Genomic DNA, 144,179 nt, shown 5'->3' on the forward strand with positions numbered 1-144,179 from the left:
ATCATTTAATCAATATGTTTTACAAAAGCGAATCGCATGTTATGCAGTGTTAACCATTCAGGAATATACATATGCACGCCATTGATGTACTTATTATTCAGAAGATGGGAGTGAATTTGAACGTAATCTGTACACTTTAGAGATATTGATTCATATAAACCACAACAGGACAATTTAGGCGCTTCGTTATGTAATAAATTGATGTGAGGAATTGTTGTCAAATAAGGTTGATATAATTGTTAACTGAAGTCAGATGTTTTTGGTGAATAGAATGGAGACTGATGAACAACATAGGGAAGGTAAATATTTAAATCGCTTTGGGGTTTACGAATGGGTCCGAAAACAAGATACACAATCCTTTTTGCCTTTGGTTATCATACGTGGTCCTTAGCGCTGATAATGACTTAGCTTACAAAGAAATATCTTATCTAACAAACACAATGAGCTTAGTGTATTGAAGGTCATCAAAGCATAGGTCTAATTTATTTTGGGCCGGGCATAGGACCGTCAAATGTGACGCATATTGTGGCCATAGATTGGAATTTGTGTCCTTTGCAACTTTAAATTCAACAATAGCTTTATTTCTCGTATTTTTTATTCTCGGTACGATAATTTTAAAAAATCAGTTTGTAAGCATAATTTGTAAAACCTATGTGTTTTTGCATACGACAACGTGAAAAAACATCCGTGTCTGGTTTGTTTTTTAAGAAAAGGTATCATTCAAATGTCAAGGTTCATCGATATTAACACTATTGAAGACAATAAAACCGTTTTAGTCCACTTTGTCAAAACAAAAGAACATGTAGACATATTTTTTTATGTGGCAGTGCAACATGGAATACATTCCATCAACGAAATTAATTTTTGTAGACTTTTAAAAAAAACATTTGAAGCAGGCAATTTATAGCTTTGATCTGTAACCGAATCAGGGTATTTATCATGAGAATCAAGATATGACAAGAGTAAGTGGAATCAGTGTACAGATATTCGATCAAGTGTCGATGACTCTACCTAGGATATAACATAACACAAAACATCGCGTTATGGACAGGGTTGAATATTTCACTGTTCATTATTTGATGGAAATATTTGACATTGTCGCACAATTAACACCATGAGTCATAAGAGGTTAGGTGGCTTTCACGACACTGATGCACTGATGCTCACCTTGTCTGCTTTGAGTCACATCAATATGTACAGAACTGCCGTCAAATAGCTGGAATATTGCTGAGTCTTGCGTTTAAACAACAAATAAACTTGCAGAAACATATTGTTTCGAAACTGCATGAAACTTGAATATATAATGTAAAACACATCGGGCGGCGTACTATTAAATTAGATCATCTTAGTGATGGATTAACACTGTGTAAGTGGATTGGTATATATGATAACGTTTATATAAGTAAAACTATGCTTGTCGCGAGGGGACTTACGGGATCGGGTGGTCAGGCTCGCTGACTTGGTTGATGCATGTCATCGATCCCAATTGCGTGGTGCGGTAGATTTCCGTGAAGATACGGGGTAGAATAAGTCTTCAGCAACCCATGCTTGCCGTAAAAGGCGACTTTGCTTGTCGTAAGAGGCGACTAACGGGATCGAGTGGTCAGGCTCGCAGTCTTGGTTGATGCATGTCATCGATCCCAATTGCGTGGATGGATGCGCATGTTGTCAATCACTGGATTGTTTGGTCCACGCTCGATTAATTACAGACCGCCGTCATATGGCTGGAATATTGCGGAGTGTGGCGTTAAACAACAAACAAACAAACTTATCTTTAACATCGTCGTTGAAATGTATGGTACGATGTCGCATGTTTCGTTGTAATGACATTTCACATGTTTCAGATGAGTATTTGGAGATGACTTCAGTATCGATGTGGAATGAACATCTTAACTTGGACGGTTGGGCTCTATTCCATCTTCCAGTTCGGTAAGGTTTGAACAGAACCTACAAAACATCATCGCATTTGCCATCCTTATTTCGAAAGTGTAAATATACCAACTAACCTAGATAACCAACTTAATATCAAGTATGTTGGATTTGGGTCGCTTAAATGCAGTACTTTACATTGCACGCCGATGTGATCTTCTAAAAATTGAGTTCTAAAACGTAAACGAATTAGTTGGTATCTGTATTGCTGTGTTTACCTTGAGTCTTTATTTCACAAAGGATCACCCGACTCTTATATTGTTGCTGTAATCTGCTGACATCCGTTTCTCCTTCACAGTACCTGTGACCAGTGAAGTTGGAGGTGGACACTGTGGTAGTAACAGGTGGGGACCTGCATGTGACAGGAACTGTTCATCTAACTGTCGTCCTTTACACGACATAGTCCACTGCCTGGTCAATACAGGAGAGTGTCTGGAAGGTTGTAACGTAGGATATCATGGTAGCCACTGTCGCAGAGAGTGCAACTCCAACTGTATCAACAATACCTGCAACCAAGTAGATGGCGAGTGTTCCATTGGGTGCAAGAATGGAACATCGTGTAAAGTGACATCACCACCAACAAACAAGTCTGATACAGATATCACGCAAACTCACTGCGGTAAGAGTTGCAAGGAGATTTTCAAGTAGATATAACTTCGAACCTTCCCAGCATCATAATACAGTTGCGTGTATTTATCAATGTCGACCGAGGTTATCCTGTAGATAAATGGTTCCGTTTGTTCTGAGTTTCAGGTTTCACTAGCTGCCTCGGTTACAGTGTTTCCTTAACCATCATAGTGACTGTGATTTTATGTGCACTGTCAGGATTGTTTGTATATGCCATATGGTAAGTAAACGCATTCAAACCTGGATATATGCAATTATTTTAAACTTTGCAAACGTTAGCGAAAACTGTTTGTCACTGGCATACATGTGTCAGTATATGTACAGGGTGCTAACGGTCCACTTAAAACAATATGATCAAGTCTTGGTGCAATGTTATCGGGTCTGTGCTAGTTAATGGTCTAACAATTCTTTATAGTAAGCAGTGTTTTATTGTTTATAATTCGTCACGAAAAACATTTAGCTGGAATGCCATATGTTATATGAATATCAATTAAATAATATTCACAGGCGCAGACGCAGGCACAAAATACGGAAAAATAAAAGGGCTTACAGGGTTCTTGTAAAGGAATCGGTATGTAGCATCACAACTGAGTGTTTTATCCTGTACATGGATCTTTCACTTAATAGATTTTGCCAGATATTGACGGCGGTACGACCCTTAATAGCCATATGGCTTATCCGTTTTTATTTGATTGACTGATATTAATTCACTTGATGAAAGATATATACAGAAAGGTTAGTTACAAATAATGAATTGTGTTGCACAATTCTACATTCAAGCTCGCGACTTGAGCCAGAGTTCGTAAAACTAAATATTTGAACAGACGTCAGTCACAAAGGAAACTTTTTTAAGTTCCAGAAATCTAAATGTTTCTCGACATTTACTCAAGACGCTGAACTTCTATTTTTAGTTCTTACAGGTTGAGATGAACAGACTGGATACTGGAAACAGCTATTGATGCTTTCTGCACAAATATTGATGTGAGTGTCATTATTTATAATTGAAATCATGGTTCATTAAAAAAAATACACACATTATAAACATCTAATTTCATATACGCGTTATCATACCTTAACCTCTCCGAATACACAAATATGCAAGTTTCATGGTTTGTTTTGGATGTAGATACACCATCGTCATTGTCTAGTTTTACTAACGTCTGTCCAGATGGGTGAAATCCCCTGACATTGACGGCCATGTTAGTATGTTTATGTTCGGAGCACTCAGGTGTGGTGAGATGAAATGGGGTTTACATCGCCTTTAAGATTATAGCACTTATTTTGCGACGTGAGTGTGTGCGAGCGTGCTTGCGTGCGTGCGTGCATACATGCGTGCGTACGTACGTGAATGTGTGTGTATTCTGCTTGAAATTGATCCGGAGAAATGTCGTTTACAATATATGTATATAGCGACGTGCATGGACTGTGTTAGTGGCTGCTTGTACTAGTCTGGACTAATGCTGGTTTCATAGTGCAAGACCACTTAGATACCATGCCGCAGTTTAACATGGATACCCTACTCAGTATACTTACTCCAAATCGACCAATCCTTGTTTTATCCCCTCTATGCCGATCATGGTAACAACAAGTACCCCCCGACCCTTGGTGTTTGCAGAGTCGGGACAAAGTAATGTCCCAACCTGTTACGTTGCTCTGGAAATAAGCAAGAGCTGTTCTGCGCCCATAAGAGAGAGCTTCCCACATCGTGATACTTCCTCCACCGAATCTGTCGACTTCATGAACGCAACATCCGACTTCACACTTATTCCGACGCCAAAGTACACGCGTATCCGCCCATTTCATCTTTGAAGAAGTAAACGTGATTATCACTAAAGCAATTATGTTACGCCAACGTTCTTGAAGCTAAAAATAAAAAAAAATAACTGATAATGTGACCGAGATCACAGCAGCCGCTTTGTTGTAAATCACAGTTAACGTCGGTCTCCCATGCTCGGATTCCGGCAGCTCGTAAACCATGAATATGTTTTGGACTGTAGGTTGCAGTGAGCGACCTGCCAAGGTGGCCAGGGTTCCGTTCCACAAAACTACCGCAGTCAGTACTCCATACGCTTTTAAATAGTCTTCAATAAGAGTCAAAATTCAACTGAATTTCATAGTGATTCATAAAAACATGCTTATATATAGTTAGCCTTTGGCTGAGATTTCTCATGATTTTTAAAGCGACTTTGCTAACACGTGACATATCCCATGAGCTGCATGTGAAAACTGCGTTTATGGTTCCCATAAAATAAATAATGAATATGTCAAAGTTCCTCTCCTTAACTCAGTTATCAACAGTTGTGACACTTTATCAGTTCAAAAAGGTCATGCAGACTATATTTTCATATTGCAGTGCGACATGGAAAAGTATCCATCCATGAAGTTAAATTTTGATTTCTTTTTTAAAATATATATATATTCTTTGCTATTATTTGTATCTGATGATAGTGTTTATTTTCAGCATTTCTGCAAGTATGGATGGATGTCGATTATTTCGTTTCGTCGTTTTATGTAAGTATCGGTAACAATATGTGCATAGTAATTAATTGTGGGTTCATATGTGACACGACGAAAGGGCCCCGTCTACCCATCTACAGGGTATGGTTTAAACATATTTATGTCACAAAATGTGTGAAGTTTGATTGGTAAACAAGTAAAGACTTATATTAATAACGCTCTGGAACTGCAGATACATGGTCAAGTATTCGTTACTGTCCATGAATATGTACAGCCCTGTCCAGCACTGTACCTGTACCTCAGAAACGGAGATGTTGAAAACATGTCTAGGAAACTTAAAATCAGGGTTGTGTATGGTGAAAATCATTACAATGTGATGAAGTCACTCGTTGATCTTCAGTAAACAAACATGATAAGAACCTTGGCGGAGACCGATATTAAACAATAAAGGAAATAGTCTTGAAGCTATTTATCACATTGTCATTTTTAGTTTTGGAAACGTGATATGTTTACAAAGTCAAAAATCAAAATACATGTGAGCTACAAATTGGTCTTTGTTCCTTTTACGCATCTAAACACAGACTAATCGGAAATAGAAAATAATTGTTCATGTAGAGTATGTTAAAAGTTCTTTGAATCATGCATTACAACAAATACTTTGACTTTATTTATGAAGATATGCCTTGTTCATTGTACATATATAAATAGATAATACTACACTCATTCTCGTTAGATACCATTTTTACGACACGAGTGGACTTTCTATGGTATCTGACCGAGCGAAAGCGAGGTCAGATACCATAGAAAGTTCACGAGTTTCGTAAAAATGGTATCTAACGAGAATGAGTGTGGTATTTTATTTATTACCCACGTTAAATATATATTTAAGTGTAAATACATAACAACTTTCGTTCGTTGACAGACCAAACTGAAACCGGTTGCAAAATCTGGTTGCGGTTGAATATTGATATATGACCAAATATGGGCATTGTTGACATGTTTATGCATACGCATTAACAACATGCGCCTGCTGTTCTGTTTGCAAACAAACCAGCACCGACGCTCAAGATCCTTTTGGAAGAAAGTCTTCAACTTATGGTAATTCAAGCGCCATGTTGTTAGTACGCAGGACACCAATAAGAAAATTTGAAATGTCACATTAGCGCCGCGCTTTGAATGTCGGACCAACAGTCACACGCATCACACTGTCGGGGTCCCGTCTGTGCAATCAAAATGGTTCGGTTTCCTTGATCTATCAGCTGAATTTATATCATGTCCGTACCATTTTGGAGGAGGGAAATCAGACTGTTCGCCAAAGACATTCATGTTAACTGTACCACTCTATACTGAAGACGTGAAAATCAACAAACTCAAATCTGCTTGCATGTCTGTGACAACTTCGAACGATCGAAGGGCAAGGTCGCCACCGGAATAAGAAAAGACTACCGCGATCCACTCACAGCGTTTTACGCTAGAGATAGGGAATGTTACTGTTCACATTTGGGATGTTTGGGGCCACAAAATCAGAAGTCAAGCACACTTCCACGGAGTTTTCGAATGATTTGTATCGGAACTGTGAACTTTAAGTGATCTGGTCGTGCTGTCGTGTTCGGAAATTCATGAACAACACCTCCCGAAACAGAGGGATAAAATACGCTTCAAAGGGGACACCGATGGCACAACCGGATCATCCCAAGTAAGTTAAGATATCTGTCCAGATAGTTTAAACAGACTTCATTTCACCACGCTTATCCGTGTACGTTAAATCAAATTGAAAGTTGCGAAAATGGTCGGGTGCGTTACGCTCAAGGGACGCGCTCGATCGGCAGTCGTACATTGTAAATCGATTTATAGATCTAGCTCGATTATATGTCTGTAGGAGCTCAATGCATAACGTATATAGAATGCAAACCGAATTTGATGCGTGTGACTATCTTGTTTGGTTTAATAAAGTGTTTGTAAATATCTCTCGTTCTCATGAATTTCTTCAGTTCTGCCTTGTAATCACAAAATGAATGACGTCTCGCGATTTTTTATGAATGAAAAAAGTAGTCCCGGTGTGACAGAGGTCACGGTTATCCAATCAAAAAGAATAAAACAAGGTCAACCTTGTACGACACACGTGTGACGTACGGATTTAGTATCTTACCACCTGTATCTTCACCACGTGGGTAATAATAAAAAATATATCACATATGCACGGTTACAAAAAAATACTTTAAAAGTAGCTTGAGATCCGCAAAACAATTAACAAAATTCTTAAATATAAATACTCAGCTAAAATCCATACCACATTCCACAATGCGAATTAGTTTAAATTTGATGTATTGTTATGTTTTGTTACATGCACATATCTTATTGCTTATCTTTGTTTAAAGAAGTATATACCTGTGAAATCATGCATCAGAGCTTAACTGTTTATGAACGTACGTTCTGTGGTGACGTGTACTGATATAATCTACATGTATCGTTGACGTGTATGTTTCAGTTGTTAAATTGTTTCACGATAACGTTTTTGCTTTCAGGGTCAGTGGTTGTTGGTACACAGCATCGACAATGCCCTGTCGGTTTCTATGGTAGCAGTTGCCTGCATAAGTGTCCAATGACTTGCAATAACCAGCAATGTAACATTGACGAAGTTGGTCGGACTTTTTGTATTGACGGATGTGTGGATGGATACAGAGGCACCTCATGCAAAATCCCCTGCCCGGGGAATTGTCAGCTGTGTGAACGTTTCAACGACAGTTGCACTAGCTGTAAAGATACATTTCATGGTACAAACTGTACTCTCTCATGTGAAGAGTTGTGCCAGGGATTCCGATGTCACACAGACCAGACATGCTCTAAAACCACGTGTCTTGACGGGCGGTATGGACAGAACTGCAGTAGCAAGTGCTACCCCCGGTACCTGACATGTGCCCGATCTACTGGAGGCTGTACTGCCTGTAGAGATAGTTACTATGGACAGAACTGTGAGCATGATTGTCCTCCGTGCGGCTTTACAGACGGTAGTATGGATCAGACATGTAAAGATGGATGCAAGACAACTCCATGTACAGACACCACACACGGCGACTCTGAAAATAGTAAGTAACTCAACACTTATACTGCCAAACATAATGTAAGGACGCATCAAGGATGTCAGTGTATCCCCCTCGAACATCATACGAGAATACACAATGCCTACGCGAGGTATTTTTAAAGCATTGAACAATACTATTGTTTGTGTTGTTCTCATAAAATAACACCTTGACAGACGTTTTACTGCCGTTATCTACTTCTGATTCAGGTATTTTGGTACCACTCTTACATGGATTTATATGCAAACACATCTTCATTTTAGCACTTTGGGATAGTATATATTGGTCATTGTTTTTAAAGTAGGCAAGGCATAAATTAAAAGAGACCAGGTTAAAGCCACGCTTCACATATGAAAACAAAACGTTGACTTACAATCGACGACTATAAGTCAGATTATATGAGTTCAGCAAATAAGACATACTGGTATTCAATATTGAATATGAACTGAGCCAGAAATACATAAATCATTTGTGTATCTCAGATCAAATGTATCAGTTCTTAGGTAGGTGCGATGAGCAAAGGGTTATCAATCATTATGTATCTAAATCACGTTCCAAATCATGTATCTACATTCCCACTACGCCCCATTAACCACCCTAGTAACCGTTGCTATTCCGAGATATAGGCTTAGCCCGATATCATGCACAAACATGGTCCTGGTTAATATCATCTGCATATTTGGACTTCACTGACATATTATTAATTCATAAAAGTAACAAAGATGCAAAGGGGTTATAGAAAACAGTTCATAAAATGCGTTTGTCCGTATCTCAGCAATATATACAAATGATATATGCACAAACAACAAACAGACACAAATTAGTCTTGCCTTAAACTATTATATACTGAACCAAAACAATTGTAAAGTAAAAAAAATCGCTAATATGATATTGATGTATATATACTGAGTCAAATTAAAAACTTCACATTTTTAAAAGTAATCCCATATATGATATACAACGGACAAATGTATCAGAGAAGGCAATTTTTAATCAATAATGTCCAAAGAAGGACTTCAATTAACGGTGGTAACCATGATTTGTTCCAAGCACCTACAGTATTCGGTAATTACATCAACAGTTTAAATCATAAGTCCCAAGCACGAGAATCTGATGGGACATAAGTTCAGTAGCGTGTATGGCCACCATGTGTGTTGACAACTGCCACACAACGCCTCCGCATGGACCTTGTGATGCTTGTGATCACATGATTGGGAAGACGACGCCATTGTTACTGCAAAATGGTGCCAAGATCTTGCAAATTCTGTGGTTGGTTCTGGACAGTGCGCACACTTCTGCCAAGAGCATACCAGACGTGTTCGATGGGATTGAGGTCGGGAGACCTTGACGGCCAGTCCATGACGTTGACTCCCTCATTCTGAAGGAAATTCCTTGTCAAAATTGCTCTGTGGGGTCTGGCATTGTCGTGTTGGAAGATCTAACCGGGTCCATGTGCTGCCATAAAAGGCAGACGTTCTGGTGCCAGTACCTGGTCGCGGTAAGCAGCAGCGTTGAGGTTGCCACGGATGACAAGAAGCCTGGAACGTGCATTTCAACAGAAAGCACCCGACACCATGACACTTCCGCCTCGAAATTTGTCAACTTCCTGTACACAACGCTGGGCGTAACGTTCATGACGGCACTTCCACACCCTCGCCCTACCATCAGCAAATCGAAGATTAAATCACTGAAGACGACTTGATTTCTTTACTTCTGAGTCCTTCGTAAGTGTCGCTGTGCCCACAATTGACGTTGACGTCTGTGTAATTAAGTCAGAATCGGCCCGCAGTTTGGCCGTCGTGCTTGAAGGTGAACAGTTCTCAGACGGTTTCGAACAGTTTGCGCACTCAGTCTACCCCTAAACAGTTCATTTCTGGTTGATGTAGCCGTCAAAAATCGGTTACTGAGGTGACGTAAGACAATCTGATGATCCTCTGCATGTGACGTCACACATGGCCGAGGGCGATCAGCGGTGGTACCCGTTTGCTGTAGACGCGTCTGTAAATCATAAACAGTCCGTCGACTACAACCCATCGTTCTTGCGACTTCAGCTAAGGACGTTCCCGTCTGCAACATGTCGATGGCACGTTCACGTTTCACATTTGAAAGGCGTGGCATTATCATGACAAATGGCCGTAAAGACTTTTGTTTTCTTGTGTTTTTCATTTTTGTTAATGACTGCTAACAAGTATGGCTGAAAACACGTGCGGTATTATGGCCACGTGACCAGTTGCACGTGAAAAACCACTTTTGCCACTATAGTGCTGTGCACATGATTTTGGTCGATTCGCCTGCACAAAAACGGGTGTTATCTGAAGACAATACGTGGCCATTACTGTTAAAATACACAATAAGGACCCACAATGATAACTGGTCAAAATGATAACATTTTAGGATTGTGAAGTTTTTAATTTGGTTCAGTATATTACATCTGATCGAACACCACTTAACAATGCAAAATCATCCCCTGACGTGACGTGTCACTTTCACACACTTGGGAAATCATTTGTCAAGACGGGGGTGGATACACCAAAATGTCAGTGACGTGTGACGGCACCATCAGCCTGGATCAGAGTTATGTTCCCCTTTATAGCCTCCACAGGATATCGCATGCATGCTTTATCGGACAAAGGTCCGGAGATCTTGCTGGCATGTTCAAAACAGAAACTTGGTTTCTCTGTAGATCCCGAGTCATTCGTGCTGTATGGGCCGGGCATTGTCTTTTTGGTTCGGTTTGTTGTTTAACGCCGCACTCAGCAATATTCCAGCTATATGACAGCAGCCTGTAAATAATCGAGTCTTGACCAGACAATCCAGCGATTGATATCATGAGCCTCGATCTACTCGGGGGGCACGGGTGGCCCAGTCGTCTAAGGCGCCGCGATTCGCTGTGCAGAGTTGCGTCCCTTGGGCACGCCAGAAACCTATGATTGTGGGTTCGAATCCCGGTTCGCCCCAATTATGTTTCTAGGTTTGTCAGCTCCATACCTGTGCTCGTTGGTTTCACCGAAGTGGTAAACGTCTTAGACCTGCATCACTTCGGGCTTTCCTCCCACATTAAGCTGGCATGCCGTGATATAATTGGAATACTGTTAAAAGCGGCGTTAAACCCAACTCACTCACTCACTCACTCACTCAATTGGGATCGATGACATGCATCAACCAAGTCAGCGAGCCTGACCACCCGATCCCGTTAGTCACAAGCATGTCTTATTGGGACAAAATCCACGATGTTGCTGAATGAATAGCAAGACCACATGTCCGACAATGTTGTCACAATAACGCTGAGTGTTGAGATTTCCATAAACTATCACCAGATCAGTTTTCCATAACCATAAATTTCCGCCCATACCATAACGCTTCCACTGCCGTATCTATCTCGCTGGATGACGTTTTCGGCGTCATACCTTTCACCAATTCTTCGATCGTCAAACTGCACAGAAAATCGTGATTCATGTATTAATAACGTCTAGTTCCCTTTTGCACAACGCTATCGTTGAGTTCGCTCCCATGCGAGTTTTTCAGCCATATGAAGTTGCGTTAACGGCTCAACTAGCGTGTGATTCAATAGAACAGAACTTTGTTTACACCCAGGCAACAGTTTGTGACGAATAACAAATAATCTGGATGAATTGTTCCGACAGAACTTTGAGAATGTTCAGGAAGCTTGTACTCAGTTATGAAGCTATATATCAACGTTCTGGGTGTCTATAATCTCACTTAAAGAGAGGGCCGATAACATATGTCAATTGGGTTTGCTCTTTTAAAAGGAAATGAGAAGAAAGAATAATAAATAGAATCAGATTATTTATATGTTCTATTCTGCAGTGTTTTGAACAGTCCCCAAATGCAACCTTTACTAAATACAGGGGTAGAAGACACTGTCATTCCAACAGTCACATTTGTATTGATCATGCTACTTCTAGGTTAAATATTCAAACTGCCTTAAACAAGTATATGTTAACCCCCAGCCCACAAGATAGTTCTAAATGTAAAGCACTCGTTGATGCCTTCTCTGACAATCCGTCAATAACTATCAACAAAGCCTTGCAAAAATACATCAAATCTACCAACAAACCAATGGTTTCATGTTGGATGTAAAGATGTAATAAGGAGGAAAAATATCACGAGTTCAATAAAGAAAAAAATATATATCATTTGCAAATAAGGCTCATTTTACCAAAAAAAAAGAATACAAAGAGTTACTCAGAAGAAAACAACGTGAATATAAACAAAACCAGCTAGAGCAATTGGGAACCTTGGCAGGACAGGACAGGAACCAAAGGAATTCTAGCCACTATTAAATAAACTTAGAATGTCATCCCAGAAAAAGTCTGTTTATCCTCATCATGAGGAGTTAACAATCCACTAAAACACAGATATCGTCTCCGAATAACCTACACATTTCATCAAGACATAGAGATATGCATATCTGTGACAGTCGTAATATACCAATAACAGCTTATGGCGTTCTCACTTCAATAAAACAAAACAACGAAAGAATAACATGAATTTTTAAAATCAATATCTTGTACAGTGATAATGATGTCTTAAGTTGTTGTCACTTCCCACAGAGCTGGGCAACCTGTCTGTGACGCGTTCAACCGGTTTGGCATGATAAGCTCACCTTTTAGCGAACACCTGAAATCATAACCCGCTGCTTTGGTAAACTATTTTGCAAGGTTATTAATGAAAAATCGAATTTTAAGACCACTGTCAGTCTGGCTAAGGAACGTCAGATAATGAGCTTGTTCTTAAAACATTAATAGATTCTGCAAAACGTAAAAAGAAAAATAACTGAAAATTTGCTTAGTAGACTTTCAATTCAGTTGACAGATCACTAATCACTAATCCTAACAAATCTGATATCAGATAAAATCTCAGGAAGTGTATTGAAAATAATATCATCACTACATAATGATATCTCTTATAAAGTGAAAACTAAGAGGTCACTTCAAAATCTTTTAAAACCAACATTGGGGAAAGACAAGGATGCACTTTGTCTCCCATATTATTTAATATATTCCTCAATGATCCTCCACATTGTATCAAATCTGGTAGTAATAATATGACACTTAATGGTGGTTTGCCGATGACTTAGTTCTATTTGCCGATTCCGCCAAACAATTACAAATTATACTTGATGGCCTGAGTGTATTTTGTGCAACAAATAACCCAAAGACGAATGGTGACAAAATAATGTTTAATTGGAAATCAAGTAAAATAGAAGAAACGAACACTTACATCGTGGGTGATACAAAAATACTCGTTACGGATAAATGTACTTACTCAGGAATAACATTTGAAGCAAATTAGTGCTAAACCTCTCCTGAAAAAAGGTCAAAGGTCTTCCACAAACTTCACCCTACCATTTTTTAACCAAAATATACCTATAACGTTTTGCAAAATTAGTCAAAGGATTAATCGAGCCAGTAATCTTATGTATTAGTGAAATCTTGGGTAAAGAATCGATCCTCCAGAACAACTCCGATTCGTTCATCCCCGAGAAACTGCAGCTCAGATTTTGTAAATCTATGCTAGGTGTCAGCAAAACAACTGGGCAAGCCGAGCAGAACTAGAATTCTTTCCTCTTATTTACACAGTGGTAATAAAAATACTGAATTTCTATATCCATGTTGGTTCTTCAAAAAACGGTATACTTCAGAACGTTTTTGTTGAAGGTACATCTTTGGTGAATAAACTATTGGGATGCGTATACCAACTCAATCTATTCTAAAACAAACATTAAATTGAGATTTCCTACAATAAAGTCTGAACTCAACTCTATCTTCAACGATTCTCTTCATGATGCTAAGGCCACTAAAGACACAGGACAAAACTTACAGGATAGTTACACTAAAATTATAACCTTATCCCAGTTACTAGAAAATAAGTAAATATCGATCGCACTTTCCTGAATTAAGTTTGTTTGTTTGTTTGTTTGTTGTATACCGCCGCACTCAGCAATATTCCAGCTACATGGCGGCGGTCTGTAAAATAATCGAGTCTGGACCAGACAATCCAGTGATTGACATCATGACCATCGATCTACGCAATTAGGATCGATGACACGCATCAACCAAGTCAGCGAGCCTGACCACCCGATCCCGTTAGTCGCCTTTTACGACAAGCATAGTCGCCTTTTATGGCAAGTATGAGTTGCTGAAGACCTATTCTACCCCGGACTCTTCACGGGTTCCTGAATTAAGATTAAGTGACCATTTATTAACTGTAGAACTTGGTACAGATACAAAGCCACCAATTCAAAAACACCAGAGGCTATGCTCAACATGTCCAACTGTTGATAATGAAATCCACTACATACTTCACGCTCACGAAAGAAATATGCTCTTTAGAAAGTTATCATAACAAAATATAAATCTCCACAATAATGCAAACAAATTATTTCTCAAGATCCTCTCAAATAAGCAATAAATAGCCATTGATCATTATCAACCTATGACATTTAATGTATAATATTAAATATGAGCGCTATCTCAAGATATCAAAGAATGGTTTCGCCTATCTGTTGATAGTTAAGGTTAGTTATCTGTGAAATTACTTTGTGAATCAGGATACTTTGCATCATCCATCCTCATTGTCTGCATGTGATGGTGTGTTTGAGCCATGGGGGCTGTTTGGGGCCAGCAATCCGGAAAATCTTGTTTATTTATTGCAACCTGATAGATTCTGTGGATGGTTCCATACTGAGAAGATTTTCCGGAGGGTGGGAGATATCATACTAATTACTGGATAACACTTTTACTGCCTCTTTGAGGTCCTACTAGATGGGCACTTTTCTTGCATTTGGCCTGAGACTATCTGGGCAATAATCTTGTAAATATCCTAATTTACGAATGTGAATACAAATTGATCGGTACACAATATCATTGTCAATAATCTATTGTCATATATTATTCCATCATTCTATAACTATTTTTCCAGCTGAACTGCTGCTCGTGTTTATTCCTGTGGTTCTACTGCAACTGATCACTGTAATTACCTTGATACTGCTTTGGAGGAGGCTCTCACATAGGTTCATGTAAGTTGAATAGTTTAGTGAACTCTCTCTACCTAAGTTCGAGACATGAATTTAAGTGTAAAGAGATTATAACATATAAACACGGTGAGTACATGACATTCACCCATGAGAGTCGATCATCCTCAGAGCGTCATTAACATTGTTTGCTAGTGCTTCAGCGCGATTATCTGTGATTCGATAATGACAAGTATCTGCAACAATATCTCAAACATGAAAACTCGGTGTATTTTGTATTTTGATTATAAACGTCTACAGACCTATTTGTCATCTTCCATGGAGAAGTCCTTCACCAAGATAACCTTTACAGAAGTAGCATAAGATATTGCTCTACATTATTTTATCATTGTTAGTAATGAGCGAGTACATATTTGACGCGGCAGTGACATATTTCAGCCACATAGCGAGCAGAACGAACACACATGTATTCTTACATATCTCATTACAACTTCTTTCAAAACGTCAGGAGATTTAGCGTGACGTTTCCATGTATGTCTAAAACAGGAAGAAAACGGAGGAAGACAAAGAGGTTAAAAAGCCATTGCTAAAGGAAGATGCCGACAGGTGAGTCTAAGATATGACAAATACAAAAAGGAATTTCGATAACGAGACCTCTTCAGTTTTGCAACAGAGATTTACATCTCTTCCTTCAAAAGTTCAGGACAATTTGTCAAATTTGAAAGTAAATATACCACCCGAAGTTTACAGAGAAAAGAATATGTGAAATGCTGGATTTCATTATATACTATCATAGAGCGGTGAGTGAAATTTGGGGATATGACATTTAGGCAAAACATATGCATCCCCATAGGCACCAATTGCCCTCTCCGTTCTGGTCTGTTTCTTATGTATACGAGTCAGAATGTTTAAACAGATTGGCAAAATCAAAACAAGAGAATTTTGCCAAGGAGTGTAACTTACGTTTCAGGTTTGTCGATGGTGTGATGTCGTTTAATAATAGTCAAACAGCCAATTTCCTTCCACTGATTTACCCATCTGAAGTAGAGATAAAGGAGACTAGTGAAACCGCCTCATCTGTTACATGTTTTGTTGTTTGATGTTGATTAAGGCTACACTATTCCAGCCCTAAGTGAGGCTTTAAACATTCTTTATGGTTGACATGTGGAGGACAATTCCAAATGCGATGCATCAGTGACAAAACTTATGTCTTACAATTCCCAATTGTGACGTGTATCATATTCCCGTGTCCCCTGTAGGATGAACAGTTGACTTGTCCTTGCATGCGTTTGTGATGGTTATCACAGATGCTGCAGAACATCCGTTTCACTGGATCCATCACTTTTTGATAGTACTTCATAAGCCCCTGCTAATGACATAGTCGGAATTGTACAATGGACACTGTTTGGAAAACGATTCATGTGTAACTTGTGTCTAACCTCCTATCGATAGTGATGTCGTTCAATTAACGGTTAGTGTGGAATAATGGTTAAAAATATGGTTTTCGTCGTAACATACGCATAATGAACATCTGAAAATGTTATTGTCATATGATAAAATGCATGTCAGTGAGTTGTTGGACTTGACGCAGCTTTGAGTTGGAAAAGGTTTATAGTTGTGTCAGGTTAGAGTTTGTTATAATCCCATAGTGACGATATGGCTGCAATATTGCCGACGTGATGTAACATTTTGACTCACTCGCTCACTCATTGAATAACCTAGCGAGTTATATTTTTAAGTCAGTTGGGTCTTTCGCAGGAAGAAAATATTGAACTTTGAACAAATCTAGATACATGTAGATGTCAGAAAACAGTTGAATTGATCTATTGATTATATTTATTATTTCAATCGGGTTCTTAGACGATATCAATAGTCTATTTCGGCAGATATTTATGATGACTTTGGCAATTTTTGCTGGTGATCTGAGATGGCTTCTCCAACATACGAATCACCGCAGTCACAATTAATCTAGAATGCCAATCAAACAGTTATGAAAAGAATACTTTGATATTTTGTTTTTCAAATCATATATATGTCTGCATGAATTTCAATATTAACATGTACATCAGATACACTTACCGGTACATTTGGAAATCTGTTTCACAATCTCTTATTCTGGAAGTTGCCTAATTTAATTTTTATAATCCACAGTATTTGTGTATTTAAACTCAGTATATTTAATGTATGAATTGTTTGAGTGTTAGTGGCTTCAATATCAGTAGCAAAGAAAGAACATACAAATGTGTGTCAGAAGGCAAGTTAAATAAATTATTTTGTCACTCTGAACTGGAGTGTAACAAAATATATCTACTGACCTAGATTGCTAACTTAATTAATGCATTGACTACGCTTCTATTGACATTCTGAAATCAACAAATAATTAATTATTGTCCTGCTACGACTAAACAGTAACAACCAACTTATATTTAGCTTTAATCTATTGTACACTCTGTACAGGAATTGATCTTTGCTTATTAGTGTGCTTATTATGTTGTCTGATTCCATTGTCATAATTAGAACGTTTTCTATATCTCCTTTCCATCTGTTTTTTTTCATATAATTTAGGATAATTTAATTAGAAGTCTCATTTTTGTTTTTTTATCGCGCATCTTAGAATTTGCTCACGTGAGGCACTGTCTTCATCAGCTGATGAACTTCAACAAATACAACTTCAATCCTTATTTGTACAAACTAATTAGAGTTATCGCCCCTTCTGAATATTTATTTGAAACATACACGAGTTATTTTACTATTTTAATTAACATGTAATATGTTAGAATGAAAATCAGAGCAAAAAAGTGCCTCATGTCCCCAAAACCCATTTCAAAACGATGGTGCCTACACTACACCACTACAACTCGTGAAGTAAACATGATGATCTCGAGTTCGCCAAGCCTTTGTTTGACTATACGCAAGACTGGAGTGTTATGCAGTTGACTTTGGATACATATATTGTATAATTGAATATGTGTATGCAATCTCTCTCGGAAATACCTATCTCGAAGTAGACCATTTAATTCATTTCCGGGTTGCTTTCGCTCGGTCATATACCATAGAAAGTCCACTCGTTTCGTAAAAATGGTATCTAACGAGAATGAGTGTGGTATTTTATTTATTACCTACGTTAAATTTATATTCAAGTGTAAATAAATAACAGCTTTCGTTCGTTGACAGACCAAACTGAAACCGGTTGCAAAATCTGGTTGCGCATGAATATTGATACATGCCCAAATATGGGCATATTGTTGACATTTCTATGCATACACATTAACAACATGCGCCTGCAGTTGTGTTTGCAAACAAAACAACACCGACGCTCAACATCCTTTTGAAAGACATTCTTCAACTACGGTAATTCAAGGGCCATGTTGCTTGTACGAAGGACACCTTTGAATAGTCACATTAGCGCCGCGATATTAATATCGGATTAACAGTCGGTCACTCGCACTGCCGGTGCCTGTCTGTGCAATCAAAATGGTTCGGTTTCCTTGATCTATCAGCTGAATTTATATCATGTTCGTACCATTTTGGAAGAGGGAAATCAGAGTGTTCGCCTAAGACATTCATGTTAACTGTACTGAAGACGTGAAAATCAACAAACTCAAGTCTGCTTGCATGTTAGTGACAGCTTCGAACGATCGAAGGGCAAGGTCACCACCGGAATAAGAAAAGACAACCGTGATCTAGGCCTACTCACAGCGTTTTAGTTAGAGATAGGGAATGTTATTGTTCACATTTGGGATGTTTGGGGCCACAAAATCAGAAGTCAGTCACACTTCCACGGAGTTTTCGAATGGTTAGTATCAGAACTGTTCACTTTTAGTGATCTGGTCGTGCAGTTGTGTACGTTCATTCATGAACAACACCTCCCGTAACAGCGCCACAAAATACCCTTCGAAGGGGACACTGGTGGCACAACCGGACCATCCCAAGTAAGTCTAAATATCTGTCCAGATAGTTTAAACAGACTTCATTTCACCACGCTTATCCTTTTACGTTAAATCAAATTGAAAGTTGCGAAAGTTGTCGGGTGCGTCACGCTCATGGGGAGCCTCGCTCTATTGATCGGTAGTCGTACATTGTAAATGGATATAGCTCGATTATATAATGTTGGAGAAGCTCCATGCATAACTTATATATAATGCAAACCTAATTTGATGCGTGTGACTATTGTGTTTGGTTTAATAAAGTGTTTGTAAATATCTCTCGTTCTCATTTATTTCTTCAGTTCTGCCTTGTAGTTTCAAAATGAATGACGTCTCGCGATTTTTTATGAATGTAAAAAGTAGTCCCGGTGTGACAGAGGTCACGGTTATCCAATCAAAACGGATAAAACAAGGTCAACCTTGTACGACACACGTGTGACGTACGGATTTAGTATCTTACCACCTGTATCTTCACCACGTGGGTAATAAAATGTATAATTGAATATGTGTATGCTATCTCTCTCGGAAATACCTATCTCGAAGTTGACCATTCAATTCACTTCCGGGTTGCTGACGGGAAAATGCGAATTCCAGTGTATTAGAAGTATAGTTTCGTTAGACATCAGCATTACGTATGAAATACCGTCTGTATTAGACACAGAGTGTCATTTTATTCGTTTCATTGTCATTCAGTGAAACACGGGGACTCCAAGCCTCGTTTCAATCTACGATGGAAGAGGGGAAAAGTCAGTAGGACTGTTACAAAACCTGTCAAGACATTATCGAATTTCGGTCCTCTTTTTCAACATGAGTTTTCCACTTCGTAAACAAAACTCAAAGCGTCTCGTCTGAAAATCAGTCCAGATTTTGGTAACACAAAACCTTATATGGTAATATGTAGTAAGTGGTGCTAAATAGTTTTCAGGTGTATATGTTGTTGTTCCGTGCATGAATCGTTGTATTTGTATCTGTCCAAACACACTAAATCATGTCAGATGTCATTGGCATATTTGTACAGGTTAATAAGAGAGATCAACGTAAATTTGGAATTTGGTCTTTGGGAAAAGCAGTTGATTAATTATTGTCACTTACTTGTGCAGGTTTGGTGATACTGTGTCCGAACCTTTGACTGAGCAGTTGTTTTACAAATTCCATGTATGGTCAATGTAACAACAGCGTAGTAGAAATCTTAATGTGTAAATGTTTCTATTTGTTTCCCCTTGTTCCTTCAGGTGAACAATTGACTTGTCTTTGCATGTGTTTGTGACGGGCATCACCGATGTGGCGGAATATTACCTTTTCGTGAACACCTGTATGTGATAGTGATTCATAATGTGTACCACGTGGCATGATATTTCTTTCCAGTAAACCAATTATGGATACGACAGCCTCCGGCGATGATGGACACAAATGATCACAGAAGTACAAAGAGGTAACGAGAGACTGCAATTTGACAAGGTGTAATATGGCAATCAACAGAACATGTCGGTGGTGTATTGTAAGGGTGTAAACAACCAAGGACGACTGAGGTGTGCAGTAACAAAAATGAAACTTTGGAGATGAAGCTATCTACGGTGCAGCATGGTCCAAATCAATCTCCCAATTGCAATGTGAATGTTGTCCACTCCTTCTGCAGTGCCTGGCCCACAACTTAACGGCAAACGATTTTTAGCTATAGGCGCGAGAATGTCGTCTCAGTGGACAATATGATATGTGATGATATAGTGATCCCGCCCAATATCATTACAGACCTAATTGTAAGTGTTGCCTTACACTGACGTTCGCTGACTAGGACGCCTCCAGGCACGTCCACACCTATTCAGAAAGTCCACAGTAAAAGAGATGTTGAAACAGAAGTAGCCAGTTTTACTGTCTTGGTTAAATGCTACCAAGTTAGTGAAATGTCCAGCAGCAGACAAATAGACTTGTACATATGTAAAGGACAAACCCCTTTTCATATGCATATATTCAGAAACATATATATCATAAGCATGTGTTTTGGAAAGTCCCCGCCAGACATGAAGACATCCCGTCCTTCAAATAATTTTTTTTAGGTTTAGGCCTTCCTCTTGCGTGTCAGTCAGGTTTTCAGTGTTTAATTTCTATTTCGTAATCATTATGACTGACTGTCAGATTGTTGAAGGAGCTAACCGACCATAGAGGATAGTTTGTAACTCGCATTCTGGTTGGTCCGTTAGCCTTGGTAGCGTAGTAAATCAATTAGCTAATGAATATGAAGGGCAGGGAATTTAAGATCGCAGGAACCACGTGAATGGACACAGTGTACGATTACTGAAATGCAAACCCTGGACATAGAGGATACTAATGGTAAAGCCGCACTTAGACATTTACCGAACTAAAGAAATAAAAAAAACAAATAAAGTATAGCATTAACAACAATATAATCAGTTACGAAGTACATATTCTACTTACAAACCAATATTCTCAGATGGATCCCAGGATAATGACGCTGTTGGCCGCGCCACCATCGTTGGATCCAGACCGTTGTAAACTAGATTAACAGATACCTCTGACCCACCACTTCTTATCCAAAACATGTATAAATATATACTAAAACGCAAAAGAAACGTCACTCGAGGTAACATTGCATGAGAAGTTATAATTTAAATATCTGGGTATTTTTTGTCAAAGTTCTTACGATTTAACATTACCTTGTGCGGAAAAAAATAAATTTGATGATAAAAAAACAAAGCAGATGACAATAAAACCGAGTTCCGTGCAAACTGAAATGCACATGCGTTCCCCCGTTTTTTGTCCACCCAGATCGGATAACATTCATTCGTTATTGAATTGCTACCACATGCCAAGATTGACACGAAACCAGCGACACCAAGCCCTTGGACGATTGCAAGCTGGACAAACCGCCCGGCAAGAAGCCAATGCATTTCAAATCCACGTAAGGACCATATACATGTTGCAGCATCGGTACCAGACCACCAACACTGCAGATGACCGACCACGTGGTGGAAGACCTAGGGTCACCACCCGATGTCAGGATCGTCAGATTGAGCGGCAGCATCTTCAAGATCGCTTTAATACTGCTGCAGAAACTGCTCGACAGACCATGGGGACACACCAGCCAAACATTAGTGCGGACACCGTGCTTCGACGATTGACAAGCAGACACCTCCACTGTCACAGGCCACACCGAGGACTCATTCTGACACCACGTCATCCCCGTGACAGTCTTTAGTGGGCAACACAGCACGAGCATTCGCGCAAACAGCAGCGGAGAAGAGTCCTCTTCTCAGACGAGAGCCGTTACTGTATCTCAACAGCAGATGGCAAAGAGAGAGTCTGGCGACGCCATGGAGAACGTTATTCGGATGCTTGTGTTGTTGAGAGAGACTCATGGGGTGGGGTGGAATAGGTCTTGCACAGATGGTCTGCCCTGTGGTCTTCCAGGACATCGGTCCAGGCGGAGGCGATGGTGTCACAGCGGCTTGGCACATTGATCAAGTCTTGAGACCACAGGCCAGACCTCATTTGGCACGTCGCCGCAACACCGAGTTTCAGCATGATAACGCCCGTGCCCACACTGCGAGAGCAACAAGAGACTTCCTTCAGCAGAATGGTTTCATCTTTAGTCTCAAAGCATGTTTACAGCTTTGGACAAATAAGGTTTCTCATATATCTATCCATGGTGACGTTTCCTTTGCGGTTCAGTATATTACGCGCAATAAAACTAACTATCGGCTACAACTATTTGGGTTGCCTGGCCAAATTTGAAGTTGTTATGAACTTATCATGCGGCGATGTGGTATTGGCCATTCACGATACACACGTGAGTATTGAAAGGAGGGGATCCTCCGTTCTATGTCCCTCGCGATGAAAGAATCATCGTCAAGCATTTCCTGCCTGATTGTGTTGATTTTCCATCACAAGGGATAAGTACGTATGTCAATGTTTCATCGATAAAAGCATCTTTCTTAATATACGTTCTCATTTAGTTATTGTTTTTTTAAAAGGGCAAATGGCATTAATTGATCATTTAGAATTGATGTACTTTTGGTAACTTTTCACAATCTAAGTAACTCGTGAAGATCTGGTTCAGAATAGGTCTTCAGCAACCCATACTTGTCGTACGAGGCGACAAACGGGATCGGGTGGTCACCCTCGGTGACTTTATTATTGCAGGTTATCGTATCCCAATTATGCGAATCGATGCTCATGATATCAATCACAGTATTGTCTGGTCCTGACTTGATTATTTACAGACCTCCGTCATATAGCTGAAGTATTTCTGAGTGCTGCGTTAAACAACAAACAAACACACAAACAAACACAATATAAGTTGTGTCTAATTTGTTACTGAGATTGTTTGTGGTTGTAACCAAAATAGGGATTGAAGTAGCGTATTAATTTCCCCTTGTGAGGGTATGTAAGACCACATCATTCAAACTCAGGTTATTCCAACTACTATTTAATCGTAAAATAATTGTTTGTTGAAATGATGGACATGATTTGATGACACTCGCCAACAACTATAGAGACGATGAAAATTGGTTGCTTGGTTGGTTTGTTGTTTAACGCCGCACTCAGCAATATTCCAGCTATATGACGGCGGTCTGTAAAATAATCGAGTCTGGACCAGACAACAAAGTGATTGATATCATGAGCATCGATCCACGCAATTGGGATCGATGACATGCATCAACCAAGTCAGCGAGCCTGACAACCCGATCCCATTAGTCGCCTCTTACACTTACGACAAGCATAGTCGCCTTACGGTTGCTGAAGACCTATTACACCCCGGAATCGGTCATGTATGGTCTTGTATTGCGCACCCATGTATAATGGGCCCCCTCCCCCCTCCCCGCCCCCTCTAGCGGATTCAGTATTTGGGAGAATAAAAATTCGAATGTCAAGCGCAGAAAATAATTATACCGTAGATCTACCCCTTCAGCGAATTCCGGTAAACGAACAGGTGATGAGAAACTTGGTCAGTACAAATTCGAAATTTGAAATAAAAAATCACCAGACATGTTTATTTACCGTTTAAATTGTATTTTTTGTTCTTTTAGGCAGTACTAGGTAGTACTTATACCTCTCATTTATGCACAGGGTGGTTAAAATGTCACCCTATATACATGGCACAATAATCTAAGAATCATGGTTTACTATTCATGCCATTGTCGTCACAAGAGGTTCTTAGAAACCACGGAAATATCTAAAAATGTCACCCAGAGTTACAGGTAATCACTATCTGGCCAACAATGCACCTTTGCTTAATTCCTATACTTATTATAGGCTTATATTATTTTCTTATTAAACTATACGGGAATCCAGGTAGACGATATTAAATGTTCTGTAATCCTCTTGGGAATTTTTGTTATAAATAACTCGAGTTTTAAATTGGTCGACGGTAACACTTTTCAATCTTTCGTTCTTTCAGCCTGTGATGGACTTGATGTTATTGAAGAAGACGTGTCATAATTCCGGATTCTGAAATCGAGTAAATAACTGCAACTGGATACATATTCCACCCATCCATCCATCACTGACTAGTGTTGCATGCCTGGCATCAACTTGTTCATGTTCAAAACTTACATACTTGCTTACTGAGCCGCTGTAACGTTACGTCAACAGGTCTGGCTCATTTCGGATGACATTCTCGCACTCGCCGATGTTCTGAGATTGTTAGCCTGCATTTGATAAAGTAATTGAATAATATGCAACAGCACGTTAATTATGTACTGCATATTGTGTTTGTATCAGTGTAAGTGATACAGGGATACATTTTTTTGGGGTGACAGCCGCTAGAAATTTCCAACGTTAGGCATTGGATCAACAGACGTTTGCAGTAAATTAGATTATGGGTGAGAAAGAGAATAATTACTAACTCGAAAGTCGGAAATACGGTTTCTTTCATTTCCCTCACTGGGGACAACGTTGCTCCTTAGTTACTGTCACTGTATTCCGCCTATTACTGATATCCCATTATTTTGGTCGCAACAACGATGCTGTAAAATTGTTTTACTTTCAGTAAAATGAATGTTTCAGCATAGATTTGACGTACATAAATGTACGGTATTCTGAAAAGTAAATTGGAAGGTAGCTTTGCGTTGCCTTACTTCAAAGTATGTGTATTTCGGAACGGTTTGCGAGGTTACAAATTTAGAATTTTTGTGTGATTAGATTGATATTTATGTACGTATGTTATAATTCAAAACCTTTAATACTAAGTTATGCGTACAGTAAGTCTTGAATTTCGACATTTTGCAAAATGCTCAGGTCTGCATATAGTTGATTTATGATAAATGTTTATAGGACATATTTAGAATTATTGTGTGATCCGATTGATATTTATGAGCGTGTGTCATTGAAAACCTTTTTTTCAGTAAGATAAGCATACAGTAAATCTTCGGTTAAGACATTTTGCAATAAATTTATATTCATGTAGGTTTCGTCATTAAACAGACCGCCTCCGTGGTCTTGTGGTAGAGCGTCCGCCCGGAGAGCGGAAGGTCTGGGGTTCGATCCCCGACCGCGTCATTCCAAAAGACGTTAAAAGATGGTACTTGTTGTTACCCTGTCTGGCGCTCGGCATTAAGGGGCTAAAAGGACTGGTCGGCTCGGAGTCAGTATACTGTGTCTGAGTGGGGTATTCATGTTAAACTGCGGCATGGTATCTCAGTGAGCTAGCACTATAAATCGGCATCAGTCCGGACTAGAACAAGCAGCCATACAAACACACACATGTACATGCACGTCGCTATATAAGTGCGATAAATTTGGACGCGACGTTAAACCCAATTCACCTCACCTCACCTCATTAAACAACATTGTTTACTAAGATATGCAAACAGTTAATTTTGAATTTCGACTTTTTGCAAGATGCTCTGGTCTGCATATTTTTTATTCATAATGTTTTTTAAATAGTTCAGTGTCATATTTGAAATTATTGTGTACATAAATTGATACTTATGTAGGTTTGGCATTGAAAACAATATTTACTAAGATAAGCATACAGTAAATCTTCGGTTTAGACATTTTGCAAGATGTTCTGGTCTGCATATTGTTGATTGATAAATTTTGCAAATAGTTTCGGGTCATATTTAAAATGATTGTGTATAAACATTGATATGCATGTATGTGTGTCATTGAAAACCTTGTTAACCAAGATGTGCATGCAGTCAATCTTGAATTGCGACATTTGGCATGACGCTCTATTCTGCATATAGTTGCTTGATCACTTTTGAAAATAGTTTAGCGTTCATATTCAAAATTATTGTGTAAATGAATTATTATTTATGTAGGTGTGTCATTAAAAGCATTGTTTACTAAGATATGGAGAGGAGATCGTTTCAGTTGTTAACGAAAAGAAATGATTCTTTAAAAGACATCTGATATGCGGACAGTTTCGCGCCCATACCAACTGGCTGCAGAGTATGTTCTCCGCCTTTGTCGTTTGTCGTAGAAACTGTTCACTGTGATGTTAATTTCCAAATACAATTTTTATTGAACTAGAGTCCTGTAATCAACTGCGAATTGTTTATAACTATTCAATATTTAAAAACAAACTGCAAACAAGGCAAAAAGTGAGCAGGGCCCCCTTATACCCCCATCTCAACTCCAACATCAACAGAAGAGAACTTCTTAAATGTTTGAGCCAGTTTCTCTTAAAAAGCACAATGATATATCATAATAATGGCAGTGTTCGAAATACCTGCCTGCCCGACCGTCCGAGACGGGTTGATTTCAACTCGGGCTGCCAGATTTTCAAATCCCCCTGCCCGACGGTCGGGTTATATTTCATATGTGACAATATTCTAAATAATTCCCGATGATAAGCATTAATTCACATGTAAAGATGAATGATAAAATGTAACCAAAAAGAAACCCCGTTAGCTTTTAGACAACCTAACATTTAGCGATGCGCTTATGCTACAAGCAATCAGTTTTCATATTTTTAATTAAATTATCCTGAGAAACATATGATTATAGTGGGCAGGCAGGTTTTGGTCAGGGCTGGCAAGTATTTCAGCTAGACAGTCCTGTGGTCTGGCGGAAATTTTTGGGAGTTTCATACCCTGGTAATGGCATGATTCAAAGATGCACTGGTGCATCATCGACAAGCTTGGCCGGATACGGTACTTGACATGAAAAATGAAACATCCATTATCGAAGTCAAACTTTGCACTGCACCTCTACTACTGGTACTGAAACTACCCCCAATTGGAAAATAATCCATGAGTAAATGTTAAATTTATTAGTCGCACAGATGTTAATTAAAACAAAATTCAATGTTTAAAACATGTGAAAATCGTATCTTTTCAGAAAATAAACATATACACACTATTGATAGAGAAAGTATTCACGAAGTTTAAAATGAATCTATGCATTCGTTTTCGAGTCGCACAAAGGAAGGACGGACGGAATTCCTTTGAAAACTACATATTTCCGGACCCGTGAAGATCCTGGGTAGAATAGGTCTTCAGCAACCCATGCTTGCCGTAAAAGGCGACTATGCTTGTCGTAAAAGGCGACTAACGGGATCGGGTGATCAGGCTCGCTGACTTGGTTGATACATGTCATCGGTCCCAATTGCGTGGATCGATGCTCATGATATCAATCACTGGATTATCTGGTCCAGACTCGATTATTTACAGACCGCCGTCATATAGCTGGAATATTGCCGAGTTCGGCGTAAAACAACTAACCAGATATATAATCAGTAATCAGTAATTCAGTACATATAATCCAGACATTATCGTTCTTCGGGTAACTACTTTTGTTTTCACGTTATAAGAAAACAATAACGTTTTTGAGGAAATATTGTTCATGAAAAGAACGTTTTCTTTTCGTGTTGCTCCATGCAATGTTTTGCGCATAAATCAGTTTTCTTATTTATCATAGCTCGTTGTTAAATGTAGTTTTCAGATAAAACTTAAATAGTTAGTTGGCCAGTCTGCACTGGTACAATGACGTCGTAATATCATGACAAAGGTAACACACAATATGATGCTAGTTTACCTCCTTCACAGCTATTTTTAATACAAAAGTTCTTTTCACTTTTGTATTTGTTTTTACAATTATTTCAATAATGTTGATGTTATTCACATTTAGATTAGGAAATGATCTCTTCCAAAAGGAATTATATTTCTTTTAGAACATGTTTATTATAACTATAGCACTTTTTATTTTTTAATTGTTATTCATTTTAATCATTGGCGCTTAGTTATGGATAAGTGTACCAGTATAGTTTCCATTTGGGAAAAGGTATGTTGTTGTGTTTCACCGTGAACTGTCCCGCACTATCTTAGTTTTGTTGGTATGGATTTCTAAACCGGAGTAGTATGCATAGAAAGATTTGGATGTTATTTTGGAAAACGTTTCTTCTGCAGTGTACAGTTCTGTCTAAAATTAAAATATGTTACTAATATCCTTTCACACAAAACGAAAATGAACAACAATAATCAAAGGTATGCTGTATACTATATTTTAACTATATTATGTTAACACAAATTCTTCTATTTCCAGCCTGATGTGGATAATTCCAGGGTACATGAATTAAAAACTTATAGGTATCCCCAATTGCCATTACGTATCCCATTTTCGAAGCAAAGTAGAACCAACCAACAAATGGACTTCTTATTAAGAGCTCTGATTACGAGATTAATGTGAGCTGATGACAGTAAAGCTATTGTTAAGTCGTTTTAAGTGTGTCCATGTCGAAACGATAATCAATATATCATAAGAATAACGGGGAAAAAGTCAAGAGACAGATTTTGATTCAACAGATTGTCAGCTGCTGCTTACCTCATTGTGCCCCCGGGGATATCATATGGTTATTCTTTTATATGTTTCATGTGCGCATATTCGAGTGCCATCAATGTGAATTTTAACCTGACTTTTACATTTTTCTGACTGCTTTCTTTTCAATAAATGTGTATTAGACACATTCACTTTGTATTGTTTTTTATACTGTTTCTGTTTATGTCCGTTTATTTAAGAACTGACTACTATAATTATGTTTGGCCTTTCTAGAGGTGTGCACTTTACGTAAATCCGCTTCGTTTATACCTCCATAAATGCAAAAATTATGCTAGTTAATTCTTAAAAGTAAACAAAGACAACAACAATAACTTCCCACACTGCTCATTAACACAAGACAACTGTTCAAAATGAATGGAATCGTTCAGCGCAATAATCGACACAAGCAACGAGACAAATGTCAAGCATTTCAATCTCATGTTCAACCCCGCCCACACTATTATCAGCAATTCGCGACCCGTGAAGATCCGGGGTAGAATAGGTCTTCAGCAACACATGCTTGCCGTAAAAGGCGACTATGCTTGTCGTAAAAGGCAACTAACGAGATCGGGTGGTCAGACTCGCTGACTTGGTTGATGCATGTCATCGTATCCCAATTGCGTGGATCGATGCTCATGATGTCAATCACTGGATTGTCTGGTCCAGACTCGATTATTTACAGACAGCCTACATATAGCTGGGATATTGCTGAGTGCAACAATCAAACAAAACATGGATAAGAGATATCAGAATTTGTTAATATCTACCTTTGCATTAGATCTCTAATGTGATCAGGGCAGTTGATAACAAAGCGGATAAAGACAATCTAGTGATTGACATCGATGCTCATGATGTCAATCACTGGATTGTCTGGTCCACTCCGATTATTTGTAGACCGCCGTCATACAGCAGGAATATTGCTGAGTGCGGCGTTAATCAACAATCAAACAAACAAATAAAGCATTCGCACGTCATGCCGAAGACCTGGGTTCGATTTCCAACGTAGCTCAATATGTGAAACATATTTGTTGTGTCGCCTTGCGTGATATTACTAGAATATTGCCAAAAGTGGTGACAAACCATATTGACTCACCATAATGGATGTTCTAATGAGAGATTTATGATAACTTTTTGGTGGTGTCACTACAAAACCAAGAATACGACTTTGAACATTCAGAAAAAAGGGTGTATTAATGTAGGGTTATCTAGTTTATGCATCACAATATTTTTGTCACTAGGTAGGTACGTAAGTACTGCGCCACTTTTAACTTTCCACTGGCATGTGAATGACTCGTCCTCAGTCAAGCTAAAATAATGTTAAAACTAACTCGCTCACTACTTACTGATACCAGATGCAATATTATGAAAATCATTTTCCGTTTCTAATAGGTCATATTGGAAGCCTCCAAGTCGTTCTCAGTGACATCGAGGTTCTCAGTGGAAATTCAAACCGCCACTTTACCGCCTCCGTGGTAGAACGTCCGCCTGGAGAGCGGAAGGTCCGGGGTCCGAGCCCTGGCCTCGTCATGCCAAAAGACGTTAAAAGATGGTACTTCTTGTTACCCTGTCTGGCGCTCGGCATTAATGGGCTAAGACAAGGACTGGTCGGCTCAAATTGTGTGAGTGGCGTGTTTTATCAGGAGAACCAGACATCGCCTAGTGTTATCAATGATTTTAAGTGATGTACGACCCGTGAAGATTCCGGGGTAGAATAGGTCTTCAGCAACACATGCATGCCGTAAAAGGCGACTATGCTTGTCGTAAAAGGCGACTAACGAGATCGGGTGGTCAGGCTCGCTGACTTGGTTGATGCATGTCATCGATCCCACTTGCCTGGATCGATGTTCATGATGTAAATCACTGGATGGTCTGGTCCACACTCGGTAACTATAGTGGAACGAGTGGAAGTTGAACAGGATGGATAAACAAGAGAGGGGATATCACAGGCACTTGAACTTATCATGAAGTTTAAAATCATTTTCTCCAAAAGGGATGACGATTTAGGACACTCAACTATGGTTGAACACAGGATAGACTTCCATTTTAAACAGAGACACCGTCTAATTCCCCCTGGCATAGTGAAGTAAAGAGCCATCTTCAAGATGATTTGTCTGCTGTAGTTATCCGACCTTCACATAGCCCATGGGCCTCTAATGCTGTCTTGGTTAAGCGGTCAAGGACAGTTATGCACTTCCGCGAAATGAAAAACTTCTTGATTGTCTGTGAGGAAAGAAATACTTCTCTGTTCTTGACATGAAAAACGGATACCATCAGGTTGAGATGGCAGAAGAACATAAACAGACGACAGTTGTTACAGTTGGTCCGCTAGGGTTTTATGAATATTATAGAGTGCCTTTTGGATTATCTAACGTTCCAGCCACATACCAAGAACTTATGGAAGATGTTTGGAAGGACTCCACTAGAAGATTTGCCTGATAAATTTGGATAATCTCATAATCTTTTCTAAGAACTATCAGAAAAATGTAGAATGGCTTGAGCTTGTTTTCAGACGTCTTCAAGAATGTCGACGTAAGCTTGCAAATTCTTAAGTACGAAGTTAGGTTATGTTGGATATATCGTATCATCAGCTGATCCAGACAAGATTGATAAGATCAGACAGTGGCCAACACATACCACTCCAGAGCCAGAGGAGATAAGACACTTTCTTGGATTCGCTGGTTATTATCGGAAATTCTCCAAGATTGCCAGACCACTATCAGACCGTCTGCCCAAGACATCTTTAAAGAAGCACAGTATAGCCAAATCGGAGGTTCAACAGGAATAGTATTGGGGATAAGCACAAGAGGACGCTTTCCACCAGTGTTTGGATATGCTAATATCTCAAAACCATTTGAACTGCATACGGACACAAGTACACAAAGCCTTGGATATGTTTTCTCTGGAGAGTGAAAACAAATTCCTTGATGAAAGGTAATTTGTAATAACTGGTATTACCCAGAATAAGTGAATTTGTAACTATAAACATGAACACCACTTTAGGTCATATAAACAACAAGTCAAGACAATAGTCTCTCAATTCACTTGGAGTTGAGCGGAAAGGCAAAGAGCTGGTAGAGAGAATGGGTGACCCTCTAGGGTGTGACGACTGTTCAGATGCACATGACTGTGGAGGTACATAGACAGTTGGTCCCTCTTCGGAGGTAGACCATATCTCCTGAACCCCTTCTGTTGACAAGTGTTGATTTCGGTATCAACTGAATCTGTGTGAAGCGCCTGCTGTGAGAGTTCCCATAGAATTGTTGGTTTACGAATATTTAACTCATGGGTCTGAGCGGAAACTTAGGTGATAGTCCTAATTCAGATCATAAGGTCAATCAAGTGCATAAGGACTGCAATTTTGTGTGGTACCTTGTAGCATTAAGCAAGTCTCACACTATAGGAAGTCATGTGTAACTGGGTGCCAATCATCTTGTGAATATGACACCTTGGGCCGCGGACTTTAGATTTGAAATCATCAATATAGAGATGCACAATATCCCCAAAGTGTTCGAGTGTTCACTATAGGGATGGTTGGCACAATGCTTGGCATGTTGATCCTCCAAATGTTGGAGGTCCGATAGTGGAATTGGGAGGTGGAGAACTGATCTCATTTCTCCAGCAGATAGACCACCTGATCAAAATCGTGAGTTGAGTCGTGAGACAGCTGATGCGAGTGTAATCAAAAAGAAACTGCACACCCTAACGGATCCTGATGAAGTATTTCAAAGTTGTTGGATAGCCTGTTCAACTACCGGATTTTTATTAACATTCTTACTTCTTCCCAATTCTAAAGCAATGTTATATTTAGCCAACGGTGTGTCATGGACCAAAGACTAGAACTCAGGAGCGGGGTCATCAAGTACGTCACTCCTTGGTCCATCAAGGGGATTTAAGAGAAAGCTGAGTACAGACAATGCATCCTGCAACTTTTCATGTCTCTCGTTCTCGACCAAATGGGCATGGAAGGCCTGTGGAATGGCCTGCCATATCCTCCTCAAATCCTGTGCCAAGTCACGGACGTTATCTGGAGGATGTGGAAGACGACGCAGACGGCGCTCCATTTCATCCCACACATGCTCTATTGGGGAGAGATCTGGAGAATTTGCAGGCCATGGCAGTAACATGACATTGTTATGGTGAAGAAAATCCATTGCGACCCTAGCCGTGTGAGGACGAGCGTTGTCCTGTTGAAATGTCAATCCCGGGCCATGACGTTGCAGGAAAGGAATGACAACAGGCCTGAGAATCTGATCTCTGATCACCGGTGAGATTGCCCTGAACAACCACCAAAGGGGTTCGGTGCCGTGCTGTAACCCACCCCAAATCATCACAGAGCCACCTCCAAAACGATTCCTCTCCACAATACAGTTGCGTGCATAACGTTCTCCCAAACGCCGGTAGACACGTTGGCGCCCGTCACTGTGGGAAATGTTGAACCTCGCGATCGATTCATCTGTAAAGACAACATTTCTCCACCATATTCGAGGTTGGCGAACATGATTTTGACACCATCTTAGACGGTTGACTCGATGACGGTGTGTCAGGATGGGACGTATGACAGGGCGTCGTGGTCGAATCCCGTACTGACGTAAACGATTCCTGACAAGTGTTGGGATGGATACGGCGCAGTCCAGGAATTGTCTGGGACGTCGTTACTGCCGCTTGGAACCTGTGTCGGAGATGTTTAACTCGAATCCATCTGTCCTGTCTTGGCGTCGTTACTCGGGGACATCCTGAACGTGGGTGGTCGGCAACGTCATTTGTGTTCTGATAACGCATCGCCAATGCCGATATCGTGTTACGATGGCATTGGAAATGTGTTGCCACCTGTTGTTGCCTCATTCCCGCTCGGATCATTCCAATGGCTTCATGACGCTGTGTATCTGTCAATCTTGGCATGATTTGCTCGTGACATGCTTGTGTCTGCGCCTGAGAAGTTTTGGATTTTTGAATGACCACAGATCATGCTTTCCAAAGTGACAGCGAGTTTTGAGTTGCACATGCTGTGTACAGCTGCACAGGATGCACGTGCAGTAACACATTGAACGTCCATAGGCCCCCATCAATAACGTCATATCGCATGGCACGTGCATGAGCGTTTGAATGTCTCCAATAATTGCTGTGTTCAAACCTATATTTCATATATATACGGTGTGCCCTTATATCTATATTTTCTCCGTGCACAGTTTCTTTATATGGCTATATATCTAGGTTTTGCGTCATGTTCATACAAGATATGCTATAATTTGATTCCTCCATGGCGGCCATATTGGAGTTGGCAGTCATATTGGATTTGTTTGGGTGGTCCCATATCTGAAGATATTTGGAATGTCTTTACTTACTATGCCAAGTTTCATGCTTTTATTACAAGAAGAAGAAGTCTTTATTTGTACCAAGGCCACTGGCCCATATACAATACATATATATAATAGTGTGGTACATGAAAAAAGGTAATGTCAGGTACAAATTTACAGGTTTACAGGCTTTTCATAATTACGTCTTCTTTCATAGCTGTAATACAGGTATTTACATAGTTTTCCAAGTAATTGTTTACACGAAGATGACAGTAGCGTTTTAAATTTATGCATATTTGGATTATTGCAAAATGTTGTTGGTAAATACAGATGTCTAATATCGTTGTAATATTCACATTCTAAAGTAAAATGATATTCATTCTCTATACTTGTTTCACATATGGGGCAGAGTCGTAAACGTAAGTCAATATCAGCCCATCTACCTTCGTTTACCTTAAGTCTTAGTAGCCCGGCTCTAAGCCTTATCAAAACATTTCGATATTTTATTTCAGTAATAATGGAAAGGTATTTTTCTGGTTCCAGGAGACTTTTAAATTCTTTATACAGAATGTACCTAGAACTAGCCTTGATAGTACTATTCCATGATTGGTAGAACATATTTATCAAAACGTTTTTAAAACTATTCATGAATAATGGTTTGTCGCCAACAGCTTGTCTGAGCCAAACTACTCCGAATCCGTGAGAAAATAATATGGAACGAATAGAAGAAGCATAGTTATGACGACCACACTTGACGTTATATACAAGCATATTATAAGATTTTCTTGGTATCCTCTCTTCGTCTATTTCAATCAGTTTTAGCCAATACTTTACAGAACGACACATAGCATTTACATGTAGTGGGTACCGACCGCATTCCCCATACACAATAGCATTTGGGGTTTGCAAACCAACGTTAAGAAACTTCTTACAAGCCATCATATGCACTTGTTCTATTTGTTCAAATCTGTCTACACCCCATATTTCCGCACCATATAAAAGAATAGGTTGAATCTGAGTATCAAATATTTTAAAGAAAACTGAAGTGTCAACAAAACCAATCTTCCGTAGATTGCGAAATATTTCCATTAAAGCTCGTTTACCCCTTGATGCTAGATCTGAAACCCATTGGTTCATCTTTGATGTATATGAGAATACAAACCCAAGATATCTATAGGAGTTGGCGGTTGAAATACGTTTGCCTTTATAGAACCATTTCTCATGAACAGATAACCGCCCTCCTCTTCTAAATACAACAACACTCATTTTTTCTAAATTAACCGTTAATCCATGTGAATCTGCAAAGTTATCAAGAATATTAAGTTGGTTCTGTAAACCAGTTACTGTGTCAGAGACATCGTCGGCAAACAATAATAATAATATTTCAAACAAGTCAGGAAATAATTGTACGCCGTGTTTCCCATGTGATGAAACATCATTTGACAGTTCATTGATGAAAAAGGAAAATAATAGAGGGCTTAATATACAGCCTTGTTTAACTCCGTTAGGACAATCAAAATATTCTGTATAAATGTTATCATTACATCTCACACACGCTTTCACGGAGGCATAGATTCCCTTAAGTGCTCTCATCATCTTTCCACCCAAGCCTACATCGTGCAGACACTCCCATAGTTTAAGATGATTTACTGAATCAAAGGCTTTTTTAAAATCCACAAAAGCAACGTATAATTTCCCTTTTCTTTTCGATAAACATTTGTTAACAACGTGAATATGTGGTCAGCAGGAGAATATCCCTGTCTAAAGCCTGCTTGTGTCTCGGGTAATTTACTTCTTTTCTTAGCCCAGTTTGTAAGTCTAGAGTTTAAGACACTTGTGTAAACCTTACTAATTGTACAAAATAGAGATATCCCTCTAAAGTTATCTGGATAATTTTTGTTACCTTTCTTATGTAGTGGAAGGATAATAGCTTTCGTCCAGTTCTGAGGGAATAATCCAGAATCAAATAACTTATTGAACAAATTTCGTAGGAAAGGAGTTATTACATTTTCACAACATTTTAACATTTCAATGACCACGTCATCAACACCAGGGGATTTGCCATTCTTTAAACGATTTATAGCCTTGTGGATTTCTGAGTCGGTAATCGGCGACTCCAAAATACACTGGTCAATCTCATCAAGTATAAAATCTTCATCACATTGACATTCGACTTCAGCATATAATACATCTGTACACTGAAAAACGTTTGTAAAATGATCAAACCAGCACTCTTTACTTATGTTATGCTTTGTTTCCCTACGACCTGATATACTCCGTAACTCTTTACAAAATGTGGTTGAATCAGATAGAGATAGCTTTAGTTTTGTTCGTGTCATAAATTGATAGTTTGATTTTGCTGTTCTGCAAACATGTTTATACTTGTTTCTCATTTTACAAAAGATTAACTTATTTTCGTTAGATTTCTTCTCTTTGAATTTCCTCATGTATCGCCTCGCTTCCCGTTTTGCTCGTCTGCATTCACTATTATAAAACCCCGTATTTCGGGGTGAACTTTTAACACAAGGTACCTTCATACAGTCAGCGGCACAAAGAACAACATTAACAAATTTTTCGAGGGCAAGATTGAAATCAAAAGTTAAAAGATCGATGAGCTCGTTGAAGGATGGACATAGATTTGTTATACTTCCTATAAACACATCACGCTTACGAGGGTTCCAATTATAATTGTGTGTTTTGGTGGAAAGATAATCATCACTTGTAGATACTTTAGGGAGAAATATGTCCAAATGTAGGCATACAGGCATATGTTTTGACTCAACTCTTGTATCCACAAACATGGATTGACAACAATTGTGAACATTAACTGAACCTATAAAATAATCAATTACGCTACATCCTTGATCTGCTATGTAAGTGAAACTACCCTCTTTGTCTCCAGTTGTCCTGCCGTTAAAGATATATAAATCATGAGTGAAACACAGTTCCAGTAGCTTACGACCAAAAGCGTTTACAAAACTATCACATGACTGTCTCTTTTCTACTGGAACGGGTGGTTCATCGGGGAATGCTGCATTGTTGAGGCCACGTTGAGTTAGTGTCTCAGGTGGGTTGTTTCCCCCGCCTAGACGGGCATTCAGGTCCCCACAGATGATGACCTCACAGTCTAAGTCACTATGCTCAATCAACCACTGGTCAACCAATTCAATGGCGGTTGCCTTTTCAGCTGCAACGTAGAATGTTGAGCCGATGGGTTGAACATACATTCCAAATAATAACAGGTTTTTGCCAAGAGTTGAGAAATTATCAAATTTAATGCCTACGACATTGTGTATATCTAATTCAATCTGTTGGCAGTGCAGGTCTATACGGGTCTTAACCAACAACGTTACACCGCCTGACAGTCTACCAGCCTTAGCTAGCCTATGAGATTTTGCAATATATGTGTCATAAGCTGACAGCTGAGGTATTGATAATGTATAGTCAATAAATGTTTCAACTAGACATATAATTTCGAAGCCTTTTATGTAATCTAAAAAGTCTAGATCGTCTATTTTGGAAAGAAAACCTTCAATATTCCATGTAACTATTTTGAGATTTGATATGGAAATGGAATGTTCTGCACCTGATAATTCAGAAGTGATGGTAAGGGCCGGGCCGTATCCCTAGCTACTGTCCACGGTAGCACTGTGCTCGGAATTGCTGTTGGGGGCGGAGTGGACAGCTCTTAGAGGTTGGGCATTCCGGGAAACAGGAACAGTAGTGGTTGGTTTAGCATGTACATATCTCCGTGTCGATTCGTGTCTGGATGTGTCGTCATGGGTACCAGGTTTTGTGACCAGTCTACCATTTTTGTAGTACGCATCTAGGCCTTTGTCCCTCAGATCAGCTAGAGTCTGTCTCTGGTGCTTGGTTAGGTCGTTAGCAACGCCTATAGCAACACTCCTCAAGGTATGTCTGTGCTTCAGTACTATAATCTTCTCCTCCGTCAGAGAAAACTTAGCAATGAGAGGGCGGGGTTTATTGGGTTGCGGCTGTTTGACCCCTATCCGATGCGCCCGTATAATATCGGTGCGTTGCCAATCCTTTGTCTTCACATGCTCATTGAGCATAGTAAAAACTTTATCCTTGCACATTTCGAAGGTCTCATCAGCTTCTTCAGGCACGCCATAAAATACTACGTTGTCCCGACGACTGAAGGCCTCTAACCTGTCGATATCAGAGTCTTGACTAGATACCTTGTCTTCAAGTTGTTCAACTTTCTGATAGAGTGCATCTATATCACTGTAGATAGTCTCCTGTTCAAGTCCAACCCTTTCTACCTCTGAGCGCACTTCTGAAAATGAGTTCTCAAGTGATGAACACTTGCTGCTAAGGTCGGTTAGTTGTGATTTAATTACACTCATCTCGGTAAACAGAGACTGTCGGAAATCCCGTAGTTCTGCGAGGATATCTGATTTGATCTCAGTCTTTACATTGTTCAAATCTTCCATAGTAACAGGCCCTGGGTTGGTCTCAACATCACCAGAGAGTAGTATATGGAGTCTCGTTACATATCCTGCGATGCACAGTTGAGTAATGAAGTCGAAAACATGGCCGACATGCATGACTTGTCACAGGGATAAACATAGTGACGTCACATACACTTTCGTGTTCATGTGGTAAATAACGATGAAGATCCTCAACGGCGTAAGAGAGAACTTGTTTGTTAGCTAGCAGAATTGCCGACAGCATGAGGTGGAGTGTAAGCAAGACCATGCAGACTGATACTCGCAGCGGTGTATCAGAAAACGACGTGTGACGTGTGTACTCAGCGTCCATTGCGATATGTCTCACCTGTCGGGTCCCTGGAGGGTGGGTAAACTGCCCGATCCTGGCTCTATAAGTCGCAAGATCGATCATCTTTTCTTCTCCAATCTTTCTAGGTATACCAATCTACTTCATGTACCAACTTTGCATTTTGGAAACAATTTGGTGATCAGTTATATCATAATTATTTCATCTGCTCCAACGAATGTCAGCCAGCCAGATTCAGGGGAGATAAGCTGTGTACAAAGTACACATTTCTTCACCAAACAGATGCACCATGATGCCTTATGCCTTCTGTATCCGTGCATTATACCTGACATCCGTCTTTTTAAATCCCATTTTTGGGGTAACAAATCAAACACGATAACATACTTAATTTTGAAACGTTTTGCTTTATACATCTCCAACGGCTGCGACAACTTCCGTGATCTGGTGGAGGTAGCGTCGGTGGTTCGATCACCGCGCGCGTCATATCAACATACTTTAAGATATGATACGTGTTGTTATCCTGCCTGGTGCTGCATTAAGGGGAAAAACCCAGGAAAGATCAGAACTCTGTGTGAGTGGGATATCCGTGTTACACTGCGGCATAGTATCTCAGTGGGATGGCACTTTTCTACCGTTATTAGACATGACTAGTGAACGCAAGCACAGGCAATAGGCAAAAACGTCACTATATATGCCTGTGAAGAACCGGGCTAGAATAGTTAAGGTCCCATTTCTTTCACCTCTGACGGTTGCCTGCTCGTTTTGAAGGCAATTCACCGTTTACTCAAAGTAAGATTTCCATGACACTCAAGGAAGGTAACACCAAACGTTGTTAAATTGTTTTTCAGGAGATCAATAATTATTGGGATTGTTAGAATGACATAACTCTATCTAAGACATTGGTAGAACTTCTGTTCACATCCCCGCTGCGCGTCGGTTATGGCCGTTTGTCAGTCCCATACCAGTGCCCGTGCTGTACTCGATGATATAAAAATGTGTGTTAATCCTAAAACTTGACAGAAATACAAATGTTGGCAAAGTGTACATGAACGATATTTTCATAAATACACGTACACCATCGTCTGGTGATTAATATGAATCAGACCCCAACGGAATTGTCCCGCTGACGGTCATGCGCCACAAATGTTTACTTTATTACAGCTTCAATTTTAGACTTACTTTATATTGCCTTGTCATAAAAACGTAGCTAACACACACACACACACACACTGTATGTATGTATGTATGTATGTATATATATATATATATATATATATATATATATATACTGAACAGCATTGAAAACGCACCAGCAATAAATCTTGAAATATTCGCTGTTGCGTCCCTTGGGCACGCCAGAAACCTATGATTGTGGGTTCGAATCCCGTTTCGCCCCGATTATGTTTCTAGGTTTGTCAGCGCCATACCAGTGCTTGCGGGTTTCACAGAAGTGGTAAACATCTGAGACCTGCATCACTTCGGGCTTTCCTCCCACATTAAGCTGACACACCGCGATATAACTAGAATAATGTTGATGGGGTGATGACGAACGTAAGAGGACTACTTAACATATGATTATTGTGACGATTTCTTCTACAAATATTGCATATGAGCGATGATTTTCAACATAGTTAGCATCAAGACAAAAAGGGACAGGCTACCTATTATATTCATATTCACGAGGAAACCTGCCACCAGCCAACTAATGGTTTTAAGGATGAAGACCCTAAAATATAATGGCAACAAATATAATCTAGTAAAATGAATAAGCGATACGCACTTGAGATAAGCTTACATGAAAAGTGATTTATAAGAATGTTTTGTTTGTTTCTGTTTGTTGCTTACCCTAGGCAATATTCGAGGTACATAATGGTGGCATGTTAATAATCGAGTCTGGACCAGACATCAAAGTGATCAACATTAGGTCAAGCAAGTCACCCAGACTGACCACCCGTTCCATATGGTCGTCTCTTACGACCAGTATGTGCTGCTGGGGAAATATTGTTTCCCAGAATGTCCACGGGATTAAAATAATGTGAAAGTATATGTGCGTCAAAAAGATATGAAACCATTAACCTATACCCAGTTTAACCGTGCACTTATTCCCTGCGCTTTGGAAGGGAGCTAACTCCGTCTACCATGTGCCATTGAAGTACACGCTCAAAACCAGAAAGTAACAAATAGCTGTTAGATAACCTTTGTTTGTATGTTGTGTAACGCCCGATTCAGCAATATTACAGATAGATGGTAAATAATCGAATCTGAAACAGACAATCCTGCGATCGATATTGTCAGCAACGATCCACGCCATCGGTGTACCATGCAACGCAATCAGCAAATTCATAGAGCCTGTCCACCTCATCCATTTGTCGACTCATACCATCCAGAGGTTGCTGGGGACCCATTCTAAGCCGGAATCCCCACGTTTGAGAATAACTTGATTATCTGCCGAAACATATTTTATTGGGCGTATTTAAAAGCAAAATGAAGCTGTGAATATTATATGAATATATCCCTGACAATCAGTGACGATACCAGGTGTTTGCCGGCAGCATCCGCCAATCACACAATTTAAAAAGAAGTATGTGTTTGTTGCCCGACGCCCTAGAGCAGTACAGCAGGTTAAAATAATGTGTGAAGGTTTGTTTGTTTGTTGTTTAACGCCACACTCAACATTATTCCAGCCATATAACGGCCGTCTGAAAATAATCGAGTCTGGACTAGACAATCCAGTCATTGATATCATGAGCATTTGGTATACGATGACATGTATCAACCAAGTCAGCGAGCCTGACCACTCGATCCCGTTAGTCGCCTCTTACGTCAAGCATGGGTTGCTGAAGGGCAATTCTAATCTTCACGGGTCATGTGTAAAAGTATCTGCGTGTCTATTATACATAGACACGCTAATGTAAGCATCCTATTTTTTAAGACAGCGCTCGACATGATAAACATGTTGCAGAATTGGTGATAAACTGGTTTATCTACAAAATCAGTAGGCACGGCGTTGGCATTCTCATGAGATTGAACTTTGTCCAGTTGTCCAGAGAGGGACATGTAACCAGGAACATGTATGGCTACAACTACTGTTGCAATCGATGATAAAGAATGTTTCTGGTTGCGAGTTGAATATAGCTATGCTTACCGGTGTATCTTCTCACCATGCATTTATTCCCTGTGCCAAACTCCTCACAGCGATTGCCCGTTCGCAGAACTCTCTATACTATCGCTGCCACCAGACAAAACTCACCACTGCGATATGTGGTCACAACCATTCTTGGAGTTGAACTCGCAATCGACGGACCGTTATGTTTACAAACAAACGATGACTGCCGTGACGCTGAATACTCTTACCCTAACTAATTTGTTTTCTTTGTTTGTCAATTTTAACTGATATTTCTTTTTAACTATCATGTAATTTATATAGTAAGTTTGTAAGGGGGGATTTGAGTGATTTTCTGTTCGTCTGCCATCTCGAACCAATCTGATCAAACAAACAAAACGTGAAATTCATCTGGGAAATTTGGTCGGTCGTAAACCTTTTCAAAAATAACTGTATTGGCATTCCCAAAGACATAAACAAGAGTATAAACATTACTACATTTTGGGTTAGAGGGCAAAAGATTCTTGTACCACACTGGTGGTAGCGCCTTTGCGAGAGTGAAACGAAGGTGTCACGCCCTGGGAAGCAGCTTGTCCCCGTGTTATAATTATACAAGGGAGCTATTTACATCTACCATATGTTCTTGCACTTCTCCCTCAAAACCAGAAAGTATCAACAAGATGTCAGAGAAACTTTGTTTGTTTGTTGTGTAACGGTGGTTTGTACATAATCGAGTCCAGAACACACTATCGATGTTGTGAGACGTTTATTTCTTATACGAGAATCGACATTATGCACAACATCAGCCCTCGTCGCCGGAATCGTCTGTACAAATGTTAATGGTCACAACTATATGAGGGACTGTTGCTTGCTGTAGTCAATCACGTGACCAGTATCTTGACTCCATCTCGTTGACGACTTTGGTAACGCAACGCTGCCATGTCGCCACTGTTACCCGACCAAGGGATTCATTTTCTAGCTTTTCAACATCCGGAAATATGAATTGTGTTCAATCGCCCAACGTCACCTCTGACGATACCCCATTTCAACTCTATTGGGTTCAGATCGTAGTGGAAAGGGGGGGAGTCGTGAGACGGCGTGACCCTGTGTAAATATCAACCATATACACGGTCCTCGGGTTGTTAGATTTAATGATTTCATAGCGCTGTGGTTTTGTAGCCCTGGAAGGAAAGGTCATATTCATCCGTTGCAGCCACCTCTCCATATCTATTAGACGTCGGGACCTTGCTGCATTCTGTGATATGGTGCATTGTCCATGCTAATGAAGGACTTGGCAAGCAAAGCAGGGATGAATTTATTTTTCAACCACCCCAGAAACACATTGGACCCGTGAAGATCCGGGGTAGAGTATGTCTTGTCGTAAAAAGCGACTTTTCTTGTCAAAAGAGTCGACTTACGGGATTTGTTGGTCAGGCTCGCTGACTTGGTTGATGCATGTCAACGTCAACGTTACAATTGCGTAGATCGATGCTCATGATGCAATGTATTATGTAAATAAAAAGGTTTAAAAAACCAAAAGACCTCCGCTTGCCAAAGGTATAACCAGTAAGTCTCGGTCTATTTGTTGACAACCAGTTTCAAGATGAAAGGACAGAAAACAGTCAGGTGAATGCCGTCACGTGTATACATGAAGGCACTTGGTATATATCCTTCGTATTCCATTTCCTGATCGCTTGCAACAAGCAGTCAACCACAACAGATAGCATAACGAACCAAAACTAGACGTTTTTAGAAGAGCATGTTTCGTGCTGGACAGCATGGGGACAATACACTAGGCTTTACCCCCTGCCGCTAAAACAAATATAACTTCACAAGTGTCTAAAGGGAGATAACCCTGTCACGCTTACAGGGAAACAGCGCACTTCGTGTGTCAAGTAAATAAACTCCTTTGATTTATGAAGAATTAGAGCCTTTGTTATCAATTATTGTGATTGATTTACAAACTAATTATGTGTTATATTTCTATATGAATTGTGTACTCTACAGAAATAACAGTTGGACGAACATATGCTAATTTACGAACGTATCTTCATCTATTAGGCATCTGGAGACAACTTTTATAGTTTTGTTATTACGTTTGTTAGTCAGAGGTATAAAACTCGACAAGCTGGTATAACGAATGCATGGTGACCTCAAAATGTCGAAGCTTGTGACTTTATCCCAGCTTGTTATTCTAGCTTATTCTATTTACATTCCTATCACGTCGGTATCACATACGATTTCGAACACTGTTTACCAGAGATAACGCAAGGTCACCTTGACACATGTACCTCCCGCTGATTAACTCAAGGTACATGAGTTCAATGCCTTATAAGGCATTATGTTGGTAACACGTGACATTCACCGCGTTTGTAAGTGGACTATATATATGTATGCAGTTGTAGTGCAGAGGTCAAGGTTGAGATTGTTGTTTTACCCCAACTATGGCCTATTTTCAAATATGATTATAAAATTATATCAGCTGCTTCCCCAGTTTTGAACATATCTTTAAACAACATTTGGTTAGAGTGAGTGAGTGAGTGAGTGAGTGAGTGAGATGATTTTAACGCCGCTTTTAACAATATTCCAGTTATATCACGGCGTGTCAGCTTAATGTGGGAGGAAAGCCCGAAGTGACGCAGGTCTCATACGTTTATCTCTTCGGTGAAACCCACGAGCACGGGTATGGTGCTGACAAACCGAGAAACATAATCGGGGCGAACCGGGATTCGAACTCACAATCATAGGTTTCTGGCGTATCCAAGGGACGCATTTCTGCACATTTGGTTAGAGGATTAAATGTTACTAACATTTACACATAATTTACTCGTACAAAAAGGTGAACCGTGCATGTTCATATGCTGCAATTTACGACTGAAGCATCCGAGTAAATAGAGATTCAGTAGATTTATTAATGATACTGCATGTTCATTTATTTAAATTATGAGCAGGATGAGAAGGTTGATATTTTAATCGGTTACCAATTCACCACAGCTAAGTTAGTTCAATATAAAGTTGTTTGCGTTACATGTAATGACGCTACAGTAGTCGATGACGTCATGGCATATTATTGATGCCATGTTGTCACAGGTACTATGTCAATACGGATTTTATTCATATAGAATACACAGCTGCTTAAAGATAACTGCGGGTCAGTCCCGGAGTGGAGATCATAAAGAACATATTGCACTCGTGTGTGAATCGAACTCTTTAAATAATGGTGTACGAAATTATCTGTCTATTTTATCTCTACAAAAAACTACAAATACATTGAGATATGTGTTTGTGTGGATGGTTTAAGGTTACTCTCTACGATATCATTTCAGATGGAATATCACTTCGTTTATAGGTCTAGGAATGTTAATGAGACATTGCTCAGTCAAAACCAAACTGTAACTTGATATTCACTGTTGGTTAACGAATGATGCCGGATCAACAGCGTATTGGAGTCTAATCATGTTTAGGTTCAAAATATAAAAATATGCTTGACTCGAACATCGACATAGCCTCTTTATAACTTAGATGAATGTTGTGGTAATAAAGGGAAACTGTATCAAAATTAATATTAACTTTACATTGTACGTTGATACCGTGATACAACTATTTATATAAAAATACACCGTATATATGGATGGCCCACACGAGATAAGGCATTGTTGTCACGAAAACCTATACAACTGAACATCGATTCATTATACCTATGTGGAGGTTGCACATGTTAATGTTAAGAGTGATTTAGGGAGTTGGGTTTAACGCCGCTTTAACAGTATTCTAGTTATATCGCGGCGTGTCAGCTTAATGTGGGAGGAAAGTCCGAAGTGATGCAGGTCTCAGACATTTACCACTTCGGTGAAACCCACGAGCACGGGTATGGTGCTGACAAACCTAGAAACATAATCGGGGCGAACCGGGATTCGAACCCACAATCATAGGTTTCTGGCGTGCTCATGGGACGCAACTCTGCACAGCTAATCGTGGCGCCTTAGACGACTGGGCCACCCGTGCTCCAAACACTTGAAGATTTATGTGAGGTCCCACAACATAGTACGTAGGCACAAAAACTTGGCTTACACAAGGGAAAGTATCTTGTCGCAACAATGATTATTTTGTGCACGATCATTGAATGTTGTTAACACTCCCCAAAATATAACTATTATCGCCACACGCATTATATTGATTATATACCAGTCCTGACATGCAAGTCTGAATTGCGAAGGGTAAGTCAGCTCATACATGTTCCAACGTTCAGGCGATCAGGAGTTCAGGCGATAGTAGAGTGAAAGGTTTATTTTGCTGAAATGAAAGGTTAGATTTCATTTGCTTTCATCCGTAGTTGTGACTAAATCTAGAGATGTTATCCAAATTAGAGAACAGGTAATGAACTACGAGAAATCAATGATTTTCTGTCCCGAGTGAATGATTGTTCCGAGCCTTTGGAGAGGGATAAACAGCTTTTACGCCTTGCATTCACGAGGTCCAGATTATCCTTAATTCCGAGTGTCAAGTAAATTATTCTAAATATTACTCATGGAAGGAAGCTTAAGAAAAACGTATGAAACGTTAACGTTGAAGAGAAACATATCTAAGGTCAGCCTTTTGTTCAGATGACAGCGTAGTACAGGTACTCGTGTGTGTCACCAAAGTGGTAAACATCTATGACCTACATCAGGTCGGGCTTTCCTCCCACACAAAGCTGACAGGCCGTGATATAATTATAACTGAAATACTGTTTGAAGCGGCGTTAAGCTAACTTCATCCACTCAGATGACATCATGAACAATAGATGTCATATTCGCTTTTATCTCGAACACTCGTTTCTTCTGAAAATTATATCGCTTCAACTAACTAATAAACATTGACACTCTCTAAAATGCAAATATCGTAAATTGTTACAATCAATCTATACATCCTTGTGTGCAATATCCATCATTAGAAAACCGACCCGTGAAGATCCGGGGCAGAATAGGTCTTAAGCAACCCATGCTTGCCTTAAAAGGCGACTATGTTGTAAGAGCCGATTAACACGGGATCGGGTGGTCAGGATCGCTGACTTGGTTGATGCATGTCATCGTATTTCAATTGTGTGGATCGATGCTCAATAACTGGATTGTCTGCTCCAGACTCGACTACTGACAATCCGCCGTCATATGGATGGAATATTGCTTAATTAGTGCGGCGTTAAACAACAAACAGATAAACACACAGTAGATAATCATGACAAAAGACCACAGGTGAAGGCTGTCCAGCTACTAAGTCTTTCTAACATTCGTTGTATCTCTATCAAATACTCATTTACCTTTTAGACTGACAGTCAGATTGATGATTTGAACTAAACAAATTATTGTAAGCATCTAATTGCTGATAAACTCTCAAGTCTTGTAATAATAACAGACATTTCTCTCCTGTGATACATATCTGTGATACAAAACAATCACCCAGCACTGTCCTGCTACTTAATTCGTTCAAATGTTCAACATTCCTCGCCTCATATCAGCTTTTATGTCTGAAGGTAAGAACGTGTATTACTAAACTAAGCGGCAAAAGAAAGTATAGTTTGGCAATTTGTAATTTTCATTAAACTAGTGGAAAGTGGGTATTGGGAATATGACTGCCCAGGAACAGGTACCAAAAAACACCTCACCCGAATGCGGTACCTTTGACGGCGCTCGTGCGGTGACAAAAAAATAGTGAAAAAGGTTTCCCGCCTATGGCATAAACTGCACGTGCATGTTCAATAGGCATCTCTACATTACAAAAGCGACCTAGATCCATATTACATAGACGGGATGTTACCCTGAAGTTCCAACTTTTCCTTTTACACTGTTCCGTCCACCTGAATATTATATTGTTTAAACGCCTCTGTGATGTGTTACACATTCTGGCCCAGTGTCTACACACTGCTGCCCACTGTCTCACTATTGGAGGTACCCAGCCACTTTCACCATTTACTGCTACATTTGGGGCATACTTTCCGAGGCCCCAAAAGAAACGTATAGCTCTGTGGTGTAGAGCGTTTACTGCTGAATATTCTGCTGTTCCCCATATTGCCGCACCGTAGCTCAGCACCGACCATATCATTGTATCATAAAGCTTGGTATATACATTAAATGGCATACCAACTAGAACTTTATATTTTGATATAAGAAGTCCGAGAGCTCTATTAGCCGATTTCACTGCTTTTTTCCATTAAGTTATAGTTTAAGTTTCAGTTAGTAATAAACCCAGAGAATGATAGCTATCACATTTATCTAACTTAGTTTCACCACATGAAAAAAATGTTTCTGATCTTGGAGTGGAAATGCATCGGAAATGTATCACTTTTGACTTTTCTTGATTTATTGACATCTTGTTATCTTGACACCACATATCTAGGGCAGATAGGAGAAATTTGAGGTCTTCCTCTGTTTCAGCTAGGAGTACAATATCATCAGCGTAGGCCAGAATAACAACAGTTTCTTCTCCTTTTTTGACACCCTTTTCAGTTGCCTTTGCTGTCTTGATTAGATCGTCAATATACAAGTTGAAGAGTAGGGGGGAGAGCAGGCACCCCTGTTTCAGACCTCTGTTCACTGTAAACCATGGTGTGTTGTGTAATCGGTTGATCCGGGCGGAGCACTGTACATTCTGATACAGTGATTTGATTGCTGGCAGCATTCTTCCCTTCACACCATACTGCGAAAGTTTTCTCCATAGCAGATTCCTGTTAATTCCGTCATAGGCCTTTCTGAAGTCGATGAAAGCAGCAGAGGTAGATTTTCGCATTAACTTCCTAGTTTCGACTAGTTATTGAGCTTACGTGATTGATTGTTGATCTTCCACGTCTAAAGCCATTCTGTTCATCACTTATTATGTAGTTCTTTTCCGACCATTCAACTAGGCGAGTGTTCAGTACTCCACGGTATATCTTGTAAATTACTGGAGCTAGAGTTATTCCCCTGTACGTGAGAGGGTCTCTTGGGTCACTTGACGAGGATTTCGGAATAGGATTGATTATGCCTTTTGACCACATCTGTGGTGTACGTGATGTTGAAAAAAACATACATTAAGGAATCTATGCAGTGTTTGAATTGTTCCTTCTCCTCTTAGTAACTGTATCTGAATTTCATCTACTCCTGGGGCTTTCTTGTCCTTGATTCTGCGCATCGACCGGCGTACTTCCTCTAGAGTAATGTCCTTGTTAAATGATATCAGTGAGTGGTGAGGTATCGTCATTGACTTGAGTGTCAGTGTCCGCTGACTCTATAGTGCCGTTTAACAGTTCTTTAAAGCACCTTTCCCACTTGCTTAGAACACACACGCCTTTCGGTTCCTACTCCTATCTTACCGATTTGTCTCCAGAAATCCTCGTTGTTATCATCACACATAAGTTCCAGTTCCTTATAAACTGAACCCCCGTAATGTCTTTTATGCTTCTGAACACATTTATCGAAATCTTACCTCAGCAAAATAAACTCATGCTTTATCTGCCTTTTACGCTGACTACTAGCTCTACACCATGCCTTCTCTGCTGCACACGTCGTTCCACTTTTGAGATAACTGTTCGTGCCACCAGGGGTGTCTTCTTTTCTTATTACTTGTTTTCCGGCTGACACGGTTCACACGGATAACAGAAAGTTTATCTCTCATATATAGGTGACCTGTCCATACACATTATATAACTCTTCGTAGCATGATTAATCTTAGGTACATGTGACGAAATTGGGATGAATCATCTCGACATCAAGCTAAGGCATCCAGGTAAGAACAAAGCCGAACTTAATCTTATTATAAGCAACAATGTAATTACTTATATGAAATTAATTGGTGATTGACTTAAAAATTGCTGATTGTTCAGAACGTTCCTGTGTGACGCAGTAAACTCGATGACTTTCTATATCGTTGTGTGAAACGTAACTGGTATGCATTATGGTGGAAATGGTCCTTGCCTGTCTCTTCTTTGTACCTAATGGATGTACACACAAAGTACGAATTAAATTAATGTGTCTTTTTCACCCTAGAGTATGAGTATGAGTCTAAGCCAATTAATTGACTACCTTAAATATCATAATGCAGTGTATTATACTATAAAAGGAATTGATTTTTTTATTTAGTTCAAAGTCCATGTTGATATTTGCCGCGTCAGGCGACAAACATACATGTGTACACTTACATTTTTGAGCAAATTGTGTGGGCGGCGGGTGCTACCGGTAGGGCAGGATATGCTTACCCTTTTCGCGAGCACATGGCCTTATCATTGATTTTCAGTGATCCATTCATATGTTTTTCACCGTAAATTTGACCTTTGCGCCCCTTTGAGTTCCCTTTGTTTGGAACGGTGTGACACACGTCTAAATACACTGCAATACATGACCGTGTATTTGACAACTGTCACGTATGCTATCCAAGGTCAGAGGAGAAGTAACAGTATTATATTTAACGGAGCATGGGGCGGTTATCGAGGTCATATTACTCATCTGTCGTCAAGCAATCGCACTTTCAGTATAGCATTATAGTAGCTACAGGAGACCAGTACAAGTTATGATGACCGCGAAACATAGACTTTCACAATAATACATGCAATATTATATATGTCTCTTTTTGTAAATACTCTTATGCTTTCAATTACGTAGTCATTAAAAAATCACTTTCTGAAGGTTTGAAGAGAAGCTCTGGAAAAAGGTGTAATCATTTTACATGCCAAAGATCTTAGCGCTAAGACTATTGTAAGCCTATGTTAAAGTATGAGAGTTAAAATCATCTTAGCGCTTAGATCGCTTTGTGCAAGTGGGCCCAGAGCAAACCACATAAGAGCATACAGCTTGAGACGTAAAGAAGAGAAGGTTTTCTCTTATCAACATGAACTGGTATGCTCCGCACAACAACGTGAATTTACCCACTACATACCAAGCCATTTTCAATGTCGCCAGAACTTCCACAAACAAGTCGGCATTTCAATGTATTGTTTAACGTTACTATGCAGGGCGTCTCCATCATTAAATAGACATTTTAAGAAATCCACCTTTTTTGATAATTTAACTTGAAGGTTTTTCCTAATATATTATCACTTCCTCCTTCCATTTATGTACATAGAAGCGACAAGACTCTTTCCACTTTCCTAAGAATTACCCGCAAAAAGCAGAGTCGATTGTACGATTCGATATCGTGAGCATGTGTTTTTGAATCGACGTGATGATACAAGGTGTTCGCAAACGTGAATGTATCCTACCCCATCAGTGAATGTTATCATTAATCAGTTGTTCAAAGTTCCTAAACGGCGAAACAGTGAAAATTACCCCCGCCTTTTACTTGAAAGACACCGACGATCAACAATAAGGATATATGATATAATATATCATTAGATTATCAATTATGTATATATATATACACAATAAACAGCATTTAAGACAAAAGGATAGTGTATGAAAACGTATCAGAGGTCCAACAAATTATGTTGGGTAGCAATTACTCAACAAATGTGTCTGAAGACAAATGTCATATAGATATCCAGTTCTTCCAACCAATGAGCTCAAACGGCAGGCTGTGGAGTGATATAATTAACAGAGATGGTACCAGATCTGTCATTGAAATGTAACACACCATCAGAATCGCATACAATACTGTCAGACAAACCATTTGTAGGTTCATCATCAACAGGAAGTGAAATACAGTCTGTATATCCATCATGGGTGTCTTCCGGAGCATTTCTCTGTATGTTGATGTTGTTGTCAAATTGTATACCATCAGAAACTATTTGTTGGCCTTGCAAACAATTGTTGTCCAACTCAGAATCGTCAATATCCCAGTATCTATGTCCCTGATATAGATGTACCTCCTGTTGCGCATTTTCTTCTTCGTGCAGATTTCCGTTTGTCCTTGTATGCTCCCTGTGAACATACACCTGTGATAATTACATAATAAAAGGTGCTACTTGTATTACCCCCAACCCCTAACCCCAACCAACACACACCGCCCATACCACACACATGTTGCAAGAGGCGACTAAACAAATAGGGTGACCAGAGGCGACTTTTTGTTGCATGTCATCGTACACTGACGACGTGCTCAGTTTTATAAGATCAGTCGCTGGTTTGTCAAGTCCACACCCGATTAGTTGCAAGCCGCCATGATATACATGGAATATTGCGGCGTTAAACAACGAAAATAACTTTGTGATTGTCTTTACGAACAACTGTTGATAAATGGTGATATGTGGACACTGATCACATTGGGATGAACACGATACAATCATAACTTCCCGTTCCATTATAAGAATAGATATTAAAGGGCATACCTTTTCATGAAGTGTTTCTTAATGCCGTGCCGACATTGGAAACAGATTAGACCGATGACCAGGACAAACAAACTTGATACTGCTATGTTGATTATTCTACTTGACATCATTGAAACATGCCCTGCAAAATAATTCCTTGCATTTAGATGATTATGTTTGTTGATATTGGTCATGAGTGACTAAGAAAACGTCGTTCACTGTACAGAGTATCATCACCAAAGCGTGGCAGATTTCTATGATCGTGGTTGCGATTATCAGATTCGCTCTGATTATGATTATGGATTATTGCACTTTAGATATAGGAAATTGGCCCCTGTGAATTTAATGACTTAATTATACGTAAAAGAATGTACTATAACCTTCTGGTTTCACTGTAGTTCCGCATGGTAGTTGACACACATCTCCGCACAGTCCGTCGATGCATGCACATGTTCCGTCAGTGATGTTACAAGTTCCGTTTGCACAATTTCCAGGGCATGTCATGGCACATGTAGGCCCATACCTACCGATCATGCACCCATCAATGCAGACACCTGATTTTACATCACATCCACGTGAAGTTCCTATTTTCTTGCATCCATGAGGGCATGTGTTGTTACAAGATTCTCCCCATTCGTTCGGTAAACATGAAGAGGTCGTGCTTTGGACTAAAATAACACACATGTACACTTTCTAAAACGAGTTAACATTCACATCTTTTTCACCCGTGATAACACACTTCTCCCGGAAACTGTATACTTATATTCCCGATGCAAAGATCCTTTAATAGGGTCACATTAGTGCATATATGCGATTGTAGAAGCTTTTTAGTTAGATCAATAGAACTTATATGTTTAACTTTACATGGAAGGTGTTAAATTCGGTTTGTGGCACACTTAGAGAAACCCCGATCGACTCTTCCCTGGACATCCCGGCTTCCGGATAATTTTGTTTAGGAACGTTCATCTAAATAAAGATACATTGAACTAATTGAAGATTGATTTTTAATTACAGTAAACTACGGTAAGAACGAACTCAAAGGGACCACTAATTTTAATTCGTTATAACCGTAGTTCGTTATAAGCAAATGTACGGAATATATACAGCAAATAGACTGGACCAAAAACATAGTTCGTTATGTCCGTCAGTTCGTTATAAGCGTGTTCATTATAACCGTAGTTCACTGTATTCCATAAATGTTTTTATCGGGACGATATATTGGTGGATATGGCATCATCAGTATGAATGAGGTTTTGCTTGTCTACCTTAGTTGCAGATTATAATGGCGAATACTGTCAACACTTTTTCCATGCCTTAGTGTTCATTGTAAATGTATTTGTGTGTGAGTGACTTATTACCTTCCTCGTCAACTCTAGATGTGGACATGTGCTTACAGCCGCCCTCGATAAAATTACCTGTCGTATTGCATGTGCGCCCAAACCAGCCATCCTTGCAACCAGAAATGCAGTGACCCGTTGTCAAGTTACATAAACGCTGACTTCTGTCGTTCCTACATTTGCTTGAGCAAGTCTTGTTGCAACACTTCCCCCACTTGTTGGGTGAACAAACCTTCCCTGTAATCACACATCGATAAAATACGCCTCAGGGTCCTACTACAGTTAACTTCTATATATTCCGTTTTAACTACAATCTGAATTCGAATTGATGAATAAGCTGTTAGAATGCAATTTTTAAATGGTTCGCTCCACCAGTTTCAAATGTAAATGTGCATGGTAACTATTGTCAATTTGAGCAAATGGCCTGTTACTGCACAGCATATTTCACATCTTCCGGAGGCAAGGGAGTTAACTGACTGGAAAGGTCCAATTTCAACCCTTGCCGAACGAGGCTGGACTTAGCGCAACCCATGTCTATTACTGGTTATGTACTTTCTATGTCCTTCCTACCAATCAATCAGCTTCCACCTTTCATATTACTTGCATTTGCTTCAAATAAAATGGCGTCGTCCAGTGAAGACGATCTGATCGATAATTTAGATCTATATTGTAATAAAATGGGTCTTATATCGCCAAGTGCATCCTTGATTAAAATCATGACAAGGTTTGAAAATATCCGTTGACCCTAAGATGTTGATACCAATGCTTTGCAAATCCTGTAATCGACCGAAATACTCGTAGCAGTTTACGAACCGGATGTCGATTTCGTTACGCGATGTTGAGTGGGCTATGAATAGATTCGTTAGACTAGCGACAATATAACTCCATAATTCCAAATTAGTTCGGCAAGGGTCGAAACTCCCTGTCTCGGGAAGATGCATATTTCAGTTTGATATGACAGCGATGTTGTCAAATAATGTGTCTCATTGTTGTGAGCTGGTAATATATGCTTACCTGTGTCCCCTGACTGTACACTATAGCTATACCTTGTGTTACATTCACAACTCTCGCCAAACCATCCATCATTACATATGGAATCTGAGCACGTTCCATTGTTGAAGCACCGAAATCCAAGACATATATTTTCACATGTAACGTCGCAGTTTTCTCCAAAAAGGTCATTTGTACACTTAGCGCAGCTGCCATTAGAGCGTTGGCATAATAGACAGTGTTCATCACATGGGATTCTGCAACTGGTCCCCCAGAACCCGTCAACACAACCTTCAGCGCACACAAATATACCCATGCGTGATCTTGTGCAAATGCCTCGAACACAATTGGCACACAATGGTTCCATTCCAGTGACACACACTAAAAATAAAAGGTTACTTATATCAATGTAAGTAAATTGGTCAAGTCAAATCATAACATTGTTATTTGCATTACCATGATTAGCGGCGGCTCAAAGATACTGAGCATGGTCGTATAGCTACATGTAGCTGGATGCTTTGTAAGGTTTAAATATGCGAATTCACATTAACATAGTAAAACGAGTTCGTTTAATGTTAGAGTCATCTCAGTATTTTAGCTAGGTCTGGTATCAGTGCAATTTGGGGGAAATCCCAAAGGGTCACAGAATGTCGAGGTTTATCAATTAGGTGTATACCACGAGTACGGGTATCTTGATGAGAGTCTATGGATCATTATTAAGGCAAACTTACCAAACAGTAGAAATCCTGCAGTCGGGAGTATCCATAGCAACAAAGAACCAGAACCTTTACCAGCCATCATCATATATATCTAGAAAAGAAATTATATCAAATCTGATATACGCTGATGAGAGAAAATGTCCATGGAACTGGTACAGTAAACTACGGTTATAACGCACTCAAAGGGACCACTCATATTAGTTCGTAATAACCCTAGTTCGTTATAAGCCTATATAGAGCATATATACAACAAATGGCTGGGACTTAAAAAAACAACTTTGTTATATCGGTCTGTTCGTTATTAGCGTGTTTTTTATAAACGTAGTTTACTGTAATTGGTATTTTTATGTTAATTGTGGAAGATATTGATAAAGCGCAATTACCAGACTTTCAAAAGCAAGTGACTTCAAATATACCGAACCCTTTAAGATCCGCGATAGAATAGACCCATGCCTGTCGTAAAAGGCGACTAAAGGGATCGGGTGGTCAGGCTAGCTGACTTGGATGATGCATGTCATTGATCCCAATTGCATGGATCGATGGCCATGATGTAAATCACTGGATTGTCTGGTCCAGACTCGATTACGTACAGACCGCCGTCATATGGCAGGAACATTGCGGAGTGCGACGTTAAACAACAAACAAACAATCAAAATTTGAAGAGTTCCGTGTGAATATATCAATGAAGAAAACATGATTTGTTTTCGAAAACTCAAGGATTTCTTCCTAATTCAACTGTATAATAACGTTATTGAAATATCTCGCTGTGGGCGAGACAAGCTTCATTTCCTCAAAACTCATGTTTATTTTTGTTTTGCAAATAGATATAGGTGTGTCTACAAGTACCATGGCACGTATCAACTAATTTGAACTTAATTCAACAGATTTAACGCGTTATTCAAATACACCGCCAATGTGCGAAACAGTTTGTTGGCCCATTGTCGAGAATAATATAGTTTCATTTGCTCAAAACATTTGTTATGCAAATACATATGGGTGTGTCTACAAATATCATGACACATCATTCAACTCATTTAACTAATTTATAGCGTTATCAAACTATTTCGTCTGTGTGCGAAAACAATTTGACCCTTGGGCGAGCAAAGTATCATTGGCTTTAAACTCATTTTTTTTGTTTCTCAAATAGATAAATGTCTGTCTGCAAGTATCATGACACTAAATACAACTTAAAAAACTAAATGCAACTAATTTATAGCATTATTATAATATTTTTCCAATGGGCTAAAAAAGTTTGACTCATGCCACCAAAGTGTCAATTAGGACAGGACATGCTTACCCTTTTCGCGAACACGTGGTGTCATAATTAATTTTCGGTGATCAATACATAAAATTTTCAATGCTATTTAACCCTTAATGCCCAATGGAATCTGTTTCGTTGAAAAAACATATTTGCTCCAAACTCCTTATTTTAATTTTACAGAAACACAAATATGTAACTTGAAGGATCATGACACATCATTTAACTAGTGTGTTACATATTTTAACCCATTTTTATACAAGGTTTAATTATTTTTTTCCTCGCGACAATGGTGAAGATAGAAGTATCATGGCATCTAATGTGAAAGTGTAACTATAGCTTTCACATGACTAAATCAAATTTTAAACTTAGAAGATTATTGGACCTTAGTAATACAGTTATGAGACACAGTTATCGTGTGGTCCTGTACGTGAAAAAGCGGGCGAACTTGTTGTAGATATACATAACGAAAGGGGTGGTGGTAGGTGCTAGCCTATAAGTGAGTGAGTGCGTGAGTGAGTGAGTTGGGTTTAACGCCGCTTTTAACAGTATTAAAGTTATATCACGTCGTGACAGCTTGATGTGGGAAGAAAGCCTGAAGTGATGCGAGTCTCAGACGTTTCCACTTCGGTGAAACCCACAAGCATGCCTATGGTGCTGACAAAACTAGAAACATAATCATGGCGAACAGGGATTGGAACCAACAACCATAGGTTTCTAGCGTGCCTAAGGGACGCAACTCTGCACAGCGAATCGTGACGCCTTAGACGACTGGGCCACCCGTGCCCCCAGCCTATTAGTGATAACATGACGTGTCAGTTTACCAGGATGGGTAAGACGTTCGGACATTGCCTCAACAATGAATGAACTTTTCCTGCCGCAAATGTAACATGGTTGTGTTTTCTTTAATACGCTCTCTCGGCAAATATTGAATGCTGGCTTGTAAAAGTAGATACGGAAAGACAATTTCTCGACAGAAACCCTGAAATTTGCTTCCATGTAATTGCAGATTCATTGTGATGTAACATCGTCGACGTTCATCTTAACTCTTGATATTTTGTTCTTCTAAAAGTAACTTCTCAAATACCCATACAATTCTAAAATTGGATTTTATCAAATGTTTAACCTGAATATATTAATTACATGGACATAAGCTATTAACTACATTGGCCTTTTAAAAGAGATGGCATGGTTTTTCACATATATAGTTCTTAGCTGTATGACTCTGTTGTGTTTACTGAGTAGAGCTCAACACTGACATTTAACATAACTAAGCAGATGCTTATAAGCATTTATTCAAAATGTTTATTGACACCACAATGAAGACACGTTAATAGACTAAATACCAGAGAAAAATGGACTCGTCGTGACCTCGTGAACATGGAATTAAACATTAAGATGGGCGTAACCCTATGGGATAAAGCTCGGGCGTTTACGTGAGTAGTGGTGGGGTTGCCGATGCGTTTTACTTACCACCCGGAGCATAACACGGATCCACTTGGCTGCATTATATTGGACTGAGACGAACTGACTGCCATGGCTGTAACGCTCTCGGGTATGGTGCGAATTAAGGTTTCACACCCATCTTGTATATTCTGCCTGATTTAGTTTGATTTTACGGATTATAGAATAATCATTATGTGATGCTGGCCACAACTTGTCTGACAGTACAATAGCATGCAGGCTTATTGCATTCCCAGGATCCGTACAAACAAATAGTTAATCTTATGTGAATATATGTATATATAAATATATACTCTTCAAAAAAGAAACTTGACATAGATGTAAAACCACTTTTTGCCAAATATCTAAAATAATTACATTAAATGAGAACCAAATAAGTCAAACAGAAAGATTATGTGTCTATAATTCGCGAAAACACATGCAAAGCACTTAAACGTAGCGTTTGGGGATCAATTTTACAGCTTCATTCAAACGCAGCCGCCTGTAAAAAACGTGCAGCACAGGCATGCATGCCCCCCTGCTGAATTGGTATAAAAATCCTAATCAACGGCTATTCATACAGTCCTTATAACGGCTGTAGAGGCGGTGACAGAATGCCAAGACTGAATGCAGCTCAACGGAACAACGCCATTGCGAGATTACAAGCTGGAGCAACTCAGCAAGAAGTGGCCAGGCACTACCACAGCCACGTCTACAACCACAAAGATCCCTGGGGTACGCAGAATATCAGATCAAACGGTACGCAACAGACTGAGAGGGAGGCTGGACTTTTTGCACGAAGCCCTGTTCGACGTAATGTATTGACCCCACGTCATCTGGCGAACCGTCTGCTTTGGTGTCAACTGAGGGTTAGTTTGGCACGTGCAAGGTGGAGAAATATACTGTTTACTGACGAGTCCCGTTTCCTAATCACACGTGCTGATAGGCAGGACAACGCAGGACAACGCACGACCGCATATTGCTCGTGTTTGTCAGGACTTCTTACAGACATTACCTTGGCCAGCCCGGTCACGAGATATGTCCCCGATTGAGCATCTGTGGGACGATTTGGATCGACGCGTTCGCAGAAGAAATCCACCGCCCCAAACACTTCCAGCGCTATAAAAGTGCAGGGTGCGTCAATCGAACAGTGACAGTTCGACAACATGTCAAGACTAACGGAAGTGCACAGAAACAACATCATAGGTCGCTGTAGAAAAAGGTTTTCAGTGGAGCGCCCAGCACCATAACACGGCTATGGGATCGGTCTCAACAGCATGGGTCAACACGTGATCGGCCAAGGTCGGGACGACCAAGAGTAACCACCCCTACATCCGACTGCGCCACATACCACCTACCACAGCCAACTCATCCGCATCCCAAATACCTGGAGTGCGCAGAATCTTCGACCAGACCGTACGAAACCGTTTAAGAGCAGCAGGTCTACGAGCAAGACGTCCTGTGCGACGCGTCATATTGAGTCGTCAACATTGTCAACAAAGACTGCATTGGTGTCGTCAACACAAGGTGTGGCCTCAACTGCGATGGAGAGATGTCAGGGACGAATCAAGATTTCTCCTCCATCGAGGGGATGGAAGAGCACGGGTCTACAGACGTCGGGGAGAACGTTACGCCGGAAACTGCGTACAGGAAGTGGAGAGGTTTGTGGGGGGTTGCGTTATAATGTGTGCGACAATCTCTCATCATGGCAGGTTTGGTCAATATCCAGGTCACTCCTACGGCTCAACAATACATCAACGAAATTCTTCTACCACACATCCTCCCAATTGCAACCAATGGCAACGTGTATTCCAGGCGGACAACGCTCGACCGCATACAGCACGGATCAAAAGAGCCTATCTAAACAACAACAACGTTGATGATCTCCACTGACCCCCCAGACCAAGGGATTTGAATCAGATAGAGCACCTTTGGGAGGAATTGGATAGACGACTACGCTGACGTCAACCACCACCCCATACGTTGCAGCAGTTGGCTTTTGCGTTGCAGGCCGAGAGGGCTACCATTCACCAGGATGTGATTCGAATACTCGTCTCTTCCATGAGCAGGAGATGTCAGGCCGCTATCAAATGGGGGACATACGCATTATTGATGGTAGCTGACCTTCACCTTGGACTTTTCCTATGTACCGATAACTGAGATGACTTCAATCACCAAGTGTTCCTTCCACAACATACAACATTTTTGCGCACTACTCTGTACGGTTTCTCGTATAAATGTTTCGCTGTGCAGAGTTGCGTCCCTTAGGCACGTCAGAAACATGTTGTGGGTTCGATTATGTTTCTAGGTTTGTCAGCACCATACCCGTGCTCGTGGGTTTCACCGAAATGGTAAACGTCTGAGACCTGCATCACTTCGTGCTTTCCTCCCACATTAAGCTGACACGCCGTGATATAAGTGGAATACTGTTAAAAGCGGCGTTAAAACCCAACACCCTTACTCACTCAACTACATGATCACACGGTCGTATAATTAGTCTTGTCTTGTAACTGTATTAAGTTCCAAATATATTCTAATTTGAAAGCTGGATTACCTCAGATTAAAATTGTAGTTACACATTTGTGTGAGTTAAAAACCAGGAAATTATTTTTTTGAGAAACGGAGAAGTTGCTGACCTTTGGACCAATTGTTTTAATAACGCTACAAATTAGCCTGTGTTAAAAATAAGTTGAATTATGTGTCCAGATACTTGTTTCTACACCATTGTGTGTTGAGAAAAATCCAATATGTGCCGGTTTCATGGTGTTTGCCCACTGAAATACTTTACCGCAGTTTTAACATGGGTACCCCACTCAGACATGGTATACTAATTCTGAGTCGACCTGCCCTTTATTGATCCCCTCAATTCCGAGCACCAGACGGGGTAGCAACAAGTTCCATCTTTCAACGTCTTTTGGTATGACGTTAGGATCAAGGATCGAACTGCCGACCTCCCGCTCTCTGGGTCGACGCTCAATCAACTGAGGCGGCCTGGGGTGTGATGATACATGTGATTCAGCGAGGGAAATTTAACGTCACATCGGCTATATTTCAGCCATATCGTGAAGAAACATTAATGCTAATTTTGTTTAGATTGAATAAAAAAAGGTCAACGTTGGACAGTATAATAACTCGAGTATCACAGTTTCGATTTTAAAAATAGTTGGGAAAATTTAAAAGAATACATTGTCATTCAACAATACGATACAAAAAGGGGCTTCAGATCACCAGCAACCAGAGTTAGGCCACCTTACCAGGGACCGTTGGGACTTACAATACTTCTGCTACCTGCACGGTTCCCCAGCAGGATTTACACCATCCCTCAGCTGCTGGTGATGGTACGCAATTACGCCAACAGTTAAAATAAACAAATATGCTACGTTTAAAACTGAGGTATGAATAAATGTACTTTGAATGATGTGGTCTTACATATCCTCTCAGGGGGAGAATAATTTTACGCTACTTCAACCCCCTTAGAGGATACAGCCACTAACCATCTAAGTTACAAATTATACTCTACCAATGTTATAATATAACATATAACTATCTACATATTTCAAAATTTATCAATAAGTTCAATATCTTTAAAAAAAAAATAATTAAAAGAGAAGTTATTCTATTAAAAAGATCCTTAATAGATGATGATTTGAAATAAGTATCCCTTGTGATCGAAAAATCAACACAGTCAAGCAGGACATGCTTATGCATCAGATCTTGTATATGTGATCCAATAACAGACTTGTAATCACTGTATGGAATCAGAAGTGGTGTCACAGATTTGTTGAGTGCTGCTTTTGCAGCAACATCGGCCATTGTGTTACCTACGATACATGGTTGGGTAACCAACAGAAAACGATGTCATATTGGCCAGTAGCAATTGCCAGTAAACAATTCAACAATTTCAACTTAAAGTGTGCAAGACAAGTGTTTAATAGCCTGAAGGCAAGAAAGAGAATCTGAAAAAAAGTATGAACAGTTTATGTTTAGTTTGGCTGGCTGTTGATATATTTAAGTGCTGTTAAATAGAACAATTATCTGGTAATCTGGATGAGATTGGGTCCAATGACAGTGGCGCTGGCAGCAACGACACCATCCTTGGATCCGTCTGTAAATATACATTTGTAAGTGTCGTATGTGCATCTAAATTCATTATATTGTTGTTGATATATTAGTTGATTTGTGTCAGATTTCTTTAGTTTAGTTCATGTTAGGTCCACCCCTGGATGTACTAATTGCCATGGTGGAGAAGAGAAAATCTGAGTGGGGGCTATATTATCAAGATTTATTCTGGCAGCAGAAATATCTGCTTGTAGTCTTATTCCAAGTGGTGGAATATTATTATTTAGAGATATATTGTAGAGCGAATTTAATGCGACGGTGTTTAAGGGAAGGTTCGTCAGCGTTCACGTACAAACTGTGTACAGGCGAAGTTTTGAAGGCTACAAGACAAAGCCTCAGACCTTGATGATGAATAGTATTAAGTAATTTTAAATTGCTCTTACAAGCCCAACCACAGATGATGGAGCCATAATCAAGTGTTTCGATATCGTTGGAGGAGTTTTTTTTATCCCCTCAACTTTAAATAAATCTAGGGCCTTCAAGTATTTATTCTTTAGGGATTTAATGTGGGACAGAAAGGTCAAAGGATGATCGAAAGTTAGCCCTAAGAATTTGGCTTCCTTCCAGCTTGAATGGGAGTGTCATCTAAAATTAATTCTTGATCTTTGTGGGGTTAACATTTTCTGTAAAAAATGTAGACAGTTTGTATTAGATTTTGAAAATTTAAAACCATTTTCTGAAGACCTTTTATGGATTTTATTTAAACATGCCTTTCAATAGTATCCATGGTTTTGCCACGACAAGAAATATTAAAATCATCCACAAAGAGCGATCCGTCAACCGAATCATTTAAAGCGTTAGATTAACCATATATCTTAATACTAAAAAATGTGACAGATAAAATACTGCCTTGTGGGACACCCTGATCCTGATTATAATGACCAGACAGGGCAGAACCCTCGCAGACTTTAAGTTGTCTGTCAGATAAAAATTCGGATATAAATTGAGGCAAACGGGCTCGCAATCCAAAATCATGTAAATCATTTAAAATACCATGTTTCTATGTAGTGTCTTATGCTTTTTCTAGATCGAAATGATAGACACTGCATGTTGCTTATTTATTATTGCATTTTTAACAAATGATTCTAAGCGAACCAAATGGTCGATCGTGCTTCTTTTTTTCCGGAAACCACATTGTATGTAAGTAATAAGTTTATTGGATACCAAACTAGTCGATTATTCATCAAGCGTTCCATGGTTTTGCATCTTGTCAATGATATTGGTCGATAATTAGAGGGGTCAGTATGATCTCGACCGGGTTTGGGTATTGGTATATTTAACTATAGCATCACGCCATAAAGGAGGATATTTCCCTGTCGTCCAAATTTCATCGCAAATAGGCATTAGTGCTTTTAAAGATGATTCTGGTAAGTGGTTCCAGAGTTGATAACGAATTGTATCAGCTCCTGTAGCAGTATCGTGAGCTTGTCCAAGGGCAGTATTGAGTTCAAAAATAGAAAATAGTTCATTATAATCTTCCATGTTATCTGAATTGAAATTGATATGTTTCTTTTCTTGCTGTTTTTTATACTTTTGGAATTGAGATACATAGTTAGATGAGGAAGAGTGTTTAGCTGAAGTTTCACCAAGTTTATTTGCAACATCTGATTGATGAGTAAGTAAATTGTCCCCATTTTAAAGATGATGTAAACTAGATTTAGTTCCTTACCTTTGATTGATTGGATCATGTTCCACAGCGTAGACATGGGCGTTCTTGAATTTATTTTGGAATCATAATTTCGCCCTGATTGGCGTTTACCTTGTTTAAGTGTACGCCGTGCATTTGCGTTTAAAATAGGATGGCGGCGGAAATAACGCTTCGCCTTTTCCCTCGTCTTCCTAGCTCGCTTGCAGTCATCGGTAAACCCTGGTTTACGTATGTGGGAATTCCAGTGGACTTTGGAACACATTCTTCAGCTAATGTGTTGAGTTCATCAGAAAAGCATTGTACTGGTCTAGAAATGTCAGTAAAGCGACCATGTGTTAGTTTGCCTGTACAGAGAATGTCATATGGAGGCCTGTTCGCTTTAGGGAAGTTCCATCGAGATGATGGAGGAACATCAGTTAGGGAAATAGGGTTTAATATGGTTTGAAAGTGGTCACTTCCACAGAGAATTGTTGGAAATAAAATCTTGCCTCTACGGGATTATGTCACCCCTTATGATACAGGGCTTAGGAAGCTCGTCATAGAGAGCTTGAAGATCGGTTTGCTGAAGAGATTGCTGGGGGAAGGTAAAGAGAGCACAGAGTTAAAACAATGTGCATGGTGATACGAACTGACTGTGATAGCTTATAGAGGGGTCTTCGGTGGAACAGGGCTACGAATAACACCCAACCTCACCAAGATTGAAGAACCGCTAGTTGCTTTAGCCCCTGGAGGTGAAAAGAAATGATAGGAATCGTATTGTCTAATGTTTAGTTGATCTGTAGCTTTAAAGTAAGTTTCCTGCAAACAAAAGGCCGATGGCTTGAACACTTGTGTTAATAGCTTCAAATCATTAAAATTGTTTTTTAGTCCTCTGCAATTCCATTGTATTATTTGGTTAGAAGGGGTCATGGTGGTTCTACTGGGGATCTTGACCTAGTGGGAGGTCTACCCCCATGGCCTGTTGGAGATTAAGTGCCCTCCATCGCCAAAGGTTCAAATTAATTTTGAACCTTAACAGTTGTAGGCTCAGAAGAAGACACCTCCAAGTGTTGGAGAGCCCTTGCTGTCTTTTAGATTCTTTTTAATGTATTTGACGCAATCCTTGCTCGCCCATAGGCGAGATATTATAAGAATGCTATAAATTAGTTGCATTAAGGAAGATGAGTTGAACTATGTGTCATGATACTTGCAGACACACCTATATGTATTTGCAAAACAAATCACGGGAGTGTTTGGCAAAGGAAACTATAATATTAAAAAAAGGCAACCCAAAGCCAGATTTATGTGAGGTAGGAAAATACATTTACACGAGGAACCGCACAAGGTATTGAGGCAGCATATTGTGGAGAGAACACTTGGTGATTGAAGTCATCTCAGTTATCGGTACATAGGAAAAGTCCAAGGTGGAGGTTAGATACCATCAATAACGCGTATGTCTCCAGTTGGAATCGATAGTGGCCTGACATCTCCTGATCATGGAAGAGGCGAGTATGCGAATCACATCCTGGTGAATGGTAGCCCACTCGGCCTTCAACTCAAAAGCCAACTGCTGCAACGTATGAGGTGGTGGTTGACGTCGGCGTAGCCGTCTATCCAATTCCTCCCACAGTTGCTCTATCTGGTTCAAATCCGCGGATCTTGTCGGCCAGTGGAAAACAGGCTCTTGTGATCCGTGCTCTATGCGGTCGAGAGTTGTCCTGTTGGAATACACCGTTGCCGTTGGCTGCAATTATTGTTGAGCCGTAAGATTGCCCTGGATATGGACCAAACCTGTCCTGCCATGATGAGAGATACCCGTCCACATCATAACGCTACCCCCACAAATCAGTCCACTTCCTGTACGCAGTTTCCGGCGTAATGTTCTCCCCGACGTCTGTAGACCCGTGCTCTTCCATCCCCTCGACGGAGGAGAAATCTTGATTCGTCGCTGAACCAGACATCTCTCCATCGCAGTTGAGGCCATATTCTGTGTTGACACCAATGCAGTCTTTGTTGAAGAGGCTGTCGACTCAATATATATGACGCGTCGAACAGGTCGTCTTGCTCGTAAACCTGCTGCTTTTTTACGGTTTCGTACGGTCTGGTCGAAGATTCTGCACAGTCCTGGTATTTGGAATGATGTGGTCGTCCTTTCACGTAGGTGGCAGAGTTGGATGTAGTGATCTTAGGCGGGCCTGGTTGCTCTTGGTCGTCCCGACCTTGGCCGATCACGTGTTGACCCACGCTGTTGAAACCGATCACGTAGCCTTGTTATGATGCTGGGCGCTCCATTGGAAGCCCTGGCTACAGCATATCGGGATTCTCCTGCTTGCAAGCGGCCTATGTTGCATGTTAGTGAACTGTCACTGTTCGATTGACGCAGATGCTAGGCAATCAAAAACCCTGCACTTTAATACCGTCCATAGTGCTGCTGCACGTGCAGCGGGTGCATCTCCATGGTCTTTTTGTTGATGAACTGGGTGCATGTTTCCGAATCGTACGTGTTTCCCGACTAATAGTTTGATCATTCTGATCCGGGAAATTTGTCACTGACACATTAAACCTCTTTATTTTGCACCTCTTGGGGGGCTAATTTTGCTTTTATGGCCAAAAATGCCCGTTTTGCGTTTCTTTTTGTTTAAGAGTATATTTTTGCCAATGGGCAAAACTTTTGGCCCATGGGCGAGATATTTTAATAATGCTATAACAGTTGAATTAAGTTAACATGGGTTGAATCATGTGTCATAATAATTGTAGACATATCTTTATGTATTTCCAAAACCAAAATCATGAGTTTTGAGGAAATGAAACTCTTCTCGCCTATAGGCTAAAAAGATTCGCTCATGTGCTAGTATATTTAAATAACACTGTATATTAGTTTAATTAAGTTAATATGAGCAAAGGAAAATATTCTCGCCCATGGGCGACATTGTTTACATTTTCGAATTTTTGAAATATTTTTTACCCATGAGTGAGTGAGTGAGTTAATATTTAAAGTCACATCGGCAATATTTCAGCCATATCGTGACTAAGCAATTTATACATAAAAACAACATTAATTTAGACTATATAAAAACCTGTCAGCAAAGGACAGTAAAATTACTAGACTGATCACAGATATCAATTGGTTTTTAAAACTAGTATGTGACCATAAATAGCTTTTACTAACGAGAACAATACGTTGTAAAAACGGGCTTTACCCATGAAAATAGCATGTTGAATTTTGTAAATACTTTTGTCCGAGAGCGCTCACAAGACGGAGAGTTACTGGGCAAATGTGTTTCAAGAATTAAAATGGGACGTGTTAGATTGTTTTATGCAAGACTTTGGCGAACGAACTGATATTTGATATTTATAATACGGAAACACGTGAGGGTAAAAATCGAAGATATGTAATTTCGTTCAAGGCGACCTCATTTACATATTTGACTAGTTTATCTAATCAATATTACTATCCAGTACACGATCGAAATAATTACATTTACTTCTAGATTTCGAATTAGATGAAACAACATGAAGTAGAATTTCACCATGACAGTGAAGAATGCATAAATCTGATTGTTCGACATGAGATAAAAAGCAGTTATCTAATTCCATTCGATTAATAAAAAAATAACACGGCTTTTCACACAAAAAAACATCAAAATATTGATATCACACACAATTATCGGTCACAAACTGAGCAGCTCAAGATGGCCTCTGTCGCATCGTACAATGTTGATTAATCTTCAACTAACAACGGCTGTATTCATCCATACTTCAGGGGGGTTCAGTAGCCAGTGAGGTTGTGTGAAGTTCGGGATGGAGAGATAGCCATTCTGAATACGCATTACTGTTACTGGGTCGTTCATACCAGTTGGTACAAAAGTGCACTTTCAAAATATGTAAAGCTGATTACTTTAATAAGATATGTGAGAAGTAAATTAGTTTTTGTCACCATTTCTATAACCTAATACCCCTACAATGGAAGGTGTCATTTGTTTGTTTCCAAGCAGTGCACATATGGAACAGGTTGCGGTGAATTTAAGCATAAATATATATACCTTTGACCCTTTTAGGCTCGTTCTAAGATACCTGGCATATTGGCCCATAAGCAAGTACCCGTTCGAAGAAAGCTCCATGTAAATATCATTTTTGCCGTCATGGTAGAATGGAGATAAACGTTCTGTGTTATTTCCCTTCTTCATACATTTGAAACCTCGCGCTTAAGCTGTCGGCTCAACTACATGTGTATGAGGCATGTAATCTACATTTAAACAGCCTCACATTTTAAGTCACAGAAGACATTATTGGAGTACGACTTACCTTCATGTCGATATGTTATCTGCATGTACACTATATGTAATATTTCCTGTTGATCAACTCGCTGTGGCGCACAAAACCGGGAAAGTGAAACCTCATGTTTTAAAAAATGATTAAAATATTGAAATTTGTAACCCCTATTGCTATTTGTAACCCCCTGTGAAACTTTTATGGAGGCTTATGGGTAAGTGAATGGGGAATATGAATGACAATACAGCGCGATTATATAATGTCTTACAGTACAATATAACGCGCTACAATAATAGCCGGAAGATATGCTATGTGGGCTGTTCTTGATTTGTAGACCGGTGCTTAATTACCTCCGTGTACGCTGAGGACCACATATCACAATCGTGCATAGTCAAGTGACATGCTGTTAGGTCCACGTAGGTGTCTCCTACATACATCCGAGTGAGTGCGTCAGTGAGTGAGTGTTGCTTTAAGCCGCATCAGCAATTTTCAGTCCCTTATCACAGTAAACAGTAGAAACTGACATTCAAATTTAAAATCTACATCTTTTCATACAGTTTAATCTCTTTCTTCTGGGCTAAAACTAAGCGGTTAGAAATGGTATTGAAAAGTTCAGAAATAGTTTGAACAGTATAAAAGCGTTGCCGAATAAGTGCAAAATCCATACATTCCAAAAAAAGGTTCTTGATAGTCAAATTACTATAGCAAGGAATGTATTGAGGCGGATCCTCTCACTTCAATAAAACAGAATGAGTCAAATTTCTGTGTCCAATACGACATCGTCGGATAACAACTTCATCTTGACGACTCTTTTGAGTATATACAATAAGTTGCAAGGCTTAAAGTATAGCCTTAGTCTCTGCCTAAAAACTGAACTTCCACCAGTTAATCGTAATGATAGAGTGCCGTCATTTGTAACAGCTGCAGCTGACACCTTGTCACCATTTGTGGATCCGTCAGTGTATATGCTTGTATACACTGTATATTGATGTCTAAGTTCTAGGAAGGCTTGTTGGTAAGATAAGTAGTTCGTATTTGCTTTTTCCAAGATCGTTAACTCAAAACTGACAGTAGGCTGTATTGACTGCCACGGTGGCACTTCAGGTAGTTTATAAGTTGCAAATGAAGAAATGTTTAGATCAGCATCTGTAATGTGCTATTGAATACGGATATCAAGTGGAGGAATTAAGCTAGGTTTGTTATCATACAACTTCTGACAAGGAGGATTAAAAACGACGTTAAAAGCTGGATTGGAATGAAGTTTAGTAACATATTGCAGTGCCAGTTTTATTCTTCTGATATCGAGACAAGGTTCATAATGTTAACATATAAACTTTCAACAGGGGAAATTCGAAATGCACCCAGACACAATCCAGTTTAGATCTAATCAATGTTCTATATAGATGTAACAGAGTTTGTTGGTCTCCACCCCATTTTGCATTTGATACCACCCTAAGGATATCAAGTGCTTTCAAACATTTCGCCATTAGATTTTTTATTTGAGGTATAAAAGATAACTTATGATCAAAGGTAAGACCCTAAAACTTGGTTTCTTTGACCACTTTTATAGGAATATTATTCTGGATCTTTATGTAATTTCCGTTTATTGCAAAAAATGAATACAACAGGTTTTAGTTTTAGAGAACTTAAAACCATGTTTTTCTAGAGGCCATTTTCATATTTTATTGATGCAAAGTTGTAACTGCCTTTCAGTGGTATTCATATTTCTACCACGGCAAGTTACATTGAAATCATCAACAAATAACGAACCATCAATATTTTCATTTAAAACCTTTCCCAGGCTATTAATTTTTATGCTAAAAAGTGTCACTGATAAAATACTACCCTGAGGGACCCCCATTTCTTGATCATATATCTCAGATAATGTGGAGCCCACTCGAACTTTAAATCGTCTATCTTCTAAAAAGCGTGTAATAAAATCAGGCATACGGCCATGAAGACCAATATTATGGAGATCTTTTAAGATGCCGTATTTCCATGTATGCCTTCTCCAAATAAAAAAAGATTGATACAACATGTTGTTTATTTTTAAAATCATTGCGTATGAATGACTCTTATCTAACTAGATGATCAATGGTGCTCATCTGGTGCCTGAATACTGGACCGAATATCAGTTATCGGGTTAATAGATTCCAAATACCAGACAAGACGCCTGTTGATCATTGGTTCCATGGTTTTACAAATGCAACTTGTTAAAGCTATTGGACGTCAATTAGAAGGATTCGTGTGATCCTTCCCTGGTTTTGGCACAGGAATTATAATAGCCTCATGCCAAGCAGACGGAAAATTACCCGATTCCGAAATAAAATTCAAACTGAACAAGTTTTAACAGAGATGACTCTGGTAGATGTTTCAATAATTGATGGTGGATATCATCTGGCCCAGATGCTGTATCGTGAGGTTTGTTTAGAACCTCTTGGAGTTCACTTAACGAAAAGGATCTTTTGTAGTCTTTAGAATTATCGGATTTGAAATTAAGAATCTTCTTTTCCTGCTTATTTTGATACCTTTGAAATTTAGGATCATTATTGGCAGACGATGAATTTTTACTGATTGTCTCTGTCAGCTTATTAGCGATGTCCTTTTTGGAAGTTAATGTCTCATTATCAGCCGTTAAGTGTTGAACACTGCCAGTGGACCCTTTACCTTTTATCCTTCGAACCATAGTCCATACTTTATTGAGTTGAGTACGTGAAAACAGTTTGGAAACAAAATCTCTCCAGCTGCTTCATCTATTTTGCTTAATGGTTCCATGAGCTTTTGCTCTTGATATCCTTAAGTGTTCTAAATTATCTTGAGTCGGATGTTTATTAAAAACTCTTTCAGCCTTCTTCCTGGTCTAGTGGCTAAAGTGATGACGTAAATCCTGCTAGGGTATCATGCAGGAAGCAGAAGTACTGTAAGTCCCCATGATCCCCAATGAGGTGGCCTAGCTTTGGTTACTGGTGTCCTATAGCCCGTGTTTTAAACTGTATTAATGATATTAATATGCTCAAATATGTTTAATCAATTGTTTTTAAATGTAGTATGCTCCAATATGTTTTATAAATTGTTTTTAAATATGACATTGCATAAATAACTAAATTGTGTATATATTAGCTTGGTCTCGTTGCTATATGGCTGAAATAATGCCAATGCGACGTTAAATTTTACTCACTAACTCACTCACTCTTCCTGGTCTTTCGAGATTTTTTGGCAATCTTCATTGTACCATGGTGTACTAACACGTGGTGTTGTCGAGGTTTTAGAGATTGTTTCAGTGCCAATGCTGAGTTGTGTTTAAGAAAACAGTTTGATTTGATCACTATCATTTATAAAATTATCAACTTTCAATTTAGTATAGCACAAAGAACTAAAAGACAGCCAATCAGCCTTGGAAAATAGCCATTTGAAAATGGAACTATCCACAAAGGGGTATACCGCTTTAAGCACGGTAGGAAAGTGATCACTGCCGCACAAATCACCATTAACTGACCATGAAAATCCATTATAAAGTGATGGGTCAGAAATGGACAAGTCCAAAGCTGAGTATGTACCTGTTGCTGGGTGGAGGTGGGTGTTACTTCCATCATTAAGCAGACATAGACTATGCTTATTTTTCCCTTGTCATTATGTGTAGATGAACTCCATAAGGGATTGTGACAATTAATGTCACCCACAATAATGAACGGCTTAGGAAGCTGGTCAATTAGATTATCCAGATCCCTGATTTGATTTGAAGAGCGTATGATGGAAGTATATATAAAGAGCACAGTGTTATTGCAATATGTAAAGTTATACGTACTGCAACGGCTTGTAGGTTAGTATTTGGGGCAAAAGGGCTATGTAGTGTACCCTGTTTCACCAGTAAACTGGCGCATCCAGAGACCTTACCATTGGTAATCCTTGCAAATGAACTGTAGGTATCATATTGGCGTAAGTTAAATGGATGATCATCTCTTTAAAACGTTTCCTGAAGGCTAATTGCCACGTGGTCATAATCTTTAGCTAAAAGTTTAACCTCTTTAAAATTAGCTCTAATACCGCGATGAATTCCATAGTATTGGCGTATTAGTCATTTAGGGTGTGTTATTGGAGAGCGCTCCCGACCTACTTCTTAGGAGAATGGCGCCTGGAGCGGGTGCTCTGATCGGGTGACACTTCCATAGCATCTAGAATACCAAACCTGTTGAATATGGACACAGGATCTCTTTGTCCCTTTGATATACGATCAGTTTTATTTTTTGTCTTAAGAGTAATCCACATTCACATTTTTATTTTTATCAAGTGGAGAAGAAATAGTAGGAGTTTGAGTTTCTGCTGATTTAGATGTTTGTTTTGAGGAAGATTCAGTTGTTGAAAATGAAGAGGTGAGATCACGAACACTCTCTGGTGTGTCAGTATTCACCCACGTTAAGTCAGTTTGTCAATCCAATTGATTTTTATATGGTTTTATAGCCTCAGCATAGGATGACTTACCTCTCACGGAATTGTTGTTGGAGGGTGTTTTTGAAGCAGCTAACTTCCTTGCATCTGAAAAACTAATATTCTTTTATGTTTTGATGCGTTGAATGGTCATTTCAAACTGCCAAACTGGACACTCTTTAGATGAAGACATATGTGGGCCTGAGCAATGAACACATTTTGTTTCAGATGTACATGAGCTGCTATTATGATCTTTGTCTCCACAACGATAGCAAGCAGCACGATAAGTACATGATTTCTGCCCATGCCCAAATTTCTGGCAATTAAAACACCTCAGAGGACGAGGGGTATACAGGTCTATTCTCATGAAAAAACATCCTACTTTAATTGATTGTGGTAATTGTGGAACGTCAAACGTAAGGAAGTCAGTGTTAGAAGGTAAATAAACTCCATCCTTCTTAAAGTTGAAACGCTTAGCTTCAACAACACCCTGCATCCGTAGTTGACTTACAATATCATCAGTGGACAGATCAGCAAGACTCTAATCTCTGTCCCGGATAATTCCTTTGCTAAAGTTCAAGGATTTGTGTGGATAGCAATTGATTGGGATGTTTGCAAACAATTTTGCTTTCATGAGGTTAGCTGCCTGGTCTCTCTTCACACATTCTATTAGAACTGCACCAGATCTAATTTTGGTGACATTCTTAACAGTCCCATTAAAACCTTGAATTGCTTTTTCTAATAGAAATGGAGAACAAGAAGTCAACTTTTTCTCACTTGACTCTGGAACAATGAATCGAGGCCAGGTTTCACGTTCAGAATAACAAAATCTGGTTATCATATCTTCCTCATCATCAGTATCGTCAGTGTGATAACGTTTTTTGTTGTTTTTTATGTGCATCAATGCTTTAACATAGAAACCAGACATACGTTACTTCAGGATTCCGACGTCACAATATAACATGATATTTGTTCGTTATACAGCTTCAAAGCACTTTTTGAAAACTCCCACGTTAATGTAACACTTGTTTGACTGAATAGATTTTATAGCAGCATCAGTCACTATTTTGAGCCTGCACACAGTACTCGAAGGGTGTGCCAACCATATGAACAAGCTGAAAAGGAAAGAAGACACGAAAGAAGACACGACATTACGCAACAAAAAGTTACTTATGAAATAGATGATATATTGACATCAGGTACGTTTCCTTCTTCCTGGCGTGATGCCATAGTTTGTACCCATACCGAAACCTTGACGGGATCACAGTGCTCCCTCAAATTATAGACCCATTTCATTGACCTGTTGCGTTTGCAAACCATGGAACGCATGGTCAACAATAGATTAACATGGTACTTGGAATCAAATAATTTAATGTCAAATATTCAGTGTGGCTTTCGAAAGAATCGAAGTACAGTTGACCATTTAGTTCGATTGGAGTCATTTGTAAAAAATGCAATAATTAATAACCAGCATGCAGTGTCTATATTTTTCGATTAAGAAAAAGCGTACGACACAACGTGGAAACATGGGATTTTAAAGGATTTACATGATTTGGGATTGCGAGGCCGTTTGCCTCAATTTGTATCCAAGTTTTTAACTGACAGACAATTTCAGGTCCGCGTGGGTTTACACTGTCTGATCATTATCATTAGAATCAGGGTGTCCCGCAAGGCAGTATTTTGTCTGTCACCTTATTCAGTATAAACATAAATAGCCTTTAAAAGGTATTAAGTGATTCAGTAGATGGAGCGCTTTTCGTTGATGATTTTAATGTTTCTTGTCGTGGAAAAAATATGCATACAATAGAGAGGCAGTTACAAATCTGTCTCAATAAAATTCATAAATGGTCCCTTGAAAACGGATACAAATTTTCCAAATCAAAAACTAAATGTATCCATTTCTGCAGAGAAATATAAGCTGCATAAGGACCCATCCCTATTTTTAAATGGCACCCCTATCAGAGTTGTAAAGGAGGCCAAGTTTTTGGGCCTTATTTTCGATAGCCATTTAACTTTCCTTCCGCATATTAATTTCCTCAAGGCAAAATGCCTGAAGGCACTTGATTTATTGAAAGTAGTTTCCAATTCAAAATGGGGAGGGGATCAAACAACCCTTTACACTTGTACAGGTCACTGATCCATTCAAAACTCGATAATGGCTCCATCGTCTGCCTGCAAAAAGTCATTTTAAAAAAACTAGATACGATCCATCATCAGGGCCTGAAGCTTTGCCTCGAAGCCTTTAGAATTTCTCTGATTCAAGGTCTGTATGTAGAAGCGGATGAACCTTCTCTTAAACAACACCGTCTGAAACTATCTTTACAATACATCACTAAATAGGGGAGCCTGCAAAAAGTCATTTTAAAAAAACTAGATACGATCCATCATCAGGGCCTGAAGCTTTGCCTCGAAGCCTTTAGAATTTCTCTGATTCAAGGTCTGTATGTAGAAGCGGATGAACCTTCTCTTAAACAACACCGTCTGAAACTATCTTTACAATACATCACTAAATTATATTCTTATCAGTCAAACCCAGCTTTTAATTGCGTATTTAATCCTCTTTACGAAGATATTTACAAAAAGAAAACATCTATTGTTCCACCACTTAGAATAAGGATTAAATCTGCTGTTTCTGCTGCTAAAAATAACTTTCAGGAAATAGCTCCCTTACAACTGTTTTCATCGCCCCCTTGGCAAATGGTAGGGCCAAATGTAGACCTCACATTAACTAGACTTAAGAAATCTGATACAAATCCACTAATCTATAAACAAGAATACAAACAATTACTAAACACTTATGACACTTATAAATCTATATTTACAGATGGATCCAAGGATGGTGGCACAGTTGCTAGTGCCACTATCATTGGATCAAGAACAATATCTTCACGACTGACAGATAATAGTTCAATATTCACAGCAGAAGCAAACGCAATTCTAACAGCACTTAAATGTACTAAAAATCCAAATGTAAACAATTCATTATTTTTTCTGATTCCCTTTCGTGCCTTCAGGTAAACATCCATTTTTAATCGAAATTCTTGAGTTATTTAATGATTTTGCTACTGGCCAATATGACATCGTCTTTTGTTGGTTACCCAGCCATGTTGGAATTGTTGGTAACACAATGGCTGATGCTGCTGCACCACTTCTGATCCCATACACTGATTTTAAACCCGTGATTAGATCTTACATCCGAGATCTGATGAAAAAGAAGTGGGACACCCAAGTAGGTATCAATAAATCACATGAAATTAAGCCAAATATCGGTTACACCTACTTGGGTTGTCGGTCCAGATTTGAAGAGGTAATTATCCGACGATGTTGTATTGGCCACAGCAGATATATCCACGAATATTTATTGAAAGGTGAGGATCCTCCATTCCGCATCCCTTGTGATGAAGGAATCACGGTCAAGCATGTCCTGCTTGACTGCATTGATTTTGCCATCACAAGGGATAAGTATTTCAAAATTACATCCATAAAGGATCTTTTTAATCAAATCAGTGTTCATTTAATCATTGGCTTTTTAAAAGAAATAGAATTAATAGATACATTTCGATTATAATATGTGTAGTATAAAGTAAATGAATTTTAATTTGGTGGAATGAAATCATAACTGAGATTGTTAGTGGCTGTATCTTCACAGGGGGTTGAAGTATCGTAAAACAATTGTCCCCCTCGGAAGGTACGTAAGTCCGGTATCATTCAACGTATCTTTTCATTTCTCTGTGATTTTAATCGTAGTATTTTTGTTGATTTTAACTCGTTGGCTAATCTGTCAGATAATCGCCAGTGGCCAGAGGGATGGTGTAAATCCTGCTGGGGTACCATGTAGGTAGCAGAAGTACCGTAGGTCCCCATAGTCCCTAGTATGGTGGCCTAACTTTGGTTGCTGGCGATCTACATTCCGTTTTTGTATTGTATCGTCTGTATGGTATCTGATTATTTTATTGTTCTAAAACTAGTTTTAAAATTATAATCTGTGATATATTGCTGGTTGTTGTACTGTCCTTCGATGACAGCTTTTAATACATAATATAAATGCATAACTTGTTCAAGTCACGATATGGCTGAAATACTTGCCGATGTGACTTTAAATATTAACTCACTCACTCACTTATGAAATAAATGTACACATGTATAACATAAACACTTTTTACCTTTTCACAACATACACGACCCTTGACGATCAGGTGTAGAAAAGGTCTTCAGCAACCCATGCTTGACATAAAAGGCGACAATGCTTGTCGTGAGAGGCGACTAACGGGATCGGGTGGACATCGATCCGAACTGGGTAGATCGATGCTCACCATGTAAATCACTGGATTGTCTGGTCCAGACTCGATTATTTACAAACCGCCGTCATATAACTCGAATATTGCTGAGTTCGGCATTCAATTCTCGTGCTTGTTATTACCGAATACCGTAGGTGCTTGGAACAAATTATGGTTACCACCGTTAATCAAAATCCTTCTTTGGACATAAATGATTAAAAATTACCTTCTATGATACATTTGTCCGTATTATATCATATATGGGATTACTTTTAAAAATGTGAAGTTATTAATTTGACTCAATATAGATTTCATTATACATAGCATCAGCTTTCAGTAGTCCATTCATATAGTTCCATCGCAACGCCCAGTGGAATCTGTTTCATTGGATAACGCAAGACCTCTTTTTTCTGGTGGCAATATCAATTATGCAAGGGTGGCTGTAACATATCTTACGATTAGTTTTGTGGTCAGTTTGCATGCATTAATTGCTTTCGTGGAGGTCAGTATTTGATTGGGTTTAGTGTTGTTAAGTTCACTTCCTGTCAACAAATTCGAATCTGAAATGATGGAAATTGTTACGTGTCAACTTCCAAGTTGAAATAATAATTTAATTCAGAAATCTATACGTAAAAGAATTGAGTGTGAAACCAACAAACAACACATAAATGATATACCAGTACCAACTGTATTATGTATAAATAAATATGTTTACAAATCAATACAAATTACTGCACAGTAATAACAATGGCAGAACACCGTAGAATGGCAGAATACTAAATTCAATGGCAGTACAAATACAGTGGTTGTATACAATATAATAGCAGTGGTAATAATATTCACCTAGAAGCAACAGTGGTCAAGTTTCTAAAATAGGTATAGGCTGGATATCCAGGGTAAAAGTGATTTTCACACAACCGCTGGTCTTGTTATGTTATGTGAGATAAGACAGGCACAAGATTGCCCACTAAAATGTAGTTTAATACAGTGCTGGCCTAGTTTGGCTGTTTCAGAAAATTTCGAAACGACACATGACTTAAAGAAGCATATAAATGTAGTAACTTTCAACACTTTCAACTTAAATAGTATTACATTACAACTAATTATAGTCAAAACCCAATGCTATGAACTCCTACTAAATCTCAACAGAAACAATGCTATACAATTGCAACATTGTTTAACAATGAAATATTACAGGAATGATGATAATTATTAGGAATTATTTATGAATTGGGGGAGCGTCTGCTAGTGTCAGTGTCACTGGCAACTCAAACACAGCGCTGCTAGGGGAAAGATAATGAAACACAAAAACGGCTCTCAAATGTGTCATAACCTTTGGCTCGTGAAGTCATATGGAACCCATTATAATGGAACACGCACAATTTGACAGTTTTTGACTGTCATCTAAAATGCTTAATTATGAAAAGCTTCAATTTGTCGTACAGTTAAAAATCACAAAGTGTTTTGTCCCGACGGATGGAAAGATATTGGCAAACGGATGGGGTGGGTAGAGGAAGGCCTAGAAAGACTACTTCCAGACGGGATTGATATGTACGAAACATTGCGTTTAGGTACAGCTTCATATATCTACAAGAATCAAGGGTAAACATCAGGGCTGCAAACAGTAACCTGACTGTCGACGTCAATAATACGAAACAGGTTTAAAAATTACAGGTCTGAATCACTTGATATGAAAGCATCTGACTGTGGCACACCGGCGCCTCATACAATAATGGACACAGCAGTTTTGAGGTCGCCAATAGCGGCATTGGGGATACACCATGTTGTCTTATGACACGAAGTTTTGTTTACGGTTTACTTCCGTGTGTACCCACCCTGGGACAAGATATGCCCATCAGATCACAGCAGCAGGAATCTCACTCCTACAACTCCAGGAATATGTTCAATGTGGGGAAACAGAAGCAAACAGAGACGGCCCTTTCACTTTCACTTCACTTGTTCGTGAACTAGAACTTTGCATATTGAGCCTGGTGTGTGCAAACTGAAAAGCAAATTTCCCAAAATATACAGAAACACTTCTCAGATTAATGCCGTGGGTTTTCATGTCAACGTTCCAACATGGCTTGCAGTTGATTTCAGAGAAGTCATCCTTGTCTGTTTAACACCTAGACTGTACCTCGAATTTTGCATTGGTGGATTTTAGCAAACAAGTCGAAACAACATTCTCTGCTATGGCACAAACGTCAATGCTCTGGTCAAATGCGATGGAGATGCTGTTGGACTGACCTAAATCCCATCAGCCCTCACCTGACACATTGAGTGAGTGATTGAGTTTAATTTAAGTCACGTCGGCAATATTTCAGCCATAATGTGACTTAAACGAGTTAGGCAATGTTAATTACAAAACACTGTCGACGATGGACAGTATAATAACTAGCACGATATCACAGATTGACTTAAAACTAGTTGTAGAACATTAAAACTATCTGATTATAAGGATACGATACGATATAAAAATGAGGCTATAGATCACCAGCAACAAGGTTAAGATCACCATACTAGGGACCAAGGGGACTTACGGTTCCCCAGCTACCTGCATGGTTCCCCAGCTGTATTTACACCTTTACCCAAGTTACTGGCGATTATTGCGAACAAAAAAAAGTGAACAAATATTCTGCAGTTGAAATAGAGGTAGATATAAATATACTTTGAAAGAGGTGGTCTTACATACCCTCTTAGGGGGACAATCATTTTACGCTACGTCAACCCACGTCGAGGGCACAGCCACGAACAATCTTAGTTAATAATCATACGCTACAGATTTATAAAATATATAACTTTTTACAACAAAATTTCTGAATTAGTTCTATATCTTTTAAAAAGTTAATGATTAAACGTGAATTAACATTGCTAAAAAAAGTCCTTAACTGTTTTGACATTGAAATATTTATCCCTTGTGATGGAAAAATCAATACAGTCAAGCAGGACATGCTTGACTGTGATTCTCTCATCACAAGGGATACAAAACGGAGGATCCTCACCTTTTAATAAATATTCATTAGTATATCTACTATGGCCAATACGACATCGTCGTAAAATGACCTCTTAAAATCTGGACTGACAACCCAAGTTGGTATAACCGATATTTGGTTTAATTTCATGTAACTTATTCATACCTGCTTGGATGTCCCACTTCTTTTGCATCAGATCTCGGATGTAACATTGAATCACAGGTTTGTAATCACTGTATGGTATAAGAAGTGGTGTCACAGATTTGTTGGGTGCTGCCTTTGCAGCAGCAGCAGCCATTGCGTTATATTTTATGCCCATATGACTGGGCAACCAACAAAAGACAGTGTCGTATTGGCAAGTTGAAAGATCATTGTAAAGTTCTAAAATATCTAAGATCAATGGATGAGCCGAATATACATTATTTAGTGCCTGAAGGCAAGAAAGAGAATCAGAAAAGATGATAAACTGTTTACAAACAGACTGTTGTTGACTATATACTCTTCAAAAAAGAAACTTAACACTGACTTTCAAAATGTAATATGATGCGATTGTTTCAAAATAGGACACAGAAACCATAATTGAAACACTGTTTGAAGATCAATGTTCACAATGTTCAAAACATTAATCGTGCCATCTAGACAGACACACGTACACTATACAGTTAATGTCACAGGGGTACAGAACATGTCAGTATCAGTTGTGCCCACCACGTGCATCAATCACCGCTTGTCACCGACGACCCATAGATGCAATCAAGTTGTCAATAACACGCTGTTGGATGTGCTGCCATTCATGCTGAAGTGCATCAAGAAGCGCCGGAAGTATTTGGGGCGGTGGATGCCTTTTGCGAAAGCGTCGATCCAACTCGTCCCACAGATGCTCAATCGGGTACAAATCTGGTGACCGGGCTGGCCAAGGTAATGTCTGGACGTTGTTGTGCTGTAAGAAGTCCCGACAAACACGTGCAATATGCGGTCGAGCGTTGTCCTGCTGGAACTGTCCGCCATGAACGTTGACGTGAGGAAGAACGTAAGGCTGTAGGATCAAGTCTCTCTAACGCACACCTGTCAATGCACCTGCCACATGCACGAGAGGCGTCCTACCACCGTGATGAATTCCGGCCCATACCATGACACTCCCGCCGCCAAATGGGACAACCTGCTGCACACAGTTGGGGGCGTAACGTTCACCCCGACGTTTGTAGACACGTGCGCGCCCATCAGCACGTGTGAGTAGGAAACGGGACTCGTCAGTAAACAGTACATTTCTCCACCTTGCACGTGCCCATCTAACCCTCTGTTGGCACGAAGGCAGACGTTCCGCCAGATGACGTGGGGTCAATACATGACGTCGAACAGTCCAGCCTCCCTCAGTTTGATCTGATGTTCTGCGTACCCCAGGGATCTGTGTGGTTGTAGACGTGGCTGTGGTAGTGCGGTCTCGGAGGTGTCGTAGCCGGATGTATCGATCTTGTGCTTGGGTTGTCACACTTGGTCTTCCTGACCTTGGTCTGTCGTCAACTCTGTTGTTGTTATTGTATCGGGTCCACAGTGCGGAGATTGTCTGTCTGGATACGCCAAAGTGCCTGGACACATCTTGCTGAGTTGCTCCAGCTTGTAATCTCCCAATGGCGTTGTTCCGTTGAGCTGCATTCAGTCTTGGCATTCTGTCACCGCCTCTACTGCCGTTATAAGGACTGTATGAACAGCCGTTGATGTGGATTTTTATACCCATTCAGCAGGGGGGCCTGCATGCCTAAATGCAGGATCCTGTGCTGCATGTTTTTTACAGGCGGCTGCGTTTGGATGAAGCTGTAAAAGTTATCCTCAAACGCTACGTTTATGTGCTTTGCATGTGCTTTCGCGAATTATAGACACATCATCTTTCTGTTTGGCTTCTTGGTTCTCACTTACTGTAATTATTTTATATATTTTGCAAAAAGGAGTTTTACATCTATGTCAAGTTTCTTTTTTTTAAGAGTATATATGAAGGGTGTAAGGATAGCATTTGCCTGAGCAGTGAAAATAGAGCTATTGTCTGGTATTCTAGATGATATGGTTTGTGATCTAACAACGGTGGCACTTACTACTTTGCCATTATCCTTGGACCCATCAGTAAAGATTGAATGGTGAGTGTCATATTCATTTCTTAATTGTAAATATTCCTGTTGTGAGTGAGTGAGTTGTGTTTAACGCCGCTTTTAACAGTATTCCAGTTATATCACGGCGTGTCAGCTTAATGTGGGAGGAAAGCCCGAAGTGATGCAGGTCTAAGACGTTTACCACTTCGGTGAAACCCACGAGCACGGGTATGGTGCTGACAAACCTAGAAACATAATTGGGGCGAACCGGGATTCGAACCCACAATCATAGGTTTCTGGCGTGCCCAAGGGGCGCAACTCTGCACAGCGAATTGCGGCGCCTTAGACGACTGGGCCACCCGTGCGCCCCTATTCCTGTTGATATATTAGTTGATTAGTATCAGATTTAATATAACGTGTGAGGGAAATATCTACTTCTAGCTTCACCAACTGCAGGGAGGAGAAGACAAAAGTCGGTAAGGAGAGATGATGTCCAGATCTAGATTTGCAGCATTAAAATGAGCTTTAAGCCGAGTTCTAAGTGGAGGAACCAGCTTTGCTTTCTTCTGAAACAGTTCTTCATAGAGGGGATTAAAAACATAGTCATAAGCAGGGTTTAAGGTATTGGAATGTAATTTAGTAATACATTGAAGAGACAATTTAATAAGGCGTTGCTTTAAAGAGGGTTCATCAGCTTCGACATAGAGGCAACAGGGGAAGTCCGAAAAGCACAAAGACAAAGTCTTAATACTTGATGGTGGATTGAATCTAGTTTTTTCTAAATTACTCTTGCAAGCTCCAGCATACACAATGGAGCCATAGTCCAGCGAGTTAGAGATCTATATAAGTGAAGAAGGGTTATATGAACCCCTCCCCACTTTGAATTTGAGATGACTTTTAACAAATCTAGGGCCTTCAGGCATTTTGTCGTTAGATATTTAATATGAGGCAGAAAAGTTAAATGATGGTCGAAAATTAATCCTCAAAATTTGGCTTCTTTTACCATCTTAAATTGCGGTGCCATCTAAAAAGAGTTCAGGGTCTTTATGGGGTTTATATTTCCGACAGAAATGTATACAGTTGGTCTTGGTCTGTGAGAACTTAAAGCCATTCTCAAGACACCCTTTATGAATTTTATTAAGACACAACTGTAATTGGCGTTCAATAGTACGCATATTTTTACCACAACATGAGATAATAAAAACCTCCACAAACAGTGACCCATTAATTGAGTCATTTAAAACTTTTGACAGACTATTTATTTTTATACTGAACAATGTGACAGACAAAATGCTGCCTCGTGGAACTCCCTGATCCTGATTATAATGATCAGACAGGATTGATCCAACACGAATTTGAAAATGTCTGTCCGTTAAAAATGTGATATAAAATGAGGCAAACGTTGTTTTAAACCAAAGTCATGTAAATGTTTTAAAATACCATGTTTCCATGGTGTATTATAGATTTATCAAAAGATTGATACAGCATGCTGGTTACATTAGAATTTTTAATGAATGATTCCAAACGAACCCGATGGTCAATATAGTACTTCGATTTTTGTGGAAACTACATTGAATATTTGAAATAAGATCATTGGTTTCTAAAAAACATACAAGTCGATTATTGACCATGAGTTCCATGGTTTTACAAACGCAGCTAGTTAACGAAATAGGTCAATAGTTAGATGGATCGGTCAGGTTCCCGGCCAGGTTTTTGTACTACGAAGGAGGAAAGTGTCCAAATATTATCAAAAATATTTAGGGGCGTTTCGAGACATGAATTTGGTAAATATTTAAGGAGCTGATAGTGTATATTATCAGCCCCTGTTGCGGTATCATTAGCTTGCGCTAGGGCAGTATTGAGCTCATATGAGTGAGTGAGTGAGTGTGGTTTTACGCCACTTTTAGCAATATTCCAGCAATATCACGGTGGTGAGCTCATGTAGTGAAAATATTTCATTATAGTCTTCACCATTATCCGAATTAAAGTTTATAGGTTTTTTTCTTGTCAATATTTATATTTCTGAAATTTGGGATTATAATTGGATGATGAAGAATGTTTAGCTAAAGTTTCACCCAACTTATTTGCGATATCAACTTTGTCAGTTAATAGACCGTGGTCATCTTTAAGATGATGAACACCAGAATTTGAAACTTTCCTCATGTTCCACACCTTTGTCTTAGGCGTGCGGGAATAATCTTTGATACAAAGTTTCGCCAAGACTGTCGCCGATTGTCGCTGATCAATCAAATCCTGAAGAACAGACTGCTTAAGAGGAGACGATGGTGAAATGTTTACAGAGCAACGTGTGACGGTTACATGTAAAGAAAGAAATAGCTTGAAGGTTACTTTTGAGAGAGACAGGGATATGGATGACATCCTGCCTCACCAAAATAGAAGCGCCACTTGTGGCTTTGTCACCTGGGGTGAAAACGAATGATATAGTTTGTACTGACGAAAATCAAATTTATCTGTATTTTTCAGGTATGTTTCTTGTAAGCTAAACGCCGATGGTTTAAAATATTGTGATAATAACTGTAGAGCATTAAAATTGTCCTATGTCCTATGCAATTCCATTATATTGAATTAGAAGCTTCGTTCATGGAGGTTCGGGGGTACTTAAGCGTGGTACGTAAGCGAGTGGAGGGGTCATTCCCACGTACTGGGAGGGGTGGAGTAACCTCCATGTCCAATGGTTCGAAAAGATTATGAACCAGTACAGGGCACGCAACAGGAGAAGGCTCCTCTAAGTACTGGAGTGCCCTGGCCTTTCTCCTCATTTGCTTTTTAGTTTGCTTTATTGATAGATGGGCTTCACCCTGAACTGTTTCGATTTCTTCTGTGATGTCTGGTTCAGTTTGTTGACTGGTTGAAGATTGCAGATTCCATGTCTGAGATGAGGATGACAGTGTTGCTGGTTTACTTTGCGTAGCTTCATCAATGATGGTCTGGTCATCGTTGATCCAAGATATCTCAGTTTGACAGTGAATGGATTTAGTGATTTTGGGACCTGAAGTCAGAGAGGTGACTGCGGCTGAATATGATATACTGGAAGGTGTCTGAGATGGTAGAAGTAGTTTTTTGGCATCAGGGTATGATATGTTGTTTGTATGCTTAATTTTTAATATCTTGGATTCATGAACGGAAATTGAGCAGGATTTGGACGAAGACAAGTGCTCCCCGTGAAATGAAACGCGAAGACACGAAATTCGTGGAACCCAGGCGAGCGGAAAGGAAAAACAAGCGAGCGAGCCTTCACGTTTGCTAATTCATTCCTTCTCGGCCTTTGGTCTCAAAGGATAGATTGGATAATGCATATACATGAATTTCGCTAAATGTCCTGTGCATGACGCTACACGTAAGCAGAAGGGGAATTCCCTCTACTGCAAAATGGGGATTTCCCGACGGTGGGCGTGGCACATTTTTTTACATTGGGAAATGAATGCAATAACACGTGACCAAATCATGACCAGGATGCAGAAATAACAATGACACACAGAAAATTTATTTATGTATGAATATCAACTACACCCGATGAGAATATCCTGCAAAATGTATCATTTAAGATGGACTGCGTGGACCTTGCGATCGAACGGGATTCTCATCAGAAATCGGACATTTTCCCGGGGTTTTCTTCTACTAAAGGTTTTGAGTACAAATAGCTTAATGATAATGTAGGCCACAATGATGAAATTATCCTATGTTTCATATTGTCGATGTGACATTAATCAAGAAATGAATTCAACATCTCACACATTAATATTGTGTAGATAACATTATGTTAATGTATAACATGCATAATATCTTCTTTCAGTTGTTCCTTGGCATATGCAGAGAGGATGATGGATGTAGAATGAGATACCCAATGCACTTTGCGATTTATGTTCTACTTCTCACATTAACAGGTAAACCTGTTTATAAAATTAAAGTTTTTGTGATATTTCCTGAAGACACGACAGTAAGTAAAGACGCGACACTTTATAAGAGTAATCAACAATTCCGTTAATAAGTCGTTGAAATGCTTTAATTAGCTCTTGAAAATACTAGAATACATCCAATATTTCGAAAGCAACCACGTTTAATTCTCATAATACCTCAGATCTTAGATTAACATTTTGTACACATGGTACACAAAGCATTATACTTTGATTCAGTAAGTGTTTTGGAAACAAAAAAAACGTCCCGTTATGTTATATATGCAAAGAGTATTTGTCAACAAAGACGCAATATAATCATGAATATTAATGGACACTCACTCACTACATTTATTTTATTATTGTTCAGAATGCGGAAAGACACACTGTGGTAAAGGCAAGTGGGGACCTGGCTGCAAGGTAACATGTCCTGAAAATTGCTTGGACCTAAGAGGTGTTGTACACTGTGATATCAACAGGGGTGAATGCTATGAAGGCTGTATACCTGGCTGGTGCGGCGATCTGTGTAACATCAGCTGCAATGCAAACTGCATAAAAGAAACATGTGACCAGGATGATGGCAGCTGTTCATTTGGTTGTAAACCTGGTCATGTTTGCAAAGGAACGGTACATTGTGGTAAGTGTACGATTTTCGGTAATCACAAATGTACATTAAACTGATGAACGTGCCCTGCAAATACTATTTTCGTTGTACAATATACTTGTACATGATATCCATTCGTTGACGGGTGATATTCCATTGTCAACCTGTCAAAAAGTACCACGAGTGCCTAAAGTATGATGTTTACCACTTCCTATCCCCGACAACTAGGTGAGAGTGGGGTATAGGTATGGGTGACATACGTTCATATACGTCCTTCGGTCCGTAGTATAACTCAAATATCGTTCAATATGTCTTTGTCAAACTTTCTACATATATCAGACTATTCATGAACTCCTGCCTTTCCTGCCAGTCAATGAACAGTTCATGAACCATTTGTATTTTTTTCCATGAATCAAGTGGTCAACCGCTTACATCATGTTTTTAGAATTATTCATGTTTTATATTTCTTTTCTAATTCCATTGACAAAAAAATGAAAAACTCCAATGATCACCAATGTGTTCTTTTCATAGATGGCTAAAACTACCATTCAACCAGCAGCATATTCATCACTGTCACTGACTCTATAGAACAAATCCCATGCAGCATTATATTGCACTCCACAGAACATAACAGTGGCAGAGATATGAATTTTCCATGATTTTTGTTTTGCTTTTTTTTGTAGAATCTTGCCAGCAGAACAGTGGCGTTTTGATCTCCTTGGGTATTTTGTCATCACTGCTACTTGCATGTCTTGTCACAAGTAACATTTGGTAAGTATATTATCCTTGTCAGAGAGTTAAACGGATAATCACTTAAAACTGATACTGAATACAACATTTGTCACATATATGTGTTGTGTTGACACGTTTTATTGACGTATTTTAGTAGTGACAGGACTTTCATATTTGATTCCTGTTGTAAATGTATACCCTTGCACGATATTATACATGTACGTCCAATATTACCGTGATCAATCTGTCAGTGTAAAGCAGTATCTCAACGCGTTTTATACAAATATATCAACGAAGGACGGCGACATCGTGTCTCGGATATTACATATAAAACTAACCAGATCAATAACACGACATTTACTAAATCCCAATTGACACACTATTTAATGAAATTTGGGAAATAGGCCATTGGCAACAATTACTAGGCAACAATACTATGGATCAGTGGTTTGTTTGTTGTTTGACGCCGCACTCAGCAATATTCTAGCTATATGACGGCGGTCTGTAATTCAGTCTGGACCATACAATCAAGTGATTGACCTCATGAGCATCGATCCACGCAATTGGGATCCGATTACTTGCATCAACCAAGTCAGCGAGCCTGGCCGCCAGCCAAGCCCGTTAGTCGCCTCTTACTTGTGGTAAATGTTGTGTTTTTCCGATTTCACAGGTTTTGTATGAAGATACACAAGAAAGAACAGAAGAGAAACTCATCGGAAGGTATTGAGTTAATAGTGGGTAAACTATATTTTTTGACGGAACGTCTGTGTTCAACTGAATTGTGCAAGTTTGCGTTTCGTAGCATTGATTGTTTTACAAAAACCTAAACCTAAACTACATTCATCGTATTATGGGTGTACATATAGAGTTTGTTGGTTGGTTGGTTTGATGTATAACGCAGCACTCAGCAATATTCCAGCTATATGACGGCGGTCTGTAAATAATCGAGTCTGGAGCAGACAATCCATTGACTGATATCATGTGCATCGATCCACGCAATTGGGATCAATGACATGCATCAACGAAGTCAGAGAGCCTGACCATCCGATCCCGTTAGTCGCCTTTTACGACAATCATTGTCGCCTTTTACGGCAAGCATGGGTTCCTGAAGATCCATGAGATGGATCGGCGCCTTCGACGTCAACCACGTGTTCCAAAGACACTCCAGGAACTTCGAAACATGCTCCAGCAGATATGCACAGATATCCCACAGGACCTTGTGCGACACCTGGTTCATTCCATGAGACGAAGATGTGTTGCTTGCATCGCAACCAGAGGTGGACACACACCCTATTGATTTGTAAATTGACATTTTGGCATGTTCATGTTTTTTTTATGAAATCACGCATTTTCTGAAGTCAGTATGGCAAATTAAACCATTTAAACACTTGTAGGAGTCTTTCATCTGCTGCAAACCGAAATTGTTTCAGATTTGGTAAAACAACATAACTTTGCAACTTTTGTTGCTCAGTATATCTAACATACTCTCCATGTACTATTACTTTTGTTGTTCAGTATATTATTTTATTTATTAAAATATGAAATAAGATCATGATGATTAAAGTTTATTCCCGTTTTAGGTTCTAAAAAAGCAGATGATGAATTCGAACTAACATAAGATTGTGGACACTCCAGTAGAGATATTCAGCAGGCCATATCACATTTCAACCTGTTCAATCTATTGGTAAGTCCGTTGCCCCTGCCAGTGGAAAACATCATTCTTTGGCGAATGTTTATCAGACGCATATTTTCAGATTATTTAATATGTTGATGCATGAATATCATCTTCTATCATGACAGTTATTACATTTATATTCGATTATGATAAATATCGACTTTAACTTCAATAGAAGTTCCGTGTTTTCAAATTGTTCAAAAAGAATTCACAAAAGTTACAAAATATATGTGAAGTGAATGAAATTCTTTATCATTTATTATTTACTTCATTGTGAATGACAGGGTTTTCTGAGAAAAGTGAATTTTTCAGTGCAGTGAACATAACAAGCTAACGGAACTATTGTCTTACAAGAGTTACATCCCCGCAAATGATCTCCACTTTATTGTAATCTTAACCAAGTACATAAACTGTTGAGTGAGTGAGTGAGTTTGGTTTAACGCCGCTTTTAACAGTATTCCAGTCATATCACGGCGTGTCAGCTTAAGGTGGGAGGAAAGCCCGAAGTGATGCAGGTCTCGGACGTTTACCACTTCGGTGAAACCCACGAGCACGGGTATGGTGCTGACAAACCTAGAAACATAATCGGGGCGAACCGGGATTCGAACCCACAATCATAGATTTCTGGCGTGCCCAAGGGACGCAACTCTGCACAGCGAATCGCGGCGCCTTAGACGACTGGGCCACCCGTGCCCCTCACAAACTGTTGACTTCCTATTTATATTAGTTAGTACAAGGCAGACAACCTTTCATGGAGTTAACATCAATTAGTTAATATCATTTATTTAATACAAAATGTATTTTTTCTCAACAGAAAACTCTTTTCTTTCACACTGACGTATAGTATATATTTGATTGATATATATCAAAGAAAATTGTGATTTTTATCAATTCAAAGAATACTACCTATATTACATCAATGACAGAAATAGTGTATTTCAAGTGTCATCACACTATAAAATATCTATATTTTCGACATGAGTCATCATTGTCAACTATCCGCAACCAGTTCCCCGTCCCAAACCTCTACGTATGCACCGACAGTAATTTTTTTAACTTCTTTCCAGCATCAGCATTCTTGATACTTGGGAGGTGGGTGGGATTACCTGTGATGTAGTGAGTGAGATCGTGAGTTCGTGAACTGTGTCCAGTTATATCACGGCGTGGTCACAGATGTTTACCGCTTTCGTGAAATCCAGCAACACTTGTATGGTGCCCGCAGAATTAGGAAAATAATCCGATCGAGCCGGTGTCAGAGCGTGAAATTTCCCCCGGGAAAAGGGCTATATAGCCAAATTTCCCCCCGGAAAAGGGGCTATATAGCCAAATTTTCCCCGGAAAACTGGCTATATAGCCATACTTCCCACGGAAAGAACACTATATATTTTCCACCCGGAAATACAGACATAAATAGCCAAGAATTCCAAAAGAAGAAATGTCTGACTGGTTCGGCCCATGACAAGTTTCCCAAAAAACTCAGAATTCAGAGGTCTATATCACCAGATTGGCCCATGAGCCACCGCCTTCCAGCATAGGACTCTTGGCAAAAGTAACAATACAGCAGTTTTGAAAATATTGCCACAGTTTAAAAACATTTGACATGTAATTCAAAATTAAAGACTGTCCATGCACATGGCATGACATGACCAGCCGACTGATAGAATCGGACCCATTCTACCACCCGTCTAGGTGAAGTAAGGGTCGAAGTGGGGTGTTGGGCAAAAGGAACACTGTTCCTGGCCTCAACCACCAGAATCCCGTCCTCCACCGAAAAAGGGGCGCAACCCACGGCAAATTTAGTCGCCTCATACGACCAGCAATGGGGTGCTGTGGACATATTCTACCCCGAGTCCACACGGGGGAAGAGCTATTAGCATTACCCAGCACTCATCACGGGGAGGTTGCTATTCACGAGTGCCTGGTCTGAAATTGTATTGTTCGTAATGAGTGTATGTATACTCTTTTCACTTCAAATATAATCCAAATTCCCCTTGGGGAAATAAAGCTATATTCTAAATAACACTAACGGGGTTCGAACCTGGGACCTCCTGCTCTTCAGCATGATAAAGCCGACAGTGAAATTTTTAGCACTGTTAAAACCATAACATTGGTGAACAAAATAACTATGTAAAATGAATTTTATTCATTTTACTGAATACTAATGACCTTGTGAAAGTGGCACAATGGATTTAAACTAGGCAATATAATGATAATAATGATAACAAAAATATAGGGCCTGGCAGATAACGTCAAAATTAAGAAATTCAAAGTTAATACTACCAAAAGGGTTTTGATAAAATGAGTCTAAATTCACACATGAACTCAACTTTAACAAAGGTTATAAACAGTGCAATCAACTGTCATCTGTCAAAAAAACACATTTGTAATGGAAGTTTACAAACAAAATAACTTAATCAGACAATATTATAATAATTAGGATAACCAAAATATAGGACATGTCAGATAATGTCAAATTTTAAAAACGTAATGTGGATACTACCAAAACTTGTTTGGATAAAATGAGGCTGTTTTCACACATGAACACAGCTTTGCAATGAATATAATGTTCATTGTCCTGTGTAGGTGACATAGTCAAGATTTACTCCACTGTTATTGCACAGATAAATGCACTTATGTGTCATTGATACTTGTCCATGAGTATCAGACTTGTAACAAAGCCACTTCATCGAGGAGCCTGATTTGGACTATATTTGAATGTTGGTGTTGAGAATCGCTACTGTTGAAAGAATCTCAACTTCTGTGGCCCATTTGCCATTAACATCCATTCAACTGTTTTCCAGATAGCTTTCTCCAAAATGCTTCTTTATTTGCTGGTGGTGTTCCACCATCCAAGTAATGATTGCATTTCGAACAGAGAGGTGATACTTCTGCACACCAAATAAGGCTTGGAAATAGCAATTTCCATCGCCTCTCATTGGCTTACTCTTGGAGGGCTCGGCAAGGACAGGTAGACACACAAATGTTGGGTGTTTCTTTCCACTCCATGGTCTTTTCGCTACAACCTTTGCCTTTTTTGTTTGCCACTCATGATTGACAGGATTGAAATATTGGAGATCACTGGTTTTGTTATACTTCACACTGTCTGACATGTGATCTGCATGAGATGGCTGGTCTTCGTCAGTATCTGACATTTACTATGCATTAGATGTCTGGTCTTCACAAACAACTGTTGCACCGGCCTCCGAACACAAAACAGCTTTGCTGCTTTCTTCTTGTTGTGTCGGAATAACGTGTTCGGTGTGTCCTTGAACAGGTCTTTCAATGAAACGCTTTAGCAGTTTCACATTGTACTTTTGTCTAAGAATAACACAATTAAGCGTCTGGAGGACCGCAACGCTATGATCTGTAATGTTCTTGATGGTGTAAGGGCCCAACCACGTCTGTTGTAATTTAGAACCTTTCCTTGACGCCTTCCTGTCATTGAACAGAATAACTTGTGCTCCAACTTCAAGGGGCCGTGACGAATGTGTCCTTCTCTTCTTGAATTGACTGCACTGTTCAACTTGGGCCATCTGTATGTTTGATTTGCACCGATTCTTCAACTTTTCTCTTATATGTTCAACACACCTGTTCACGTCAGCCTCGGAGTTCACACACTGGATATTGTCATGGATTTCCCCGTTCAGCGAGGACACAGCCTTCCGACCGTACATCACTTCAAATGGTGTAAGCTTGCTGCTTTTCTGGGGAGATGTTGTGTATGCAAATATTAGTTCCTGAAGGTGGATATCCCAATCGTCTTGTTGATTAAAGATTTTAAGGACCATTCTCTGGATAATCTGGTTAAACCTCTCAACGAAGCCATTCGTTTGCGGGTGATAGTCTGTTGAAATGCGCTGAGAAGCACCAGCTACCTTGACTAGATCACTTACCACCACGTTGACAAATTCTCTACCCTGGTCGCTGCTATACACAGACGGAAAGCCTAACCATAAGCACACTTCATACAAGGCCCTCGCAACAGTTGCAGCAGACTTGTCGGGGATTGCAACACATTCTGGCCACTTTGAAAAGTAATCCTCAATTGTTAGAATGTAAACGTTGCCCAAATTTAGATCTTGGCATAGTGATCATATCCATACCAACATGGTACCATGGCGAAATAACTGGTATAGCGTGAAGTTCTTCATTTTCTTCTTTATCGAACTTCACAGCTGCCTTTTGATATTGCACACATCACGATATGTACTCTGATACATCTTTATGGAGGCACTTCCAGCAGAACACAGCTGCAAGTTTGGCATATGTTTTTTCTTTGCCCAAATGGCCACCCACATCTTGAAACTCATCACGCTGGTCCTTCAGAATTATGACTTGCCATTCTTCGTTTTTCCTGTTTATCCACAAAAGCTTCCCTTTTTTAACTTTATAGGATTTGACTTTTGACCTACTACGCTTATGTGTTTTAGTAAAACATTCTGGATACTTGTCCTTTTTCAGGTAAATGAATATACTTTCCTCTTCAGTTGTCATACTTGCTGTTCCGTTTCTGAATCATACTCACTATCTACAGTGGTAGATGACGTTTCATGCCACGAATCTGAAAGGTATGGTCTAAGATTCAGTCGTTTACATGTATCAACCAGTTGAAGGTATTTCCTTGGGAACATGCAACAATTCGGATGAGGTTTGGAGTTCAAGCTGGTCAATTGCGCCAAAAAACACAGGACAAAACTTTGTCCAGAAATTCTAAAATATAACTGTCTTCCACTGTTTTGCTGTTTGTTGATTCCATCACACCCTTAATCACTGCATTGTTGAAAATCACTGATGAGAAGTATTTACTAGTATCCAGCAACAGTTCATAAATAAGTTCTCTGGCATGAATAACAAGTGGCAAGTCGGAATCGTCTATGTTTTCAACACTAAACTTGTTATACAGGATTCCTAAAAGCTTGTGTTCTATTGAGACATGTTTAACTCCAATTTCTCTGTCAAATATGGCATGCAAGAATTTCGCTTTTGCCATTGCTGTTTGATCAATGTTTGTTAAATGGTGCAGTAGGTTATGTTTTTTTAATTCTGCATTGAAAAATCTGAGGGATATAGGGGAAATTCTGCTATATAGCCATACTTCCCCCTTGTGTTAAGGGGGGGAATCTGACTCTAAATTTAAAGCGGAAATATGTAATTGTTCCAACTATTTAACAACCATTCTATTTGCTTGGCATATAGTTGATTCACATAGTCCCAAAATCACCTCAAAAAGACCTTTTTTGTTGTAATGCCAAGGACATTTGTGAGTGAGTGAGTTATAATTAAACGTCGCATCGGCATTATTTCAGACATATAGCGACGAGACCAAGCTAATATATTCACGATTTAGTCATTTATGCAAAGTTATATTTAAATACAATTTATGAAACATATTTGAGCACAACAATATCATGTATTCAGTTTTTAGACACGGGCTAAAGGCACCCAGTATCCAAAGCTAGGCCACCTCGCTGGAGATCATAGGGACTCACAGTACATCGGCTTCCAGCATGATACCCAGCAGGATTTACGTCTTCACTTTAGCTGCTGGTGGTTGTGCACAATAGAAGCCAATATTTAAAAAAATACTCAGCAACGACTTGGCTTTGAATCACTGTTTGATCATAGTTACATCGAGTAGGATTACTTGTCACATGAGGGGACACTAATTGTACAGTACTTTAACCTCCTGGAAAGTGCCTTCGATAATTATATATAGAAGCAAAACAGTATATATTTTATATATATATATATATTGTTTTTGCTTACAAAATAAAGACGAACCTTTCATATTTGGATGGAAAAATCTGATTCAACCAATACCATGAATCATTTTCACACGAATAAATGAATAAAAAATAAAATAATTTTATTTTTAAAATCTCTGTTTTATTCACGCCGTTTATTATTTCGTTGTAAAAAGTCAGTCTCATTCATATTTTCGATCTTAATTTCCAACTCTGAAAAACCTGCTTCGCTCACATCGTACCCTAAGTTTCCTATCGAAACCCCGAACCCGACCATACACGTCCTTCTGACCATGGCACGAATGGGTTGCTTCCTGGTTCTTCGTGTGTTGTCCTTGGTAATCAATGTTAGAGGTCCCGTGGAGTTAAAAGTAAACAGCTGTGGTGAAAGTTTGTAATACTATCTTAAAATCAGTATTATATAACGTATAATTAGCATATTGGTCTTACGTTACGGTATTTATAACTCCTCCAATTTTACAGTGACAGTTGAATCTCATTTGTTTTCAGTCCATATCTTATCTGTTTTCATTAATATTAAAATATTACAAATTACTTGCATACTAATCTTTATTAGACCTTTCAAAATATCGTTCTGATGGTGATCGTCTGTTTCTTTGTGAACTGCTGGAATCTTCGTCAGCATTCCTGTCAATATCTGCCTGATGTGAGTTCGAATTGAAAAGATTGTATTTTATGCTTATCTGTGTGAGGTATACCATCTTAACCCGTTTGTTGACCTTGTTGGTCAAATTATAAGTTCAGATAAAAGCTGATTACCATGAGTGACTTTAGTACCAATGTTTCTTTTTTATTCCATTACTCTCCGATATAATGTTACGTGAACACGCGAACCGATGCCACATCACCCTTGTTCATTGGGTATGCTGCGCTGTCGCTACATTGACCCAGGCAACGACTGCACAATGGTGGCCCCCACTAGGAGAACTAACATGGAATATATCGAACAAAATACACTTTTCTTTAACCTAAAGACAAAGTTGCCTCACCAAGACTACTGTTATATATTGTATATGCAGTGGTTATTGCATCATCATGATTATTCTGGGAAAGAATGAATAAACATGGAAGTTAATGTACTAATGATGTGTGCCAGCCACTGTACCACATTAATTAAAAATAAAGAATGAAGTCTCCTTTATTATACCCTCGACCTCAATGGGTGGGTATATATAGTTATACCGAAGAATTCCCTCCATCCGTCTGTCATTCTGACAATTTTTCTTGTGCGACCTACAAAATAAAACCTACTTCATTGATTCGATTCAAATTTAGGGAACACTTTCTATACTAGTGAGAGAGTGAGTATGGTTTTACGCCGCTTTTAGCAATATTCAAGCAATATCACGGCGGGGGACACCAGAAATGGGCTTCACACATTGTACCCACTTTCTATACTAATGGAATAGGCGCAGAACATAGTTTGATTTCGATATGTGTATTTTTTTTACAAAAAAACATGATTTTTTCATGTATTGAACTTTTTACTTCAACATCTGTGCAATCGATAGCTTAAAAACGACTTAATGGATTATTTTTCTTTCACTTGGGGCGCAGTGTCTAAACCAATACGAGAGATGCAATGCAACATTTGAATTCGATACGTGAATTTTCTGAGAAAATATTGCTGTTTTCATGTTTTGAACTTAGAAATACGTTGGAGTCAAAGTCGGGCGTATTAATTAGCCCTGCTCATGATCACCTTTGTCTTGTTAGTATCAGATGTAGCCCCGACATTTTTTTACAAGGACACACATTGTTCATAAACACATTGTTCAAAAGTAAATACAGGTCGTTTCCGCCATGTTTGTTCGTCTTGTGGAAGCCGTAATTGTGCAGTCATTGCTTGGGAACGCGAGGCGCTCGTCCCCCCGAAGACTCGGGTTCGATTCCCGACATGTGTACAATGTGTGAGGCCAATGTCTAGGGCCTATGCCGTGATATTGCTGGAGTATTGCTAAAAGCGGCGTAAAACCTTACTCATTCACTCAGTGTAACGCCAGCGCAGCATATCCAGGACACCAACCTGCTGCCGCATTATCTTATGTACTTTCAAGGGGCGGGAGCGTTCAAGATTGCTAATTCAAGCAATATAGTGAAGTTTGTTCTGTATTAAACTATCTTGAGTGAAAACAGAAAACCAATGATCCACTGATAGCGAATATAACCAATTTGAGGAAAAGTTTTATTAAATAGCCTTGAAATGAGTTGTTTAAGCTTTGTATTAAGAGCAAATATAATCTTCAATAGGTAGTTTAATGCCTCAGACATTGGACACATAATGGACTGTTTGAAGAAAAGCATGGACGTATCATGTGGCCCGTTGTGCATAGATTCATGTGAAACGTTATACATAACTACCAAGCCAACCTACCAAGCCCATTGCCAATATTCCAATTTTAGCAGTACAATATCACTTTGCATTTTTGTTTCAGGTACTTAGGATACCCAGCATCCACAATAATGTTATTGCTGCTTCTTATCCTTCAACGTAAGTTTAACTCTTCAACATACTTGTCACCTTGAAATAAGAACTGGCATTGTGTATATCTACATGTACATGGTGATATAAACATAGTGTTCAAACATCATACAAATAAGCTGCCATTCAACCAAACTCGTAGCTTTCAGACAAAGTTCATGACCACCTATTTATGAAATAGTTATTATTTAGTTCAATGATGTCCACAATATAAGAGATCATGCAGTCATGTATTTGTAAGCAATGATGAATGGAGCACCATTCCTGCCTCTCGAGAAAAACATCGGATGAAAACGACGGTTTCAGCACATTTACAGCCATGTTTATTTTTCAGTGTCTCTTTGTTCGTATGCGTCCGGCTTGTGCCATAGAAACTGTCTCGACGGAGACTGCACCAGAAAAAAGGATGGTAGAGCTGTGTGCATCAAGGGATGTGATAACGGCTTCTGGGGAACCAAATGTCGGATTCCATGTCCTGAACACTGCGAGATATGTCACCAATATGAGGGAACATGCATTAAATGTAACGATGACGTATTTGGAGACGGCTGTAGTAACACATGTGACGCAATGTGTAGCGGATTTGATTGTGATAAGGATGGAACTTGTTTTAACACAACGTGCCAGGACGGATGGCATGGGCAAAACTGTAGCAAACAATGCAACCAAACGTTTCTGAGATGTGGCAAAACAGATGGGAAGTGTATAGCATGTAAAGATGGCTTCTACGGGATGAGTTGTGAGTTGGGATGTCCCAAATATGGACTTGCATACACTGACATGCAGCATGCATGCTTCCCTGGTTGTAAAGACGATAGTGGAATTGATGATGGTGAGTACATGTGAGGATGTCATCGATTTCTAGTGATGACACCAGAATTATATAATTTGTTTGGAAACACACCGCATAGTATCACCGCATGCAATCTACGTATTTCTGGTTCATATTTACTCGGAAGAGCGGCAACACATTATTTTCACATATACTGGTATGCTACATACGTTGACCGCCCGTGCAAAGCATTCTCAATTTTACATAACCATTTTTGCCGTTTATTAACGCTTCGCGTCAGAACACTTGTTGATATGTTTAGGCCGTTATTTGATTCATGATCATTTTGCATTGTGTCCCTTGTCTTGTACAAATCTACATGTATACATTTATGTACTAGCATTTACTTATGTTGTGGTTTGATGAATACCACTTTGGCACTGGTTAAATCATGTTTGATGTATGTACATGTACTTGGGTAAAAATGAGTGAGTGAGTGAGTGAGTTGGGTTTAACGCCGCTTTTGACAGTATTCCAGTTATATCACGGCGTGACAGCTTAATGTGGGAGGAAAGCCCGAAGAGATGCAGGTCTCAGACGTTTACCACTTAGATGAAACCAACGAGCACGGGTATGGTGCTGACAAACCTAGAAACATAATCGGGGCGAACCGGGATTCGAACCCACAATCATAGGTTTCCAAGGGACGCAACTCTGCACAGCGAATCGCGGCGCCTTAGACGACTGGGCCACCCGTGCCCCCACTTGGGTAAAACACATACCATGCACATGTATGAAATGAATTACACGTACACCCACAAACCTGTTTATTATATACGCATTTGGATAAGACATATATACTTCAATGTCCATGTTTTTAAAATAAAAACAACAACTTTAACATAAGGATCTTTCTGTGCGTAACATATGCTCAGTGTCATATCTTATAACAGTAGAACGTGTACATTCAAACACGTTTTACACGTACTGTACAGGGTATTACAATCAGACCGACGGTCAGTGAGACAACTATTATCTTGTAGTAGTTTGTAATTAATGTATTATGTACATCAATTGTCGTCAGGGCATCTCACTCAGTGCGTCATTGTGTTTTTCTCCGGATATTAAACAGAGCTTTCAAGAAATGCTTTCGTGAATGTGTCCGGTGGTAGTTGAAGCATTATTTTGTCACGCTAAAATTCGGTTTGATGTCCCATATGAGTACAATGTGAACCCTGTATTGTGGTCCATATACATGTATATGTATCCTGTCGATATAGTGGTGGACTATTTAATAACTGGTTAATATCAGAATGACCAGTTCCATGTGGCAGTGTGGCAACACAATGTACATGTAATATGTGTACAACTCTCAACCGAAAATAACTGTATGATGATTAAAGTTAAATCTGTGTGTAAATATTGTTAGTTTAAGGTATTAATGAATAACCAGGTTTAATTATTCTGACGTTTGGTATTTACGTATTGTGTATACACGATATATGTCTAGTTATTACACTCCAGTGAAAGATCCAAACTTTCGCAATCCCCCCATTTATATTCCGAGTTGGGATAAGCCTTGGAACTTGTTTTGTGTTTCAGTTATCATCACCTTCCTTATAGAACATTTGATTTCCATCAGTGTTCATTGTGCTGGATAAGTTGTACGAGTCACAGACAACAAACTCCAACAAGTACAAGGGGTTTGAATTTTCAAATGTAGAACTTTACATTGAATGTATACATAATCTACATCGGCAATATTTGGGTGCGGGTGTGCTCGAAAAGTAGTGATATGATATTCCACCTATTGGTGACAATTAAATGAATAATAGGACACAAATGCAACTTTTGAATGCATTGCCACTTTTTATTTGAAATTGGGAACAATCAGAAAAAACAGCCTTCTTATGATAATTTTCATATTCTCTCTAGTATGTTGTAAAATGTCTAATCCGTAAGTGAGATCCTTAAGAGAAGATATTGTATATGGTTTTTTTAAATTGTATTTCGATTTTTTTAAGTGTTCACGAACACACGTTCTTGATTTTAGTAATCGCAATCATTGTAACTGTCTCTCTGTATATGCTGATTGATTAATACCATCAGTAAAAATCACTCTTTCTTATCATCAGGTCAGTTTACTCTTGAATACACAATGTCACTCGCCTAAAAGAACGTTGTATCTAATTAACAGGTGCGTCTACAATACCCGCTCTCGTTTAATTACAATCAGTCATACCACGCGTAAATGAACAGGTATGCAGGTGTTGCTGTTGGTAAATACCTTACCTGTATATATATTTGAAGATACATGTATTACATATTTTCGTTAAATGTGGATATATTAGGCACACAGACACAAAGGCCAATCAAACCTTCTTGTAAGGTTTTTATCTTTGGTATGTACACAAGGTTTAACTGCCCCTCCGTGTTTTCAACCTAGGAGCCAAACTTTTGTCTTTGAAAGGAATCGATAAAACATTCATATAATGTACCAGCCCTTATTGGGAGATATTTTGAAATTAAAGCTTGTAAAATGAAAAACTATCCTTTGTGGAATATCCAGCTCTAAATCCTGTCTGAATGTGTCTCACTGCATCTGATCAAAACGTTAATCTGCCATTAAGAATCATGGTTTTCCGGAAACCTTCCGGATACCTTCCCATTTTGAATCCGGTCCGGATACCTCATGTGTATCACTTGTAAATACCATTCATAGACTTCATGAGTATGTCTGTGATATATGTGTGCACTTAAATCACTGCATCCTTACCTGAGGCAGGAATGAATAATTTGACAGAAACGGGTACCATAGTCATACTTATAGCCAAATACAGGTATTTGAAGATTTTAAGTTGTGGCGACACTTTCAATGAAACCACATACAGTATTTTATTCACAAGTAGTAGTTAATGCAATCATTAAACATTACGAAATACCACGCCTGTCTGAAAATGAGCGTCGGCGAGCTGTGGGTATGCTTGAAGCCAGATCGAGTCAATGTGATGTTGCAAGACAATTTAACGTCCACAGAAACAAGATTTGCAACAGACGAATGCAGTCAGAGACCATCATCGGAAGGCAGGCCACTCGTAACCAATAATCGACAAGACAAATGGATTCAAACAACACACCTACGAAATCGATTCCAGCGAGCAACAGTGACTGCAAGAAACATCCCTGACCTTCGACAAATATCTTTACTAACCGTACGTCGCAGCCTCAGATGTGCAGGGATTGTCGTCAGATGTCCAATTTTGACAGGAAACCACCGTCAAGAACGTCTACAGTAGTGCAGACAGCGTCTACACTGGGCGGCCATGCAGTTGGGACAAGTTCTATTCACTGACGAGTCTCAGCTACAGCCATGGACAGATTCGAGTTTACCGACGTCGAGGTGAACGTTACGTCAATCATTGTGGCATGGAAGAAGATCGGTTCGGGGTCGGCAGCGTTATGGTATGGGGTGTGATTACAGCAAGACAGAAGACGTTTCATAGTGGTAGAGGGAAATCTCAATTGACAGCGCTACCGCGACGAGGCCATCGGCCCTGTTGTTCTACTGTTTTTGCGTCGTCATGGCCCAGGCATTACCTTTCAACATGACAACGCCCGGCCTCACATTGCTCGACTTGTTCAGGATTCTCTTCAACAAAACAACGTGAGTGTCATCCCCTGGCCGGCTCGCTCCCCTGATCTCTCACCAATCGAGCACATGTGGGATGAGATGGATCGGCGCCTTCGACTTCAACCACGTGTTCCACAGACACTCCAGGAACTTCGAAACATGCTCCAGTAGATATGGACAGATATCCCACAGGACTTTGTGCAACGCCTGGTCCATTCCAAGAGACGAAGATGTGTTGCTTGCATCGCACCAGAGGTGGACACACACGCTATTGATTTGTAAATTGACATTGTGGCATGTTCATGTATTTTTTATGAAATCACACATTTTCTGAAGTCAGTATGGCAAACTAAACCATTTGAACACTTACAGGAGTCTTTTATCTGCTGCAAACCGAAATTGTGTCAGATGTGGTAAAAAAATTAACTTTGCATTAAATCTTATTTATTGAAAGGCGAGGCTCAATTCTGTATCCCTTGTGATGAGAGAATCACCGTCGAGCATGTCGTGGTTGACTGTGTTGATTGTTTCATCACAAGGGATACATATTTCAAAAAATCATCCATTAGGCATCTTTCAATCGTTTTAGTTCTCACATAATTATTGGTTAAGTAAACGAATAAAGAATTATTTGAGAAAGTTTGATTGAAATGTTTTGAAAAGAAATAAATGCTTCAAAATGTGTATATAAAATTAGCAACTGAAATTGGAAGTGGCTGTGTCCTCCAAGGCGGTTAAAGTACTGTAACATAATTGTTACCCTGAGAGGTTCCACTTCTTTCAAAATAAATTTAGGCCTACCACAATTATAATTATAATCATATATATATATATGAAGGACTGGTATAACTCGTACTGGGGAGGCATGCAGGTAGCAGATGTAACGTAAGGTCCCTCGGCCCCTGGCATGGTGGCCAAACTTTGGTTGCTGGCGATCACTCGCTCATTTTTGTCATATATTGTTATGTATGGTAATATGTGTATATCATTTTACGCTAGTTTTAAACATGTCTGTGACTCTCTGTGTTGACAAGAGTTTAGAAAAACTAAACCTATTTCTTCTTGATATCTAAATTGTTGGAATCACGATGAGGCTGTAATATTGCCAATATGACCATAAATCTAAACACACTCACCTGTTGCCTTATTCTTCATTTACTATTAAACCAAAACGTATATCTGTAGATCTGTTTTATACAATTTCAGAAATTATTGGAGACGGCAGCTACTTTACCTGCACCAGTAAAACCCTGAAGTGTCTCAATCACAACTGCACCAGAACACAAACTGGCAAAATCATATGTGCTGCGGGGTGTGATGACGGACTTTGGGGAACATGTTGTAGAATTCCATGTCCAGGAAATTGCCAAGCATGTGAACGCCTTGTGGACAAATGCACGAAATGCAAGCATGATGTATATGGATTATTCTGCAACCTCACATGTCAAGAACTGTGTCATGGATTCCAATGCAACCAGACAGGAGCATGCTCCGAGACAGTATGTACTGATGGAAGATATGGAGATGGTTGTAGCCTCAAGTGTGACCCAAGGTACAAGACATGCAACAGGACAACTGGACATTGCATAAAGTGTAAGGAGAATTACTATGGAGAATTCTGCAAACTAAATTGTCCTCGTTGTGGTTTTAAAACAGATGGAATACTTGGCTGTGAGCATGGCTGCAACAACATTCCATGCACAGTATCCCAGAAGCCTACAGAAACAGGTTAGTCATTTAACATGATCAACATTTACAAATATTCGCGAGTTTCTGCGTGTGTTACATTAAAGCTGGAAGATATATTCATTTCAGATATTCCCTGTAGACCTTTACGAAAAGACCAAACCTGTATTACGTATTACTCTTTGGCTCATATTCATATGCAATGTATACCGGGGCTTACAAAACAAGTAATCAGTTTTGTTTTGTTAAAATTGACTTGCCTGTACAAGTTCGTCTGGGTAATACGTATTACGTTAAATGGATAAGGATCAAAAAGGGTTACAGATATAATGACTTTATCGATGGAATGCTATGCTCCATGTGTGTCAAGTTGGATAACACTATTGAAGTGGTTAGAGATATGTTCTGCCCAATGTTTCGGATCATCCATCATATATGTTATGGTGAATATAAATGCAACAAAAACATGAAGACAACTACGTCATTTACTTGACATAATCATAACATTTCAGATAAATAGTATTCTTAGTTCATAACATACCTTACACAATAATTTTGGAAACCCATTTGTCCAGAAAATCCCCGCTCTGTGGCCGGTTTCAGCAAATGGTATATGCAAAATTTAAAGTGCTGTTGTTTCATGAGTACATACTACGAAAGGGAAAATGGAAAGCCTCTTTTGGAAACAAAACCACGACTGCTAAGCAATGTGGCCCATGGTCCTCTCGTAGGCATGTAAATTTTCCATTGCTCAAAACACATTTGGTGTCCACATTTCACAACCTTTGAGGTGCTATCGAACATGCCCAGAAGTTGTTGGATTAATGTTACAACATTCAGGGCCTCAGGAAAGCTTTCAAAAAGGTTTATGGTAGGATACGTTCAAATCTGACGCATAAGTGATAAAAAATATGTCTGATGCAATTCCCTATTTTGACATGTACCATATGTTTCAGGGTTTTTTTTAGGTGAACAATTGACTTGCCTTTGTGCATGTTCGTGACGGTTGCCAGTTTCAGCACTTTCAAAACATTGGGCCTATGAGCCAACAAAGATTTGCTTGAATCGCTTTTAGGTTTTTCTAAAACACAAATGACATATTAAAGAAAGCTTTCACTTTTTCATGTTTTAAAATAGATTTAGATCAAATATTTACAAGCATGCTAGTCTGCAAACAGTGAACTATCTGCTCCATTATATTACATAAATTGTCTGTAATGTCCGAATAAAATGGTGGGGCCCCAAAACATTCAATGCAAATGAGAAACTTATGTTACCAAATAGACCTAAGTTACATTTTGAGTTTTACTATAATATACATGCTATACCTTCGTTTGGTCTCAATGAGATAATCGGTTAATTTACTTTACTTTACCAGCTATCACGTTTGCATTACAAATGTAACAAAGTTATCGTTTCTCAAATCATGTAATATAAATAAGTTATTTCTTCCATTTCTCTCAATCATGAATTATTTGTGTGATTTTGTCTTGGTTCTGTGTGCAATGGCAATGGTAAACATTTACATTGTCTCAATATGCCCTCCCAAACCTTGGTGCTGAAGCTATGAATCAATCATTAAGTGTCGACTTCCAAAGTGAAACAATAAATATCAATGGTCAATGCAAGAGAATAAATAACCAGTCCTTATAGCCACCGAAACAGATTCAATTTGGCATAAAAGACAAATTAGCTGTGAAAGTTAGATGAATGGATCACTGAAAATCAGTGATGACACCAGTAGTTCGCGGTATCCTGCCTTACGGATAGCACCCTCCATTCAAACAATTAACATTAAAAGTAAGTAAGTATTGCTTGACGCCGCACAGCAGTAAACCAGTTCTGAGATAAGAGATCAAATCCAATGACACAATAGTGTATCAACTCATTTTGTTGAGACCAATATGAATTATATGTTTATTTTGAAAAAAAACGCACAAGTGCTGAAACTATGCTGGTTATAAGTAACGAAAAACATTCAAGATATTAAAAAAAATGTCAGTGATGATATTATTCACGTAGCAGCAATAGTTGTCAAGTTTTTAAGACAGGCCTTGGCTGGATATCAAGGGTAGAAACAATGATCTTCATACAACGCTGTACTTGATGTAATGTGAGATGAAATGTGAAATAGAATAGGCACGCGTTTGTCCACTTATATTTACTAGTAGTATATCTTCCAGAAGCTTCTAGATGTACTGAAACATTGCTAGAAGATTCTAGATCACATTTGACCACGGAAGCGTCTAAACCTTATCTTCTCAACCTGCATGAGTTATTCGAACATGGATGAAATATCGTGAGCAGGTTGCTAGCAATTGGGATTGCATCCATATGGATGATGTCAGAGTGGGTCAAGTCAGTGCGTGATGTCATTTCTGGAATGCACAAACTACAAAAGAGGAAACAGACATGAAATAAACCGATTCTGTACCATCAACCTGTCATCCAAAGTCTGGTTCCCTTCATGAAGGTTGTTCAGTTACAACTTATAAGGCCCCAAATAACATAACCATTATATGTATGCATCACATGACTTGGTTTAAGTGATAGATCAAATATATATATACAGAACAACCCTAATGGATACTATGAAGACGTCTTTGAGACAGGTGGCTCGCACAAGAGGAGAGGATTTACCATTACATGGTGCAAAATCGGAATACCAGGATTCATTGAAGGAACCAGTTAAAAACCTACAGAAAGGGGTGAATGCATTGTCTCGGCTAATGAAGCCATTCTTCAAGCTAATCTTATTAAAGATTCAGCAAAAATAAGAATAGAAAGAAAAGAGTCTGAGATAAAAGTATCCATGAATCAAGTATGGAATTCCATTCTAACTGAACAGAAACAAGCAAACTGGGGTTATATAACCAATTCCAATCTAGAAGACACGTATTTCAAATGGCTCAGTGGATAACAACGGATCATACCTCCTAAATCCCAAATCAAGCCCATTTAGGGGAAACCCGACATACAGCGTGTCCTTAGAGAAAGACTTGCCATTGATTCCATGAAAACTAAAATTGAACTTTTACTACTGCGTGATGCAGAAATCATTGAAGAACTTACGACAACAACACAGGCAAAAGTTCTTGGGTTTGTTGCAGGTAGAATGGGACAGAGTATGTCAGATTGAAGAAGAAATCTCTAACAAGCGATTTGAGACAAACAAGAAATGACATACAAACTATGCCTTAAAAGCCAACTCAAAAGAAGAAAATCCCTTCATAAAAATCTAACAACTAAGGGGAAATCCTGTGCTGATGTGGCAAAAATAAAACCACCCCAGTCACATTCTGTGAAACTGACTCGCAGAGGTCCTCCATCACAGAACTGTACATTCAGAGGAAGCACAACTTTCCGGGGACGAAGACCCACCCGAACAATCAACATCACTCAAGGCAGATCTTCAAACCAAGGGAGACAGCAAGGCCAAGGTCGCCAAAGAAGTCCAAACCACAATCGTCGGGGCCCTGGACAAGCACGTGATAACAGGCGAGGACATTTCCAAACTCAAGGGCGTGGTCGAGATCGAAATGAAGATGGATATCAACGCTTAAATAAAAAGGATTATAGTGCTTTTTTGGTGACTGAGATGTTCCCCTAGGGAGGGGAAACTCAACAATAGAACCTAAAGTGACCAACTTATCTTGTGTAGATCTGACAGAGGAGGACATTTATGTATTACCTAAAGGTATGAAGTTCACCCATACTCCAGTGAAACGGGATTTACATGAACTAGAAACAGATATGTCTGATTTTTTTGGAAAATTGAGATTACTAAATCATTTTGATATTAATGCCAATAACGAAGATACTTCATTGGTACTTCTGCACCTTCACTCCAAAACCTGGTAGTAACAAAATGTCAGACAATGTTATTGACCGCCTCAAAGATTTACCCTTTACTGTGAACCCTCAAAGAGGTAAATCAAACAAACAAAAAATGAACGGGCGACTCTAAACAGATTATCAAACAACGAGTCAATTGTTATTAAAGAAGCTGACAAGGGAGGCACTATAATAATTACGGACAGTAATTATTACAAAGTACTCTCATTGGATATGCTATAAGATGAATCTTGTTACAGAAAGCTTTCAGACAGTTCGGAGAAATCTGTATTACTTAATCTTAAAAGATTAGCATATTCACATTTTCAATGTCTGACTAAAAACGAAGAGGATTATTTAATTAATTTTGAATCGATAGAAAGTAATTTAATGGCCTCCCTCAAGTTCATAAGAGCGCACAGATCCAAGAAAAATGTCGAACATTGAATTCTGCTTATGTCAAAATAACCCCCATATATGATTTAAAAGTACGGCCAATAATTTCGGGACCCAATGTCCCACACACAGAATCAGTGACCTTATGGATCAAGTGTTAAAACCAATAACTAAACATGTCAAGAGCTACATAAAGGATACGACTGATTTTCTGAAACAAATTCCCGCCTAAGTCGAAAATGGTACATGGTTAGTCAGTTTTCATGTAGTTAGTTTATATCCAAACATTCCCCATGATCTCGGCATAGAAACTATTGAATACTGGATGAAAAAACACCGTTCGGAAATCCGAGAAGACATTACCTCGGAATTCATTATCGATAGTACTAAGTTAATTCTAAACAATAATACTTTTAATTTTGATGGCTCATTACAAACAAGTTAGGGGCACAGCAATGGGGACAACAATGCTCCGTACTTATGCAACTCTTGTTCTTGGTTATTTGGATGAAAACTGATGAAAAATTTGGACAGGGATTTCAAGAAAAATGGAAAAGATTTTTAGATGATTGTTTTGTTCTGTGGAATCGGAATGAAGACGATCTACAGTGTTTGATAGACATTTTACAGACACTCCATCAAAGTTTAACCTGTACGTTAGAAATGAGCGATAACAATCTATCGTTTCTAGATGTAATGGTTACAATTTCAAACAATAACATTGAAACAGATGTGTATTACAAACCAACCGATTCCAAGCAATACCTCAACTACAATTCCTGTCACCCCTGTCATATTAAAAACAGTGTCCCTCACTCATTAGCACGTAAAATCTGCACGATAGTATCTAATTCACATCTTGTACAACATAGACTCGATGAACTTAGGGAGTCACCCTAGAAAAAAAGTAGAAGACGCAATAAACAAGGCTGAATCACAAAACCGTTGTGAACTTTCAAAACCTAAATATAAACGTAACGAGAGAGTTCTCCCTTTTGTAACAACCTTTAATCCCCCAAATCCGTAAATATTTGGAAGTGTTCGTGAGACACTGTATTCCTTAGATAAGTGTCAAGAACTAAAAACAAAATATCACACAATAAACTTATTAAAAGTAAAAGACAGAGCCAAAATCTGAAACAGATTCTAAATAGGGTTTTTTTCTGAAATGGAAAATAAGAATGTAAAACAGTACAAAGTGTAACATACCAAATTGTGGTATTTGCTCTCAAGTTTTACAATGTTGTTCTTTTACATTCAAAGATGGAAAAACTTTCTATGTCCGTGAACATATGAATTGTGCTTCGAAAAACTTGATCTATGTCAAACAAAGTACTGGATGCAAGGCCGAATACATTTGACAGACAGGGGACACCCTAAGAGCGAGAGTGATGGTCCACCGACAAAAAATAAGGGACCCCTCCTGCCGGCGTATCCCACTCAGTCAACACATTGATCAGTGTGCCGGGAATAAAACACTAAATTTTGTGATATTCCCGTTTTACAAATGTGACAATGATGCACTGAGAAAGATAAAACAAAGTTATTTTATAAATACTTTCAAACCAAAATTAAATGGCCTGAAATAATTTAATTATTTTATACAATTACATGTATTGTACATTTTACTGCCACTACAATACCTATTTCTGTATGTGTCGTACGCCTGCCCTATTGCCTTACGCCTGTAAAGTTAGATTTAACTATGACGTCATACTATGTTAGAGTGCACTGTGACGTCAAAACAGCGTAACGGTATCACTGCACTCTTGAAAATCACATGCGTGAAACCGGTTAAGTAAATTATACAGCTCATCTTTGGACACTCTGTATTTTATACTTTTTTAATTTGACGTTTACACGATATACGGCTTTTCCATTGGACGAGAGGTCGGTCACATGGCCGCGAAATTGACGTTCATAAGTGTATGAACGATACAATTTGACGTTCATACGTTTTCCATGACACTGTGTTCTTGAAATGACGTAAACACTGACGGACCACTTCCACATTCCTGGGGAAGCCCCTGGGAATTCCCCAGCAAGAAAACATACATAAGCGTTCGTTCTCAGATCCTTTAGAACCTTTAATACTGGTCTCAGCGTTTCAGTATACACTGAGCAACGTCAGAGAGCTTGATTGCATGCTTGTTCACGAATGTCCTCGCTACGGCCCATCCTAATGAAGAAACAGAGTAATGTACATCCAAACTATCGTAGTATCGACTCGATCCGTGTCTAGGCTGACAGTGACAGTCTCCAGCAATCTACGAATTTACTTTTTAGTGTCTGTTTGACACATGTAACTGCAACGGGTTCATTAACAACTTCGGAAATCTCTCCCGTCATGTTTATCGGGTCGGCCATTTTGACGTCTTGTACTTGACGTCAATGTATTACGACGCGCTGTCATTGTGAGTGACTTACTAAGGTCGTTCTTTACAGATCTTTCTCATCTAATGGTGATATTATTTGAACACATGTGTTGCGTAAGATGTTTCGGAAGAGCAAGTTGTTAATCCATACGCTCATTTCACCTCTTTTTTAGGAACTATTTTATATATTTGAGTGAGGTGAGGTGAGGTGAGGTGAAATTGGGTTTAACGTCGCATCCAAGATTATTGCACTTACATAGCGACGTGCCTTCAGGTGTATCTGTGTGTGTAGCTGCTTGTACTAGTCCGGGCTGATGCCGATTTATAGTGCTGTTTAACATGAATACCCCACTCAGACACAGTATACTGACTCCGAGCCGACCAGTCCTTGTTTTGGCCCCTTAATGCCGAGCGCCAGACAGGGTAACAACAAGTACAATCTTTTAACGTCATCTTTTATGACGCGGCCGGGGATCGAACCCCGGACCTTCCGCTCTCCGGGCGGACGCTCTACCACTAGGCCACGGAGGTGGTTTGTTGTATGGGTGTCAGCGTAAACATGCAGTAACACGTACTAAGTAAAATTGTGTTTAGATCTTGGCCCACCCTTTGAGGTAAGAAATTGTGATAATTTTTTTTAATAAGAATTGACTTTCACTTTGTGTGAGTTCATTGGAGTATGAAACTTGATAGAGTGAGGGCCAAACATTGTATGAACGACGTCGCAAGCTGGTCCCTACCCTTCCCGCTGAGACTGTCCGGAGGGAATGTGGCTAGACCTTGGCCTGATCCTTGTCCTGTCTGTGTGGATGTGGTTGTGGCGGATTTCCCCTAACTGGAAGCTCGGTCTTGACTGACGTCCAGTGTTATAAAACCCACCTGATTGTTTATGGTAGTTCCTTTTTGGTTGTTTTTGCTGGTACTATACTATATTTTATTTAGTACGTGTGACTTCAAGCCTCCCCCAATATTTTTCTGCTAACCTAATATGACACGGTTTTCGACAACAAAAGATACCATTACTAATAATATTGCACTTGATATACTGTATACTGCATGTCATCATAGATCGTAATATGAAATATATGAGGCGGTTTAACTGGTCCCTTTTATTTCTAGTTCAGGTGGGCAAATCCGTAAATCCGCCCAATATGTTTCTGCTAACCTAATATGACACCGTATACGGCAACTAAAGACACCAAAACGAATTAATTATGCCGAAAAGTTTACACTATTTGCTGCATTGTCGCACATGTCATGTCAAAATGAAAACATGACACTTACAACGGTACAAACGACAGAACTAGTACATATGTTTCCGATATACAACGCTTTAACGTAAACATTAACGTTAACAATGGTACATATAATGCACACAATGTGAACGTTTAAAGTATTATAGCTAAAATGGAAAGAATTATCATAAAAATGCCAGCATGTTAACAGAAAACTGCGGGCCACTGTAACTTGATAGCAGCCCGTTTTCCCCTAACGACGGGCTGCTGTTTATTCTATTGACATGTGACGTCATTGGCGTCACATTTCTTGTCTGTGACGTCATCTTCTATTATGTTCTTTGACGTTGCTTTTTTCTCTCTATAATTTGTATTAATAAAGTCACGAACGTGTTTTCTTTAATAAATAATGTCTTTTCTCATCACAGCTAATGAAATTAAAACACATAACAGGGTTGAATACCAGACACCAATGCCACACACGTGTTATTTGATGATTATATGATCTTTTTTCAGATTTTGTGACTTTTTATATAGTGCTGAGTGGTACAGAGTTGGTCATTTTTATCGCTGTATTGGTACTCTCGTACTGTAGGTGCAGAAGGTAAGTGAGAAAAGTTCAGTTATCCTCTAACTATGGTCGTGGCATCGTGTTACGTGCAAATAAATTGCATAGCATAAATATGGTGCGCACAGGTTGTACCAGTATGTTGTTTTCCTGGAATTGTTGTGGGAAAAAATTCAAGACAGAAATTGCAATCATAACTCAAGTCATGTTTTCTTGGCGTGTTTCACATTTAATTAAAAATCTTAGAGACTGTTTATGTGGTTTTACATATAAAACATTTTGGTGGTGAAGGAGAGGTCACTACAATTTTTCATGAGGTAGCATATGGTATTGCTAAACATGCCTTTCACTCGTCATTAGTGAGTGCGAAAATTGACGTATAATCTCGCATTGCTTACATGTAAGTCATACAGCGATGGGGCTAAACTATACATTCACTCTTACAGAATTCATTAAAACCTTGTTCCAAATATATAGTTTATTACAAATGGAGATTGATTAACATTTTATGTTACGTTATTTGTCATTAAAACAGGACGACATAGACGAAAGGAGTTGAGCAGAGGATACCTACGAATAGGCAAGGGTACGTCTACGATGTGTTAACTACGAACACAATACTACTGATAAGATATCACAATGGGGTCATAGGGTCACAGTTTATATGTACACTGTTTGAAACCCCAGCTATTATTTGGTGCAAATACCAAACGTCAACTCCAGAGAATAAACAAACCTCGATCATATGCTGAAATAGATTCCATTTGGCGTAAGAAGTCAAAATAAGATGTGATAAATAATATGAATGGATCACTTACAATCAGTGATAACACTAGGCGATGTCCGGTTCTCCTGATAACACACACCACTCACTCAATTTGAGCCGACCAGTCCTTGTCTTAGCCCATTAATGCCGAGCGCCAGACAGGGTAACAAGAAGTACCATATTTTAACGTCTTTTGGCATGATGCGGCCAGGGCTCGAATCCCGGAACTTCCGCTCTCCAGGCGGACGCTCTACCAGGGAGGCGGTCTAGTGGTGGTTTGAAATTCCACTGAACCTCGATGTCACTGAGAACGACGTGGAGGCTTCCAATATGACCTATTAGAAACGGAAAATGATTTTCATGATATTGCATTTGGTATCAGTAAGTAGTGAGCGAGTTAGTTTTAACGGTATTCTAGCTTGACTGAGGACGAGTCATTCACATGCCAGTGGAAAGTTAAAAGTGGCACAGTACTTACGTACCTACCTAGTGACAAAAATATTGTGATGCATAAACACGATAACCCTTCATTAATACACTCTTTTTTCTGAATGTTCAAAGACGTATTCTTGGTTTTGTAGTGACAACACCATATAGTGATCATAAATCTCTCATTCGAACATCCATTATGGTGAGTCAGTATGATTTGTCACCACTTTTGGCAATATTCTAGTAATATCACGCAGGGCGACACAACAAATATGTTTCAAATATTGAGCTATGTTGGAAATCGAACCCAAGTCTTCGGCATGACGTGCGAATGCTTAATTTGTTTGTTTGTTGATTAACGCCGCACTCAGCAATATTCCAGCTGTTTGACGGCGGTCTACAAATAATCGAGTCTGGACCAGACAATCCAGTGATTGACATCATGAGCATCGAGGTCAATCACTAGATTGTCTTTACCGCTTTGTTACCAACTGCCCTGATCACATTAGAGATCTAATGCAAAGGTAGATATTAACAAATTCTGATATTTCTTCTCCATGTTATGATTTGTTTGATTGTTGTACTCTGTGAGTGAGTATGGTTTTACGCCGCTTTGAGCAATATTCAAGCAATATCACGGCGGGGGACACCAGAAATGGGCTTCACACATTGTACCCATGTCGGGAATCGAACCCGGGTCTTCGGCGTGACGAGCGAACGCTTTAACCACTAGGTACCCGACCGCCCCTTGTTGTACAAAGCAATAATCCAGCTATATGACGGCGGTCTGTAAATAATCGAGTCTGGACCAGACATTCAGGTGATTGACATCATGAGCACCGCGCCATGCAATCCGGATACAATATCATGCATCAACCAAGTCAGCGAGCCTGACCACCCGATCCCGTTAGTCGCCTTTTACGACAAGCATAGTCGCCTTTGAAGGCTGGAATGGGTTGCTGAAGACCTATTCTAACCCGGAATCTTCACGGGTCTTGTCACGGATGAGTCAATTTGGGAAATGTCCTCCACATGTCCACCATAAAGCCTTTTGAAAGCTTTACTGGGGCCTCGAATGTTGTAACATTGATAAAACAACTTCTGAGCAAGAGGTGTATGACGCTCTTTGAAATCTTGGTAGAAAGAGCATGCTCAAATGTTGTGAAATGTAGACACCAAGGACTGGAGATGCAGGACTATTACTGACATAAAGGGACATATGTCTGCTGGAAGGTTGAAGTCATCCCTCTTGTCATACAGTGTTGTGGAGTGCTTTGTCACTCTCAATCTGTATACGTCGATGTAAATATGAAACAGATGCAGGTGTCTAACAGGTATCTTTTATTTCTAGTTCAGGTGGGTAAATCAGTGGAAGGGCATTGTCTTTTGATGGTTATTGAACCAGATCAGTTCATCGATATACCTGAAGTTTAAGTTCTTCTTGACCAAATTACCTTGTTTTGACTTCGCCAATCTGAGCAGAAATTCCCATTCATATGCATGAAGAAACAGCTCCACAAGAAGGGGAGAACAATTGGTGCCCAATGGGGATGCCTACTTCTCGCCTTAATGTATTACACCAAAATTCTACATAGATGTTATCAATGAGTCAGTCCATCTTTTCAAAATATTACCAGGAATAACAAGTAAAAAACAATGATCAGGGTTTGATTAAGGGCAGGTGATGAAGTGGCAAGTTTTAGTTGTATCTGCAATTTATCAAACCAGTATAGCCAGGCATCATCTTGCACGTTTTAAAACCACTTTTGCTTTGACTCTAAGAAAATTTGCAAAGTTTACGAGTTTATGGATACATGTCTGTGTTGTTCGTTCATGTGAACGTCGCTTTCCTCAAAAAGTATATTTTTTCTGTATAATATGCTCCATATGGAATCTTTGGTAAATAGCCTCTTTACCAGACAATATGCATTATGTGTTGGGAATACACATCTCTTTTCAATTGTCCGAATGCTATTTTACAATAAGAAAACATACAAATGTATGGATCATTAAACACATTGACGTTTTCATCCAGATTCTTACACCGTTATCAAGCTGTAGCGTCCACAGCCAAGTGATAAGAAGTATATATTTATGAATTGGTGTAATAAGCAGATGATTAACATGCACGCGCCTCTCGGTAAGACAGCTAAATCATATATTGCAGAGTACACGCTTTTGTCAAATGATACAGAGGATCACTGAACCTGACCAGAGCATCAGCTACAATGTTGTTCACCAAAGTTCTTCCTGATGAAACCCTGCAAAACCTCCATCAATGCATTTCCAAACGAGATCAACAGCTGGATACCAACCTCTCCATATACACAGCCACCAGAGTCATCTCAATCTTCTTCACCTGGGGAGACGACACCACCAAACAGATCCACGGGTTCCATTTTATTGCTATACTGTTTTGTTCGCATGTTCTTATTATCTTCAACCTGTCCATATTTCTAATACAAGAAACCTTCAAATCTGAAATATATGCGATTTATGTTCAAATTATATGTAAATAGCGTTACATACATACATACATACATACATACATACATACATACATGTTGTTTTCCGTTAATCACTAATATTTTGTAACCAATAGTTAAGGTTACAATGATATATGAAAATCTGATCTGTTTTGTATTATCGTTCTGTAAGAACGTGGTTAGTATTTGTTTATGTGTCCTTGTGTATCGTTGCCATAAAAGGTTATGGTACATACAGGTTATCACGCTCGTGTGTTCTGTATGAGGAATGATCATTGTACCTGGCGAGCCTTGTTGAGCTAAATACATAGTGTTTATTCCTAATACAGGATTACCATCCCAAAACACACAATTCTTATATTCTACCGTTGGAAAATGTATTCTTATCTCTCACAAACAATGCAATTTTTCCTGGAATGTGCGCCTTAATGTATTACGTCTCAAAATGATCAGTCAGGTAGACTGGTTCACCGAACGAACGGTCGGTCGGAATTGGACAAAAGACAATAGAGTTTCAAAAGACACTTCTTTTTAGACACTTATTTTCTGTATCTGAGACTATTATTTTGATAATGCTTACAAACACGTGTTAAATAATTTGCCTCATTGATCATTTGAAAAATGTCTACAAAGGTTTGTTTTGGTTCGTGTTTCTGCACGTGAGCTGTGTGACGGGGCATCAGTTCGGCGGCGAAACAAAGGCATCAGAGTTTCCTGGCTACTGTTTGAGGTAGTTATTGCCAACGTTTTCGTCTGCCTTAGAACAAGCCCTTTTCTGGTGTCCCCCGCCGTGATGTTGCTGGAATATTGCTAAAAGCGGCGTAAAACCATACACACTCACTCACTCCACTGTGACAAAAAAACGTATATAAATTATACTTTGCAGCAGTCGCGTCGGCTGCGTAGTGGACGGGAGCAACATTTGTCAGTGAAATGCTGCAAAGATAGTAATAAGTCCCGGGGACAAAATGACCACCAGCAGACAAATCAACTTAGTTCATGTTTTAAAAATGGCCAACATGTGCATACAGACAGTAATTTGTCTGTTTTTTTAAGGTGAAGTATATCATCTACAAACGTTGCTGCATTTGAGTAGTATATGTATGAGTTTGTTTTGCTTATATCTATCAGTCAGTTATACCCATCGCTCCTCTCGAAGCATAGGCCGCCGATAACAGTCAGCCAGAGTCCTCGGTCCTGGGCTGCCCTCTCTAGTTGTTTCTAGGTGTGTCCCATCTTCTTTCTTTCTGCCTCGAGGTCCCGTCGCCAGGTGTTTCTTGGCCGTCCTCTTTTTCGTTTTCCCTGGGGGTTGGAGGATTCTTCTCAGGCAGCTGTTGATGAAAGTCTCCACTTTCCTGGTGGTGGTCTTTGTTGTCCTCCATGTCTCGGCTCCATACAGTAGCACTGACTTGGCGTTGGAGTTAAACAGCCTGAGTCGAGTCGATACTACCTTAGAGTTCCATATGTTCTTCAGCTGCAAGTATGCTGTCCTTGCCTTGCCGATTCTTGCTCTGACGTCTGCGTCTGTGCCTCCCTGCTTGTCAATGATGCTGCCCAGAAATCTAAAGGCCTTCACTTCTTCCAGCTCGCTTCCATGCAGTGTGACTGGGTCCTCGCTTTTCGTGTTGATCTTGAGGATCTTGGTCTTGCCATCATGGATCTTGAGACCAACCTGTGAAGAGGTGGTTTCCAGCTCTGTTGTCTTGTCCTGTATCTGTTAGTGGCTGTGAGAGCTTATATCTATACACCTGGAGAAATATTAAGCGCCCTCTGCTATTTTTGCCATGAGATTTGAAAACATGCGCACTGGTCCTAAATCTATGACACGATAACGAAAGCAACAACCGTGACATTTAGGAATCGAATATTTAGGCGGGCCATATGATTGTTGTGATGGCATTCTGTTGGAGGTAGCGGTCGGGAATTGTGAGGTCTCGAGTTGTTGTCTATATTGAAGGGTCTGGTTTATATCCCGACGGTGGTCATCACAGTGTGGCACGACGATCGGGTAAAGATGTCAATGCACAGTAGCTATCTCCAGTTTGCAGTCATAGGACAAGCAACCCGACATCATGACTGATCCTCCACCAAAGGGGACTGTGTGACAAACGCTCATGGGAAGGTGTGTCGTGTTTCTTTGCCGCCAGACCCGAATTAGCCGGATTGTGACACCAACAAGAACCTGATCTCATCCTACCAGTGAATATTCCAGCATGCCCTCAGGTTCCAGCCACGCTTCGCCGTACACCATGCCAAACGATCCCTGCGATGACGACATAACAGCAGAGGCACTTGGTCACATTTATCAACATTTATTAGGTTTCTGCAACTACTCTATAACAATGTAGTCTCTGCCGCTTCACATCGTAATTATTATATTTGAGGTAGCTTAATTAACACGGACTAGAAATTAATTATCTAACTGCCAAAACTAATTGAGTTTTTTTCTAAATACTATTTTCAGCCTGGTGGGTTTCAACATTGTAGACGAACATGTAGGCGTTTAGGCATGACTACGTTTGCAATTTGCAAAGTTCATGTCAATTATAAGAGTAAACACTTTGCTAGATTAATAGAAAATGGAATTCTCCATGACAAACAGGCCGACTGTGTTTGTGCAGATATTTTTTTATCCTTTTTTTGACTGATACTGTTACTGTATCATTATGAAAACAAATTATTGTCCATTACTGCACTAAACATCAAGGTTGCAGGTGCATGTTTTAGTTAGACTTGCCTTTTCCATTATTACTGTATTCAACAGTGTATCATACTCGAGCTTTAGCAATTATTTGTAACCTTAGTTTTACCGTTTTGCTATTGGTATGTAGACGGAATTTCAGCTATTCAGTAACTTTTTATTTTTTTCCGATTGCCTTTTCTCAATAAATGTGTATTAGACGCTTTCACTTTGTATTGTCTTTGTCCAGTATTTGTTGACATGTTAATATATTTCAAGAACCTACTGCATAATATAATGTGTGAACCAGATAAGAAGTTATGTAGAGCGCATTGCTATAACATACAGTTAATCCATGTGTGGTTCTATTAGAAAGAACGAAATATACTGTTTCTGTTGAGTGTTTTGTTATGAAAAGAAATTATTGTGCATTACCGGACGTAAACATCAAGGTTGCAGGTGCATGTTTTAGTTAGACTTGCCTTTTCCATTATTACTGTATTCAACAGTGTATCATACTCAAGCTTTAGGAATTATTTTAAACCTAAGTTTTACCGTTTGGCTATTGGTATGTAGACGGAATTTCAGCTATTCAGTGACTTTTATTTTTTTCCGATTGCCTTTTCTCAATAAATGTGTATTAGACGCTTTCACTTTGTATTGTCCTTTGTTCAGTATTTGTTGTCATGTTATTTTTTTTCAATTGCCTACTGCATAATATAATGTGTGAACCAGATAAGAAGCCATGTAGAGCGCATTGTTTAATATACAGTTAATCAATGCGTGGTATTAGAAAGAACGAAATATACTGCTTCTGATGATATAAGGTAAAAGCATCTGCAACAAACATAACAAATATGCCCGATTCTGCGTGTATCTAAATCCACATCTTCTACAGGATGAGGCCAGTGAAGATCTGGGGTAGAATAGGTATTCAGCAACCCATGCTTGCCGTAGAGGCGATTATGCTTGTCGTAAAAGGCGACTAACGGGATCGGGTGGTCAGGCTCGCTGACTTGGTTGATACATGTCATCGATCCCAATTGCGTGGATCGATGCTCATGATGGCAATCACTGGATTGTCTGGTCCAGACTCGATTACTTACAGACCACCGTCATGTAGCTTGAATATCACTGAGTGCGGCGTTAAACAACAAACAAACAAACAAACTACAGGATGATTTTGGATGTGTACCTCATTAAGCAATACTTCAGTCATCACTGCATGTGAGCTGAATGTGGGAGGGAATTTAAAACAATGCAGGTCTCAGACGTTTACCACATTAATTAAACACACGAACAAGGTACAGTATGTGTATGGAGCTATCACATTAGCGTACCTAAACACATGACTGAGTGGGTTCAGTTCAACGCCAATTAACGTTTTACAGGAGAGGCATGCTGGGTAAGTGAACGGGGCGATGGACAGGCTCTCAACATGTGTGTGAGTTCGGTTTAACGCCCCTTTTAACAGTATTCCAGTTATGTAGCTTGTTGTGGGGGGAAAGCCTAAAGTGATGCAGACGTCTCAGACGTTATCACCCCGGTGAAACCTACGAGCACAGGTATGGTGCTAACAAACCTAGAAATATAATCGGGGCGAACCGGGATTCGAACCCACAATCATAGGTTCCTGGTGTGCTCAAGGGACGCATCTCTGTACAACGTATCGCGGCGCCTTAGACGACGGGGCCACCCAAGCCGCCGCTCTCAAGATGGGTATCGATTCGGAGATATATGGAACTAAATTGGGAACTTACTTTTAGCCAAACAACTGAAAGGTTGCTATTAGGGGCTACATCAAGATCGGAGACTTTTCTCTATGTCTTGTAGTTGGGCCTTTTCCTGGAAAGGAAATGTGCACGGTTACAACCCAACAGTCAATAATAGTCACGGTATCTTAGAAATTACAACGCTGAAGCACAGGCTCCTGACGCAGGATAGAAATATTACTGAAACACCGAAACCATATAAATACACACGGTACATCACTCGCCATCAGGGAAGTAAGCAAGAATCTTCGCGCTCATTGGCATCGAGTGCTGTGATTGGTCCGCGTTCCAACCATAACAAAGTTTACGTACATGGTGATATTTACCAATCAGAGCGCTCGACGCCATTGAGCTCGGAGATTTTTGTTTACTTCCGTGACCCGACAGCCGCGACTGAGCCAATGTTTCGATAAAATCACCCGATATAGGTAATACAGTGCAAAACATTAGGGTTTGCGGCATGCAGGGCATATGTGGAAGGAGGTGGGGACGTATTGTGAATTCGGCATCGAACGAGACATCGAACGTTTCCTTTCAATTTAAACGATTTCAACTTCGGCTAAGATGGCGATAGACGTACCTTGTCTATTTCTATATATGGTTTCGGTGTTTCGGTAATATCACTATTCTGCTTCAGGGGCCTGTGTACTGAAGCATACATTGGAAGATATCATGACTGCCGTAATCAATATTAAAGTCAGTGTTGTAAATGACGCCGTTTCAAAGCCAAGCACTCAATTTGGCGTGACAGAAAGATGAGGAAGTGGCTCCCTCCAAAAGTCAACAAACAGAAGACTTCAGATTCAGGTAAACAACTGTCAAGAGAGACAAGAGAAGATGCAATCTCATTGTTAAAAGAACCATTAGGTAGTTTATGGTATTGATGGGGGAAAGTGGGACACATCGCAAAAGAAGGTACGAACTATATACACTTGGCATTGGTACAGAAGATAACAGTTTCCACCCTTGCCGAACTAGGCTGGAATTCCTGGGCTCGATCGTAGCGCCACCAGTGGCTATAACAAGTTATCTGCCTCTCCTTTGGACACGACCCGTGAAGATTCTGGGGTAAAATAGGTCTTCAGCAAACCATGCTTGTCGTAAAAGGTGACTATGCTTGTCGTAAAAGGCTACTAACAGGATCAGGTGGTCTGGCTCGCTGACATAGTTGATGCATGTCATCGATCCCAATTGCGTGGATCGATGTTCATGATATCAATCACTGGATTGTCCAGACTCGATTATTTACAGACCGCCGTCATATAGCTGGAATATTGCAGAGTGCGGCGTTAAACAACAAACCAAACAACTAAATCCTGTGGACCAATCAGATTCCACCTCTCGTATCACTTCCATTTGCTTCAAACAAAATGGCGGCGCCCAGTGAAGACAATTTGATGGATAAGCAAAACCTGTATTGTGATAAAACGGATCTTACACGAATCTTACGGAAAGTGCAACGGATCTTACGCGAAGTGCATCAAATCACGTGAGCACCTTCATTAAAAACATAAAAACATTTAGAAAATATCTGTTGACGAGTTGGCGATGCACATGCTTTGCAAATCCTGCAATCGACCGAAATCTGCATTACAGTTTACGAACCGGATTTCGATTTCGTTGCACGATTTTGATTGGACTTTGCATAGACTCGTTAGTCCAGCCAAAATGTAACTCAATAATATCAGCCTAGTTCGGCAAGGGTGGAAACTGGACTTTCATAGTCAGTTAACTCTCCTGCCTCGGGAAGATGTTCAGATAGCCGATAAGTCTGATAAACTGACGCCATTTTAAGGATATTAAGGAATGATAGAAGCAATGTTTCGTTGCTATTACTGATTACAGTGAATTCTTTTCACATGCAGTCATAGGTCATATTTAGACTTGTATGTATTCAGACATGATTCACAGATTAAGTCATATTTCTTGTTGACGTGGGTGCTTGAAGCTAAGGGTCCCTTGTTAAATGACACACATGACTATATTAATATAACTCAAATTCTAACGTAAACTTAAATACCGAGTATATATCATGCAGTGAGAGTTCAGGTTGTTATATGTATGTATAGGCTATTGATAATCCTTGTATACTGATTACCTTCACAGAGAAAAAGCATGTTGTGTTTTATGACATTATTTATACAAATATCCTGTTTAGACAGCCGCCTCCGTCGTCTAGACTAAGTGGTAGAGCTTCTGTCCGGAGAGCGAAAGGTCGGGGATTCGATCCCTGGCAGCGTCATACCAAAATAAGTTAAAGGTGGTACTTGTTGTTACCCTGCCTGGCGCTCGGCATTAAGCTAAAACAAGCACTTGCTGGCTCAGAGTCAGTATACTGTGTCTGAATGGGCTATTGTGTTAAACTGCGGCATGGTCCGGCATGGTCCACACACACATAGACACGAGTCTATGTCCCAACAATCCATTATGAGCATCGATGTACGCAATTGGGATACAATGACATGAATGAACCAAGTCAGCGAGCCTAACTACCTGATCCGGTTAGTCGCCTCTTAAGACAAACATAATTGCCTCTTACGACAAGCATGGGTTGCTGAAGACCTATTCTAACCCGGATCTTCATGGGTCCAAGAGAATGGTCCAACTGAATATTGATTATAACGTTTTTGTCCGTTATTGTCTAAGTTTAATGAAACAAACATTTTCATTTTTTAAGATGTTTAGTTTATGAGCGGATAACCTAAAACAAACCGACGTCATTTTGTGACGTCAAATTCTTATTGGTTGTCAGATGCTTACTATTTGGAGAAGAATACGTTCTCCAAAATATTATGTTTGGGGAAGATTGTAATTAAAATTGTGATATATAATTTTAATATTTCGTTTTGATTATGGAGTGAAATCCAACCTAACAGAGTGTACTCATATAATGAACCGTCTTGCGGGTCTATTAAGAGTGCACTCGATTTTTGGCTATCACTCCATAACCTAAAACATCATTCAAGTTAATCCATAAGTCAAATCGAAAGATGCATTTACAAATTCTTTACCTTGTAACCTGTCATCACACAGGAATACGAAGAGTGATGTCGATACGATAAGGACAATTTGTTATTTTTGCTACACATCTATTATTTCACAAATGACAGGATTTCTAATGCAACGATTTACCGTGTCGAGTCTACAATAACCACAAATGTGTCTTTAATATTAAAAAAGAAAATACGTTTTTCGGATATAAAGTTTACACCTTTTCTATTGTAGTGTGGCATATCCTGCAGTGAGATCATTGTCAATTGAAAACAGCGAAGAAAAACCAGAACACCACACGAAGTGACAGTATTTCCCGAATGTATGCATGTTAGGAAATAAACGTGTAGTCCGAGGTCCATATGACCAACGTGTGAAATGCACGTTTTATTTGGCAGCCACATTTTCCCCTTTCTTGAAATGAATAAGCATTCCAGTGACAATAAACATGTATTACAGAGGTGTGTAAATATGGTCATCGCCGTCATGTATTAAGGTTCAGCTTAAAACAGGCGCCGAGGGAGTGGAATGTAAGGGTAGTGCATAAAATGTATAACTTTAAGAATGCAAAACGTATGGGTACACTCCCACACACGTTCAAGTGCATGGGGGGCATTTTTGGAACCTTATTATATAATAAAATGACTATACCGTTGCCTGATACATGTTTATGTTGTTCATGAAATGATTCATATGGTATATTTCCATTGGTATGGAGTCACCTCCCATTGTATTGTCCAAACTCCGTCCCAGCGTTTGACACCTAAGTTACCCTCCCGGTATGAAGAGCCCCTTGTGAGGAGCTTGTCGACAGCCTTGTTTACAGTTGTTGAAGGGCGACGTTATTTCCGACGGTTCGAGGCAGTATTTTCTGGAATATATAAGACCAAGACGAGGAAGATTCGATGCATTCTTTCTGCGTCCTGGCTTGCTTCTATCTATTTTCCCAGTGTGGACTGAATACCTATCGGAACGCAACGTTTTTCGGCCTGTTTCCAACACTAAATCACGGATTCATGAACGGAGCACTTGTCTCAATCATGATATTCAACTGAGACATGTTCTAGACATTGGTAAGTCCGCTGATGCTTGAAACAGGGCCTGATTTTGCATATTGATGCTTGAAACAGGGCCTACTCTTTTATATAGTGATGCTTGAAATATGGCCTATTGGTGCATGTTGATGCAGCCACAAAGTTTTCCCCATTGTATCGCCATATGTGATTGTAAACCTTATCCTTTTTTCAATATAATTTGTTATTTGATCATTGATCTTCCGTGGTTATTTACTCATTTCTTAATTTAGTTCCAATTTTCCGTTTAACCTTCGATTTTCAATTTCGGAATCAAGACGTAACACATACAAATTCATAACAAGATTGTTCTGTGGAAAAGATTTTCTTTTCTTTGTTTACTTTATAGTTTTTTGTATACACATAACAAATACCGACAGTTAAGTTGAAATCAAGTGATGCAATGAAATTTGCCATCGGATACGTCATTCAACTTTAAGACGCAGAAACATTAATCGCTTAAAGATGGTAAGAAATCATGCCTCTATATTATTATGTCTAATCATCATAACAGACTATGTATTTTGCCATTTAAGTCGAGTTTCACAATTTGCATGTTGGACATTTGTATAAATTAAAAGGAGAGATCAATTATATGGATACGAAAGGAAAGAACCTTTTTACATCTAAACCAATAATCAGGGATGGGTATTGTGAGCAATTACGAAGTACAATTCTTTGGTAGGCTGTATAACAGAGCCTGTTCCGCGAATATATCGATTTGCTCAGAATCGCAATGGAGGCTGCCATCATCAGTCCAAACACCAGGTAGTCCCAGATTCCAAATGTAACTGTAGACATCCTCAATGTGACACTGTAAAGCATACGCACAAATACTGGATATGGATGTGTATTTACATCACTTGTATTCAAACCCGTTTATTTGTTGTTCAACGCCGCACTCAGCAATATTCCAGCTATATGTAGGCGGTCTGTAAATAATCGAGTCTGGACATGACAATCCAGTGATTGGCATCATGAGCATCGATCCACGCAATTGGGATACGATGACATGCATCAAACAGGTCTGCGAGCCTGACCACCCAATCTCGTAACTCGCCTCTTACGACAAGCATAGTCGCCTTTTAAGGCAAGCATGGGTTGCTGAAGACCTATTCTACCCCAGATCTTCATGGGTTGCCATTTGTCAGACCATGAGCTTAAGGTCGTAGTGAAGCGTATCTTACTCGCATTTGTTTTCGGTATCCCGACAAATTTGATGTCTTATCCATTCACTTGTTTTCTATACTTCTGATTTTGGAGAGATTAACTTACACTGCCTGGCGCTCGACATTAAGGGGATAAAACAAGGACAGGTCGGCGCGGAGACAGTATACTGTGTCCGAGTGGAGTATTCATGTTAAAATGTTGCATGGTATCTCTGTTGGCTAGCACTATAAATCTGCATCAGTCCAGACTAGTACAAGCAACCACAGACTCTCTCTCTCTCTCTCTCTCTCTCTCTCTCTCTCTCTCTCTCTCTCTCTCTCTCTCTCTCTCTCTCTCTCTCTCTCTCTCTCTCTCTCTCTCTCTCTCACACACACACACACACACACACACACATCGCTATATAAATGCAATAAGTTTCACCTCATCTGGCCAGGAACGAAACAATCATGTAAGCTGGAGGGTTTTGAGGCCAATGCCATGACCGCGAAACTGACGTTAAATAGCATATAAATTCGTTAAGGGATTTTGGGCGATGTGATTGGTGTATTGGCTGCTGATATGACCAATTCATTTTTCAACAAACTTCAAAAAGCGACGTTTACGAAGTATAAACTTTACCTTTTGATGTTTACACGATTTTTTGTCGGAATAAGTCTCTGCTGTCTCGTTTCCCTGGTTACCACGATCTTGAGGTACAGCAATATTGGAAAATATATTAACATTCCCTTTTTACACAATGTTTCATGAAAACACATATTTGCATTAACCAAATGATGCCAGAGGGACATATTTGTCCCTCCTCTTCAACCCTCACGTTGAAGTCGAATAAAATTCAAAATACATCACGCACACAAATACACAGCTAATTTTCAGTTCTGTGGGATATTCCCTCTTCTGTGATGCCATCCACGGTCACTTAAGCCACAACATAATTACTGCAAATGACACTTGGAAGCGCAAAATTCGGATTTTACACTGTGTAGCATTTTCTCCTATATTGATAGATCCATTCATCAAGTCGTTGCATACAAAGACTTAGTATTTTTAGAATATACATGAGAGAGTATCGTAGCAAGAATTAGGAAATTATAATTAGATACATTACAATGATTTGGTAAATTCAACAGAAATTGTCAAACTGTCGTCCTCTGTGACGCCATGACTTATGTAATATCATCCCAAACGACAAAGGTATTTTATCAGCATTTCTTTCAAATTTTTAATTGGTAATTTCTTCGAGAAGGAGGTCGGATGAAAACAGTCGGTCATTTCTGATGTAAGATTAATCAAACTAACTCGCGCTTATTAAGATTTGTTTTTTTTTATGGAATTGGAACTACTTTCTTTTGCGTAAGCGGAAGTTATACCCGCAACTGGGTCACTGCATTCCAATGTACCCGGTAACGTAGATCGCCTAAAATGTGCGGCACAGTACAATTTGCATCTCTTAAACTCGAATACTAATGACACAATTTGACGTTCATACGTTTTTCACGAGAACGTATTTGGGAAATGACCTAAATACTGACGGACTACTTCCACATTCCCCGGGAAAACCCTGTGAATTCCCTAGCACGAATACATACATACATCATCTTGATATTCACCTTTAAATGATCGTCCTCTTAAAGGGACAGCTTCTTTAACAAATGTTATATATTTGGGATAACACTTTCTGAGAAAAGTAATTCTCGTATTTTTTTGGGTTGTGTCCCGTCCAGGATTCGACCCCACACTGCTAGAATGAGGCATCTCAACGCCGGGACACAAAGTCAGCGATCTAACCCACTCAGCCACCGAGGCTTCCACAAAAATGAAAGTCCGACAACTGGTAGTCTAGTCTGGTACTGGCACGACTCCCATGTCCGAAATCTATGAACACCCAATGCCATTTAGAAAGAGGTTACATTTGACCACTTAGGTGGCTCACTCTGGCAGTGTGGGTTCGAATCCCGGACGGGACTCAACCCCAAAATGTACGAGAATCTATACATTACTCAGAAAGTGTTATCCTAAATATAACATTTGTTACATTTGACCACATTCTAAATGGCATTGTGGGTACAACTTGTTCTTGTTATTAACATACTCTAGAATTTATGATTTAAACTAATAATTATTGCCTCATAGACTTGTGCAAGTGTAGTGTGTGTTTTAAGTAAGTAGCTTTACATTTCACTTTTTCCCTAGGTTGTAGTAGGGGCGGTCGGGTAGCCTAGTGGTTAAAGCGTTCTCTCGTCACGCCGAACACCCGGGTTCGATTCCCGACATGGGTACAATGTGTGAAGCCCATTTCTGGTGTCCCCCGCCGTGATATTGCTGGAATATTGCTAAAAGCGGCGTAAAACCATACGCACTCACACTAGGTTGTAGTTGTTACCAAAGAGAATATCATTCAACTTATCATAGCATTTGTTTGAATTGTGATCATTCCAAAAAGTCTTACGTTAACCAAACGACACAGAAATGCTAAACACAATTCAACATGTCATAAAATATTTTCGAAAGCTTCACGGGGACCTATAAATTCTAACAACCTTTCAGCAGCTTACCTTGCATTTGAAGTCATCACGTTCAGTTAAATGCTTGGTTGGTATCATTTATATGATCCACCTACAACGCTCATGAACTCTACCAGTCATAGTTTATCATCACACTTATAATAAATATTGACATACCAACATTGGCACTTCTTCATTAATGTATATGTGTATGTACTTCATTCTCACCATGTAAACAATAACTGCGTATGCAATATTGATACACTGTTCGCGCGTGCCGGCGTGGTGTTTTTGTTAAAAAAACTCCATGTGTACATATCCAGGACCTGTACAGAATGACCAAGAGCGCAGGGATATCCATAACGCTAATCACATAAGCGCTCATGTGTTATCAGTGTTATAAAATAACAAAACTTACACTAATGCTTACATTCAATACATACAAAATAATATACAGTTCGTTAGGGTTTTATAAATGGACAAAATACTAGTATAGAGGGTATAATCGGGCGTGTTGTGAGATGATTCAAAAGTTCTGTATTAGGAATTAAATAATGTATTCAGCGCATTGGTCTTGGTGTGCAATTAACATTAATATTGGTTAACGGCTTGCTAGCGGCTTTGTTGTGTCTGACGTGAACTAATAAATGTCGGTGGTGGTGGTGGTGGTGGTGGTGGTTGTAGTATTGGAGGTGGGACTGGCGTTATGGTATTACTGGTGGTATCGTTGGATGGTATTGATGGTAGGAGTGGTATTGATGGCGTGGGTGATATTGGTTGTGATGGCATTATTGGTGGGCGGTATTGATGGGGGTGGGATTGATGGTGGTAGGGGTGGTGGTATTGATGGTAGTGTGGTATTGATGGAGGAGATGGTATTGATAATGTGGTGGTATTGATGGTGGGGTGGTATTGATTGTGGGGGTGCTATTGGTGATGGGCTGGTATTGATAGTGTTGTGGTATTGATGGTGGGGGTGGTATTGATGGTGGGGTGGTATTGATTGTGGGGGTGGTATTGATGGTGGGGTGGTATTGATGGTGGGAGTAGTATTGATGGATGGGATATTGATGGTGGGGTAGTATTGATGGTGGGAGGGTATTGATGGTTGGGTGGTAGTGATGGAGGAGATGGTATTTATGGTGTTGTGGTATTGATGGTGGGGTTGGTATTGATGGTGGAGGTGGTATTGATAGTGGGTGGTATTGATGGTGTGGTGGTATTGATGAAGGAGATGGTATTGATGGTGTGGTGGTATTGATGGAGGAGATGGTATTGATGATGTGGTGGTATTGATGGTGGGTGATATCTATGGAGGAGATGGTATTGATGGTGTGGTGGTATGGATGGAGGAGATGGTATTGATGGTGTGGTGGTATTGATGGAGGAGATGGTATTGATGGTGTGGTGGTATTGATGGTGGGGGTGGTATTGATGGAGGAGATGGTATTGATGGTGTGGTGGTATTGATGGTGTGGTGGTATTGATGGTGTGGTGGTATTGATGGTGGGTGATATCTATGGAGGAGATGGTATTGCTGGTGTGGTGGTATGGATGGAGGAGATGGTATTGATGGTGTGGTGGTATTGATGGTGGGGGTGGTATTGATGGAGGAGATGGTATTGATGGTGTGGTGGTATTGATGGTGGGGTGGTATTGATGGTGGGTGATATCTATGGAGGAGATGGTATTGATGATGTGGTGGTATTGATGGTGGGTGATATCTATGGAGGAGATGGTATTGATGGTGTGGTGGTATGGATGGAGGAGATGGTATTGATGGTGTGGTGGTATTGATGGAGGAGATGGTATTGATGGTGTGGTGGTATTGATGGTGGGGGTGGTATTGATGGAGGAGATGGTATTGATGGTGTGGTGGTATTGATGGTGGGGTGGTATTGATTGTGTGGTGGTATTGATGGTGGGTGATATCTATGGAGGAGATGGTATTGCTGGTGTGGTGGTATTGATGGTGGGGTGGTATTGATGGAGGAGATGGTATTGATGGTGGGGTGGTATTGATGGAGGATATAGTATTGATGGAGGAGATTGTATTGATGGTGGGGTGGTATTGATGGTGTGGTGGTATTGATGGAGGAGATGGTATTGATGGTGTGGTGGTATTGATGGAGGAGAAGGCATTGATGGTGTGGTGGTATTGATGATGTGGTGGTATTGATGGTGTGGTGGTATTGATGGTGGGGGTGGTATTGATGGAGGAGATGGTATTGATGGCGTGGTGGTATTGATGGTGAGAATGGTATTGATGGTGGGGTGGTATTGATGATGTGGTGGTATTGATGGTGGAGTGGTATTGATGGAGGAGATGGTATTGATGAAGGAGATGTATTGATGGAGGAGATGGTATTGATGGAGGAGATGATATTGATGGTGGGAGTGGCATTGATGGTGGGGATTTGGTTGGTAGGGATGGTGGGGACGTTTCGGAGTACATGCTTACTCCTTCATCACCTGCCCTGCCTAAATGTCTTATCCATTATGTCACATAGATGTTATCAATGAGGAAATCCAGCATGTTCACATATCTTTTTCGGTTTTTCGTGTAGGATGGTGACGTATAAAGTTGAAGATCATTTGATGTGATATAATTGAACTTGGCTCTTTTCTGAGACACCTGTATCGACACTCTTATGACAACCTTCGATCATCTGTAACATCTGGAATATGTATACTAGTAAATAAGGACGACAGTCAGACAGTGGTTGTGTAATAAACTATTGTCTATTCACTCAGTTAGGCACGAACGTTTACCATCTTTTTGCACAAGCTAGTCCTTAAGTACTAGGTAAAGTAAGATATTTTACTGTGTTTACTTTAACTACATATTTATACTTTGTTCCTTACATGCAAGTTAATGAGGATATATAAAACGTATTATACCTTTGTGTATATTTTTAAAAGTGTCTGTTGTGAATAGATTATGTCAGTCCTGTTTCACTTTATTATGTGTGTAAAAGTGTAGATGCCCACTCTGGTAATTTATTTACTTAGAATGTGTCACTGTATTTTATACGAATACTTAGGAAATAAATATGTTCTGTATCTCAACACAAACAATGTGATACAATTACATTGTGGGACAATAAATTACACTGCCATATAATACTGTATACAAGTTCTTTATACTTGAGAGAGTGGAGGAAAACCATTTATTAGTTTATATAGGGTGTATTACTGAACTGCCCAAGCTCTGGGGTATGGTTATAAAACAACGAAGGTAGGGGTGCAATGTTGCCTTCAGGCCATCTGAAACGAATGTTCAACTCATTGAGAAAATAAGAAACCATTAAAGTTCCAGACACAACACTGGCGACACAACACAGTCACGTTGTCTTACATACGCCTGGCTATGGAATACTGTAAGGGACATTCTCGCGATCTCGCATTCTCGCGATCTCGACCTTTGGAAACGAGGTAAATATGCCCAAAACACGAGAATGCGAGACCGCGAGAATGTCCCTTACAGTACTCCATACCTGGCAGACATTTGATAGCTCAACCTATTGAGCTTAACTGGTCTAACTGTAACGGGTTCGTGGCAAGACATACCAAAACATTCTAACTCATACATGTCAAAGGATTGAGTGAGTGAGTGAGTTGGGTTTAACGCCTCTTTTAACAATATTCCAGTTATATCACGGCGTGTCAGCTTAATGTGGGAGGAAAGCACGAAGTGATGCAGGTCTCAGACGTTTACCACTTCGGTGAAGCCCACGAGCACGGGTATGGTGCTGACAAACCTAGACAAACCATAATCGGGGCCAACAATCATAGGTTTCTGGCGTGCCCAAGGGACGCAACTCTGCACAGCGAATCGCGGCGCCTTTGACGACGGGGCCACCCGTGCCCCCCAACATTGTATACGTATAAACATAAATTATCAACAGGTATATAACCTTCCTACTTCACCGCCCCGATTATGTTTCTAGGTTTTCAGCACCATACCCGTGCTCGTGGGTTTCACCGAAGTGGTAAACGTCTGAGACCTGCATCACTTCGTGCTTTCCTCCCACATTAAGCAGACACGCCCTGATGTAACTGGAATACTGTTAAAAGCGGCGTTAAACCCAACTCACACTTCTACTTCACATTTCTGTACAGCACTTGCTTGATAAAGATGCTAATATCTAGACCGAAGATGTATATCCAGAGAACTATGCCCCTTGTTTATCATACAAACTTCTAATTGTCACTTAAAGAAGGTATTCCCTTTCATGTCCAATTAAATACAATGCAATTCATATCTTACTTACTTCCCCGTCATTGACAGTTCAATAAATTACAGGAGACGAAGCCTGGTAGTCGAAGCGCCCGATAATCGATGTTTCCCAGCCTTCGCGATGTCATAGGGACATACCACTGAATGAGTGAATCTCGTTTCACGCATCAGTGAGAAAAATCTCTTGAGTCGGTCTGTAAATATTTATGTCTGGACTAGGCACCCTGGTGCCCGATCCACGCCACGGGTGTGCGATGATATGCAATCAGCCATGTAACCGAGTCGGACCAGTCGACTACGATTTTGTTATCAATGTTAACAACGCACGAGGACCTGTTATAACCACTTTTTGATGATGATTCATAGACACGCGCTTATCGTACAAGCATGTAGGGATGGTGCAATGAATTCTGTTTTGAGCAGAGATTTCCGAGTCCCGTGAAGGATTCGAACCACGGACCTTCTGATCAGAGGTCGGACGCCTTGTCCACATGCCCAAAGAGGTTACAAGGTCATGCTACCTTGTTATAAAGCTGACAAGGTAAGGATGCCAGCTGTGGGACGACTTCACGCCCTGCTACACACAGAAATCTAGGATTCAATGGCGTCGCAGATGTAAAAACAGACTCTAGAGTAATTTGTTTAAATGAAGTATTGTATCATTATTCTCCGAGTATGGAGATTACAATAACATGCCGAGGAGATGATATAGTTATGCACATAATGGGATGTGACTGAAATTATTGGTACAGATAATAAATAAATGGTTTTACTGAATGTTCATATGAGATAGTTGTGTGAATGTTATTGTATCCGAGCAGCGAGACTCCCCAGCACATCAGATGTACGTTACTGGCACACACAGAGATGAGTTGTTCAGACTCGTCTTCGTCGTTCGTAGTCAGGCCGGGGGCACAAGTGGCCCAATCGTCTAAGGCGCCGCGATTCGCTGGCAGAGTTGCGTCCCTTGGACATGCCAGAAACCTATGATTGTGGGTTGGAATCCCGGTTCGCCCCGATTATGTTTCTAGGTTTGTCAGCACCATACCCGTGCTCGTGGGTTTCACCGAAGTGGTAAACGTCGGAGACCTGCATCACTTCGTGCTGTCCTCCCACATTAAGCTGACACGCCACGATATAACTGGAATACTGTTAAAAGCGGCGTTAAACCCAACTCACTCACTCACTCGTAGTCAGGCCTTCAGGTTAGAAGACACAGCACAAGCCCAATATCAGATAGGCTGTGGACATTCAACTAAAGTCTATTGGTCGAATGTTGACACCAAAGTTGATCCCGTGTATTATTAAGGTCATCACAGTGAACAACTGCAGGGACACATGGGCCTATGTAGGTTCTACGACAATTGTTACAAAGAAATATCACGTCGTTAAGATCTCTTACAGAGGCATATGGGTCTATGTATGATATGTATTATGCAGAAGGGATGTGCCTGAGCTAAAGTCCATGGTGGTTAAACCACAAATTTTTGTGTGCATCGATGAGAACCAAAAGAGTTCTTCGTCCTTTGCAATTCGTTCACACCACGCTGTCTCATGGAACTTTCTAACAGCAGCTTTCTGTGTCCACCTATTTTGACTGGGAACGGTGCCTGTAGCCAGTCACCCATCTACAACATTACACAGAATGTACTTCTGCATGAGTCTCATCGAAGCAGGTATCGACCACGTAGTCTCTCGAATAGGCCATGCACACAACATAGTGATCTGGTCATGAATACTTGATGAAGAATTATATCTGCTCCATATTGATGAGGTTTCCTACAAAGAAAAGGTTGCATTTATCAATCTCGGCCTCAAAGGGTTGCAGTGTTAACAGGCGAAGGACTACACCTGTCTGTACTCTCTTTTTCCACCCTTGGATGACTTTGATCACTTGTCGATAGGATCTCTCAAGTAGATTTCAGTAGAACTGGTAGAACTGACATCCAAAGAGACACTATGATAGAGCTTCAGCCTTGATAAGTCTCAAACATGTTTTAGGACTAGTCCTTTCCGTAATATGGAATACACATCAGACCTTAGCTTATTGATTGCCTCCAGAGTCCTCTCCATAGTGAAGGCGGTCGGGTAGCCTAGTGGTTAAAGCGTTCGCTCGTCACGCCGAAGACCCGGGTTCGATTCCCGACATGGGTACAATGTGTGAAGCCCATTTCTGGTGTCCCCCGCCGTGATATTGCTGGAATATTGCTAAAAGCGGCGTACAAAAATACTCACTCACTCTCCATAGTGAGCCAGACTGGTTGCGCAGAACACATGTTTAAAACGTGTAGCCCACTTTTCCGTGACATTATCAGGGCTACTATAGTACTGTAGCTACTGAATGTAGTTCCACCTACTTCTAATAGTTTTAGAGCACTTAGTACTTGTTTACCAAAGACCAGAAGGCGTTTTGATCCATTTCAGTAGTAGTAGCCTGCAAACCACTGAGCCACTAAGTTATTTGGAGCTTGCCTCATTTTCCTCCTGAACAAATCTTTACTTGACTTATATTCTGAATGATTGGTGATCTATGCCTCTAGGCTGTCCCTAAAATTTCCATCTATTTCTTGAGTAAAGCATGATCTTATGGGAAGGCCTTGACACATACAGCCTATTACGGTTTCAGATGTTGCTGAAATCGTTTCAGCGGAGGTGTCTTCGGGACAGCATCCCTTACACGGCATAACAAAAAATAGTAGTACTTGTTTAGAGAACACTCACCAACATGACTATCTGGGGGTGGGAGTTGGGGGTGATCGGGGACAACATAGGGGACACAGCATATGTATAATCAGTGATAACACCCTTTTCTATAGCTATACTGGTCTTTAACTCCCAATTGAATTTATACTAGGTATGGACTTGTCAAGACATTGGTCTGGATAGTCCCTGTCAGTTTCAGACTCATATATCGGCGGTCGGGTAGCCTAGTGGTTAAAGCTTTCGCTCGTCACGCCGAAGACCCAGGTTCGATTCCCGACATAGGTACATTGTATTAAGCTCATTTTTGGTGTCCCCCGCCGTGAGATTGCTGTAATATTGCTAAAAGCGGCGTAATACCTCACTCACTCACTCATTCACTCACACGCACGCTCGCTCGCTCACTCCCTCACTCACTCACTCACTCACACACACACTCGCTCGCTCACTTCCTCACTCACTCACTCACTCACTCACTGAGACTCACACATAACAGGGTGATGGTCATGTGCATTATATCAATAACCGTCCAGAGAGTAGTTCCAGAAAGGTTCAATCTCTCATTATTTGATACGTTATGCATGGTCTATTAGGTCCGTTCGACCATACTCTACCTCTGTGGTCACTGGGAATAGTTGTGTCACGTGATGCTTGCGTTCTCTGTAATCTTAGAAACCATTGTGATATTAGTACCTATATGTTGTATTTGACGGACAGGTCATCAGTGTGATATAATACCAAGATGGGATATTTGACGTGCAGGACAGCAGAGTTATATCGATCGCTACAATACGTTGTATTTGACGGACAGGACAGCAGAGTGATATTGTTTACCTATATGGTATATTTGATGGGCTGGATATGTTATATTTGACGGGCAGTAAGAGGGGGAAAGAGAGAAAAAGAAAGAGAGAGAGATTGAGAGTAGAGAGAGACAAAGAAAAGAAGTGAGAACGAAAGTGGGAGAGAGAGAGAGACAGAAATAGAGAGACAGAGAGATTGAGAGAAAAGAAAGAGGTAGGGGGAAAGAGGAATAAAGAGAGAGCGAGATTGAGAGAAAAAAAAGAGAGATGCACCTGGTATATACGCTGTCTCAATGTGCTGGTGACATATATTGCGCCGATTAATCTCATTGACATGATATACTGTGTATGTTTGCAGGACACGTCTTCCTGACAAGTAATAAGGGGAGATAAAAAGCGGGAGAAAGAAAGAGAGAGAAAGCGATACAGATACATTGACAGAGAGAGAGAGAGAGAGAGACACACACACACACACACACACACACACACACACACACACACACACACACACACACACACACACACACACTCACACACACACACACACACACACACACACACACACACAGAGAAGCTCCTAGTATATATTCTCCTAGTATTTACTCATTCTCAACGTGCTGACAAACTTTCAACTATGGGCCATTACAAAGTGAACTGGTCAATGTAGTTCATTCATGACAATGCCTCTTCTCACACCTCTCGACTTGCAATGGCTGCTGTGCGACAATATGAGTTCGAAGAGCTTCCTCACCCTCCATACTCGCCAGACATGGTACCAAGTGATTTCCACCTGTTTCCTAAACTGAAAGAACACATTCGTGGAAAGCGCTTTGACAACAATGACCTTAAACCTGCCGTGAATGGCTTTTCCCCGTAGGCCTTAGAAAACCTTCTGACTGGAATTGTAAAGCTTCACTTTCGCTATGGGGGACACGGGTGGCCCAGTCGTCGAAGGCGCCGCGATTTTTTGTGCAGAGTTGCGTCTCTTGGGCACGCCAGAAACCTATGATTGTGGGTTCGAATCCCGGTTCACCCCAATTATGTTTCTAGGTTTGTCAGCACCATACCCGTGCTCGTGGGTTTCACCGAAGTGGTAAACGTCTGAGACCTGCTTCACTTCGTGCTTTCCTCCCACATTAAGCTGACACGCCGTGATATAACTGGAATACTGTTAAAAGCGGCGTTAAACCCAACTCACTCACTCACTTTCGCTATGAGAAGCGTATTGAAAAGCAGGGAGATTATGTTGAAAAATACAATTAAAAGCACTTTCACAATTGTTGGTTTTCTCAGTTATGCTTAGAACATTTTGTAGAGCTTCCGTATTGCGCCGATTAATCTTTTTGACATGATATAATGTGTATGTTTGCATGACACGTATTTCTGACAAGTAATAAGACAGAAAGCGGGAAAAAGAAAGAGAGAGAAAGAGAGACAGAGACAGACACAGAGAGAGCGTGAGATTGAGAGAGAAGAAAGAGAGAGTGTAAGAGAGGAAAAGAGAGAGAGAAAAAGAGAGAGACACGGAGAGGGAAAGGGCGAGAAAGAAAGTGAGGGAAAGAGAGAGGCCTAGTGTATACGTCTCATTGTGCTAGTGACAGATATTGCGCCGATGAAAGCAAGCGAGAGGGAAAGAGAAAGGGAGTGTGAGAACGGGAGAGAGAGAGAGCGACAAACAGAGAGACAGACACAGCGAGAGATTGAGAGAAAAGAAAGGGAGAAAGAGATATGGAGAGAGAGAAGGCGAGAAAGAAAGGGGAGAGAGAGAGAGAGAGAAAGAGAGAGAGAGAGAGAGAGAGAGAGAGAGAGAGAGAGAGAGAGAGAGAGAGCTTAAATACGCTGTCTCAACGGTGACAGATATGGCGCCGATTAATTTTATTGACATGATATACTGTGTATGTTTGCAGGACACGTATTCCTGACAAGTAAAGTCTAATACCTGGTATCCCCGATATTAAATAATGAACGCTGAAAGCACGTAGGTCCAGACAAGGATTATCATTGTTTCGAGGGGGGCTGTTGTCTGTGTGTTCAGTGAGATAAGACGTGATTAAATCACGTCAGCCGGTCACGTCGAGGCCATACAGCAGTTTGTTTGTACATCGACACATGTATAGATATATAAGAGTTTTATTAGTGTTTGATCAACAGCGATTGAAGACTTACAAGTTTCAACACAGGGTCAGAGATCAGGCCAAATGGAGTGAAGGCGGTAATGCAGGGTAGTCTTGTCTAGTCCTGCTTCAGAATAGGCGCTAAACTGGTTCATCATGAGTCAACGTTTCGTGAAATAATTTGTACACGTACCGCGCGACTTTGGGTAGAATATACCCCTCCTCGCTTGACAGTTTGTTATATTGATATGAATATTACCCGAGGCATATTTCACTCGCAGCGTTGTCTTTTAATGTATGGAATATATAATGCTCCAATATATAGCTGTATTATATCCTGCCTATCCTGTACCATTATAAACAGTTTGTGGCAATATAGGCTTGTGTTCACAACACAGTGGCACATTCACATAACTTGCAATGACTACACCGGCCCCTTGTCCTGTCACTATCCACTTCACCATGTAGCGTTGGTAGCCCACACGTCGCCGTGCTGGAGGAATGTGGGACCCTGACGGACACAGTGCTATTTGCGGGGCTGCACGACTCAAGCAGGTTGCTGTCTGTTTACAGACAAAGTTTTCAAGTAACCACTTTGCACCAGAACAGAAGAAAGGAATACCAGTGCTCACAGACTGCATTAATACACAGGGTTCTCAGTGGCATGTTTACTTTTCTAAGTGCTAAAGCTCTCGGCTAACATATTCAACAAAATTGCCTACAGTTTGATAAAGAGTTATAGTCAAATAGACCATGTGGACGTTTAAATCACATCCGTGAACAGAAAATGGATCTTTTAACACTCTTAATGGGCTTATCTGATTCCAACAGTACTCCATCAATATATACATTGGAATGAATATTCTGAATTTGTTTATTGACCACGTCCAAATATCTGGATGGTTTTATTCGAAACATTGTTGTTTGGCCTACAGTCTTTCAAAGAAAACCACAGAGTTGTGTGACATTATACCGAATGTATTTGTGTGACATTAAACTGACCGATTTGTGTGACATTAAACTGAATGTATTCGTGTGACATTATACTGAATGTATTTGTGTGACATTAAACTGAATGTATTTGTGTGACATTAAACTGAATGTATTTGTGTGACATTAAACTGAATGTATTTGTGTGACATTATACTGAATGTATTTGTGTGACATTAAACTGAATGTATTTGTATGACATTCAACTGAATTATTTGAGTGACATTAAATTGAATGTATTTGCGTGACATTAAACTGAATCATTTGTGTGAATATTAAACTGAATATATTTATGTGACATTATACAGAATCATTTGTGTGACATTAAACTGAATGTTTTTGTGTGACATTAAACTGAATCATTTGTGTGACATTATACTGAATCATGTGTGTGAAATTAAACTAAGTATATTTGTATGACATAAAACTGATTGTATTTTTGAGACATTAAACTGAATTATTTGTGTCACATTAAACTGAATGTATTTGTGTGAAATTAAACTGAATTATAGCTGTTTGTTGTTTAACGCCGCACTCAGCAATATTCCACCTATATGACGGTGGTCTGTAAATAATCGAGTCTGGACCAGACAATCCAGTGATTGACATCATGAACATCGATCAACGCAATTGAGATCGATTACATTCATCGATTACTGGCCATCTTTCTTGGAACGCCAGTATGTATGTAAATAAAAGCGACAAAACCCTTTCTATGCCCATAAGAAATCTCTACCAAAAAAGATTCCGACTATATCATGAGCATGTGTTTATATATCACTATCAAATAGCAATAACACCAGGTGTTCGCAAAATGATTAGCTTATCCTGTCCCACTGATGGTACCCATCACAAACACACGCAAGGGCATGTCAATTGTTCACCTAAAAACACGGAAACATATGGTATAAGTCAAGATAGGGAATTGCATCGGACATCATTTTTGTCCCCGATGCGACAAAATAGGAAATGTCCTTAACATGTCTACCATAAAACATTTTGAAAGGTTTACTGAGGCCTTGAATGGTGTAACCTTGATAAAACAACTTCTGAGCAAGAGTTGTATGACGCTCTTTGAAATCTTAATTTTACTCCCGGTGATTCACTCATCCGTACAATTGTTGATTGGTATGATTTGGATATAAAGCTTATGAACGGATTAACGAAGTTTCAGTCTCCATCGGTATGAAAGTATACAGGAAAGGTTTATAACTTACCCTGATTCATGTTATTACGGGAAATACCGAAATCAGCGCCATTCGATCATTAGTAATGTAATTGTTTCAATAAGAATAAACAAACTCAAAACATAAAACGTGCACTAACACCTTCTTATGAATGTCATTGTCGAAACACACTGAAACCCAAATGCCAGGGTGGGGGGTTAATAGATAGGTTTAGTCATAAGTTAAAAATTCGCAATCGTCAGAACTGTTTGTTGTGGTGGGGTGGTGATACGGTGTTTGTCTAAAATTGGGGGGAGGGGCCAGGAGGGGGGGGGGGGGGGTATGAGGGGGTAGTTGAGGCAGTTGGCATTCATCTCCCGGTCCAACACAGTAAACATACCGTGTAAATTATACCCCTGTATTGTGCTCCGTTGAAGCGTGTAGCCAAATGATCGCTTCACACAATAGGACCGTATTTATTAGCTCCGTTCTTCTAATAAAGCCCGGAGAAGAGTTAGAAAGTGTTTGTTGTTGGTAACGGAGGGTCTGTGTTCTAGCAACCACAGCCCCATATTTAAGGACACGCACGGATCTGAGCGGCACAGTCATTTTTCGACTCTCACAAGCCACCACCACCCAGTAAATCACAATGAGGGAAATTGTCCATCTCCAGGCTGGCCAGTGCGGCAACCAGATCGGTGCCAAGGTGAGACATTAATATATCTCTAATATTCTCCATCTCTTTATAGGTTTACTGGTAGAAAACATTTGATTTTATATTTTTATTAGTAGGAGAACTAAAACCGGATTTGCCGGATTGTAGATACGGTTTCGTGGATTCTTATTGAGACACGTCATCGTTAAGCTATGTGGGGAGAACCTCGGAGCTTCATTCATGAGTGTGTTGGATAACAATGACCGTCTCAGATTCTTAGGGACTTGATTTGATCCTTCAGTTTGTAGTAGATTGTTGTGTCATTGCATATATACGTGCACGTCGTTAGGCTTGCGTAGACATTCAGCCGTGATATGCTGTGGTACTACACATTAAGATAATGGGGTCAGTCATGCCTATTTGCTGTTTCGTGAATAAAGTGGTAATCATAATCTGTTTCTTGAATAAAGTGGTAATCATAATCTGTTTTATGGATAAAGTGGTAATCATAATCTGTTTCTTGAATAAAGTGGTAATCATAATCTGTTTCTTGAATAAAGTGGTAATCATAATCTGTTTTATGGATAAAGTGGCAGTAACAATCTATTTGAAATACGTTTCCTGTCATTTTGTACGGATTATAGGGGCGGTCGGGTAGCCTAGTGAGTAAAGCGTTCGCTCGTCACGCCGGAGACCCGGGTTCGATTCCCGACATGGGTACAATGTGTGAAGCCCATTTCTGGTGTCCCCCGCCGTGATATTGCTGGAATATTGCTAAAAGCGGCGTAAAACCGTACTCACTCACTCACTCACTTGTACGGATTATAGACAATGCGTATATCAAGTCCCGACCCGATGTGTATTTGTGGGACGGGAGAGCTATATGTTGGACGGGAGGGATATACATGTATGTTGGGCGGGATTGGAGGGCGGGGTGTGCTCGTTGCGCGGTCGCCAGTGGTAACGCGTAAATAATACCGGTGTCTCATTGTGAACATTGTCCCAACATACAATCAGTGGCGGTGATACACAATCAATGGTGTACGAGACTCAGTGTAATATCGCTTGCAACAATCAGCACCGCACTGGACATCGATCACTGTTATCCGATATTAGTTTCTGGTCTGTCCAAACTGCCGTGCACAATAATCGGATTGACGTTATGTCGTTAATTTCCAATTCCCATTAAGATATCCTATGTCAAGAAATGGTTTGCAACACTTGATGTTGTGATCGATACTGATTTTTCACAACCCTACGTATTCCATTTATCTTATTTCAAAAAAATTATTATCCAGTTCTGGGAGGTGATCTCTGACGAGCACGGAATTGACCCCACCGGCACCTACCACGGGGACTCCGACCTCCAGCTGGAGAGAATCAACGTCTACTACAATGAGGCCACAGGTAAATGCCGTTACCTGGCTATTATAAAAGGGCGATTGTCAGGGCTACTATAAGAGGCTTTGAATCCGGGCTACTGTGTGGCATACATATTCCGGGATACTAACAGTGATGTACTCTCGAGTGGTCTCGAGTCAGGGCTATTTAAGTGATCTCGAGTAGGCCTACTTTAAGTGATATTGTGTCAGATTACTTTAAGTGGTCTCGAGTTGGGGCGACTTTAAGTGGTCCCGAGTCAGATAGGTTTCAAGTGGTCCCGAGTCAGAGTTGGTTTAAGTGGTCTCAAGTAGGTCTACTTTAAGTGATATTGTGACAGATAACTCTTTTAAATGATCTCGAGTCAGGGCTAAGTTAAGTGGCCAAGAGTCACGGCTACTAATAGTGGTGCAGTGTATTATATACTACTGTGAGTGATGTAACGTCAGAGCTACTGTACGTTGTAGACAGCAAAGGCAACTATCCGTTCAATGTACCTTCAACAACGGAATATCACATCACGTTGGACGTTATTTTATTACTGCTTGTCGGTGTTCTCATGATGCTGACTCGGTTATTTCCCTTTATTGCGAATTAACTGCTGGATAAAGCTGCACCATATCTCTAATAATGATGATGATGACGACGACAATGATGATGATGATGATGATGATGATGATGTTCATCGTTTTCCAGGTGGAAAGTATGTCCCCCGTGCCGTCCTGGTCGACCTGGAGCCCGGAACAATGGACTCTGTCCGGTCTGGACCTTTTGGTCAGATCTTCCGTCCAGACAACTTCGTCTTCGGCCAGAGCGGCGCCGGCAACAACTGGGCCAAGGGTCACTACACAGAGGGCGCCGAGCTCGTCGACTCCGTCCTCGATGTTGTCCGCAAAGAAGCCGAGAGCTGTGACTGTCTTCAGGGCTTCCAACTGACCCACTCCCTTGGTGGCGGCACTGGGTCCGGCATGGGCACCCTCCTCATCAGCAAGATCAGGGAGGAGTACCCAGACAGGATCATGAACACCTTCTCCGTTGTACCATCCCCCAAGGTACCATTATCCTGATATGTACATCAGATGCTTGTGCTGCATATATGTTAATAAGTCCATAACATTATTATATCATTCTATTTTAAAACACAAAGTTGTCCTGGTACTGGTCCATTAGATTCAAACATAGCCGTATGAGTATATAGGCAGTAATAATATTATGCAATCTGTACTATTCTACCTTGAATAATATCTCCAATGCTTTATCAATGATAACCTTTATAAGGTATAAACATTTTATGTAGCTTGTTTTAACCTCATGCCTATATAAAATACTTTCAGGTGTCGGACACTGTGGTGGAGCCCTACAACGCCACCCTCTCCGTCCACCAGCTTGTGGAGAACACAGACGAGACTTACTGCATTGACAACGAGGCTCTCTACGACATCTGCTTCAGAACCCTGAAGCTGACCACTCCAACCTACGGTGACCTCAATCATCTGGTGTCAGCCACCATGTCCGGAGTGACCACCTGCCTGAGGTTCCCTGGTCAGCTGAACGCTGATCTGCGTAAACTGGCTGTCAACATGGTGCCCTTCCCCCGTCTTCACTTCTTCATGCCCGGCTTCGCCCCTCTCACCTCCAGAGGAAGCCAGCAGTACCGTGCACTCACCGTGCCCGAGCTCACCCAGCAGATGTTCGATGCCAAGAACATGATGGCTGCCTGTGATCCCCGTCACGGTCGCTACCTGACAGTGGCTGCCATGTTCCGTGGTCGTATGTCCATGAAGGAGGTTGATGAACAGATGCTCAACGTCCAGAACAAGAACAGCAGCTACTTCGTTGAATGGATCCCCAACAACGTCAAGACCGCCGTCTGCGACATCCCACCACGTGGTCTCAAGATGTCCGCCACCTTCATCGGAAACAGCACCGCCATCCAGGAGCTGTTCAAGAGAGTCTCCGAGCAGTTCACAGCCATGTTCAGGAGAAAGGCTTTCCTCCATTGGTACACTGGCGAGGGCATGGACGAGATGGAGTTCACCGAGGCCGAGTCCAACATGAACGACTTGGTGTCGGAGTACCAGCAGTACCAGGATGCCACCGCCGAGGAAGAGGGCGAGTTCGACGAGGAGGAGGAAGAGCAAGAGGCTGCCTAAATGGAAACCCGATAGTGATATCACAGACAAAAAATTCCATCTGGTAGTTTTCTGCATGTTTTCAACAGCACTTCAGAACAGGAATCTTTGATAGCTATCAATATTGGAAACTGTCAATATTTACCTTTGTTATTGATTTACCAACTGATATTTGTTACGGTACGGACTCTTCCTTTGAAGCCATTGTCAAAACCACTTTTTGTCATTAAAGCTGAATTGATGCAGATTTGGACTTGTTTTACAATGAGGTGAGGTGAAATTGTTTTTAACGTCGCGTCCAAGATTATTGCACTTATATAGCGACATGCATGCACGTGTGTCTGCTTGTACTTGTCCGGACTGATGCCGATTTATAGAGCTAGCTCACTGAGATATACCATGCCGCAGTTTAACATGAATACCCAACTCAGGCACAGTATACTGACTCCGAGACGACCAGTCCTTGTTTTAGCCACTTAATGCCGAGCGCCAGACAGGGTAACAAGAAGTACCATCTTTTAACGTCTTTTGGTATGACGCGGCCGAGGATCGAACCCCGAACCTTCCGCTCTCCGGGCGGACGCTCTACCACTGGACCACGGAGGCGGTCTATTTTACAATGCAATGGGCACAGATGAGACCATGTGTATAACTGAGTTTCTGAGCGTAGGGTCACAAACAATTGTGTTTTTCTCCTGCTGAATGTTTTGAGGAGAGGGAGGATATATATTTTATGCGAAAGACT

At 39.9% G+C, this 144,179-nt stretch overlaps 4 protein-coding genes and 1 pseudogene across 4 annotated transcripts; 3 read left to right on the plus strand and 2 right to left on the minus strand.

Annotated features, from left to right (window-relative positions):
• The first annotated feature begins 3,514 nt into the window (after positions 1–3,514).
• On the plus strand, positions 3,515–15,139 carry LOC139480328 (scavenger receptor class F member 1-like). The gene is made up of 4 exons (XM_071263384.1): positions 3,515–3,537; positions 5,018–5,067; positions 7,539–8,099; positions 15,039–15,139. The coding sequence occupies exons 1-4, from the start codon at positions 3,515–3,517 to the stop codon at positions 15,137–15,139; spliced, it is 735 nt and encodes a 244-aa protein (XP_071119485.1).
• Positions 15,140–34,241: 19,102 nt separating this feature from the next.
• LOC139480321 (uncharacterized) lies at positions 34,242–35,317 on the minus strand. Its single transcript, XM_071263375.1, has one exon. The coding sequence runs from the start codon at positions 35,222–35,224 to the stop codon at positions 34,262–34,264; it is 963 nt and encodes a 320-aa protein (XP_071119476.1). The 5' UTR covers positions 35,225–35,317; the 3' UTR covers positions 34,242–34,261.
• Positions 35,318–49,625: 14,308 nt separating this feature from the next.
• Positions 49,626–118,397, plus strand: LOC139479586 (cell death abnormality protein 1-like). Its single transcript, XM_071262424.1, has 13 exons — positions 49,626–49,685; positions 85,532–85,622; positions 86,002–86,268; positions 86,919–87,006; positions 87,638–87,701; positions 88,548–88,558; positions 88,619–88,651; positions 96,843–96,898; positions 97,224–97,721; positions 102,499–103,020; positions 111,335–111,422; positions 111,922–111,972; positions 114,749–118,397. Exons 2-12 carry the CDS (start codon positions 85,571–85,573, stop codon positions 111,929–111,931), a joined length of 1,689 nt encoding a protein of 562 aa, XP_071118525.1. The 5' UTR covers positions 49,626–49,685; positions 85,532–85,570; the 3' UTR covers positions 111,932–111,972; positions 114,749–118,397.
• Positions 91,210–92,175, minus strand: LOC139479783 (uncharacterized; annotated as a pseudogene).
• A 21,462-nt stretch (positions 118,398–139,859) lies between the features above and the next one.
• LOC139478169 (tubulin beta-4B chain) lies at positions 139,860–143,681 on the plus strand. The gene is made up of 4 exons (XM_071260518.1): positions 139,860–139,973; positions 141,221–141,329; positions 141,999–142,354; positions 142,637–143,681. The coding sequence occupies exons 1-4, from the start codon at positions 139,917–139,919 to the stop codon at positions 143,453–143,455; spliced, it is 1,341 nt and encodes a 446-aa protein (XP_071116619.1). The 5' UTR covers positions 139,860–139,916; the 3' UTR covers positions 143,456–143,681.
• Positions 143,682–144,179: the final 498 nt, after the last annotated feature.

Source organism: Haliotis cracherodii, unplaced genomic scaffold, assembly GCF_022045235.1.
Source record: "Haliotis cracherodii isolate W230 unplaced genomic scaffold, xgHalCrac1.p SCAF_4, whole genome shotgun sequence".
In the NCBI taxonomy this organism is placed as follows: Eukaryota; Metazoa; Mollusca; class Gastropoda; order Lepetellida; family Haliotidae; genus Haliotis; species Haliotis cracherodii.

Coding starts and splice junctions, on each gene's coding strand:
- LOC139480328 (XM_071263384.1), top strand. CDS start 3,515: ATGCTTTCTGCACAAATATTGAT. Junction 3,538..5,017: donor CTTTCTGCACAAATATTGAT/GTGAGTGTCATT, acceptor GTTTATTTTCAG/CATTTCTGCAAGTATGGATG. Junction 8,100..15,038: donor ACACGGCGACTCTGAAAATA/GTAAGTAACTCA, acceptor CTATTTTTCCAG/CTGAACTGCTGCTCGTGTTT.
- LOC139480321 (XM_071263375.1), bottom strand. CDS start 35,224: ATGAACCAATGGGTTTCAGATCTAGCATCAAGGGGTAAACGAGCTTTA.
- LOC139479586 (XM_071262424.1), top strand. CDS start 85,571: ATGAGATACCCAATGCACTTTGCGATTTATGTTCTACTTCTCACATTA. Junction 85,623..86,001: donor TCTACTTCTCACATTAACAG/GTAAACCTGTTT, acceptor ATTATTGTTCAG/AATGCGGAAAGACACACTGT. Junction 103,021..111,334: donor CCAGAAGCCTACAGAAACAG/GTTAGTCATTTA, acceptor ATCTTTTTTCAG/ATTTTGTGACTTTTTATATA.
- LOC139478169 (XM_071260518.1), top strand. CDS start 139,917: ATGAGGGAAATTGTCCATCTCCAGGCTGGCCAGTGCGGCAACCAGATC. Junction 141,330..141,998: donor CTACTACAATGAGGCCACAG/GTAAATGCCGTT, acceptor ATCGTTTTCCAG/GTGGAAAGTATGTCCCCCGT. Junction 142,355..142,636: donor CCGTTGTACCATCCCCCAAG/GTACCATTATCC, acceptor AAATACTTTCAG/GTGTCGGACACTGTGGTGGA.